Genomic DNA, 144179 nt, shown 5'->3' with positions numbered 1-144179 from the left:
TTCATAAAATCTAAGAGATACATACTCTATAGAAGATCATATAGCACCTGCACAAAGAAGAAAGTGGAAAGAATCGACCAATCCCACTCAACATTATAGAACATCAAAATATATTATACTTGGTGTTTTAGATCCTATACCCAACGAAAGTTCGCGATTGCAAAAATGCGGCACGACAGCTGAAATATCGCATATAATGTACATAGATATGTTAATCTGAATGTGTATGCATATACGAAAAAAATATTTTATTTCAAGCATTTATTACCTATGGTTAGATGTATATTTTCTCCACTTCTTACACGCCTTTAAGCATTTTCGTTCATCGAGCCGTTTGTCGGTATCTTTCGAAAACAAAAATAATGCTATCGGTGTACGCCGGCAGAAAAGCTGACATATTTGATAATATTACAAACTAGGCTGTCGATTGAAACTTGTATGTTGCGTTAACTCTCTCTTCGTGGCTAAAAAATAAAAGAACTTCTACATCGACCTCTGCGAGACATTGAAGAAAGAGTATCTTGCAAATGTTTCTTTCGCAGTTACAAAACCAAAAATTTGTTATTATGAAGAAAATTTTGAAGGACTAAATGCCATGCCCACAATTAAGAAACCTTTATTCAATTTTTTTGCTCTGGTTTACCACAAGCTAGATATAGTTTTCTTAAGAAAAAAATAAAGAATCAAAAAAGCATTTTTAAATCTCTTCACTGCTTTCTAGTAGAGCAAAAAAAAAAAGAGTAAAAGGAACGTCACAAAGAAACCTAAAATTAAAGTTTATACGCAATGACAAAAGTCTAACAGTTATAACCTATAGGTCGCATTCCATTGTAAATATGCTTCGTTTAGTCGAGAAACTCTTATCGGGTATCAGGAATCTGTAAATATGCAAAAAGCAAAATAATAATAATAAAATTGTTGTACTTTGATTGTGGGTATAATGACATAAACGCACATACTTATATATATATATAAATTCTTGAAATGATGGAACTCCAAACACTTTTTATTCAATTTTATTCAAACATAGATTGTTTTACCGTTCATTCGTTCATTCATTCATTCATTTATTCATTCATTCATGCATTGCATAAGTATAGTGACGTATAGAGGGGCGATTGCGTGCCTTACCTTCTTATATAAAGTAATTTATTGTGCTTTTGTACATTTGTAAACAATATTTATGTAAATGTTTATATATTTACTTACTTCTGATTTAAGTCTCTTTCTTTTGTTAAACTTATTTACATATAAGAACATAATTCATGTTACTTGCGATTGAAAGGAAAATCTACATAATGCAAACAATACGTATAACTTACATACATCTACATGTATGTATATATATATGCAGCAAGATAAGTTTCGCACCTACCTGCTGCCTGGTGTAAAGCGATCCATTAAAAAATAATAATTATGAAAAAATATATTTTACCTCAGTATGAGCGAAAGCGCGCTGGTGTGTGTTTGTATATGTGTCTATATGCGTTTATTTCTATGTGCTATAGTAATAAATACCTACAACCATTAGTTATATGATGTTTTACATAAAAAATAACTGTAACAGTATAAAGCGCTTGACGCGTGTTTTATTTATTTATTTATTTTTTTTTTTTGTTTTTTGCTTTGTATGCCTTAAGTTTATTATAATAAATGCAAACATGCAACAAAACACTTAATGGTTTGTTGTTGTTTCATCTTTAAATTTATGCAAAACGAATGACTTCTATTTAAATAATAAAAGAGATTCGCACCAGATGTCTATTTAAAAGATATGTCTGCAGAAAAGTAAATTTTTCTTATTTAAAGATTTTTTTTTTTTTTTGATTCTTAGCTTAATTTTATAAAATCTCTAATATTACCTTTAAGTAGTTATCACGTTTTCTGAAAATTTTAATTGCTTAGATTTTGTTTTTTTTTAGATATTTGTTGTTTTTAGATATTATTTACAGTGTAGGATATGTATGGAATTTTCTTTGCCTTTTTTTTTCAGCTGGTTGAACCCAAAATTTGTAAATATGTGTATATAGGTGTATAAATTTGCATGTTAAAGGCCCTAGGCAGACCAGCGTATGCAAATGTGTGTCTATATTCTTTGCGAGTGTGTATGTACATGTTTGTGTGTTTGTTTGTGTATATCTGTATTTGTGCATGTTGTGTCTGTAAGACTTCGTCAGACTCTTACACAAACACGAGTAGACAAAACAGCTCCGCAGACAATCTTCTTCGAAACTCCTTCCATACAATGTTGTTCAACCCTTTAACAAAAGAAGAGGAAAAAAAAAAGTAAAGAATAGCGTACAAACCTTAATTGCAGTTGGACACAAGAAAGCGTTGTATTATTTACTCTATGAAATCCTGATTATTTTCCTACGAACATTTTTATTATATATGTGTGAAAATCAGAAGTTCAGTTAAGTACGCATATTGAATCATCGACTTTGTAACTTCAACAAGAACTTTAAGAAGAAGAAGAAGAAGAATTTGAACTCTACTCGGGTCTCTGGGCAATGCTTGCTTTTGAAGGAAAAAAAAAACCATTTTAAAGATAAACATCTTTTTCTGCACCGTTTTACGTTCCTCACGATTCTCGTTCTTGCATAGGGCTGAGAAATAGAATTCTAGTCAAAATTTTTTGCAAAAGGGATTTTTTAATTGCAATAAACATTTAAAGACTATCACCTTTTTTTACACGCTTTTATTTTTCTTTCGCTCTAAATGTTTGCCGTTCGTGCATACGACTGAATCCAAATTCCTTCCAAAGGTCGTTTTGTAATTGCAATTAGAATTTAATGCCAAACATCTTTCTTTACACGGTTTTGCGTTTTTGCGAACTTTGGCTCTTCTGTCGGCTTGAAGTCTAATTTCTAATCCATATTTCTTACAAAAAGCTGTTGTTCAATTGCCAGGAAGATTTCAAACCTAACGCCCTTTTTTAGACATCTTTATACTCCTTGTGATTATCATCCTCGTAATCTAACTTCCCATAAGAAAAAGGGAAGTTAATAAAGGTGTTTAAAACTTAAAACTCTTATAAATATTTTATTATAATTTTTCGAGAATGACAACAGAATTTTATTTGGTATTGGAAAGTGTACCTTATTTATATAATCTAAGATCTATACGGAAATGTGTAGTCCTGCCAAAAGACTGAAGAAGGAAGCAACAAAACTCTCGTGTCAAAAAATCCTGTCAAAGGAACTCGCATAAACGTATCCTTGAGACGTGCTTTAAAAAAAAAAGTCATGTCTCCACAAGAGATCCTGGGTGCCTAGAGCACTTTCCTGATAGACAAACTCCCTTACGTAATGTAACCTAATCTAAGGCTTTAAAAATCTTTACAAAAAGAAAAAATTCTACCGCTGTCTGCCAACGATTTTTCATGAATGTCACTGAGATATTGAAGATTTTTTTCATTTCATTTCATAGCTTTCGCTCTATCGATCGTTCTTCATTTGCAATATTGATGTTATTGTGTTTCATCTTTTGCGATACGTCGGATAGTTCTGAGTTTTGGGGAAAAAGTCCAGGCGTAATAAATATCTTGTTACCGCCACTGTTAGCATATAAAACAAGCAACTTACAATAAACTCGTACGTACGAATGCCTATAATGTATCTTCTGTTCCATCCACCTACTCGTTTACTCGCTTACTTAATAGCTTGACTCGACGAAATTAGATATCGTTAAGCGTACGTTCACGTTATTTAAATTTCGTTTGCCTTTTAAATGTAAATTAATTATGTAAACATAGTTTGCCCTTTTTTTCTGCTCCACCAGCAACGGCAATAGCGCTGAAGGCGTCACTCTTAACCATTTGTAATTTAAAAGCTTAAATATATAAGTGGGTGTGTATGTATGTACACTTATTCATAAGCATATGTTAAGTTTTTTTCTTTCTTTGTAGTTTCTTTAAATAAAAAAAAAAAAATAAATAAAAATAGCAACTCGAGCTGTTTGTGAATAGAGTGACGGTGAACGGTAAAAATAATGAAAAAAGTTCCCTTTACTTTCTCATGTATATATTTTGTAAGAGAGGCTCAGGCATTTTTGGACAGTGATTTAATTTGGGTTAATTAAAGAAATCTTAAAGAGTTGTAATGACTTTAATTAAAATAATTTAAATATAAAAATGAAAAGTTATTATGCGAATGAGTTGGCAAAAATTGCTTAAACACTATATCACACTTTTTACGAGTAGCAAAAATATACGCTATTACTTTTGTTTATTCATTCCGCGAAACAAAGGCAACAATGAAGTTATTATGCCTTCCGATATGAGTTAATCTAGAATGAAGGTATATTAAGTTTGTCATTCCATTATGCTTATCAAACTCTCTCTGAAATGAATCCAGCTTTGATCAGCGTAAGGATCTTTCATAAATTTTCCCCCCACAAGTTGTTCGCATTGTAATTCCGGAAAAGAAAATGAGAAGGTAATACCTACATTCTGAACTCCGTTCGATGATCCCGCCAGTTAGAACATACACTTGAGACGAAATTCACATTGCTCACATTGCATGCCGAAATTCTTCAAATGAGTTCTTTCATCTTTCATCAGCTGTATGCTCAACTGCTAAGCGACCTTAATAAAATTGAAATCCTATGAGCACTATTTCTTAGCTGCATTTTCGCCTGCCCTTAAAAATTTATATAACTGCTAGGTTACTAACTTCTGCACTTAGTTTGATCTAAACTTGGGGAAGTATGCAGCTGCTTCCCTCGAATTTTTAGCTTAGTAAAAAGCGTTACATTTTCTGTGGTCCGTTTTAATGGGAGTGAATCTCTAAAAGAGCACTTTTCAATCATGAGCATCATATGCCAAAGGTTGTGTGTTATCGATAGTTCTTATTAAGATTCACGTTAACTTATTGCTAGCGCGAATTTACTCAGATTTAGTTTCAGAAGATTCAAAGAGCACCATGCAACAAAATTATCCAAGTCACCTTGTAGCTGATGTGATTGCGATTCAACAGAGAAGGAAGAAAACAGTTTCACATCATCAGCATACATTAGGATCTCGCTGAATTTAATCACGGAGGGCAAATTATTGATGTATAAATTAAATAAAATGGGACCTAAGTGACTCCCTTGAGGTACGCCAGACGTCACGGGAAATTCATCAGAGGTGATAAAGTTAAACATTTTCCCGTTTACGTATTAGCTAACAACATTCTTTTGGATTGGCGTAGAGATTTCCTAAAAACAATAACAGCCCTTTCTGTACGTGAAATTTTGGGGACAAATTGAAACCCTCGCTAGGAATTTGGAACATACTACTACACAGTCCACAGGAGAACTAAATTATTAAGCGAAACTCGTCAAATCTCTCAAAATTCAATAAAAGATTTCGATCACTTTCAAAAGCTCTTGTGCGGAATGTACTCGTTCCTTTCCCTAGAAGTAGTTAAGAGTAGTTTGTCAAACCCATGAAATTTGATAAAATGTTCCGATCAATTTCAAAAGCTGTGCGCACTGTTCACTTTCCGCTCCCTAGGCTTGTGTTAAAAACGCATGCGGGAAGAGGGTATAAAAGTATTTCAAAGAAAATAACTAAGAAGACGATAAAATATTTTCCCTGCTTCTTCTTATTCCTTTTTTATTTTTAACTTTTTAGACTGCAATGTAATGCAGTGGGCCATCTGTATTGTGGCCTGAAAGATCTATTGTACGCCAGAAAGCGTAGCTGCTTCGCTGAACATCGTTGCTAAAGTGTTCTTTCTTCGAAAGTTATCATTTTATTAAGTAATTCAATTATTGAAGGCAAAGTTATGTATCTGAAATAGAATTTTATAAATATTAATTTTGAATTCAAAGTTCAATGTCCACTTTTAATATATACAATACATATATTGTTTACAAAAACAGACGATGGATAATGGCCGTAAAGCTTTTCCGAATAAACGATAAAATTTGTATTCCACAACAATGTATATATACACGTGTTTGTGTAGTTATTTGCATTAACAACACAAATTAGTTAACAAATAAATACACATGTCTCTTTGTATGCCTGTGCGCGCGAGTATGTTTGCTATAACGTAAATTTGCTATAAATAACATTTAAGAAATCAAATCAATTTTCTGGGAACAAAAACTCGGCGGGTGTTTTCTATATACATATATGTATTATCGTTTTGCTGTAAATCGATACCGTGGTCAGTAGTGCAAAAGGCAAAAAAAGGAAAAACTTAAACAATAAATAAAAAGGAAAAACACATCAACAATCTGTTCAGGCTATCTAAACTATGTGTATATGCATCTATTTTTAATGTTATTCTATTAACAATTATGCAATTATGTTATTTGCCATTTGATATTGTCTCTGAATTTGATTAAATCTCTTTTATTATTTATATAAAGCAGACGAAAAATACGCGCAAGGGAATGTACAATAAATTGCAAAGTACAGTAATTGCTAAGGTCAGTGCTACGGTTGATTTCATGCTCTTAGTACTATTTGTCGCTAAGGTATGGCAATATTGGAAATCTTTCATGCTCGAACCAAATAAACAAATACCCGCCCGCTCAACAGAGTAGTGGGAGAATTTATATTTAAAAACTTACGCTCATCTGAAATATTCACTTCCTTGCTGTGTTATTCGAAGGTAAATTATCTTAAAAATAGTAATTCACCTTATTTTTTGTACACATTGGTTTATGTTCGATAAGAACAAGAAGAAGATAGCTTTCACATGAAACTTATATGTAAGCAATTCATTGAATTTCTTCCTGATTGTAAGCGAATCTCATACAATTTTGAGGTTCCACTAACAACGTGTGCGTTACATGTGCAGTACAGCGTACGATAGAGCTTAACTATGTTTGTGAATCTTGCGAGAATTAGTGTATTGAACCCAGTTTGGTTGTTTTCGAACGAACGATGAAGACTTTTTCTTTACTTTTGTCACAATGAATGCAAAGCCTTCTCTGCATAATTTCCAATATATTGAGTTCATTTCTCTTATATATTATTTTTTCAACCAAATTTGCACTCTTCCTTCATAAATGGCACTGCTGGTGAAACGCTGCACTGCTCAAGAAATATTCATTAACGATCCACTAAATAAATAATTTCTTAATTAGTGTAAAATTTTGAAACGATTTAACCCCGTTTGTCCATCTGTCCGTATGCTTATTTGCCATCTATTTCTAAGACCTTCATGGTTGCAAGAATTGAAATACACTATAATCCGTAAGATGACATAAATACTTTTCCAGGGCTTATTAATCCTGATCATTACCGAACAGATACTGCGGATGTCAAAGATTAAAAAAATTCTTTGTGTTATTATTATCATAAGAAGTTTTCACACCATATTTTTCGCTGTTATATGTACTCTAGAAAATTGAATACATTTTTTTATCTCAGAAATATGATTTCTCGCAAGTTTTTGTTAAATTGCATACCTTACCTAAGATCGGAGAATATTGATGTATAAAATTTCTTCGCTCGCAATTTTAAAATTTACTTACACATGTAAGTTATCGCATGTCTTGTGCTTAAGGACAGTTATTATGACAAAATTATGCGGATAATTTTATTTTATATATATTACGGCATCTGCAAGTTTAATATATGAGCAGAAAGTATCTTGAAAGCAAAGGTTATACAAGCGCCCGGTTTCAGCTTATTAAAGTTGCTCCTGCCATTTGGGAGGGTAAAGAAATATCGATAGGACACAGTTATATCAATTTAAGCGAAGAGGTTCTGAAAAAATGATTTAGTAAATAATCGATAAAAAGTTGAGATACTGAGTCGAGCAATCAATGTTATAATTAGTAGGCAGATTGCCGGGAGTGAGGGATTCCAACCAAATCTAAGAAAATATTGTCATTATTATCGGTGTCGCTGCTTGACCGCTTTTTTGAAATGAACAACGGAGACTTTCGTTTCTTTTAGCAATGGATAACTTCCCATTATCGGCAAAACTCCTGTCCATAATATCTCTTCATTTTTCTCACCTTTTTCATGCCAACATTGACACTTCAAGCCGCACAGGCAATGACTTGAATTTTTTCCAAATCATATTGGAAGGATTATAATGATTATTATGAATAGGCCTAAAGAGGTAGAGAAGGCTGTCGTAATTGACTTGTGTGTCAATATTAGTGAATTCTTCACGATTTCTGATTATTGAACTGTATACATGAATAGGATAAGTCATAGAATGCTGAAACAAATGTGAGCAATCAATAACTTCAAAAGTAAAGAAAGAAAATCGCGGCTGCTTCCAACGGAATACTCTACAAAGAGGCACTCCTCCCTATGTCTTTTTGCTTCTGCTGATGTCCAGTGTCTGCCCGGGAAGAATTCATTATTAAGCATTTAACCCCAAATTGTGACTCGGATCTTTTTTATTAGCTTACGAAACTGATTTTATTTGTCTTTGCTTAACCGAACCCAGGGTAAAATAGCTTGCTATGCTTATCCTGAGACTTAGAGAACACGTAGAAAACAACCCTGTGACGCTTTCGTAACGAAATCGCCTGCGATTGGGTTCTGCCTGTTTCAAGCAGTGCCTATGTAAGTGTAACGAACACTACGCGCATATTGTTGAGAAGAAATCGACATTTATATGAAAAGAAGCAATGATTTCTGAAAAGTATCTATCTGCGTATTAAAAATTTATCAAATAGTTTCAAGATAAAAAGTAAAAGAAACACTTGTTCGCCGTTTCAATTGCTATGAGTGGAATGAAAACTTCGCGTACAGTGTTCCCTACTAAATAGTTTTGAGGCAAGCGCAAGTTCTGATGAACAGCAGCGTTTATCTTATCTGTGTTTTTAAAGAGCAACTTGCAAGCGAAATCTATGGCGAATAGTAAGAGAAAAGCACTGCTTAAGCAGCTTTAGGAGGCTATGATGTCGTATGGGATGATTTACAGGACAACTTTTGTCCCATCAGTGACGAATCGTCAGACATCCGAAGCTTAGCCAGTGATTGTCGACTTTCTAGCCAGCCGGCGGCACAAGATGACCGTACCAAAGAAGATGATGGCTACTGCGTTTTAGAATTTAAGAAAGAATCGTATGTTGACATCGACATCTTGTAAAAATGATTGATTACTATCCGTTTTAAACAAGCGAAGCTATTTTTAACTACTTTACTACGGGTCCAGCACTCTCATAATTGTAGGCAAAAACTTAAATCTTATTCCTAATCCTAAAAATGTAAAATAGCAGCTATCAAGTTTATATGTGAACAGATCACTATTGAAAAAGATCGTTATGACTAGAGCAGCGAGAAGGAAAATACAGACATATCCAAGCGGGAAGTACACCTCAGTAAACATCACTTAAAGATACTCCAAAGTAGTTGATAATGTCTGATGAGTAGTTCTTCTTCTACTTCTTCTTCTTGTTCTGTTATTCAGCGAATTAACAACCGAACAAAAGTTTAAAACCTTTTATAAAAGGTACGGTATTTCGATAATTATACAGTGCCCCTCTATCCTCATTTTAATGAAGAAAGACTTTAAACCAAATCTTAACACTCTAATGGCCCTAACAATTTATTTGAATTATAGGCGGACCAACATTGTGGATGAAAGCAAAATTTCGAAAGCAAATTTGACGTTTTCCTAAATAACTAAAGTCTGTAGGTTGCAATCGTTATTACAACTGCCAGGTAGAGTGCGATACTGATGGACATTTCGAAAATCGTTCTATTAGTCAGATATTCATAGCGTACTATTAAAAAATACATATAATAAGTAATAATTGGTCATACTGAAAATTCTTCGCGGAATTGTGATGACATATATCTGATTGTTTCAAACGAACATGTGCTTAAAATATCACATTTCAGCTTACATTCTTCGCGAAGTTTTCTAATTGTTTGCTCGTCTAAAAAGTGCTGCTTTTTTAACATAAAAAAAGGTAAAAACATAGCAAAAAAAAAATTTTGAAGTCTACGGTGAGAATGCTATGAGTTAACTAAGGACTCAGAAGTGGTTTGGTAGATTCTGTTCTGGAAATTTCGATGTTAAAGATGCACCTCGCAGTCAGTGAAAACGTCGATGGAATTTTGCAACTGGTGGAGAAAGACCGTCACGCAAGCCCTCACGAAATACGGAAACCACTAAAGATCAGCCACTTGGAACAGTCATTTGAAAAGAGCAGGTTGCAAAAACAAGCTCGAAACCGCCAAAAAAAACCGTGGAGACATTTCAATATGACCCCATAGAAGAATGTCTGTTTATGTCCGCCGTAATAGTTTGCTATGAAGACCATGGTAGGTATAATTAACCAAATCGTTTAAGGTCGTGTCTAATTGGACTCACGTTATTTGTTTTGCATTTAATTACCTTCTAACTTTGCAAGACTATTAGCCCTTCCTAGTGAAGATAGAACCATTAGTGAGCTTGCGCCCACTGTATAGATCCCGGTGTGACTTGATAATGAAATGGCGTTGTTTGTGTACAGTTTCTTACTTGAGTTTTGAAATCGATTCAACTTGATGATAAAAACCAAATTAGCTTGCGTTGAGTTTCTCTACAAAATATAATGAAAATCGAATCAACTAGATAGTAGGTTTCTGGGACGGCGCAAGTCAAATATAGGTATACAAATTTGAAGTGCAGATTTGACAAATAGATGAAGCAACAATACAACGTATAGTAAACTGTGAAGAATTGATATATATATATATATATATATATGATATTTTATTATTTTGATATTATATATATATATATATATATGATATTTTGTTGCGCCATCAGTAAATTGAACTGACATAAGTAAGAAAGTGTCTGCATAATAGTGTTTTCAGATAACAGTATCTTGAAATCTGTATGAAATGAAAGGTAATCACGGAAAGCATTTATTTATTTATTTTTTTTTGGCAGGAACAAAAGTCGTTTCTGTGACTGGGATGGTCGAAAGACGAGGGCTAGAATTAAGCGCACCAACGGCCGCAAGAACAAATCACTTTGCCAAGACGATGGCGGAGTCTATGCTTGGTGAATGAAAAGGGATTAGTCTATTAAGCGTTGATATAATCTTATGAAAGAGCGAACACCAAACAATTGAGCATTCGCGGTGCAAAACGCCACCAGAAAGTAAAAACAAAAACAACACAAGTCATTTTTGTGCAGGTCAATCTATCTGCCTAGTATACATTCCATTATACGAATTGCATGCAAATTAAAAATTTAGAAATGGAAAATAAACAAAATTTCATGGCACAGGAAACAAAAGTGTACTCTTACCAATAGCCTAGTTTAGCGTAAGCAATAATAATTCCCGCTAGGTTAAGCAAAGTGATAGAAATTAAGGAGAAAAAATTTAGTATAAAAGTAAGGAGAAAATTAAATAAAACATTTATCAATCCCTCTTTTATTTCTGACTGATTATTGCGTTCAATTTGTATTTCAATAGATTATCTTAGCGAATCGACGCTGAGCGGGTTAGACAAGAACAATAGTAAAGCGATTAACAAACACAACTTGGCAAACTTAATATTTGCTCTTCAGATACTGTTTTGGTGACCCATGTTCTATGCACACACACACACACACTCAATCAATCAATCAATCGTCTTTACATCATCCATTCAGTTTTGCGACATGTCGGAAACACTCAACTACGACGGACACTCGTTGCTTTGATGGACCACGAATTTGATAAGCAGTGTTTTCGTTCGTGCGGTATGAACAAAATGACTCCATCAACAGTTTGGGGGAAAAGGGAAATTTTTTTATTAGCATGATATCCATAAATTACTCTAAAGATGGGAAAAAATTTGTAACTAGCGATGTGGTATATTTTGAATAACCCAAGTTTTGTCATTGCTCTCAGTTTAAGGTGAAGTAAAAAAAAAAACAAGAAGTTCTCTACAGACGAAATTAGTCTCTAACGTAGGAAAAATTATAAAAGATAAATTGTCGTTTGCCCTCCTATGTCGAGTGTATGTTAGCATCGTATTTCTAACACCAACTCGTACGCCCGTCTATAGTCGGCATTATATTATTTAAAACTGTTTTTTTTTTTTTTCTTCTTGCAAATAGGAAATCGTCGCATATTCCGAACACTTAAATTCGTAAACTCGGCTCCAGATTTCTCATATTTAGTTCTTCTAGGAACTTCTCCGAATTTAGGTAAATTAAAAAAAGAAATTGTTATGAATCACCTACGAGTTGGCAATGCTCTCCCATATAGCAATAATTACCGAATAACTTTCCAAAATTTATAGGTGACAGAATATCTAGTCGGTTAAAATATCTTATTTAGAGAAAAGATTGTATCACGATTTTATTTAAACGGAAGAGACGGAAAGGAATTTCGGCTTCTTTAACCATAATTTAATTTATAGTTCTAATCTAATCGCGAAGAGGTGTTGAAAAGATAGCCCCAGAACTCATCAGCGCCTATGAAATTTATGTTTTATAGGTCTATGACGCCGGGATTTAATTGAGTACAATTTGAAGCGAAAGAGCAGTGTGGCTATGAAAGTGCCTTCATCATCGAACATTTTTTGCATAGGAATTTAAGCCAAACCTTGTTAATGGCGAAATCTTTGCAAAATATAACAAAGACTGAAGAGCTATCCTTATGTCGGTTTGCATACACTAAGGCAACGGGTGATCGTATGGCAATGAAATGGCTTTCACTGTGAGACATTTAAAATGGATTTAAGTCTTTAACGAAATCTATACGACATCTTTGTAGAACTTCTGAATGCAACTCTGAATAACCGCGGCAATCGCTTAACGAGGTGGCCCAAGGCAAATAGATTTAAAATATGTTTGATTAAGATACGCATCAAAAAGTAAAAAATGTCAGAGAGACGAGTATGTGTAGAGTCAACATCGGACATTTTATCGGATAAACTCTTCACGAAGTACATGTGAAAAATGGCACGTGTGAGAGGAAAACAAGTGACTGGTTGGCGGTTGGACTTTAAAGCGTTCTTGTTAATGTTTCCAAGTTCATTTTCTCTACATCTTGTTAAATGTAAAAAAAAAAAAATATTTCTAATCAATCGAATAATAAGAAAGGTTAGTTAAATAAGAAATGAAGAAAAGTCTGTTTACAGACAGACTCTTAAGCGAATTCTCTGAAGAAAATAAATTATTTTTTTTGTTTTTATTGTTGTGTAAGAAAGTTATGTCTTGTTTGGCCTTTTGTAAGACCTCGCTCTCATCTTTGCTAAAAGTTAAGACATTTAATGTCTTCATTATCATTATGATTGATTGAAACGAACGGGAAATGCTAGTTAAACAGTTTGTTATTATTTTTATATTTAGAAATTGTTCTACTATCGAATCACATAGAAGCACTTAATACTCTAACATTAAATTATATATAAAGTTATTAACATAAATGCTAAACACTACACTCTTTACTATGTTTCTACATGTCTGTGTCTAAGCCAATAAATAGAGAGGGAGAAACAGAGAAGAAGAAAAAAAGTCAAAAAGGGAGTAGGAGGTACACATACACACTTAAAATTTAATAATTAACTCTCACTTATATTATAATTTCTATGGTACATACATACAATATATATTCATACACAATGGGTTGGTTGTGTATCAATTTCAACATTCCTAGTCTGTCTGATAAAACATGCCAGGAAGTGGCGAACCATTAGGTTATCGTTGCTAATACGGTTCTCGTTTAAGGAACTAAGGAATTTGCATAAATCAAGTATACTCGCGCGGCTATACGGTGCGTAGACTTGAATTGATGCGATGATGCAGATCGTTTGCGGAATGAGGAACTGATGTTGTCGATGTTGAGACACCAAGATTAGAATAGTACGATGGAGGCTGATTGATCATAGGATTTGCCATCATTAGCAACGGATGTGGCATAGGCAAATCATAAGGTTGGACGTTACTTGGTGCCGGTATAAGATTAGCACTGCTTACGTTAACGCCTGTAGTATATTGAAGGAATGGCAAATTGGCGGCAGCTGTTATCGTATGCAAAGGTGGAAGCGGCCGATGCCTTTGTTCGTTTTCTGTTGATATTGCGCGATTACTTTTTGCAGCGGGGGAATTGTGTTGCGGAGAATGCGGCGAAGTTCGCGCCGTTATATGAATTTCATCAGCATTTGTACTATTGCTGTCAACAACATCAATATCGGTTCGATCATCTCCATTGAGACTTTCACCCGAAATGGAACCATCTGGCTTATCGGGTGTTATCAGACTCTCAATGGTGAATGCCCGCTTTGGTCGATAACTGCTAAACTGCATGACGGCGTCCAAAGCTGACGACGGTGGCTGATGAGTTAAAATAGTTGTTGTTGCTGTGGCAGGTGCAGATAATGATGCTAATGTTTGGGTGTTATGCTGAACTAAAGCCGCCGGTGAAATGGCGCTATGGTTATGGGGATTATGATGAGCAGAAGACGATGAATGTTGCTGAAGGCTGGCGACAGGTGGCATTCTGGCCATATACAGCGTAGGATCTCCCATAATGGCCGCAGTGGACATATCCATAGGGGGCATCGCACCCATCGCTGCATGGCCGGTAGTCGTCGTAAAAAAGAAACGATTCAGGTTTGCTAGAGCAGCCAGCTCTTCGTTCAACAAATCCTTATCGTTTTTATGCAATTTAAAGCGTTTTCTTCGCCTCAGTAAGCTGCCATTTTCGAACATATCAAACGCTTGCGGATGTAAAGCCCAATAAGCACCTTTGCCTGGTCGATCGGGACGTCTTGGTACCTTGATGAAGCAATCGTTAAAACTTAAGTTATGCCTTAATGAATTTTGCCAGCGTTGGGTATTCTTGCGATAATAAGGGAAACGATCGGTTATAAATTTGTATATATCGCTTAACGGTAACATCTTTTCCGGTGAACTCCAGATGGCCATGGCTGTTAAGGAAATGTACGAATATGGTGGCTTCTGATCGCCGTAAGATTCACGTGATGGCCTTGGCATAGTTATGATTCCGCGGACGCGTGAAGTAAGCGTACGCAATACGCCCAAATAAGCGGTTCGTTAATGAAAGCATACATTCGTTTAAACGATTGTTAACACAATTTATCACAAATCTTTTAATTCCGGTTTCTTACTCAAGTAATTTTAAACGATATTAAGCGGTGGCAACAACCACTTGCAAATTAATAAAATAACGCACTTTTCACACACCTGGATTATTTGTTAACAAAAATCGTTATTTATTCGTTTCTTATTTTTGTTTTGTTTTACATTCTTTTTTTTTTTTTTTTTTGTGAAGTAAATCGTGTTTCTTTTCTATTTTTGTTAAACACATTTACCACCGCTTTAACATAATTTCGTATAATTTATTTATTCATTTTTACTTTTTTTTCAAAAGCAAGATTTTTCTCGCTTTTAATGAATAAATTGTTTTCACACTTTAAGCTGGAATCAGTGTGCGTTGCTGTTAGGCTTGCACGTATATTGCGAGTTTTGCATACACCGACGGCATTAAGCAGCAGCTCTCGCATATCGACAATCGGTTTAAACGTGTTTTAAATACAGACTGGTTTTTGTGCCGTATTGCTAACACTTTGCTCGTTACCGCACAACAGAGAGTGGACGCGCGCGCAAATCTAAACACGAGCAACCAGCACCAATAATCAGCCTGTCATTTGCAACAACAACAAGGTAGTGAAAGAAATCACAGACCGTCAGACGACAATGATCTGATTGTGATTTGAGTAGAAGAAGAGCGAAAGCGCATTACCAACCAACCGCAGTAACACAAACAAATTCGCTTTTCAGAAGTTATTCAGTTGGTTTATGATTCCCCCAAAGCAAGCCAACTATCTATGTATATCCATACTACATGTTCATGTTCATGTTTGTATGTTATATGTATATATATATATATATATATATACATATAACATATTATATATATACGAGCAGGATACCATTCCTCTCAGACACAATGGCTGCTGGTTTTTTGTTTGTGTTTTTCATGTATTGAAACCATTATCAACCCCCTTCTTCAGTTCAACTTATTTGCTACATTTCAACACAAAGCTTAATTCTATAGTGTAGTGTAGCCGCGTGCACACACTTGCATTTGTCGCCCATTGCTATATAAATTAAAGTTGTGTTATGTTGTGTTTGTGTGGGCTCTTCGTGAGCGACTGAGAGAGTAAAACTGTCGCGTTTTATATGTTTTGCTATTAAGAAGCGAGCACAGTGAAGTAAAAACGAAACAGCGAATATGTAAAAACGAACGATGGACGAACAAGGTGTTGAAAAAGCAAATTACAATCGTTTTAGCGATTTACGCGGATGCTTCTTTTCTTTTAATATAATTTTGTATATATTCTCGTAATCTCGTTAAATCAGTAAAGTGTTTGCGACTGCGCACAGTGGTATAAATGCTATAAATGGCTGCAATTTTTTTTGCTTTTTATTTTTTGCCGAGTATGAGGAAATAAAGCTCTTTTTTACAATAGTTAAAGTCGCTAATACTTGAAACTTTCTTTCGAAAGCAAAAAATGTAAGAATAGTCTTTGCAAGTGTGAATGTAATCTGTAAAAAATGGGTCATTCATTTTAAAAGACTATAATACTGAATCTTAACATATGTAGAAACGACCCCGGCGGGAGCTACTAACTGAAAATGTTTAGCAAAAAGTAGACAAGCAAACACCTGGCTTAATTAACATTCGTAGTAAAGCTTAGATATAAAGTGTGGGAGTGTGGAGAGTGGGAGAAATTTTGTAAGACATATATCGTCTCAATGAACGCGAACTTCTCTTTTTTTTCTATTATGCGAACAATCACTGACTGTATGTTCCCTATGCAGTGCCGTTTGAAAAGAAATATAAAGATGTTGTGGCTTTACTGATCGAGCGTTCACGTTAGCTAAGACGACACACTAATTGTAACTAAAGTACTCTCTACCGCTGTGCTCAGATATATTGACTTGACAGTCGCGCTTCCACATTACCTGGCTCCATACTTATCTTGGCTTGGCTTGGCAATTACTCAGCTTGGTTCATAATTTTATGAATAATAACTTTGTAGGTTGGCCGCTTATCGTACTGAAGTGTTCCAAGGTGCTGCCAAATACTTTTTGGAAGGTACCGCTATAGTTTCTTCGTTTTCGACAACAATATATATAAGATTTCTGCTTTTCTTCACCATTTAAACTATTACAGGTAGTGCGCAGACTTTTTCAAAGGTGAAGTGGGAATTTGAATTGGTTTACCCTCAATCTGTATAATAAAAATTCAATAAATCACTTTACAAAATAATTAGTCTTTTATATCAATTTTATTTCAATTCAATCTCAACTCAATTTAATTTGATTCGAAGTCAATTTCACTTCGATTTACTTATAAAATATGCACCTTATTGGAAATTGCGGCGTATGATTGTTATTTAAATTTTATAAAATAGAATTATAAAGTTTTTTAAAAAGCTAATCATACGCCATGAACGACAAATGCGCTGCAATTTTTGTTACACTACGCAACGCATCAGCTTATTTCATTTTGTTAGCACAGAGACAATTGAAGATCTTAAGATGGCCACACCTGCCTTACATCGACTATAGTGAATCGGTGGGTATCCAAAAATATATAGTGAACACATTACAGTGATTACAATTACTGAACCTCTTGTAAAGGGATATTATAAAGAGGATAGTCCATTTTTTTTACCTTTTCACCTTCCTTCAATCAATTTTTAAACCATACTCGAGCAAAAAGAAAAACCTATCTATTTCAAGTAAAAATATTTAACACAACGACTCTGAATTTATAGTATATTCATAGCTAAAATGAAGATATCTAAGTAAGGCATGTGAGAATTAATTCCATTCGGAATTTAACAAAAAAAATATTTAATGATTTGATCTAACATTATGATCGTGAGTTGTGGCATTAAACCGTAGAGTAAATTACATGCAATTGTTTTGCTCTAAGGAGGCCAAAGTACTAAAAATAGTGAAGGATGTTGACGCAACAATTTTTTGATTGCAAGAGAAATCATATTTGTTGACAACTTTACGGAGTTAGATCTTCAACTTGTATGTTATTACATCTGTTTAGACTTGTGTTTTAATTGGCTTTGTTTTTGATTTCTGTTTCAATATTTTTTTCTTTACTTTATCCTTTTTATCGTTTTATTTTTTTTTCATTCCTTTAAAAAACAAACGAACGAAGCTTTATTATATGAAATGGATTAATTGATTTGCGGTGCTTTTATAAAAAATTATAACGAAAGGGATTTCTTTAAAAGTGACTTAAACTAGAGACGATAAAATTATCTTGTAAATGCTGAGACTAAGACATGAGCGGGCATACACATATCAATAGCTCGTTTGGAGAAGAAAGGGGAATGTCTGAATCGTCCGTCATCATGTTCTACCCATGTGACGCTCTTTGGATCTTATGTCTTCGTCAAGCTCAAAAAACTTTTAGACTTTCAGTGTATGGAAGACTTAAGTCATTGGTTAATGAATTTGGTAATGAATTAAAAAAACTTTAGAGAAAATTAGGTAAGGAATAGTCAGAAGTCAGAAAATTATATTCGGCTGTAGTCAAATCCCTTATGTTCGCCACGTCAACTTTTGTCTTAGCAAAAAAAAGTAAAGAAAAAACACAGAAACAAACAGACAAGAGTACTGCTCTATACCCTCTCACTTTGAACCGTTCCTTGTGTCTATCCCGATTCAAGCTTAATATGCTCTTGTTTCACATTTGATGTAACGAAGTAATAACATTATAGTCGGGCAAGGCCAGCCATTAAATACCTTACGCCACATTGCCTAATACAATTCTTATTTTTGCGATCAATTTTCGTGAAATTCCTTATTAGGGTAGGATCGATAAAATAGGACGAGACGATTCAAATTTGGTACAGTTAATTTTTTTACGTCAAATTGCTGATTGATGTAGTTTCCATCGTGAAGCATTGAAAAGTGTACCTTTTGTCGAATAAACTTCAGTTTTCGTTATATGAGAAGGGGTTCAAAAATTGCCCCAGCTGGTCCAAAGTTTTCCTACCTATTTCGAAACCCGAAATGCTACTACGTAGCCACTTTTGCTGAGATATTTTGAAGATTGCAATTTTTTTCCATATAACGACTTTTCAGAATGAGACGTTACTTGGGCAGTGAATGAAAAAGTGGACAGATCCTAACCATTTTCAATAGGGTTCTTTCTTGGGTCAAAACACGTCGCTGCACCAAATTTTATCGAAATATCTCAAAAATTGCGACCTGTAGCTTGAACACAAGTTTACGTTTAGATCAATTCAGGCTATGATTATGAATCGATCGGTATGTCTACCTTAAGCCGTTCTGCGTATTACATACAACCGCACTAACTTATAATTCCCTGTACCAAAAGTGGTGTATGATATAAAAAAGAACTTTTCATACGTTATAATATTCAAAAAGCAGAGCGATTTTTTTCATTAGCATTTAAACGCATAATAGCCTCATCCAAGGCATATGCCGTGACTTTTTATCGTTACATTTTTAGTTTTCAAAACCAAGGAACTGGTGGTTACGTTGCGCTTATGGTGTGCCTATGAACCCATTTAGCTTATTTTGAACATCAATCTGCATGAGGGAACCTCCAATGTTCTTAGCGAACTTGAAGTGGTCTTCCTAATTTTTGCGATCGAGAGAACTTTTACAAAATACATACAAGATAGATACAAAGATGCCGTGACGTCCTGAAATTTACTCACAATTTAATACTTATCAAGAATATATATGTGTTATAGTGCGTCCGAAGATATCTTTGGGCGTTGCAAGCAAACAAATAAGCAAGCAAGGATGTACCCGAAACCTCTCGATAAAGAAAGTAAAAACTATGGGTCTTATCATTCCTAGACCAAAAAATTTTTGGATGAATGCCTAAATACATTCAACGAAACTTAGCTTTTGTTCAAGTACTAAAAACTTATTATATATATTAATTGGTTCAAAAGTGTAGTGGGCTTTTATTCAATTAACAGACATTAAGGACTAACTAACGTTGCTACTACTTTTTCAATTATAATGTGTACTTATTGCCCATCTCAGATGTACGCTTAGGCTAAGCAAAGATATCAAAGGTCGTTATAAATATTTATCATTTGAACACAGCGCATAAATATGCATAGAAAATCGCCATCAAATGGATTTATATTGGACTAATCACTTGTTTACTATAAAAATCGCTGATGACAGTTCGCTAAAGATAAACAAAATCAAGACATGTATATATTAGTATGTTGTTTGTATGTTTGTATATTAAGCAAAAATGCGCATATAGGTGGTTAGACATGCAAAATGCAAAACATTCAATCTATGCTTAAAAATCTCCCGCACTCATATCGTTCAGACTAGTTCAACTTTTCTTTGCCCAGTTGTTCGTGTTGTTGCACTATTTTGTTTCCTTTCGAATAGCATACCACTCACTCCTTCTTTATCCGTATGGTACATATGCACGTCATTTAAGGCTTTGGCCATTATTTTGAAATAATGCAAGATAAGATACACATACAACAAAACTCAAACGCAACAATCGTGTGGTGGTAACAAGACAGTCAACAGCTAACAATGAGCAGAAAATAAGTTAACAAGCATTCAAACAAATGGTGCCAAAAAAAAAGCAGAAAAAGAATTTAAAAAAAATGCTAAGCAACAAGAAAACAAAACCACATACGAATAAAAGAAGAATAAATAAACAACTCACAGGCTATGAAGGAGAAGAAGCGCAAAAAGTGCAAAGCCATGCATGCATGTGTTAGTTGAATAGGTGATGGCGTGTGATATGTGATAAGAGAGTTGAGAGCGTTCAATTGAATATTAATCCTCTCTGTCTCTGTCTCTGTCTCTCTATCTCTCTCTCTCTCTCTCTCTCTCTCTCTCTCTCTCTCTCTCTCTCGCTCTCATTTCAAGTCGCCATTGAAATATTTTACTCTTCTTGTTGTTATTGTTGAATGGTTTTCTTTAGTTTTGTCTCTTTCATGGCTATTGGTTAATGTTAGTTTTAAGAGGTGTGGCTTTTAGGTAAACATATTTTGTTCTTCATTGTTTTAGCTTTAGTTACCAATCGTTACTTAGTAATGTTTGTTGTAAAGTTTATTTACTCAAAACTTTTCAATTTATTTCTATTGTTGTTACTGTTATTATTTTAATATCACTTCGCATGTACATACGAAGCAAAAAAATGAACTTCAACAGCCATAATTTATCAACGGCGTAGAATAAATGTTGATACAATAACAACAATAGCAACAACCCCATTGCATACAATAATTTATTCAATTTTCCATTTGTAACGAATGGTAAATTATATCAAATAAAAAGAAAAAAAGCACATAGCTCTCTTAGTCGGTCACACATGGCAGACGAGCAAATAAATTATAAATTGAATGCCGATATTTCATTGGTTTTATTTCAAAACGAATCTTTTTTTTTTTTTTCTTTTTTTCTTTAGTTAGTTACAGAAAGCAATTAATTGACTCGTGCGGCACATACAGTAGTCTTATGATTTTCTTTCAATTTACACAAGTGGCTGCTGATACGTTATTAAACGTAACATAACATAATTTGCACTCTGTCTGCTCCCAATCATGTTCGCACCAAATATATCTATAAATGCAATAATAAAAAAAAAAACGAGAATAATAGCAATAATAACAACAACAATAAATCATAAATATCAAATAATCTTAGGAAAACAATTTTACGTGCTTGGTCATCATTTGCGCCACGATTATCTTCATCATCATCGTAATGAACTTAATATTGTTTTCTTTGTATAAAAATTTTCATACGCTTGAGTGCTTCTCGTAGGGCAATAACGAAAAAAAAAAACAAAAAAAAAAAAAATAATAATAAAGCAACATACTGCGAAAATTCTCTCTACTGTGTGCAAGTTCGATTTATTTAAATATAAATTACACATATAAAAACACAGTTTGCCTACGATTATCATTATTGGTATTGTTTTTACGTTTTTGTTCTTTTTTTCCCATGTAAAGCAATTTTCGAGTAAAATAGTTGATTCAATTGTAAAATTGATATAAAAGGGAAAATAAAATTAAAAAATTATTTGTACAAATTGAAAAATTAATATATAATAATATTAATATTTAATAAAAAAAGAAATGCTCTACAGTCAGTTGCGAGTTATAAAAAAAAGTAAAACCACATAAGCTTAGGTTTATAAGATTTTTTGCGAAAAATATATAGAACGTTTCTATACTTGGAACTAAACATTTTCATCAATAATGTCATTGTTATCTTATAAAAAAACTGCTGGAATTTGGAAAATTTGGTCTCTAGAAAAAATCATTTGGCTTAGATACGCTTATCTACTTACACTTAACGTCTGCCTAATTAACTTTTAATAGCATTAATTAGGAATTAGTTTCTGGATAAAAACTATTTATCAGACCAATGAAATATTTCAAGAGGTTATATATTCAATCTTCCTTAAAGTGAACAAGCCTTTTCCAGCGATTTTAACACTGTAATTAAAATGATTGCAATTTCTTAAAATCTCTTATATACTTATTTATCATCTTTGAGATTTAAAATGGCAGGGGTATCAAGAGAGAGACATGGAATGGCGGGCCTTATCTACCCGCCCATGTCATAGCTCAATTTGGTTTTTGATATTAGAGTCCACTACACATATTTTTTAATCTATTTATAGATGCACAGCAAAATGTGTTTCTCGCTTGCACAACCACCTTCAAAGTATGAAAGTGATCTTACTTTAACATTTCCTAAGTAATCCACAGAACACTTATTCTTAAACAATTTTTGATTGTTGGTCTATACGTCCATCTTCCCTAAAGGCTTAGTACATGGCCCATGCATAAAGTTCGACAAGGAAAATTTTCATCAGCCACCCTATAAAATGTCTCCTTCTTCGTGTGCAATTCAACAAATTAACAATTGAAGATTCGCTGTCCTGTGTAAAAAGATTCCATGAGAACGTAAAGTCCTTAATTGAACCTTTATGAAGTTATTTCATTAATTAACTTTTTTTTAGCTTACTTATATGCTAAAGTTGGTTGTGCTTTCCTCAACGGACAAGATAAAACTGTCCTATGAAATATATTGCATACGCAATAAAATTTTAAAGGGTTTCCCTGTTGAGTAATAGTGGAACTTCTCCTTCGGAAAGTTTTAGGCCACAGTTTATGTATATGTTTATCAAAGGTTGGCCTTAAATGAGTTCGATGATAAAAAAAAAAAAAAAAAAAAAACACGTCTAAAATACTGATCTACAAATGGTGCGGATCAACCAACTGACACTCCCACACATTGAATAAAATCTTTTTTTACTCTTGCTGCAGGGGTCAAAGATACGCCCGAAGATGAAAGCAACCTTTTATTTATTTTTAATTAGTTTTCCTGCCGAAACTCCAATTCGGGAGAGCGCTTGACTTAACAAAATCGGTTATTGTGCCGCCAATGAAGGTACATTAAAAAATGGCAAAGAACAAAAAAACAAAATTCATGGTGTATAAGTTTTGAGGAAACTATCGCTCATTAATTTAATCACTAGGCGGGTGTTCATCCTAAGCACGCAAGACTTTACTTCTATCAATACTTAAACAATAAATTTCACAAACGAATTGAAAAGTTAATGTGTATCTGTATTTATAGGCATTTATCTGATTTTTACTTTCATTAAGTATCCTTACAATAAACAACAAATTACTGTAATCAAGCAGTGGTTTATAGATTGAATTTAAATTGTTTTAATTTGGATAAAATCTGTTTACACACAAATACATTTATATGCGTTAAGTGTATAAAACGTAAATTTGCAATAAAACATGCAAGCACATAAACAGCAACAATAACAAGCATTATTTTATTAGCATTGTCAACCGTTTATACAAAATGATGTGAAAATAACTTCGTCGCCTTTTCAATGTGTTTTTGGGGAGAGCGGCCCCTTAGTCTTTATTTTTTAACATTATTTCTTCTTTTGCATGCTATTGCTGTTGCCAGCCCGACCATGCGAAATCGATGTTGGTTGGTTGCTGCCTTGTTTTGACTGCATTACAGCCACACAGACAGACAGACAGACAGACAGACAGGCATACTACAAACAACCATTCATTCATTCATTCATTCAAATACTTTAATGTGATGTTGCAAATGTATATATGTGTATGTGTGCGCGCGATTTTTATCTCTTTCGCATATTATTCTGTTTATTTTGATTGTTTACCATGATTTGTCCTTTTTCTACGGTTTATGTTTTGTCTACACGCACATGCAAACAAATATCAACAATGTCACGATTTTTCGTTTCTGTCTATTTGGCAAAAAGAAAAAGAAAACGAAAAAAGTCGGATTGTCATTTGTTATGACGAAGGTATTGTAAATGTAAAGAGAACCAGCCACATACGTAGAAAAGAATGCATGAATGAATGAATGAACGAACTAAGGAATCTGAATCTGCATGTAAGCTATGTGTTTTTAATGTTACCGTTGCTAATTTGATTAGAGCGTGTCACAGTAGCTACAACTGAGATTGTCCGTTGTGCCAAACATACAAACATTGTAAATTCATTTGTTCGCATCATTATAATGATTTCTTGAAATGTCAAAGAACTACGGGGAGTGGTTTATAGACATACAGGCACACACAACCACACATAAACAGAATCTTACAGAATAAATAGCTCGCTTGTATACGTACAATTTTCATGGACTGGGGGTTAAATAGCTATACGGTCTTTATGAACAATACACAGTGTCAGCATTATTGTGATAGTTCTTGTTGTCGTTTTCGTTGTCGTTTTCGTTGTTGTTTTTGTTGTTGTTTACATATAAAATTCATGTCGCGTGAAATGTTATGATTGTATCCTATACACACGCATCGAACTCAGGCATCAGTACGCGGCAACAGCAGCAGCAGTATAATGTAATAGCTTTCGCATGCATACAAATTGTCATTGGCGTGGATAATAATTATTAAATATGTTTGGGTTGTGCCTACCGATGGGTAAATGGTAAATGGTTTTTCCCTTCTGCCAGCAAACAGTAAACAATTGTTAATGTATTACACGAGAAATTATTGTGTAGAAAAAGAAAAAAAAAAAAAACGAAAAGAACAGATTGTCTCGTAAAAAGGAAATTTATGTTTTTAGCGATTTTCACGGTATTTTAATTTTACGGATTTTAAAATTAAGAGAACAGAGAAATAAATTGAAAAGTAATTGCTTATGAGAAATTTCAATTGTACAACAACAACGCACGCAATTTGATTTCAATTGAATAGAATTGAATGATAGGAATCATAAAATAATTGTAACAATTTCAAGCAAAACGGATTCAATGCGGTAATGCGTTATATGCTTGTGTTCTTGTCTAATACATTTCAGTTGCGGTTTTTCATTACAAAGGCATACAGAATATATATATATATATATATAATACCACAATTTTACAGTGGGATTAATTGTTGTAAATTTAACCAAATTGGAGAGAAATGGTTAAAGTTTTTGACATTTGATTAGAAAGTAAACGAAAAATATTAGATTTTCAGCAGTTAACTATGAACTGGAACGGTTAACCAAAAAAGATCGCGAAGGAAGTATAGAAAAATGATTGATTCTCATTAGTCATTAGGTTTATTAAGTTTTTGCGGATGTATACAACGAGCCAGAAGGACTTCAGATGAACCCACCTTTTATTATCTGATCTGAAGGTAAGCTTGTCTGCACGCTTGTCTATCTTGTTTTCTTTTCTTCAACTTACAGACCGCAATTTTTGAGATACTTCGATGAAGTTTGGTATACTGAAGTAGTTTTACCCAAAGGCGAATGCACCTTAGCATCTTATATTGATAAGGAGTTATATAAACTACTGTACTAAGCGAACTGATGCAGTGTACTTCGCGGTGGGTTAACACGAGTTAATAAGACAGTCGAAATGCGGTTTAATGTTCGTGATGGCTAGCTTTCTCTGGCCCTGAAAGATACTTTTGAGATTTAAAAGCAAATAGTAGGCAGATTTAGGATAGGAGCTGCAATCTGAATTTAAATTCATGTAATTTTGCCATTGTGGCCATCGACCTGGGACTGAGTGATTTTTGCCGAACTAATTTGGAAAACAGTTTTGTCATGTCCAATATTTCTGATATCTGTTGGATGTTAGCTAGTCACTTCATTTTTCGATTGTCGGGCTTAATTTTCAACATTTTTTTGACGTTTTCTATCGAACGACATCATCGACGTCCATACAACCTGAAGAGTGACACTTCCAATTATTATGGACTGCAATTCGTCCAGTCATTAATACAATTCTTAATACTACTTACCACAGCCTATTCTACTGTCTCAAGCCTCTAGCCTTTCAATGCTTAATGATTCTAGCGAATTCCCCTACCAATCGCGGTTCGGGGCACAATGCTGTGTCTGGAATTATGAAATATTCCCTAAACATCTAGTGTCCCTAACAGCGAATTACCGTGTACGTACCAAATTTGATAGGTGTGTTCCTTCACAGCGTTTTCTTCTTCTTCTTTTACGCTGTAGCTTAACAAAGTTCTTATATACACCTGCTCTTGTTTATCATTCACAAAATCGTATAAAAATATTGCAAACATCTTCTCTTCCGGTTTTTTTGTATAATTTTTTTAAAAATTTTCCTTTGAATCTGTTGTGTAGTGCGCTACGCTCTGAGATACTCTGTTACTCTATAGTAAGACAATTTGTTGTGAACTGCTCAATAAAAGATCACAAAATTAATTGGTGACCTATCAGTATGTGGTGGTTAAACAAATGATCGATATGACTTAACATTTTGACATGCGTCGCTTGCAGTTCGGTGCATTCTAAATATAAAATAGTCCCAGAAATTATTGACCGATGTGTTATGCTGCTTCCTCGTTCAAGCAATTGTACTAGAACTGATATTTTTGGGACTTTTTGGCCTTTTCCAGACAGGGTTTTCATGCATTTCGGGGAAAACGGATTTCCTTCGTCTTCACATTGAAGCTTTTACACACAATACATTGAATAGAAGAAGAAGAAGAGCATTTCCTTTGTCACAGAATTTTTTTACGCAATGCGATGAGTCATTTGTTGTTGATTTGCTAAATTATTGAAGAAGAAGACTGTCTTACAATTAAAAAACGTATATTTAATTTTTTGACAATAATTCGAAGGAAATGCCTTTGGACTATCAAATTTGTGTTTATATAATTTGATAATGGTAATAATTTGATAGGGATCTCTTCACAATTTCGGGATTTCCGCGGAACATGAAAGAAACGTGATGGTCCATAGATTTGCAAACAACTTTGGAATAGTCTGGTTAGTCCTAAACTGGAATGTGACTGTGTTGACGTCTTATTACAAGGTACATATGGAATCTGTAGAGTCTGTACATATGCAATTTTCATTGTTTGTAAACAACAGAGATTTGGCTGGGATCCACTCGCTTCTCGCTCTCTCTTCAACTTGAGGACTCTAAAAATCAGAAAGTTTCTGTTAGCAATTACATTCGTACATAGCTTTTAGAGAGGTTCTATAGACTCACCAATTTTGTTCAAAGATGTCAACAGTCATTATATGCCGCTTTCAGCGCGTAATTACCAGCCAATCCTTATTACGTCATTGTAGACCTGATTATGTGTTATTTAATCCGTTTTGGCGTATCTGTCAAAATTTCTGTGAATTATTCTCGCTCTTCTGTCCTTATGATCGGATTGTGTTTACCAAAAGAAAAGCTATTCCATAGAACGCATAGTCGATCAACTCTAAGTGCCGGGATGTATGTATAAACATGTCTAGGTACATATTTTATTGGCCTCCGTATGCATTGAACTTGGTTTACAACATAATAAGTAATTTAACATCCCTATCAATTTATCATTCTATAGCCGTATATAGTAAGTGGCAAATAATGACATTAATGAAATCTTATTTTATTGAATTCTTTGAGAAAAATCTATTCAAAGCATTCAGTCAATTTTTCCTGCTTCATAATTACTACGGAAAAAAAAGCTCTTCAATCAAGCATATTTTGAGTGAGTACTTTTTCGATGAAAATATTAAATTTTTTTTTTTTCATACTATAACTGCGTTAATGAAAGCCTGTCTTTCGTTTGTTTTACTTGATTTGTACGTACATATATGCACAAATTGAAGACTCTATCTATTTCCATGAGTAAAGAATTTATGCGGAAACTAAGATAAAAAAATTAATTTAATAGTTTGCCTTTCTAAATTTTTGTTTGGTAACCTTCTGGTCAGATTACTTTGCGTATTAACTTAATAATTTCATTCTACTGCGAATTCAAGCAGACAAACTACAAACTAATCTAATTTCTCCGTTTCAACTTCTTACAAAATGAAAATAAACGAAATATTATTTTTCCATTCAAGCGGCAAATATTTCGCTCCAAACAATTGATTAGGCCTGCCTTGCCATCTGTCATCGAAACATGAGAATATATTAATTTTGTTGTTCCGTTTGTAACTCAGACATCAGTTGATGTAGATTTACCATGCGGGAATATACGTCCGTAAGCAGCATTTGCTTGGCCGATCCATCTGTCCGTCATGCAACATTGGCAAGATCGCGGCAATTGAAAGCAATAAGTAAAAATTTGGCTAATAATTTACTAATTTGAGAAGAGTCGTGTATTGACCTCGAGCATCTAGCAGTTTTTGATTGTAAATGTACTGGATTCTCAAATCTGATTCCGACCGACTCAATGGTATGCTTTTAATTAAATAAAAAATTATTGCTGCTTTTATACATTCGCTTCCTAAGCTATCGCGTACTCAAGATTATATAATATATAGGTTATAAGTGATATTTCATATATTAATCGCACGTTGAATTAAAACGATGTCAGGGGTACCGTACAATACAGTTTTAATTCCCATAATTGTGAAAATGTGAAAAGGAAAACCATGGGAGAAACTGAAGCGTGACAGAGTAAAAAACAAAGAAGTAACAAAAAAAATATTATATTCAGGTGTGGCCGAACCTTCCATACCAATCACCTTCGTTTAAATAAAAACCTTTTAAAAAGAATAAAATTGTTCGCGTCCCTAGAATATCGAATAGTCATGGCCGATTTCTTCCATTGCTTTTTTTATGGCAGTTGCTATAGATAAGAATCATGATCACTAAGTGGGTGTTCGTGGATTCAAATCCCAGTAAGCTTTGAGCATACTTGCTTGCGGCTTTAGTGACTGGCTTAGTCGGTAAAGGCGTCAAACTCGCCAGGCTGCGGCCACATCCTATCTCTCTCCCTGTTCCCTTTTGCCTTTCATCCTCAGCATTACTCAGCATAAGCATATTGAGAATATTCAACGAGTGATTGGTCATAAAAGAAATCAGAATATGCGTACATTTTTTATGGCGCAGTTTTTAGGCAATACGCTTTTGAAAACAGTCTACTATAGTGCAGTCACGCTCTTAGACTCGCCCCAATTTGTCCAGTCTTCAATGCTAATCTGCGTGGAAGGCCTTCCACTACTTTTGCCAAGTTTAAAGGCTTTTCTCAACCGCGAGAATGTTTAACATAGAAAGAGACACAGGCGGACCGCCGGACAGACTCGATTGAACATTGCATATACACTTTATGGGAGTGTTGAGGTTTTATTTTAAACATTTTGATAAAATGTGTGGACCGCGGATACAAGAACAAAAAGATGAGGAATCAATTCGTTCGTATATGAAAATAGTCAATAATTGAACGAATATTCGTTAGTAATTTCTGATGTTTAACTGTAAAATTTAATTTGTTGTCGCAATTTTTTTTTAAATTTTTTTCAACCGTATCATAAAAACATCCTATGTGATATCAAAGTGCAGTAGAATGGGAACAGTTGTTGAGTACATAACCATATCTGTACGTTTGTATAATTTTGCATGTGTGCACGGATAAGCATAACATATCTAATGTAATCATGTCGGTCAAACTGTCTTGCTGTTTGTCATTAATCTGCTACTAATGCTGTCTTGCATTTTATTCGTACATAATCAGCATTAAATTTACATACCCAAGAATTTGCGGTTTCTTCTTTCTTTCTCGCTCTTTCACATCAATTAACTTACCACAAATATATATGGCTCCGTGTCTCACTCACATTAGATTGCTACGACAACCAATGTACGTTAATATGTCAGCTACACAGTACTTATTTCCATTACATCTGTGGCTATGTCTCACAGTTCGTTGAGATTAATGTCTGCATATATATATATATGAATAATTTATTTATTTATTTATTTCTTTTATTTTGTTCAGGCTAAATGTCACTTTACATATAGTTTAATAAACATTAGTTTAGTGTTGTTATTTAATGTTAATTTGACAGTTTGATTGCAAGAGTTTTCAGCTATATATGTTCAGTTTTTTATGAACGTCTACGTTTACGTTCAGGCGAGTATTTTATTCATTCGTATCATTTGAGTGATTTGAACTACATGTCATTAACGTATCCGAAGGCAAAAGAAGTTCATTGTCATTCGGACGATTTGCGGCAATAAATTTCTACTAATTCGGAAACTTTTAAAACGATAATGAAAGATAAGGTTTAAATGATTTGCATTAATTTCATGTAATTGCAATTATATTGACATTAACCTCTTTCATGCATACTTAAGAATATCTCGCAACGCTGATGAAGTACTAAAACGAATTGAGAGGAAACAACATAAACAAACAAAACTGGAAACAACACAAACAAACTATATAACGCCGAAATTGAAGGAACAAGTGTGTGAAAAAGTCATTTACTCATCTAATTGAAGATAAGACGAAGTTGAGCTAAATTGGAAGTTAGTAATAGAAGCTGGAGGAACACAGCCACTGAAATAAACTGAACGCTTAACTGAATATAAAAAACAAGGTTTGCTAAATAATTAAAGATCAATAAGAAAATGTGGCCGGACAATATTACAGGACATGACCTTTGAAAGTATAGGTTGGATTGGAACAAATGTTCCGCAGAAAACTGTTCGCTGGAAATAGAAAGAAATACAGCTGAATTGAGAGGTAAGTGAATGCCAATATTAAGCCCTAGCTGAAAATACATCTCAACTGCCTTCTGCTAAAACGAAAAGAGAAACAACGTAAAAATGTGAAATAGCGCAGCCATCGTAGCTAAATGTGAGCAGAGATGCAGCTTAATTGGCAAACAACTCTTAATACTTGCCACAAGTGGCGCTGATATGTAATGCAAACACAGGACATTCGCGTGGAAAAGTTTGGAGCGCAAAGTTAAACACTTATCTACTTATATGGTATGCAATAGTGCGAGTAAGTGGGAGCATAATTGAACACCAATACTGAAAGTTCGGCCATTATAAGTTCAAGCAGCATTGCGAGGTGTGGCTGCTAAAAGAAACTGTTGGAGGAAATAAGGGAAGTCGGTCATGGAAAGTAAAGCAGGTAATTCAGTATTAAAGTCTAGTTAAAGCTTCATTGATAAGTGAGAAAATTCTTATCTTTGCAAGCAGAAGCAAGCAGAATGTACTCGGTAATCCACCTAAACGCCAAAGGAATTCGTAGGATTGCTTGAAACCGAACCTCACTACGCAATGTATCAAAGAAGAAGCAGTCATAGCACTGATTAGTAGCAAGGCGGAAATATTTTCATGCCTACCTTTTAAGTAAATAAGCAGGAAAAAAAAGTATAATTAAGAGCTAACGACTCGCACAGGTGCGCAGCCTCAATGAAATTGAAAGAGAAAGCCTTCGACATAATCACAACTTACTGTTTTTTAGTTAAACACACGCGCGACAGGCAAATTGTTTCCCTTTGTGATGCTCAATATCGGCGAAAGTAACCCAATTCTGAAATTAGTTGGCGCACACTTGTAGCGTTATTGCGGCAATCTTGCAATCCTATATATGTCCAAATGCACTCTTTACCAGATAGTAAAGTGGAAAATCGATTGGGAAATATCTCACCAGGTATCTGGTATTCCTGGCACACAAGAGACACATAGACACTTCAACTTAGAAAGGTTTTCATAATTGGACACCTGGATGTAAAATCGTAACAAAGGAATCGTTTCATATAATATGCGCACCGTTTCACGACAATACCTCGTATACCTCTATTTATAAAAACCATCATATCGCTTTGTGTTGCCGCCTTCCGAAACAGAAATTTCTAAACGCGATTTTATGGTAGCAGCAACCAGGAATAGAATTACAAATAGATCTCTTCTAATGAACGTATCTTTAAGACCTTTACCAAGCGTCCCTCTCTTTTTCCCCGCATCCGCGACCTCCGCCGCCACGGACTGGCGCTGTCGGTGAAGGTAAGAAATGAAATGAACGAACAAGAAGTCGCCAAGTAGAACTACTAATGACATGAATTGACATCAGTGGTCGCGAATGCGCTGATATCCAGTCTCTTTATTATAGATACAAACGGCCAAGTATAGAGTAAGAGTAGAATTTTGTACACACAACCCAATAAGTCACTAATTGTAGAGAATAATTAGAAAAAATGCCAAAGACAATTTCCGATAGCTAACCGCAATTTTATTAATATGATTAGCCCAAGGAAAGGCATAAAAAGGTTATACATTTTTTTAACTACGAAATTATTTTCTTGCCAATTCGGTAAATACATTTAAAAAAAAGAAGAATTATGAACAAAGGCTAACAGTCCATTTTCACATACATTTGATTCGTCAAAAAAAAACAAACATTATTTTAATAAATTATGAGATGGTCTTAACACCTATGACTGCACGCTTGATACATGAACACAAGAATATAATTCCGAAAATCTATGAAAACTAAATTTTGGTGTTGCTCTCTCACCTTTTAAAAAAAAAAAAAAAAAAAAAAAAGAAAAGAAAAGGAAAAGACACAAAAGGAACAAAGAATCATTTGCGAACTGTTATCAATGGATAATTATGTATTGTACAAGTATCTGAGACTTATCATTAACAAGTTAGACACGCATCCGATATCTCTAAGCAGTGGGTGTATACTTTTCTTTTTTACATTCACGCATACATGCGATACAAATGCATGCTTACTTAACCGATAAATACTTAATACCGTAAGTGGTTGTTAAAAATTGTTGCTGACGCTGATGCTGACGGTGATGCTAATGCTGCCAGTTGTTTGCAGTAAATTGACCAATTGATTTTGAAATTGTTAAAAGTTTCCTTTTTTTTATTATTTTGTATTTTCAATATTCTCAGTTTTCTCTTTGGAATAATTTCCGTCAGCTGTTAGCAGGTTTTTGAAAGATGGTTTTATATAAACAGACATTAATTAGGATTTTGTTTTGTTTTTTTCTCTTCTTATTTTAATGTCAGATGTTAACACCTTGTAATAGACTTTGTTTTAATACAATTCAACGCTTACGGTCACACTACGAAGAAATATTGAACTGGCGTGTGATTTCGTTTTAATTTTATTTGACGTAATATGAATTTCTTATCGCAAGATATTGGAGAAATAATAAAAAGCAACGGCTAGTGCAGCAAATCCAACATACCACTGTTATTGTATATTAATTTATTCCAAAAAAATTTCCCAAAAATAAGCTATACTTGACTTATACTCCAATTGCGCTTGCATTCCGAGTCGCGTGGCATACTTTGTCTAAAAATGTGCACAAAAGTTAATAGTATTTTTTTTCCAATTAATTCCCGTTACTTTTTACACAGACTGTCATTTTCTTTACTTGTCGCTATTCAAATGTAAAAAAAGGAATATATTCAGTGCAACTGAACCAACATCACACCTCTCTCTCCTTCTAAAAAATGTTTTTCTCCTTTTGTTAAGAAATTCTTTCAAAAAAATATATATTGAACTAAGCATCAACCACTTGACGGAATCATTTGCAAAGAGCAGGCTACCGAAAAAAAGCTCGTAAGCGCGAAACAAACCGCGCAGACTATTTTTACTAAACCCGATCAACTTGCCAAGTATCTTTTTTGTGAATTGTCGCAGTTGCAAAAATAAAGACTGAAAGCTGGAGTTTACCACAAAAATTTCGTGATCGATCGGGAGTATGTCATTGGCCTATACGGGCGTATACACGCCCACAATGTAGGAAAGATTAAAACAATATTGGAAAATATCGACAATTTTTTCCAGTTTTCATCTATAACTCTCGGTGAATATATTTTTAACAAACCAAATATTCGCCTGAACATTCAAAAATGTTCGCGATCGATTTGCTAATGCGTTTGCAATTAACGATAAAATTTTAGCTCCAACTTATTTCCAATTCATTCTACCGTACATTAGCGTTTAATGATTATATCATATTTTCGTGCATAACTTCCCGCAAAGTGTTCAGTCTAAAAATGTTTTCAATCAGTCTACTAACATGTCGGCAATTAAGGTTAAAATCCAGTCCAATGTGCGTTTGCCGCCGTTCATCATGCCGATCGATTCTGAATAATTTTCTAAATGGATCTTGCTCTGTGTGCCTGTCTTGCAGTCTTATATTCGTCGATTCAATCGACAGATGCCAACTATTTCCGAACTGTTTTATTAAAATTTGTTGTACGGACATATCTTAATATCTAAAGAGGGGCTCTATTGAAAATAAATCGGATCGGAGCACTTTTTCGAACTCTTCGCATATTACGCATCATTCTGAAAAGTCGTTGTGTGCATAAATATGTTAAATAGGACGGTGTAGGATATTTAATAGTAGGTCGTGGTCCAACAAAGCGTTTCTACTTGTTTTTAAATAAATTAAGCATAAAAGATTTGCAAAAAAAAATACAACAAGAATGTTTCTAGCTTTTTTAATGAATCGCTAACTTAAAATACACTTAAAGTTTGCTTAAATGGACAAATTTAATTGATGCTCGAGATGACAATATGGTAGACAACCAGAAGCTTTTTAGCAATTTATTATCTACAATATCTTGAAAAGTTTATACATATGCCCGAGATAGGCGATTTAGAACCTACCTGATTATAACGAATCCACATTAATTATACCAACGATTTTTTAAAATTTAAATCAAAAAAAATATATGATATACGTGGATACATATCAATTAATACAATACTTGAATGTTTTATATTCGAACACTTGAGTAACTCACAAAGGGGGAAAACAGAAATTTTTTTTTTTACGGGGAAAATTAAAATAATGCCTAATAAATAACTCAAACTTATAGTTACGTAAGCGTAAGAGGACAATAAGAAATGCCCAAGAGAATGTCATTGTAACCGCTGGAAAAAAAGTAGGGAAAGAAAAACTTAAACTCTAATTATAATTAAACACGCGTATAAGAAAAAGAAAAAAAAAAAAAAACAGAAATTTCCCTAATTATGGATAATTAAATGTTAAATTATGACAATAATTGTATACTTGATTACTTCAATATGGTTATGAAAAAGAGAAACAGAACCAGTTCACACCTTACATAAATAAACATATAAATGATATCATTGGATTGTTGAATTTCACACTTGAAGAGGAATATGTATGTGTTTTTTTATTTTATTTAATATAAAAAAGGTCCAATACGAACGCATAGTATGCACACAAAATAAGGCAACTAAGGCCAATCCCACGCTTCGTTGCTTAGGTAAGATAAAATACTATATTTATCTGACATTTAATAACACAATCGAGAGTTTTAATGATGTATGCCGCACAAAAAGATCACAAACCGACAACAGGAGTTGTAGAGCAGTTAAGCCTACTCAACTTCTCAACAGGCTCTTGAATGAACATCCCTTATTAGTACATATTATAATTGATTGTTCAATGAACGAGAAACGTGCGCTTACAAGTGTGTGTAGGTTTTATAATAGTTGCCATAAGTGTAGAAGAAGACATGTTATCAGCAGAGAGAATCAAAGATAACCAATCGGCATGTGTTTTTTTTTTGTTTTGCGCATTGACGTTAATTTGTTAGAAAAGAAATCAACAGAACGGAAATGTCAGAAACGACTATAAAATTGCTGACGCAAGTAGGTGGTACAGTAAATACACTCTTCCAGCTCTTGTTGCAATTTCCTTGTGTTTTTGTCAAATTGTTTACAATAATAATATCTTATCCTATAGTCGTTCTTTCGATCTCGTTGACATATCGAGAATTGCTCTAAAACCCAATAAATCGTAAGTTGGAAAAACAGAAAAACATTTCTATTCTTTCTTTCTTTCTCTTTTTTATCGCTTTTCGACCCGTCCACTTTTATTTTTTTGCCGTGTCATGGACATACAAATTTAATCGAATTCATATAATCCCAACTTGTTACTAAATTCTTTCAAAAAACGGATGCTTATGCAGCTCAGACTAGTTACCAAAGTTCGTACCCCAGCCTTTAATGTGTCTTGGAAACTTACATGCATGTGTTTGTTTCATTTGACGGCAAAATGCGATAAATAAATAAAGATGCTCATCGGCGGTTTAGAGATAATTTTATTAACTATCAATTAGACAAGCATTGATAGGTCCTCCCAAAGCCATAAAAAATTTGATCATGTTTCACCCCACTGTTACTAAATATGGTGAATGGATGATTAAAAATTTAGAAATGCATATATTTAAATGTATACGTATATATGAATGATAAATCCATCTAAACTACATTATCCTATAATATATGTAAATGTGATCGTTAATAAGGACAATAATTACATATGTATTTATTAGCAGAGGCAGAATATAGGCATTATATGTATCATATTTATTAATTATAATTTATTTAATATTATATAAATATTTACGAATATAACAATGATAAAGTGAAGATAATAGCGATTAGATTCTGTTAAAATATGCTTAAATTTCGTTAAATATGTATGCTATCGCCAAATAATACGTTCTCTCTCAAGTAGCATAAATTTGTATACTAAGCAATGTTTCGTTATCTAATTGTTCCGCTGGCATGATAAACTAAGAGAAGCAAGGATTGGGTAAGACATCGTAGACATATACATCATGATCATATATATATTGTATATAAAACATTGTATCTACTCTTGATTTCTGAGCTATTAATCAATTTTTAAAGAAATGTATTCATCGACTCATATATAATTGTTTAGAAATGCTATCGTGATATGAAGGAAACTACATTATAACGATTACATATCCCTTGCTAAATGTTGCTGAGTATTTTCTTCTTTACTTATTAACTGTCATCTATCCAATCAATGCGAGTCATTTTGTTTCGGCGTCGTCAAGAAACGCGTCCGAATCGAAAGATTGAGCGAAGAAATCAATCACACTTGCAATATTAAAATATCTCTTGCTTCAGCTCAAAGAATTTAAATATATCTGCGTGATTTCTACATTAATACAGTAAACATGTAAGTAGCAGTTAATCTTAAGTTATGACATATTTCTAAATTTAAGAAATAATAACTGTTGCTTTTAATGGCGTGTTTATCTTTTAGGCTGGCATTGTTAAAGGTATTGAAAAACCGCAAGGACAAGATTCCTCTTCTATGCACCACATACGTACTATTTTGAAAACGTACGTTATTTGGAAAATCTATGCCGTGATGTACTCAAAGAGATCTAAAGCCACAACTTGCACTTGAACGTAAGTTGATAATTTGGAAGAAAAGTAATTTATATCTAGGTGGATGTTAGCTTCCTTTCTATGAACTTGTTTTTACATTTATATAAAGCATTTGTCAGTTCTAAGAAAAGCAGGTTCGGTTAATTGTCGGCATTGGTGATATATATATATATTACGCTTTACTTACGGACATTGTCAACAAGATAATTATTCAGATGCATTTCAGATGTAGAGAATTGACAATATATACATACATATATATATTATATATAATATATTCGCGCTTTTGAATGCAATAAAATATATATGTCGTTCTAGACATTGTAAATAGTTTTGCTTACAACCAGGATTTTGCATGCATTCAATACAAAAAGAGTAAATGACATCTCGTTATTATGATTTATCAAAAATAAATGAAAGACGAAATGAGACAATTGGACAAATTTGGGCAGAATTTTTATATTTTTGTAGGAAAAGCTTCTGTATTTTTCTGAAACAAACCCGTAGTCATTGGTCAGTTTGGATATAATTTTCTTTCACTCGGACCTGTACTGATTCATACAAATTACAAATAATCTGCCATTCTATGATTTATCACTACTAGGAACTCTCCTGTCAATGGCCCACGCGTCGTTTCGACACCTCTGCACTATTACTTAAAAAAAAAAAAAAGTGCTTGTGTTTTTCTTTGAACATTATTAAATTTGCTCAAATCTTTGGCAGAGCATCACATCAATTAGTTAGAAAGTTTTCTTTTTTCAGTTCTTATTTGCAGAGAGATGGGAAGGGATTGTCTGTTTGACACGCAGTTTAATAAAGAGAAGGGAAATATAATAAAATCTAGTAGTAGTTTTTATATTTGTTATCGTTTAATTTGGTAGAAAAAAATAGTATTACAACGAAAAATTATTACAATTCACTAAATGGATAGACGAAAGATTTAATTTTGAATTTTTCTTAAGTCGAATTTTCATTTGCGAATATATTACTTACATTTTTGATATAATGATCGTTAAATTCAATATATACAGAAGTGAGCGGTTATGCGAAATATACTTGTAATAAGGTGTTTAGTTAATGGCTGATATGATGAAACGCAACATTTCGTAAAACATTCTACTAAAGACAGAAATATCTTTAGATTTTCAAAGAACGTTTGCTAAGTTTAAGAGTAAATGAATCATTTTTTAAAGATATCCCCTATTAAGGAGATGTAACATGTAGTATAGTTCCATCCGAAACTTTGTACTCGATTTCGGTATATGATCGTGGGTGTTAACGTAAAAAGAATTCTATAGAAAGAACATTAAAAAATTGATTTCCTTTTAAAGACGCCATTGTTAACAGTTTAAAAACGCATATATATATATATATACATATATATATATATTATTCACATATATAAATATTAACTCTGTTTTCAACTGAACACGTTGCCCTCAAACATCTACCATTTTACTACATGTGCATCAATTTGATTTGTCTTGAATTACAAAGCATAACAACAAAATATCATAGTACATCTAAACATATTAAAAAAAAGGGATTATGTGTTTATTTCCGTGCGTACACACGCCTACAAGAGTTTTCATATGCAAAAGCCTTAATATGCCTAGTGATTGTACATAACTTTACTTGCGATCAGGATTGTGCATGCATTCAATATGAAAAGAGCAAACAAAACTTCATTATTACGATTTATCGAAACGAAACGAAGGACAAAGTGAGACAATTAACATTGACCGTTGTTTGCTTACGATGTTGTTTATGCTCTTTAATACAGAGTTTCCCAAACTTTATGCTCCTGAAAAGTCAAACAATTTCTTCAACTCCCCCCATCACCCAATACTTTTTGAATAGATCTAACAATATCAAATGGAAACTTTTCTTTTTTTTCCCCTGGAAAAAGTTAGTTTGTGTACGGAAAAGGTGGCTGTTTTTTTCGGATGCTAGCAGCCAGCAACAATAATATATAATAATAATAAACAGTAGAAAAATAGTAAAAAATATTGTATCACATTATTAGCTAGCAATAGCACAGCACAGCACGGCATCAGTTCGAAACCGCTTTATATAGTTTATAAAATTGATGTAACCTTTTAGAAATTTATAGATCCATATGAGACTTTTTACTCGCTTTTGGTAAATGGTTGCAGCTTGCTGTATGAAAAAAAGTTTCTAATAGACGGACTATAAGAACATTGAGAAAATGAGTTTGCTTTTGAAAAAGTTATTATCTAGCCACGCATTAAAAGATGTGCATTATTTGCTTGGGTAAATGTAAACGAAATTCTCGCATTCAATTCAACACGTTTCTCTCAAACTCTCTCTCTTGTTGTTATCAACGACCGCAAGTGCATCAAGTAAATTACCGGTATCTGACTTTGCTTGATTAACAAAGCTCAATAAAATTTTGAGATGAGAATATTGGAAAAACCTTCGGCAAATTTTATAAATATGTATTATATCTGAAGTAGAATGCTTTTCATCCTTTGCGCTCTAATCCGAAAACTCTTTTTTGTGTATAAATAAATAAATATGAATACATTTTAAACATTAAAAAATTGCTATTACAAAAAATGTTGGTGCCTCCTGGCTATTGTCTCTTGTTCCTTCCATTCTAAACTGAGCGATATATGACAAATATTGACGAACGAAAGTACATGCTAATTCTTTAATTTCTAATACTTTATTAAATTCAGGCAACCGAATCCACCTCGTCCTATTTAAACGATATAAAAGTATAAAATGTATAAAACACATACAAACTTACAAACTCCATATGAAAGTAAAAAAAAAACGGGAATAGCTCGCTAATAGTTGTTGCTAATTTTAAACAATCCACAGTAGGGAACTTTGCACATTTTGCAAAGGCATAGGCTGGGGTCACCGGCTACTCACAGCATATGAAGACAGTTACCTAGTTTAACAAACAAATGGGCGTATTCTGTTGCCTGCTAAAACTCTATATGTCGCTATTGATATATTTATTATGATTTGCAATTGAAGTTTCTAAACATTTGTACACTGCGTTTCTATTTTTAGCTTTGCTTAAGAATTTTTGTTGCTGCTTCTGTTGCTTAGCTAACAAAATATTGGTCTCTTCTTTTGCTTAAAAGTTTTTTTAACTTATAATTCCTTTTTTGTTTATTCAGTGCGTGACGTTTGGATTTTTGTGCAATTGTCTTTATTTGATTGTTTGTGTTCTGTGCTTTTTATGTTTAGTTTAGAATTTTTAATTCTCTCCCGTTCACTTCCCTTGTCTATCTCTTCTCTGTGTGTTTCTTTCTCTCATTTTTTGGTCGCAATCTATCAAGCGAAAACATACATTTATAAAAACGAATAAAGAAACATTAGTTACTAATACTGCTATCAACAGAATTAACAGAATTGAATCTTTGTTTTGCCGACGGCAATTTGCATTTTGCAATGAATTTTAACAGATTACGTGAAACTTAAAGCTCTTTTAACAGATTACGTGAAACTTAAAGCTCTTTTAATATTGTTTGCTCAAATCATCTAAGCATTACTCTATATGAAGTCAAAATCTTAATGGAGAAAAATAAGAAATCATTCAGTATAGGTTTATTTTGGACACAAATCAAATAAGCGAGAGTTTTATAATAATTTTCCCTGCTTACAGTTGACATCTGGCAACGTTGTCCATATATACTATTTTTTCAAACTAAACTTCTTATTTATATGGTTTTGCATTTCACTAAGGTTGTTGTCTTTGTTATGATTAAATATTTTATTTGCTAGCTAAATGTAAAACATTTATTATCGAAAGCGGAGCATTTCGCATTGTTCAGTAAAGTATTGTAACCTAATTTGAACTTTTGTCGACATAGCAGGTAAAAACGGTAATCAAAATACAAAAAAAAAGTATGTGATATTGCTTCTTACGTTTAACTTAATTCAATAGAGCAAAGTATATTTCGAAAAATCAAGGATTCTGAAGTCAATATTTGGTCTTTTTTTTACGGACATAATTAATCGGCATACTAACTTAATTTAAATAATGTTTTGCAAACATTGTCGTTTTATTTCATTTCACTTGATTGACTGATGCTTTCATTTGTTTATTTTCTGGCCAATTTAGTCTAATGGAAAATTAACAAAATGCACGGGAAATGTGAATTAAGTTCATTTAATTGTTTTTTAATTCGAAATTTTTAAACATCACGCATAAAATGATGAATACTTAACAGTAAAAATGTTTTCTTCACTTACTTGTCAATCTATTACATTTTTGAATCCTTTACTAACGATTTAAGGCAGTTTGTAAAGCATATCTGCTCTTCTTAACTAAATACTTCAATTCATTCTTTTACTTCAATGCAATTCAGAGTAATTGCTACAAACCGCTCATTTTTTTATCTAAGATCAATCTGGGTTTTGCTTTATACTTTTAAATCCATTAGCTTTCTCGACATATATTTGTGCTCGATCAGCATATAGTTGGTTTTCACTCCTATTTAGCCCTATCCGTTTTCTTTTATTACTCACGTTGGCAAAGATTGAAATGGTGGAAAATTGAATAGAGCTTTGCGTCGAGAAGTCAAATGTAAAAATGTTTGAACGGGCTTTTTTTCTGGTTCTTGAACCAGGTATGTTCACCTTCAGGTATATCTTCTATACATGTGTAAAATTGACAGACATTCCGTTCACAAAATACTTTAGTTATTTTTTATAAAAAGTCACATAAACGGTCAGAGACTCTAAGTATAAATCTACGTGTCTCAAGTGATAGCAAGGATAACAGAAGTAACCTATTTTTATAAGGATGCAAAGAGACAAGCGCGTCCCATCCTAAATTTCTAAGGGTAAACAACAAGAATTGCTTCTGAGCTGATTCTATTGAATCTAGATAACACCTATGGGAAGGAGATCACGCAACAGACGCACGGTCAAGCATTGGTCTAATTGAGTACATGTATAGCCTTTTTTTTTCAATGTAAGGATCTTTCAGCTCTTTGGACCACCTCTTAATGCCAATAATAACCAAGCGCGGACCGAGCTTTTCTTAGAGAGAGCTCAACGTGCAAATTGAAACGTAGTTTTTCATCGAATTGAACCCTTAAATCCATGAGCGAATCAACGTTTTCTAACTTATGTACATCAATGAAATGCTCAGCATCGAATGACCCCCTTCTTAAGAAAGAAAGCTTCTTGCATTTTTTTAGATTTCCAAAGAGCAGTTAAGAGGAGTTACGTAACCTTTCTTTTTTAATCCAATTCTGCTGCGTTCTCACTTTTTTATAATGGCAGGGAAGAAATGTAAGTACAGGGTCTAAAGGTCGTCAACGAAGGATGGGGCGTACATACAGTTTGGCAAAACGTTTGCAACGCCCACAAGTAAGCATCAGAGTCCCCATAAAGTATATATATTTCTGATCAGCATCAAATTATGAATCGATTTAACAATACCTGTCCGCCCGTCTATGTAATTTCTGTTTTACACATTCTTTCAGTCGCAAAAATTAAGCTTTTAGCAGAAACATTGGAAGTTATTGCACACAAGTTTGTATTGAAAATGGGCCAAATCGGTCGAAGGACACCACTACAGTGTGACGTAAAGTGTGTGTAATGAAAAGTTTGCTTTTTGATCATTGCTTGTAAACTGTAGCAGATAAATGCACAAAAATTCTGTACAACGATGGGAAACATTGACCACGCCTACCCAGTATTAGAATGTACTGTAATATAATATTTAAATTTTTGGATTTTTTGGAAATTGAAGAAACAAGCTTAAAAAACCTCATAAAGTATATAAATTCATGGCCCGCTTCAAATGTGGTATCCACCTAAGCATGTCCGTCTGTCCTGTATCTGTGGTTAACATTCTCGCGTTATTGAAAATGAAGATACCGCCTATAAATTTGCAAAAACATTTAGAGGCGGGTTAAAGTACGCAAAGGACATGCATCTAACGCCTATATGCTTATGCGACCAAAACTTTTATTTTGAAAATAGAAAAAATCACCCAACTCCACTCCATCGCTCAGGGGATTTCTTTTATAAATGCGTGAATGGAGGCGATAAGGGTTATAGATAGCGGGCTGGAAAGAGAGGATAGTGCTTGTGAGAAGGACCACTACTGGGAAAATTTTCCAGCAGCGGTCAGTGCGAGTCACGATAGTGTGCGGGCGAGTGACTGAGAACACTGAGAAAGCCTTGTGTTTTCTGGTAAAAGGCTTTGCTTGCCCTGGATGTACCTACCTGCACTACAAGAAGTCCACATTATGCCGATGTGCGAGCGTAGATTTTTGGGCACATGTTCGTCACCCACGGGCTGCATACGGTCGAGCATTTCCAAACACAATTTGGAGACTTTCACCCACACATACGAGTTATACTTTGTAATTTTGAGAAAATTTTGATTGCTTCAAGGTTAGTGGTATCTAGAAATCATATGAATTTGTTAACAGTGAAGTAATTAATGTATGTGTCACAAAGCAGGTTATTGCGTAAAGGACATCAACACTCTTTAGAGAATGAGGGTACGGTAAAAAGATACACATGTGATTACCTCATCTGGCAGCTTTCTGACTTTTTAACGCCTTGAATGGTTGGTGCGATATGATAGTGACAAGCTTAGTAGAGATTAACCTGCATTCACATTGAATAGTTAAAGAAGGAAGATTATCCTCAACCCCTAGCTTTTTCAGTACATAGAAGAATAGAAGTAAAAACCGATTTGCATTTTTTCTTTTTACAAAGTCCTGCAATATGTATTATTTTGTAGTTGATATATATATATATATGTATGTATGCGTAGCTAGTAGCTCTATATAAGTAAACAGTTTCCGTAGTTCTGCAAGAGATTTTTGCAAATATGCTTTTACCGATTATTTAAAGCCTTAAAGAACGAACACACGCCAGAGCGAACGTAAAGATATGAGTGAAAACAACATTTTCATGGTTTATTTATTTTATATTGTTTTTTTAATTTTATGTTTGTTTTTTCTAATTTATTATCAACTTTTATGCGTACTTATTAAAAATCAATCAATGCGTTATAATACAATTTGTTGGTTGTGCGTTTCAATTTTTTTTATTTTTTTTTTATATTCTATTTATTTACTTTTTTAACATTTATTATGAATTTTTACAATTTTTGTTGTCGGATGTTTTAAGTTTTGTCACTCAATGTGAGCGAATAAATAATTGTGATTTTCTCTTTTCATTCATTTTTTTGTTTTTGTTTTCCTTTTTAAATAATAATAATAATTATCGTATATAAATTAGGAATAATTAAGAAGTTCTTTAGTACATTATTAAGTAAATAGATTTTAGATCGTACATAAAATAGCCATAAAACAAGAGTTGAACAAGGTGAAACGGAAAATCGATAGATTTTATGGGAAAGAGAGAAAGGGAGAGAGATAAGGAGAGAGAAAGTATGAACAAAAAAAAAGCAGGTAAGTAAAAGAAAAGAGTTTCACAAGCGTCTTCGAGATGTGAAAGCGGTGATTACCGATTAAAGTAATCCAATCATTTATCTCAGACTTAACAGCTAATGGCAACAACTTGTAAGTTTTGCTTTTTACTCATTTATCTATCATACATAGCATACATACAATTATATAAATGTCAGGAGGTTCTAATTAATACTTTCGTTAAATGTCCTTCGGCATGCAGGTAAATGAGTAAATCTCGTTTATATAGTTAGTGCGCAGGATGATGATGACGATGTACATCTATATATGAAACCTTATTGCTTATGATTGCAATCCGTTGTTGGATGTTTGCTTTCAGCTCAGTCAACCTTGAAATCAAATTATCAAACTCTGTGACTTTGTAGGTTTGTTTTGCTTTGTTTTTCTTCTTTTTTGGCTTAATAGACATAAATAGTTTTCAGCTGCGGCCTAAGCTCCGGCGGTATGGGCGAGGTTGATTCTGACTTTTTCGATACCAAACGTTTAAAACGGCCACTGAACTGTTTACGGAAACCTTTGAAGCCGTTTTGATGATTTGCTGCAGCCAACAGATCCTGATGCAATTAGATGAATAGATATTAAAAAATTAATAACTTTGCTCCCTTATGAAAATTAAAATGAAAATAATTACAAGTAAGAAGAAAATTACTATCATTTTGAGACGAATCTTGGGCCACGCATCACGCAAACCTATTAGCAACACTTGTTTATGTTGTGTGTATGGATACTCGCAATATCCAGAAGAGCTTGAGATAGATCCATTTTCTACTTCAATCCTCCGTCACGTCCGATACATAGTTGAAAGTTTTTGTTATTTTTTCAATCACTTTCTGCACTCGTCAAGGGCGGCACACTCACTCAATCTGAGAGTAGGCGTCCACATTTGTTTACACAATTCTCAATAATTGCAAATGTATTTGTATAAAAATTGCCAACATCTGAGAGTAAGCGAAGTGAAGTTGACGATAAGATTGACGAGCTTTTTATTGAGCCTAAAAGAGCAGCTAAAGAACACCAGGAACGAGATAGCGGTTGGGCGATAGCAGAATTTAAATTCTGTGAATTAACTATTTGCAAGTTGGAGTGCATTCCTGTGTGTTCACGTGTACCTTTGCCGATTAGCATATCAATTAAAAAGGCTACAATTAATGTGAAAAATGCTGTTTTAAATGGTGCATATTAGCGGCTATCGCTTACAAGTTCGACAAACCGTTGATAAAAGAATTACGCAAATTAGCTCACACGAGCTAACTCATAAAATGAATTATAAGATTCATTTAAAAAATTTGCTCCTCTGCTTGAAACACGGGTTGCAGTTAAAATGTATTCACAGAATACTAAAATTTAGTCAAAGGGCTTGAGATTCGAGCCGAACTAACTATTTGGGACAATGTGGTCACATTTAATATTAAATATTTGCTAAGGCAGCGAACAGACATAGGGACAAACTTGACTAAATTGACCTCGAATCTCAACCCGCACTCTATGTGCTACCAATTGAGTGAGAAAACAAATGTACTCTTGCTTCTCGATAGAGTGTATCACAAAATGTTATTAGCGCGCAAATGTTTTTATTTATAGAAATAAATCTCCTTTTTCCGGTAACAGTTCAATGTTGTCGAACATCAAAAAAATCTACACAAATTTCATTAAGCATTGGATATGTATTGCATTCACCTGTTTGACTATTTGTCTGTTGACGGAGAGAGCATACAAATGTTGTAAGAAAAAGGAAAAAAAAACCCAAACAAATTGCGAAACAATATTTCTCAAGTTTTACGTAAAAACTCTTTCTTACATGTCACCTCCTCATGTCGTTTGCCCTACTCATGCATGGGTATTGCACATCTATGTACGTATTAGTACGTATTTAGTTGGTGTTTCGTCATAGCTCTGAGTCAATTACTATATGATATGCATTAATGCAAATTCAATAATACGTCGTACGCTTCCAGGGAGATGTAGTATTTATTTATTTTGGATGAAACAACGGATTGGTTTACATTTCCATGAAATGCTTTTAAATAGAAATCTATTTTAGTTTACTGTGCAAAGAAGAAATTGTATGCACCTATGCATGCGTATGTAGGTCGTTTCATAAATAATGTGGTTTTCTTTTTATTTACTTTTTGTTTCAATTATTTGAAATGAATAACACTTCAGTTATCATGAAGAGCGAAAGCAAGGAGAAAACAGCTTATGTTAAATCAAAGAGGTGTTCGTTAATTACAAGTCGTGCAAAATATTTGCAATTGGAACTTTTTAAATCGCTTCGATAAGTTCGAAGACGACGCTTACTTATGGACTACAAATTTTCGCTTTTTTATCGCTTTACCATCAAGTGGAAGTGCCTCTGGATTACATCCGGGGTGAAATCCGTATCAATTTTTTACTTTAACGTAAGCGATTTTGATTAAAAAAGCAAAACAAAAAAAAATAGTATAAAGATGAACGATAAATAGAAAGAAAGAACGAGAGAGAGACAGCTCTTCAGCTTTATTATGGGTATTCTGTAGTAGAGAGATCTAAAAGTACGATATTATGAATAAATCAAAATCCCGTAGTACTTTGCTTAACAATTGACAGACTTATAGCAAAACAAAAAAGACTTTGAGAGAAGAAGGTAAGAAGGCCGTTGAAGAGCGTTGAAAGCTGTGAAGATTTAGATTAGAAAAGCATTCATATTTTGCATTGTATTTTATACCATAAAGCAAACGGTATTATTGCTAGAGTGATCTAATCTGCCCACACGCATAAATTTTTTTCGCTTGAATATGGTTTTTGTAAAGCTAATTAACGGCCTTCTGGCGGCGAATCAGCGTTTATTCATCTGTGGTTTATAGTTGGCCAGATTTTTTACGATATTTACATGATGATGCCACATAAGTAAACACTCCGCTACTCGTTAAATCGAATAGTTTATTGTTAACAAAGCTATGAGCGCATCACAAAGGGAGAGAGAGAGAGAGAGAGAGAGAGGGAGAGAGCGACGCATATAATAATAAATAGAATTAACATTAACGAACTATTGTTTAAACAATGAAACTGCCATCGAGCGCAAAGTTTGGAAAGGCTCTTTGAATGTTTAACTTACGGAACTTACCAAAGAAATCTCAAACCCAACAAAACGGGCAAATCAACTCATTCGCTGCCAGGATCTCTTGGGCAAAACGTTCATCACAACTCAAGATTGTTTTCGCAATTATATGGCAATTATTGGAATAGATTAGGGCATCAGATAGTCTTTACAGTCATCACAACGATATTTTTTTTGCTTTTTTGTCCTTTGAGTATGAACCTCTGTCACTGTATGTACGCATCTATGTACGTACGCGATGTCGCGCTGTGGTCAGAAATGGCTGTGTCACATATTGATAGCGAAAGTTTGAATCAATATTGAGCTTATGGGCAATCCATGACGATCGATGCCAGTAGAGACTGGCCGATGGCAGATTAAACACAAAACAGCTAACTAATCAATATTGACGTTAAGTGCAATTGCTGATGGTCGACGGCAATTGTGACTGACTAATTAGGGATTAAAGTGCTTATCATCTAATCTAATCTTGCGATATACATCTTGTTTCGCTTATGGAATTATTTTCATGTGACAGACGTAAGTAATATTTCTCAAATTTATGCCGCCTTTGTGGAGATAAAAATGTGTTATGCATGGAGAATACGCTTTCATTATGCAGTATCAATTAATATTCTTTTATGTCACAAACACATACACACACGCACGCACATTTCAAGTAATAATTGCTTAAAATGTCACCACAAATTTTACCTTTCATTTAAGCTGGTAAGTATCAGGGAAATTATTACCTGCAGGTATTTATGGCGAGACTTGATAATGTAAAGTCATTATCTGTTTCATAAATCATTTTAAGAAAGTTCGCTTTCTTAAGTTTGGCAAGCAGTCGAGACAACCCTGTGCTCATCTTTGAGTCAATAAAATCACTAATTTTATGACATTCAGTTCAGCCGAATTACTTTATGGTTTTCTAAATAGTTTGTGTGTGTGTTTGTGTGTGTGTGTGTGTGTTTGCAAATAAATATGTACAAAGAGAAATCTATATAAGATTTTGTTTTCATAATAATATACTTTTAATGTTTATATTAACAGAAAATTTGTTTGCCATAAAATGCTTACATTAATAAAAATAAAAAGAAGCAAACAATTGAATAATTGCTGGTTTTTCTGATTTTTCCCCAATGAGACCACTGTACAAACCATGCTTTTATATACGATTGATATGATTAATCAATCCATTCATTTTATTATATTTTTTATTTGAGGTTTCTTTAAAAAAAAAAAAAATAAATAAATAAATAAAAAAAACCCCGATGCAAAAAAATAAACCCACTTTTAAATTTCTTTAAACACGCGTACAGTCGTGCCAAGTCCAGAGAGGAGCTTTGTTTCTAAGTGTATGCGCTTTGGGTTGTGTGTTTTCATGTGAGCTATGAATGATCGATTGTAGCTTAAAGAAAATAAAAAAGCTCTCGTTAATATTTCTTTTGAAATGTGTTTCTCTCAGTATAGCACGCTTTGCGGGTGAATACAGATGAATAATAGTAGCGTACGTAGCAGCAATAGTATTTCAAAAAAAGAAAACACACACACACACATACACACATACACGCATACACCTACACACACTGACCCAATGAAGAACTCACTCCTCTCCCAGCGTTAGTCAATAAAATAACGTAAGAAGCGGTTGGGCGAGCGATCTATAGAGTTTTAAATATAAATATAAAATTCACACTTTCCACTTGCCACCGAACCGTTAGACTGATCGCTTGCATCAGTCAGAAATTCGTTTCAAGTGCTGCAAAAGGGTGCGAGTTTTGAAACGATCTATAATTGTATAGACAAGACAATCCCTTAAATCGCTTAATATTAAATGTAACATATGAGATAAGGTCGCTTAGAAACAAAGCATCAGCAAAACAAAGGAGTTTAAGAGAATACAATGCATATTTCCCCCTTCTTCTCCTATTATCTCTCCGCAAACTTTTATACAAGTTTAGTTTTCCTATTCATTGCTTGCAGTAAATGTTTAGTTTATCCAACATTGTTACATGTCTGTCCGTTCGCGCATTTACTTAACGATTGTTTAAATTGTCTTGGATGCAAAAATAAAACCTTGAAAACCATCAAGCAGTTAACTGTGTCGACCTCTTTAGCGATACACGTGCATACTTCTCAAATGCTGGGCGTGTGTAATATGAAATTAGGTTATAATGAAACGACTTGACAAAATGTATAATTATGACAAATGCACATTCATAATGACAAAATTTGACGAGGAAATTCGTAAGGGACGAACGGACTGACGGATCATGACGTATACAGTCAACTCATAATTCTCCAAAGGTGGGAACACCTTCCTAATCCCAAAAATAATATATAAAAAAATATCTCTACGAGACTAAGAGCTTATCATTTAAATCAGGTCTTGGCAAATCCATCCATATACTGCACTTAGTATTTTATGTTCACACTAAACGAGAGCGTCAGTAACTTTCTCATTTGTTCTTGCGGAGAGAAAAGAAAAAAAAAAAAATGAAAACGAAAACATACACTAAGAGAGAAAAGGGAAGTAACGCGTTACTAATTTCCCCTCCCCGTTCTTTTTGTGACTTCTATTTTACTTTGTGTCGTGTGAGAAAGTGAATCCAAATACACATGTGTTACGAAACATCGAGACAATAACTGTTACTTGTTGCTGATACTAACCAACTCAGACAGACTATTTTTATTATAGAAAAGGAGAGTATGTGTGATAAGAATAGAAAACAAGATTTTATTACTTTTTTTTTTCTAAACTTATCGAAGACATGTGTATGTAAATATCTAGAAGCACAAAAATAAAAATAATAATATTATAAACTGTTGCTATATAATACTAACAGATTATACAAGTACTCGCATCCCTTTTAAGCATTTTGTAAGTTGCGAAAGCGAGGAAAGTACAATGGTTTTTTTTTTTTTTATTTGAAAATGAATGATTCGCTTCTTAAACCATGTTATGTTCCCTCATCAAGCCTTGCTTCTTCTCATTTTTCGTTTTTTTAAATTATAAAACTAATCAGTAGCAGCTAGAGTAGTCATCGTTGCTTATTTACTTATTCCCTTTGCTTTTAATAATTTTCTTATTTTTTTTTTTTTAGGTAAGTGCGGATGTGGGGATAATTAAATATAAGCAGATGAAAATTTGCCTGCGGTAAGTCTAGTCAACAATGATACATGGTTTCGAACGATAAGGGAATTCAATCACCTAAAAAGGAGATTCAATTAAATACTTTGACGTTTGATTCCATTCTCCTTGAGAATTATAAAGGCTATGTCTAGAAATTCCATTGCAAATCATGGGTCGAAGGAGATCATAGGTATGTCTTTTATATTTCAACATCATGAAAATTAACGAATTTATTTTGATAGAGTAGCGGACGTACGGACGAGAACGAGCATGCATAAATAAACATTTCAATATTTTGTAAGATTAAGAAATCCATGCAAAGGGCCCACGGGCAGAAACGAATATATGTAAGAAAAATTTCAGCCTTCTATTTCAATGGAAGCTGCGAAAAGTGGGACGTATGGACGAAAATTGATCAATATAATACAATAAAGTTTTTGAAGTGCCTCTCTGACTAAACAGTTTTGTGGACTGTAATCTTCCTCTAAAGTCTTAACAGTAATGATAAAAGCATTTGTTTTGCTATCACATTAAACTGCGTCTTCGTGTAATTACGTTACAATTACGCATTCCACAAAGGACTTTGAATAACAAATATTGCTGGTAGTTGGTTAATATTATTATTCCAAAGTTTCTGTAGTATGTGAGCGTTGTTTAGACAAATGTTCCTAGCATTATATAAACGCATGTGAGAGCGAGAGAGAGAGCGAGGCAGAGAGAGAGAGAGAGAGAGAAGAAACGTAAAAACAAACTTTTACTGTTCGTAAACTTCCTCAATTATACAACTACCAATGTATAGATATTATACGTTAAAAATTTGTAGATAACTGATTAGTTAACAATAACAATAAATATGTTTAACGCGCAATGTTCTCTTTATTAGTTTGAATATAATAATTTCCGTATTAATGAGGCTTTGTATTAAATTTCTTTAAAAAAAAAAAAACAAACCTGTGTTGTTTACATATACATATGTATAATATGCAGAAAAATTATCAAAAAAAAAAAAAAAAAAAAAAAAAAAAAAAAAACAATTTAAGAAAATTGTAAATAATAACAAAATATATATCATGAGTAAACAAAAAAATAACTTATTACGTGTTGTTGTCTTATTTGCTTAGTTGGCAGTCAAGCATAGTCTCCCTTCTCTACTATGTAACATCGTGCATAAAAAAATATTTTTTCATAATATGCTGACATACTAGTGTAAATGTGCAAAAGTGGTAGGCTTCACTTGAAGATACGAACGGAAATGCAACAAAGATATCTGTCAAGGTTTCTGTGTTTTTTTTCTCTTATAAACATTTACGTTATTGTATATGATTTGTGATGAATCTCAGATACTTAGAAGATCTACTAGTTAAAAATTGAAGAAAAGTGCTGTAAATTATTTCGTTAACTAAAACATGTTTGGGCGGGATCGAAATGAAGACTTCATCATCACTTCGCGCAAGATCCACATGACTGTGTCACACATTAGATTGGAATCATTTTTGCATATAAAATGACGTATAGACGCTATGGTAATTTTACACTTGGCTTTTTATATTATTTACGAATATTTATAGCAGTCGGGAGATGTAAATAGTAGGAGCGACAGTTGGCTAATTTTTGATTATTTTTGGCAGACGTTGCCACCAAAATTTAGATATTTGTCTGCGGTATGTTAACGTGCAAAAATTTGCGCAGTATCCGAAGAACAAAAATTTGAAAACCCCCCTTATCTCTCGAACTAGCTAACTCAGCAACGAGATGTGCGTCCGTCTCTACAATCTCCGATTTTCAAGTACCACTTGAAAATAGCCCTAAATGCGAAATGACTTTGCCAATCATTCTGAATAAAAATGAGCAAAGCTTTATGGCATTTCTGGTTCATACTTCACCAGTTCCTGTCTGGTGTTGTAACAATGTTGCAAAATCTTATGGAGCTTGAAATGTTAAAGTGCTTGTAGCGAACGAAAAAGAAAAAAACAGAAAGCAAAACAAAAATTTAGTCATCACCTCTTATAACTGGAACTGGAACTTTTAATTGAAGTACTCAATAAGTTATTTAAGAAGTTTTTCAATGATTTCGATAGTCCAGCACTTGAGTTTTAATACTTTTTTTTTTTTTTAATTTTTTATTAATTTAACATATAAAGAAAAAAACAAATGAATTTATTACCCATTCCTTTGCAATGAGTATTAATTTGCGTAAACGGAAGAAGTGAAGAAGTTTCATAAATAGAATAATGTCGTCATTACATTGGGTGAACTACTTAAAGGCGATTTTTAATTTATAGATAGCTTTAAAAGGGGAAAAGCGATACTCATGCAATTACTTCAATAAGAGTTATAAGAGTGATAATTAAAAAAGAGTCGCATTATTGTTACCAAGAAACCGATTTCAAGTTTTTTAATTTGCTTTTAAAGCTTTATATCGGCCGCGCCTGTAAAAAACCTACCTTTTAAATTAACCGAACCATAACAAGCGTACGGAGTGAAACCTGGGCGCCTGGTAGGTTAAAAAAATGGATAAAAACTTTAAATAGTGTACCAATTTTGCAGGCTAGTCAAGTATATTGGGCAAGCTTCATCGTCAGATTCGTCAAATATATGCAAATGGCGAGACAAAGACTTTCCAATGCTCTATTGCGACAAGTGTGCGTTTACAAGAAAATGAATGAAACCCCCCAATGGCCCTCAGTATAGACATATTAACGCTTTATGAGCAATTGTTTATTACGCTAATGGCAACTCTAAATAAAAACCTTTCTTAGCAACAATTGGAATTGAAAATGACTGACAGATGATGTTGATGAAGTTCCCTGAAATAAGAATTTTTCTTATTTGCTTTAATACGTCTTCCCTGTTGAAACTTGTTTTTACTTTACCTTACAGGCCGAAGGAAGAGAAATTCTGTTTTTCTTCCCATTTTCTTTCAGTGTACAAACAATTGTGAGAGAATGATCTTGAAAGTGGAATTGTTGGCAGTTCTCTAATATGTTGGTTGCATTTTGTTTTTTGCTATTCCTTTGTTAATGCTTTGTGTGTTCACAAATTCGTTAAGCGGGGTACTGTTCTGTTTGTATATGTTTATATATATATATATATATATAGATATATTTGTATAGATATGTGCATATAATATGATTGTCGCATTAGACATACACAAGCATGGATGTTTTCTTTCATACACATACAGAACCAAACATATATGCGGGCACGTTTAAGTAAAGCATAAAGTCCACTTTTGTTGCTATATAAGTATTTATGGCATGCATTGCATAAAAGTGAGAAAAGAAAGAGACAAAAGTTGTAGAAAAAAAAACGGGTGACAATTTAGTTTTAATAATTTTTAGCGTTAAGCAATTTTTTTTTTTATTGAATGATTTGTTGAATGAAAGGCAAAAGTACGGCCTCAGAAAAATTCTTAAGTAAATATTTCCTGCTTTTTAGTTGAACAAGTCTCTTGATGATTACGTAACTTTCTTAAATGACCGACGAAGTAGAGGAGTTATGGCACTTATTATATTTATTCTCGCTCTCTCCTTCTCTCTCCCATTTTCTGGAAACCAAATATGTTGGAAGAATTTATAAATGAAAATATTGTATTGTAATTTCAGCTGGCAACTCCCTTTTCCCCTGATTATGCTAAGATGATCATGAGCGTTTTTCCTTATGCACATGATTACTCTGTTTGAGGAAGCAGAAAAACTTCGAATTCTTTTACTAACGTCTGCCTTTTTTGTTTTGCTGTTTTTTCTCCTTTTTTTAAATTCTTTTTTTGTTGTTTCACTAAAATCTTTATTATTCTCACGCCCAGTTTTTCAGGCTTCAAGCGTACGCTTGTATTTAGAAAAAGTTCTTTGACTTTAAAATTAACGGTTGCGCTCTGACTCTCTGATCATATCTTGCCGTACCTGCTTGTCTGGCTTTTCTTTCCACAGCCACAGGTATTTGTATCAACGAACGGCTATTATTATCTCGTAGAAAGCAACAACTTATATGTTGTTAGCATTTCTTTCTAACTTTAGTGGTAGAAGAATTTGAGTTGCTTTTTGTTATTATTATTATTATTATTACTTTTTTTTTTTTTTGTTAAACGAAGGCAAGTATACTCGTTTTATGAGTGCCTTTGCACTGACCACTGACAAATATATATACTTTTCTGACTGGACTTGTTCGTAGACTTGTTAGTCGATAGCCGCAGATTCCCTTTCTTTAGGCTTTCTAGTATTTAGGCAGCTGTATACACATATACAAAAAACCAGGTGTCTAAATTTTGCTTTATGCTGAATATTTCTGATACTTGACCGGCAAGAACGTGCCGTTTATATCTTGCAGCTGCTCTATATATGTCGTCTTGAGCGCATAAGGTTTGCTTATGTTTAATATTGTTATCCTTTTGTATTGCAATGTTTATACATAAATACATATATGCACACATACACGCACACACATAATGTATATATTGTTTATAATAAGAATATATCGTTAATTTTCTACGTATTTGAAATAAGTATGAATAAGCATTCGAGCGTGAGTCTGTTGATCAGTGGGGCAGACTGGTTATGCTGACATTGCCAGTTATAATCGCTATCAATTTTTCATTTGAACAAACTCAAAGAAAAATAAAAACCCATTAAGCGTAACTGTACTTGGCCGCATTATTAAATCAATTTTGTTGTTGCTTTTGTTTTATAAACTTCGCGTCAAAGAATAAATTGAAATTTATAGAGGGTTTGTAACGCAATAAATCCCCAGTTCAACACAAGACATAACAAACAGTTCCTGCTAGACGACGCTAATAGAGCCACAGACGAAAGGACGTCTAAGTATGATTAGATGAATTCGGTTCTGCGTTGATGTATCAAGTTCCTGGAAGAATTTCTCCAGTTTCTTACGTACAACGAATGGACGAAATTTCACAATACGTTACGATAATCTTTCGAATTTTTTCTTATTTGTACTTTGCGCGCATTATAACGGAATAATGGTTTATTGGATTAACTGGAAAGAGGTGTACAAAGAGCACTATAAAATAGTTACTTGCATAGGATTAGACGGGTTTGGGGGGAATGCCACTAGGCATTTGATGCAATCAGCAACGAAATTTAACTGTCGCCTAAGAGATCACTCGTGCCATCGACTCAAAATGAAGTAAAATTCAAATTCAATATTCCTACAATTGTGAAGAAAAAACTTATACTTACATGATTTATGCAGTTGTAAATATTAGGTGTTGGAGCTTTGGGCGGAAATATCCAACCATTTGTTGTCACACCACTGGTTCGTACAAATGTTACCGAATCGGGTTCTTCAAATATGATGCCATTATGAGGATGAAGATGATGATTATTATTGTTGTTACTATTATTGCTGATGCTATTGTTGTTGTTGTTGTTCAAATGACCATTGCCTTCTGTTAGAGCGGAAGCAATAATGCTAGGTGTTGTATTAAATAGTTGCTGCTCTTGATGATGTTGAAGATGATGTTCGTGGCCACAATTTGTACTATCCAAGCTACTAAATCGCGTTTGCAAAGTGTATTGTTGTTGGGCTTCCAAAGCAATTGGAGACGGAGATGATGATTCTTCACGCTTACGTAATTTGCTGCGAACAAGACGCATTGTCATTAAGGTACCAGTACTGCCTACCATTTTTGCTTCTTTTTTTTCCCTTTTCAAAAAATATTTCCCTTCTCTTCTTCAAGCCCAAACTCAGCAGAGCAGAGAGTAAAAGAAAAAAAAATTCCAGTTACAAAAATTTACAAGTAAAACGCTTTACTTATATTATATGCCTTTTCTGAAGAACTTGTTTTTTTTGTTTTTTTTTTTTCTGCTTCCTTTGTATGCTTCCTTTTTTTATCGTTATTGTTATTATTGCTATTATTATTATTGTTGTTGTTTTGAATGTTTATTACAAGTAAAAGGTATAAATTTGTTTAAATGATTGTTTTGCGTTTTTCACTTTTTAAGTAACCTCAAAAATAAAATATCACAATTGCTAGGCTTAAAATGCAACCCTGGGCGCTGGCTTGATATCGCTCTTCATTTCGCTTGATTGAACGAAAGTAGTGCGCGGGCAAAAATTCTAAATTGATCGCTTGGTTGCCGCACAATTTCTTTCTCACTTGACGGCAACGAGCCAATTAAAAAGGAATCAAAGGTTAGTTTGAGCACCAAATGTTCAGAAAATCGACTGACTAGAAAGAATTCCTTTTCTAATAATTGTCTATAAGTTTTTTAGTCACTTTGTTTAAGGGTATAAGAGTTTTTCTTTTCTTTTTTTTTTTATGCGCAGTGTGACCTCACTACCAACTTTTTATTTATCCTTGAATAATATTGAACGCTATTTACTAACTAATGTTTGTTCTGCAGGCGGTTTGGTTTGGTTTGGTTGCTTGTGCTGTGGTGCAGAAAAGTTTTGGATAAGCAAAGAGTTCTGAAGCGAGTAACAGCAAATTTAATATATTATCGATTGCTGCAATTGTTAACTATAAGCCACAAGATAATACATTTGTTATTATTTTTTTTTTTAATATTTTTATTAATTATAGGCGCCCTATTTTCATGGGCTAAGTTTAAGGTCTTTGCAATTCAAAAATCACTTTAATAATTAAACAAGTTTTACTTAGTTAGTTTTTCTTTTAATTTATTTTTGATTTTTCAGTGAAACTAACTTCGCGCTATAGTTCTTTCCTTTTGCGTTTAAAATATTCAATTATTAACTGACACTGAATTGTTATTATTGTTGTTGTTGTTTCCTACGTAAAGAAGTAAGTTAACTTTATTATGTTTATTTTGCAAAATGTGCTGGCGTTTAAAAAGTCAATCACAATTATTTATTAAACAAAAAATATGTATATATATATATATTTAATAATATATCACACGACGAACTACTAAACAGTTCGCTTCTGTCGCTTCTGTCTGAAATTCTGAGAGTTGTTTAGTATGGCGTTCGTCTTTTATATATAAACGCAACTTAATCGTTATAAACTCTTGTATATCATTTTGGTAAAGAGTGAGAGAGAGATAAAGAGACAGAGAGCGGGAGTAAAAGACGACCGCAAGGAGAGTAAAAAAAAATAAAAAAAATAAAAATGCTGTGACGTCATTAATATTTTATACTACACTACATACTACAGAGCACTACTTAAATAAAAGCAAAAGAATAATAATAATAAAACACGTATAAGCTGCATATGTACGCGTAAATTGAACGGAGATGAAAACAGCTGCCTAGCAACGTTTCAAAGCAAATCTTTACTTAAACCCCACCGTACATATCTATATATACAAGCTCGTAATTTCATATACCGCATATATATGCCCTTAACCCCTTCCCAAAATTGTTATGCATGCATTGAGCGTGAAGAGGAGGAGAATAAGTTATTTTCATTTTTTTTTTTTTTTGTTGTTTGCTGCAGATCGCTCACTAACTCTTATCTTATAAACGCAATTTCGAGCATGAAATAACAACAAAACTATAAAATATGTACTAAACAAATAATACAAAATGAAAAACAGATGTTTTCCGATGGACCGACCGACCGACCGACCGACCGAACTTTGCTTCTGCAGCGATTATTATTATTATTGTTTAGCAGAGACGAGAATGAGAACATAAAGAGACGGGAAGACAAGTCAGAGATCATTGTAGAAAGGAGTACAAGACTTTGCAAGTGTGCGAGCGAGCAATGCGAACAAGAGATAGCATTTTTTCTTCTTGTTTTTCTTTGTTAATTGGCTGGTAACACCAATTGTTGGCACTTTTATGGCTAGCCTGTTGATTTTTCTCTATTTATTTATTTATTTATTTATTTAAGTATAGAGTAGATATGTTCACACCCGGAACAGACGTCACAATTTAATTTTACAAGAAGAAATAGAAAATGTCATTAAAAAAGAAAGATTGTTGCCCAGCTATTATTGAGGAATTGTAAGGACATTAACCCTAGAACTGCCGACGTCTTGCTACTACTTCTATCAAAAGCTGTCATTTTGATACCCTATTTTTGTCGACTTGCCATACTCGTAGAAATAAGGGTATGAAGCTGAAGTTTTATGCAATTCTTCCCTAATCGATTTACGATCCAGTATAAAGAAATGTTTACGATCTGCCTATATAGATGTCCATCACGAATGATAAACAAACGATGATTATTTTATATTCTTGTCTATATTTATTTTCGATCCTGATATTAGATATTTTGGAAAACTTGCCAACTAAATTGTCGCAATATCCGCTTGCATATTTGACCCAAGAAAGCTACTGATCCGTTTACTAATACGCTCATAATTAATTTCAATTTATTTCCGTTTGAGTTACAGGTTTTCCGAAATATTTTCGAATGTGATCGAAAGTTATAGTAAGTACCATATTCTTTACAGATAACTCTTGAACAATGGATTTTCCAAATACTTTCACAAATGCAGAAAAGAAATTTCTTTTCATACATGTGCTTGCTTTACAACATATACATGCGTATTTTTCGCTTGCATGAGTTCTTGAATCATTTTAGTCACGCCCGTCCACCTGTACACAGACGTTAAGATAAAAAGTGGATATATCACCTTATATAGCTATGCCCCGCTTTGCACGGCAGATAGTCACCTTACAAAACCGTCTAAATCGGAAATGAATATTTTTGTATGGAAAAAAGGGTTAATCTAAAAAAAAACCCAAGACGGGTTTTTCAGTAATTTACAAAAAATAAGTTAATTATGGCGCAAAAAAATTCAATTAATACCTATGAATGAAGAAAAGATGGAAAAAAAAAACACTTATCCCAAAAAAATAAAAAAACACATTTCTTTCGAAAAAAAATTGAAAAATATTAGTAACTTCTTATTTATTTATTTATTTACTTTTTTTCTTCACAACATAGTATGTAGTGTGATCATAAATATTACGAAAATAGCGGACTAAAGCTAGATAGAAACGAGCGCTTCGGAAGTTACAATGGCCCTTTTCGAGATCAGGTCCTCCTGATGTCACCCCTATACCACCTGTGGTACGGGATATATTTAGTTAGTGCGGACGTATGTGCCACTTAGAAGCGCTTAAGAAAAACTCGCCGGTTATTATACCGATCTATTCAGAATCATTTTCTGAGGTGATCTAAACCTGTCTGTCCGTCTGAAATTTGTCTATGTAAACTTGTGTTCAAGCTGTAGATCGCAAATTTTAAGATGTTTTCATGAAATTTTGCATATAGATCTGCGTTGGCCCAAGGGCGAACGCTATTGCAGATCGTTCGGATCGGTTTAATTTTTCGACCGCTGCCCATGTAACGCCCTATTCTGAAAAGCCATTACATGGAAAACAAGTGCAATTCTCAAAATTTCTCGGCAAAAGTGGCAAAGTTATAGTATTTCGGTATTTTGGATCGGTTGAGACAATTTTTTCATATAACGAAAACTGAAGTTCATATGACAATAACATCTAATTTTTAATGCTTCATGATGAAGACCAGACAATAATAGCGATATAAAATTAAGAGTTTAGTCTTAGAATTTATTTCTCTGGCGAAATTAATAATAATAATAATAAAATAAAGAAAATGGCCTATATTAAATTTGGGCCATCTTGGCCTACTTTTTGACTTCTACCCTATATATAAGGATTTTTACGAACGTTTTTGTTTTTTAGTAATTTGAACCCTTCGGGCATAACCATTCTCACAGAAAGTAAGACTTTATTTGCAAAGTGGTCTCATTTTTAATGCGCAGTTCCATAGAGTGCGTTCCTATCAAGAAAGGGTATAATTTTTCTGTTCTACGGCAAAAGTAAGAATGTCTATGGTGTAAGGTATTTACTAGTCGGCCAATTGCAATAACATTTTCGCTTACTTTTCCTATGTAAAAGTTACTTTCGAAGGTTGCCATCAAGTTTAGTGAATGTAATGCCAAAGACAACCGTTAGCCGACAACGACGTGGCGTTTAGGATCCCGATTTCTTTAGATATAATTTAGTGAACTGAAAAAATAAGTTCAGTAAAACTAATAGTTCGGACTTTGAATGAAGACAAATGGATGAAAGAGAAAGGTATACACATGACTGAAATTGCAAGAAGAGAGAGAGAGAATTGAAAAAAGCAAGGAAGAAAAGGGACCGTTATCCGCTGTTCTTCTTTGAGAAGCCCCTGATGAAATTCTTTAATAATTGAAGCCTTTAAGCAATGTAAAATTGATTATGTGTAAGTAGCTTTCCATCGAACGCGTGAAGCAAGATTTGTACTTAGAGGAACTTCCGAAGATTCCTTTACATGATGTATTGATAGAATGCAATAACAGGCGTTTGCGAAAACGAAGTAATGTTTTTGAAAACTTGAGGCAATTTCAACGTGCTCTGCTTTTTCGTAATTGTTAGAATTTTAATTGAATTGAATAATAATTAGGCTTCGAAGAAATATGTAAGCATAACCACCAGCCAATTAAAGATTGTTAAGTAGAAAAGCGACTGAGACAATAACTCTGTCATTTCTTTTTTTATAACAGAGATGACACCGGAAAGTACTTGAAATTTGTGGGGTTTTATTTGTTTTTATTGTGAGTATTGTTATTATTATTATTGTTATTATTATTTTTTTTTTTTGTTTGCTGTCGCTTATTAATCGCAAAATGGTTGAGAAGGGGTTTTTTTAATACAATGCAAAGTAATCCATCAGCTGCCCTGTAGTAATTGCATGTACGTGTGCTTTCACTTTATTGAATATCATGCAAAACATTACTCTCTTGCTTTTCGTCAGCTGTTGAGCCGATGTTAAAGGCCGTCATAGCCTTGGTTGGGTTAAATGATAAAATTTTATAAAAGCTTTTTTCATACCACAAACACCGGGCAATAAAAAAGAATTGCGTTTAGAGTAGAAGCGGTAGAAAAGTGTATAGACGAGGGGAACTTGATGATGAATTTTAACTGCTGTGCTACACAGAATAAACTTATACACGAAAGTCCATTGACTTTTGGCATTGATGAACGCCGGTAAGAACCGACATGTACTGTACTGTAGAGGTAATTGTGTTAACACGAAAATTGCTTATGTATTGGAGTTTATTTGGGTTTATCAAACTTTAGTAAACATGTTTTTTTTTCGATTTTTTTCTTGGTTTTTTTTGTTTTTTTATCAAAATTCACCAACTGTCTCTCAAATTGACTGAAAATCTTTAAAAATGATTGCGCAGAGCCCTTCACATATATTTTATGACGACAGCCAGTAGAGATTTTCAAGTAGTCAAGACGTCAATGCTTTAGATAACGTATGTCCCAGTATGCAAAAAATTTGCTGTTAAATGCGGTTACACTTATACTACGATTCGAATATGGCCCCAAAAAACGAAAAAAATTATCAGATTGCTAGCCTTGGTTTCATTATCTTGTGGAATTCGCTTTAGAGTTTTTACTTGTTGTAGATTAAATCAAAATTTCCCCACGATATATAAAACGAATATAAAACGTGTTTATAACACAATAGACATCAAGACGTATTGTAAAAGATATTTATGGGTCATAATAACGTTTACTACATCGTATCAATTTGTTTGTTAAATGGTGTTAAAAATGGACAATACCTCAAACAATGACAAATGGGAAATTTTGTTTACACCCAGCAATGCTGTTTCTTATACTCCTTGATAACTGTCCGATAATCAGTTCACTTTCTTCTTTTTTTTTTTTTATAAGAAACTATGAAAGAAAGAATCCAGCAGTAATAAAATTACAATCGAATTGAGCCGAATTTTGGATATCTTTTAGTGCAGTAATCAGAAACGATTCAATTGATAGAAGGAGATCGATCGAGATGATCGCATCGGAATTTGTGTTAAATTCTTTTCATTCTATGATAGTTTATACAGTAAGCAAAGCTTTAGTTTTTCCTTGCTTTAATTGTTCGCAACCGCGAGGAAAGCGAGATACGAACGGATGGATGAATACAACGTGGTAAGTGGAACCAAAATGGTGCGGTCTTTTCGACCGAGAACAAAACCTTGCCGCTTCGGATATACCTTGCGTTTTTATTAATTCAGCTTTTCAGTTTGCGTTATTAAGATTTCGAGGGTTAGATGCATGCGCCGATGTCGACTCTTGCCGCTGCTCTAAGCGTTTGCGCTCTGACATCAAGCAAACACGACTGAATCGAAAAACAGGATCTATTAAACGGGTAAACGGGTTGCGTCGATTCAAATTGTAAAGCTAAACGGACATGACTATCTTGACTTGTAGTCTGACACTGATCGAGAATATGTTAATTCTTGGCCGAATAGGCGGATAAATCTCTATACTCTTCGGTGTATTATCTTAAGCAAAAATATACATACGTATATAAAGAGATCGACTCGTAACCTCGAACAGTATAGAAATATATTAACACGTGGACGAGTAGATGGACTCACTTACATCCACCAGGATTGTTATGTTAAGCAAGAACATGTTAAAGTAGCTAAGAAAATACATTTACATCCTTTTGGACAGACATCACTACACCATCTCAAAAGCCTGTGATAACTGATAACATATTTGGTTAAAGGTCACTATATAGGCTCATAATATTGCGCTGAGCAAGGTTATATAAAAAGTACACACGGTCGGCGAGACGGTGTGTAGTAATAGGATATATCTCTAGAACCTATATTGACTATGGGTTATTTAAAAGGGAGGCCTTACAAGTGGAAAACTTATTGCATGTTTTACGTGTTTGTCGAATTCAAAGAAAAAGTGACGAATTGCCAAACCCTTTCGAGGTAACTTTTTCCTCTTACTGGCATGTATTGGAAAACATTTCAAAGAAAAAGAAGGGAAGAAAGATTTTTCATTTCAAACTACAAGAAAAGAAAGTATCATGAGCTAAACATTGATTATGATTGCCTTCCATTTACCAAAAACTGATCATTACTACTGAACTGCAACAGCGACCGCAGGTTAAAAGAGTAGAAATGCGGCACGGAAAGTGCAAAAAGAAATTTTTGCTAGAGATGGAAAGAAAATTTGTGAACCTGTACCTTGGTTGATAGTTGGGAAAAGTGCATGCCTAGTGGCTAATCAATGGTTGTGATGGGTTATTGCGGGGTTGTATGCTGAAGTTCAAAGGAAATGGCCGTAATTGCGTCACATAGTAGCAACACCTAGTCGAATAATGAAGAAAATTTGGTTCTGAGGAGTTGTAAAGCAATCTTCGTACTGACTCGTCTTGATACAATCAGGCTAGCGTTTCGCATTGGCGTTGGTCTCTCTAGAACTATTGGAATGGATTTAAGAAAAGTCCTCTTGAAAACGAATGCAAGACATGAGAAATGAATTGACAATGAAATGGAAGAAGAAGTTGTGGAGGCTTGGTACTGAGAGTGGTCCAAAGTCGTTGAATATTTTTTGTTTTTCAGTAACAATGTTCCCAATATTTTGATAGCTTCATACAGATTATAGATCATAGGTGCATAGGTATGTAAATATGAAAGCGAAGAAGATACGTCTCACATTGCGCGACAAAGATAGAAAGTATTTAATTCCAAGTACTGCCCATTGCTAGCTATAGGCTCTCCTCGACTGTCTGACAATTTGTGGATGTTATACCTGCAAAGATCTTTCACTTTTCCCGCGAATCATTCAGCGAGTCGTTTTCTTCACATCATCCGGTTAACTAAAGCGTTGTTTTACTAGAACGTAATCTATCCATGCTCCTGATGCACACAAGTGGTAAAAGGAATGACTCGAGCCTGAATAGGCACTTTCCAGTTGAATGCTTTGAAAGCATTGCAAATCGGCTTTGCCATATGAGAAAGGTGCCCATGTGTTGTATTTTCTGTTACTACGCCCAGTATGTGCGCAACGAACCTTTCAGAACCCTCAGCAAGGTTTGATAACGGCCATTTCTCCTCATCTTTTAGCACACGACCGAGTATTGTGTTCTTGCCATGGCGATTCGGTTTTGCGATGGTCGTGGAAGATAAGCTAAGATCTACCCAAATTTTCTCAAAATAAATTCACTTTTCATCCCGAGCCACTGTTCCAATGTCATTACAAGTTCCGTTCTTGTATGAAACTTGGGTTGTTGTGAGATAGGAATTAGAGGAAATCGCGCCAATAGCAATGGTTTAAGAGCGACTGCATCGATGACTAGGAGCCATGCTTTACCAGCAAATTCCGCTTTCATATTTACACACATGCGGCATTGTATGAAAAGCTATTTATATGAGGATTATATGTTAATTTCTTTGAAAATTTTATTGACTTTCGTTGCGAGACTTGAGAGTTGCGCTCATCCCAGTACGGCTTAAAATCTTTAGCTGTTCTTCTTGGAAATATGCATTTTTCTCAACATTATTGTTACCGCATAATCGCTGCGGCTTGACACTTATAAATAATCCGTTATTTCATTGTAATCATTATAACTGGAATTTCTCTATTCTATTTTGCTCGATTCGCTTAAGTTTATTTAAATATTTATTACGAATTGCTTATATTAAAGTGCTTTACTTACTTAATCGTTACTGCCACTAATATAATAATAAGACCGACAAGTAACATTGCAATCACTACTCCACATACCATATAAATGGTATCGTTAGGTGCGTCTGTAATTATAGCAAAAATACACAATTATCCAGAGAGAGAGATTAAATGATGAGATAGCAATTATAATAATAGTAATAATAATAATAATAATTATAATAATAATAATAATAATAGGTATAATAAAGCGAGTAATGACATACATACATTGTACAGTACTACAGACTTATATATGCACTTCACTTTATTATATTATATATGATAAAATTTAAAAAATTGTCGAAGGAAATAGCTTCAGTGAATACGATAAGATTAATGACGGTTTTGTTACTATTCACTCGTCGTTCACCTCCCTTTGTTTGCTATATTTAACTTAATTTTGACTATGACAAAATATTTCATAAATAAACTGCAGTTAGCATTCGTTTAAAAGAAAGGAAAAAAACGACGATAAGAAACGACAGAAAAATGATAAAAAATTTCATAAATAAATTTTCTATCATTTCTCTGTCGTTTCTTATCGTCATTTTTTTCCTTGCATTTAATCGAATGCTAACTGCAGTTTATTTATTCACATTTAAATGAAATTAATAAAACACTTGACAAGTCCAGTTTACTCATTCGTCATATGTAGTCAGTCCATTTTGCAGAGAGATTTTGATAATAATTTATTTTTGTACATGAAAAGATAGCATCCCTTGGTGTAGGCATACTTCAAAAAACCCGTTATATGAATAACTGAGAATAATGATGAGCCACAGCCTGCCTTAGATCATTTACTTGTTTTGGTATTCAAAAAGATTCCAGCGGATAAAGTTGTTTAAGCCGCGCTCATGAACTTATCTATTCATTTAATACGAAACCACGAGCATAAACGAAGACAATATGTTTTGATTTTCTATCAATTTTGGTATTTCGATATTAGTTTTATTATAAAACAGGGTTGTTAAGTGCCACAAGTCCCACCGGGGAAAAAAGATCATTGTGACTTGTGATGTCTTGTTGATGTCTATGTGATGTTGTTTAGTGTACATTCTTCTGCTATTTAAAGGTAACATTGTGTGTTAATTTCCGCTTTATATAGCACAGATGATTACATGAACTGATATCGTATATAGATTTTATTTTTAAAATTTTTATTGCGGCAGACAAGAACCTGCGTTAAAATATACCAAACCACTTTCTGCACCCACCTAAGCTTGTCTATCTGCCTGCCCGTCTGTCCGCCTGACATTCTGCCACCTACAGGCCGCAATTTTTGAGACATTTTAATGAAATGTGGTACAAGGACTTATTTTGACCCACGGACGGTACTGTTAAGATCATTTTTCATCTAAGACTTTATTTTAAAAAGTCGTTGCATAAATAACTCTATTAAGATGGGTGCTGTAGGCTATTTAATGATGGGACGCGGCCAAGTATAATTTTTTAGCTTGCTTCAGTTAGCATTAGGAAAAGTGATTTGTAGCAAGCGCTTTGTAAACTTTGGGCTGTAATTATTTATCTTTTGTAGGCGGTTATAAGAGCTTTAAATGGCCTTTATAAATGTTTACATCAAGATTTTCGCCAATACTGCGATATTTTCACCAATACACGATTATACGGTACAGTTCCTTTCGGTTCAAGATTATTCATGTGTAGTATATGCAATGTTAAGGTTTTCTCTTGTCACACGAGTAACACGAACGATCAGACTCAGCCGAATACGCTACGAAACTTATTTGCGGTCATATAGGCACCGTAGAGTGTCTGGGTGTGAGAACTGAACTGGAATTGTGGAATGCAATAAATAACGTTTCTTCCTAAATGCGACTTAGGGAGAAGGCGAACGCTGCCGCTTCCCCTCTACTAGCAAAAAAAATTCTTAAATTTCCACGTAGGACGTGGTCTGGTATATCTTTCCAAGCGCTTTTACACCTATACGTGCACAGGTAACATATCTATTATTATGCTTCAAAAAATTTTAGCCCTCTTGACCTTGAGCACAACAAAAATATTTTAGGCAATTCAGGGTTTATTGAAAGTCAATTATGATGGAGTTTCTTACGGAGTTTTAATTTTCAGATGAACGCGGTCACACATTTGATCTGAACCAATGCAGCTTCATTTCGAACTTGAACTTACTCGATTAGTCGATGATAAAAATAAGATAAATTACTGGCAGCGATCTTACACAAACTCGTTGGTATGGGCATACCGTGCAATTTAGTGCTAATCAAAGATTTTCTATAAGTTATTGTTGAAAGTTAGCCAAAGATCTTTTAATCGGCGTTCTCAAAGGCCAATGACAGATAGGTAACCGGTACATTAATGCTATCATCGATTGCCTCGAAAGCAACAAAAACAAAAGCCTCCTAACGAGTGTACATACTTTTCGCTACTATCAGTGCATTCCATAGGAAGAGAAATCTAAATTTTTTAAATATTTCTGCATAATCAAGAAATTTTAACGTGAAATCAAAAAAAAAAAAAAAAAAAATGCATTCGTTTTTTATCGTTGATTAACTTAAATGAAGTGATGTACTTACGCACGAACGTCGCGCCCGCAATAAAAAGCAAAACACTTTTCACTTATTAGGCATTAAATTTTGAAAAACATATTTTGTTTAGTTTGTGAAAATCGATTTCAATTTTATTTTATTTCTTGAACAATAACTAAATGTCGGCCAAACGATAAAGAAACTAATAACACAAAGTACTAAATAATAAATTGTAAAATATTCCGATTCTTGCGTTGCGCGTAGCTAAAATTGGTAAGCTTACGTAAAACGTTCACAAAATGCATTTATAGGGAAAAGAGAAAATATTTCAAAGGCAAGATGTAAAGCAAACACCTCTCCCCCATATATCATAGGACATCGACGTGATCACATTAAAGCTTATTATCACCTCCTATTGTCACGGTTTCCAATTGTTTCCCTTGTCTACGATATGGAGCTTGCTCGTAGGACATTCTTCAGTGCTTTCCCGAGCCAGTATTCTCATTCCTCTTAATGTCTGGTCAAGAAAATCATAGGCAATCAGAAGGTAGGAGACCACCATAAACCAGAAACCATCACATCTTACATACGTAAAGATAAGGGAACACAACCAAACACACTGTGCCTCGTTTACCTTCAGGCGAGGTACACTCTTAGGCCTTATTCGACGTAAGGGAGTTGTCGATATTACAGAACGTTTTCCATCCATGTGTGCTGAGTTTTATTGAACAACATTCATTTGCAGGCCTGATGAAACGAAAGCAGTTGTCGATATTATAGGGCATTACCAGTTCATGTGTGTTGACTCTGGCCCTGTTTCGTGATCTGCACGGCAACCACTGAGTCCCAAGTCTGTTAGTTTTCTGTTTTTGACCTGCCTTGGCAAAACGGACAGTGCTGTTTCCTGGTATGTAAAGAAGTTTCTTACCATAATCGATGTATACAGCGTAGACGATCTAAATCTGTTTATGCCATATAATGCTCTCGTTGAAAACTCTTGTTAAGAATCAAGTTAAATCGAAAGACCTCTGTTTAAGAATTGATAGCTCAACGTAATTGTCCAACGATTTGATGGAACGACGTGTTCCCCCTTGTTTACCGCTGGCAGCCTGAAGCAATTTTCGGGCATGAAATTGCACTTAACTCAATTCAGCTTTAGATTTGAAGTCTCTTGATCCTTATTTGCCTTCTTCTATTATAACTTAAAGGCCTAATTCTGGCCTTTTCATGGGCATAAAAAGTACAGTTCGTTTTATTATCGATATTGCCCTTGAATTCTTCCGAAAGGAAAGCGAAAAATGGGTCTTGACGACATATTAATGATATTATTCCATATTCAACGCTTCAAAGGTATTACTAAAAAAAAAAAAGCATGAAAGCCTAATCCTCTTGAAACTCTCAAGGTCGAAAATCGACTTACAGATCTACAGAGCTTAGATTTAAAAGTAGTAGCGATACTAGGAAGTACCAGAATTCTAGGCTTCAGTATTCAAATGGTATTAAATATTCAAAAATCAATTTAGCCATGTCCGTCCATACGTCCTTTAGCAAAGTTTTTCGAAATTTTTATTTGATATAAAATATTTAACTAATTTGCAGATCATTTCATCTGCGAAGTTCTTTCGTTGTTTCGTTTTCTAAATATAGAATTGTGTGTTTTGACTACCTCTGAATTGTTCTCAAGCTCCACCCCAAAAATAAACAAATTTGGCTTTTCTCCTATCTGAAAAGGTAAAAGCGCATCAAAAATTCATTCTAATAATTTATTGCAACATTTCTCTGTTGTAAGATTTAGTTTAATTCAGACCTAACGATCTAACGTATTGTACTCCGATACATACGTATATATGTCAATCATTTTATATGCGAACAACAAGAACAACATTTAATTGCATATGTTAGCAGCGAATATATGCCAACGGCCATAAGCAGATGGATGATGATTTCTTTTCTTATAGCCGCGATACATTATCTATTTATACGCTTTAATAAAATTTATCTTTTGTCTTTTTGCGCGCGATGATCTTTGTTGGGAAAATCGCTTCAAGACGAAGCAAATGATTGCCGCTGACATTGTGTCTGGTGTATGGCTAAAAATAATGCTAAAATTATCTTTAAAGTTTTCTTTTTTTTTCACAAAAAGTCTAGCAAAACATCAACACTTCGTGTGTGTGATGTCTAGGTACAAATGAGAAGATTCGTATAAAATATTGGCAACAGTATCATTATATTCTGATTTTATAGAAATAGTCAGAAGTAAAAAGTGAAAAAAAAAAAAATACGAAAAAATTATTAAAATTAAAAATAATTATTTTTGATATTTGTTCGCGAGATTTTTTTTTGAAAACGAAAATTGGCATAAGTAGCACTTTGTAAATATATAAACTAAGGAATTTCAATTACATATATATAAGTGGATATAATCATCGCAATTATATATTTACACATCGTGGGTCTATCGACTAATAGAGAAGTATTTTATCGATTACTTGTATGTCGTATGAATATCGATACTTGTGCTATTTTTAAAACGGCACCGTATAGTGATTTGTATTTTTTGATATGTCTTTTGTTCGGAAATATGATACACATATAATATTCGTTTCAAAGCGAAGTGATCTTTTTCTGGGAAAATTTCTTAATATCAAAGCCGATAATAAATAAATACGTTAGAAGAGTTGTCGGAGTTAAAGTAGACACGCCTTCTATTCTCCTACAGAATATGATGATAGTGTTGTGCGCAAACTTACCAGATGAGAATCTTTTCCTTATTCATGCTAGAAGCAGATACGAAAAGCTTCCAAGATCCAGTGATACTCTCGCTAACTAAAGCTACCGGTTAAAAGAAAAAACAGAACAAGAAAGAAGAAAAGAGGAAGGGATAAAAAAAAGAGAAAATCTGCGCTCGCCCAACCTGTTATTAGTTTTGGTAATGATGTTTGATTAAAGGATAGAGCAAGGAGCTCTATATCCGATATATTAACCCTATTTTATACCGTACATGTGAGAGCAATCATATCTTTATGTAACTAGAAGTGCTGTGTATAGAGCTAGCCATAAAAATGAGAAATAATAGTTCGCTTTAGTAAACTTTGTATCACTTCTACTACGGGGTGCATTTGGTATATGCTGCTGACTTGAAATAGACAGAGTCGATTTTGAATGTACCGATTTTGCACGGTCTGAACCGATTTAAGCACATGTAGCGAATAAACTGCTTCTTCTTTTATCGGTCTGCCTGTCCGTCCATTTATCTGTCTAGCTATCCTATGTATATTTGTGTTTCACAGTCAGGTCGCAACTCACGAGGCACTTGATGGCATTTGATAAGCTGACATGTTTTAATCCAAAGGGGGACCTCGTTGAAAATTACTTCCACTACTAAGTCTACGAAAACGCGAAGTGATATGGTGTATTAAATAGTATTAATAGTCCTTGCGAATGATTTTTATAAAGAACTTTTGGATAATTATGAAGTTTGCAAGTATGGAGACCTCATTGAAAGCGCTTCAAGATTCGCGACTTAAATCTCTTGACATTCAACTTTACAACGTTCAGATCACAATTTAGAGAAAAATTACCAGCAGCAAATATTTGAAAAATCTGATGTACTCCTTATGACAGTTGCGAAAAGTATGGAGTAAGTCGTCGTTATATTCAAAATCCTACCAATCATCCGTTTGGCGAGCTTAGAAGAGCAATGGAAGAGTTCGCTCAACATGCGTAAAACTGGCTCTTCTCGCTAATTTTGTTCACTCTTAAAGGCTTTGTCCGGGCAGAAGAAAGACAAACGAGGAAGAAGAAAAAACAATTCCACTAAGGCGGTAGCTGTAGGTATTGTAAGACGAGGTCAACACGTTATGGTGTTCTTGAAGTTCTCGTTTGCAAGAATATGACCGTCTTTTGTTAGCCGGTACACCTAGAATGTATATAAATACGTATATATGTATGTGCGAGCGTATGTGTTTACGTTTGTATTTATGTGTGTTTGCATGTTCATGTGTATAAATTTGTCAACAAAGAATTTTTTTTTATTACTGATGGATATAATTTTTCATTAGTTTTAAATTTTCCTTTAAATTTTATCGGAACATATCTATCTATGAAGGGAATGTGAGATCAAATAATTTCTTTCGTGTTTATTTTTGGTTTTTTTGAATTATACTTGAGGTGAAAAAACTCAAGCGTACAGACGAAACCTTGACTTCTAATATCAATAAGAATAATAACAATAATATTTTTACAGTCATTATCTGTACAAAAAGTGAAAATGGCAGAGTTCGCCAGTCTTCGCTCGCTAATCGTAATACAAGCAAAATGTGGAAAATGCTTACATAAGCGAAATTTGTTTATGTCTCAATAGCAGTTGTTGAACATTCTATTTATGATCGAGAATTCGTACACAATTTGTTTTCGTTTCAGAAATTTGCAAACACATCTTTACACATATATATATATATATATATTATATATATATATACACATATATATATATTATATATATATATACACATATACATATATATATATATATACATATATATAATAACGATTATAATCCGCTGTTGACAAGTGACGACGGCGACAACGACGACATAGTAACACGATTGCGAAAATTTTTCAAAAAATAATAAATGCTAAATAATCAACGAAACAGAGGGAAGGTGTGTTTTCGGTAATAATTCGCTAAAAAAAACGGATGTGTTTGACATAAAACTTTTATTACTTTCCGGCACACAAACGTTGACGTTGAAATCATATCCGTAATTAAAAGCCCAACATTAACTGTTTAAAGTTTTATGTTTACTTGATTGAATTGTGTGTTCTTGCGCTCAAATTAAATTGATATTGTAACGGCTTTCTATCATTTACATATGAATCACATGAGTATAAATGGTTCGCAGACTCTTTAAAACAGTTTTAAACACGGTCGGACCGTCTGTCTCTCTTATGCCTCTTATTGTATAGGCGGTTTAAATACTTCTGATGCGTTAAAACAAGTCTAGACGTTTGTCTTTTATCGCGATGGCGAACCTTATTATTATTAATTGCATACCGCGACCTAGAAGAAGACCTATCGTACTCGCCTAGCCCTTCAGTTTTAGAACTGCCATCTTCCTTGGATCGCAGCGCCATACCGTGTCGGGCGTCGTAAAATGCTTGCCAAACACATGGTGTCTTATTTTTCAGATTGCCTCGCCTTTACATAGAAAAGGATGGGACGTCTAAGCCCACGCTTTCAACTTGGTACCTGATGGAACTATCACCCATGTAGAATCCCGTGATTAAACATAGCCCGCTTCTTCTTAGTTCTAGTATTTTATGTGCCATTCGGGAAGATATTATAAATCATACTGCCTCCTGTTTTCCTGCACATTGCTTCCCATTTCTTCTGTGCCTATTGCAATATCGGACTGTTAATATGGGTTCTTGGTATGGCACAGAAAGTTTCAGGATCGAACTAGGTCCCTCGGGCTCCGTTTCAAATTTCAAAGATTCTCAATTTTACAAATTATTCAGAATATATATGCTTATTCTCGCCTGGTTGGAATTTCTATACAAATTACTGAGAACATATATGCTTATTCTTTAAAGGCAGCAAATCTTATACGCTTATTCTCTAAAGGCAGCAAATTTCATACAAATACATGCAAAATTATCGAGAATTGTAAACAAACGTATTCTTCGTTCTAGGTTAGGCAGTCAGCCCATATTAGATGCACATCATTGCGCCTGCGCAGCTCATTCAGTGCTTGAAGGCGCTCCAATACAAGCCTAGATGTTATCATTCGGCCATTTACTGCTTCCTTAAGCATGCAGAGGCATATGCGCAAACTCCTGCTTGGAATATGGATATCCCATCCATATGGCCTTCTGAAAACTCGGGCCACAAACCCTAGCCCCAGTTTCGCGATTTTCTAATTTTGAACCAATTCCTTGTTTGCATCCTGGGTTCAAAAGCCTGCCCTTCTGGTCACTCTGCACCGATGGCGAAGCCTAACATTGGTATATGCTAATCTGCATATATGAAGTTTTAAATACTGTTATTACCGAAAGTATCAAAGTATTCCTCGTCTATATGCTACTATCTATATCCAATGTTCATTTCAAGTTGGTCGTCGAGAATTACCAGAGCTATTAAAGAACGTAAAAGAAAAATATTACTAGCTAGTTGTCACACGACTAATGCGGTTTTCGATTGATCTATATCGCAGAACTCACCCAAGGACATCTCAATTGTAAACAATTTTTATTTTCTCAATTGTATGGAACTTCTGTACAAATTATTGAGTGCGAATATATACGCTTATTCTCTCAGGTGGTTGGCTTTTTTACAAAGACCTGTTGAATGATTGAGAACGAATATGCGCTTATTCTCTAAAACGGCACAATACATGCAAAATTCTTGATAATTGTATACGCGATGACCTTTTTGGGATATGAAATCCTAGCGTCGTAAAGATGATGAGTGGAGCGACGAGGAGAAGTCAACTGTAAACAAAAAGAGAAACAATCTAAGACAAGCAGCCAGTGATCAGGACGATGAGGAAGAAATTTTAGCTCCCGTAAAGAAAGTTAATAAAAAATCCGGAAAAAAAAATTAAAAAAGATGACTGGAGTGATGAAGAGGAAGGTGAAGATGAGGAACCACAACAGCAGAGAAAAGCGAAGAAAAACGCGCGACGTAATATGAGTGATGATGATGATGATGTCGCTAAAAATGATGAGGATGAACAATCTATCACAACCAAGCCAGTGGCGAAAAAACAGCAGCAAAAAAAATCGAAAAGAAATAAAAAGAAAGATAATTTCAGTGAAGATGAAGACGATATTGGAAATATTTTAAAAAAAAGTACAAGAAGATGGCCGCCAAGACAATGACGAGGACGATGGCGAGGACGAAGACGAAGAAATGCCTATTATTACTCAGCTAGCTGCCAAGAAACAACAAAAGAAAATGCAGCAACAACAAAAAAATAGCAAATTTGAATTCAGCGATCATGAAGAAGAAGACGAAGAAGCTGAAATCCTTGAACAAGAATTAGCTAACTTGGAAATAGAAGAAAAACTAGCGTTAGACGAGAGCGATAAGAATGATTCAGTTTTAGAAAATCAACTAAATGAAGATAATGAGAGAAAGTTGATATCGGAAAAATCGGAGGATGAAAAAGAAAAACCAGCGGCTGAAACAGAAGAAGACAAGTTGAAGGAAAAGAAGCTCACGCATAAAGAAAAGAAAAAACAAAAGAAACAGCAGGAGTATGAAAAACAAATGGAAATGTTAACTAAAAAAGGCGGCTCTGGGCATTCTGAGCTAGACAGCAATTTTACTATGTCTCAAGTGCAGAAAAGTGCAGGCCAAAAAGCCCAACTTGAGCACGCTGTGGACATTAAAATTGAGAATTTTACCATACCAGCTAAAGGTAATGATCTGTTTGTTAATGCCAATTTACTAATCGCTCATGGCCGCCGTTATGGTCTGGTGGGTCCGAATGGACATAGAAAAACTACTTTGTTGCGTCATATAGCCATGCGTGCCTTCGCAATACCGCCCAGCATAGACGTTTTGTTATGCGAGCAAGAAGTTGTAGCAACAGACAAAACTGCTGTGGAAACCATTTTAGAGGCCGATGTTAAACGACGTGACTTATTAAATAAATGTCAAAAGTTGGAAGAGCAATTTGCGTCCGGAGATATGAGCATCCAAGAGGAATTGAATGATACTTTTAATGAATTAAAAGCAATTGGCGCTTACTCAGCTGAAGCCAGAGCACGTCGTATCCTTGCAGGTTTAGGTTTTAATGAAGAAATGCAAAATCGGGCCACTAACAAGTTTTCCGGCGGTTGGCGAATGTGCGTTTCTCTAGCAAGAGCTTTGTATCTTGAGCCCACTCTCTTAATGCTGGATGAGCCAACTAATCACTTAGATTTGAATGCTGTTATTTGGTTGGATAATTATCTGCAAGGTTGGAAAAAGACTTTTTTGGTCGTACAATAATTTTTTTGGTCGTATAATAAACTTTTTTGGTCGTACAATAATTTTTTTGGTCGTACAATAAATTTTTTGGTCGTATAATAAACTTTTTTAATCGTACAATAAATTTTTTGGTCGTACAATAAATTTTTTGGTCGTATAATAATTTTTTTGGTCGTACAATAAATTTTTTGGTCGTACAATAAATTTTTGTGGTAGAATAGCAGAATAATAACAGTGATCACGGTCGTGAATATGCCTGCCAATAGAATCCTTTTTTGACGCCCAGCTTTTGGCAATGTAGACAAATGTCATCAAAATACATGGCGATAACTGCGATCTTTTTGGATATAAGAGCATAAACAGACACTCCTAGCTCATTTACAATTCTGATCAGATGAAATGTTGCGGCTGGATATTACATAAGTTTATAAAGTCTATGTCCTTAATGGGCGGAAGCATGAAGAAAAGACAGTTTGCTAATAAGTCTCACAGGAGTCACAACCCTTTCTGATACAAAGAACGTTTAGAACTTGTCAGCATTTTTACTTAAGCATACGGGTTTGAAGGTTGCTTCTGTTACTGTATAAGGCCAATGTATTTTATTTTTGTGATTTCATAGGCAAAAAGCTTCCAAGTGAACGAAAGCTTTAAAATCTTTCAATACATGCAGGGATAAAAGGGCAAACTCTAGATTATTTTGTTTCCTGTGTCAGTAAACATTATTATCTGGCTTAATGAAGCTCATATTTTCTTTTTTTTCATTTAATTTGTTTACAATACAATCTACTCATATATATTTTTTACATTTCATTCATGTCATTATCTAGAATATTACGATTATAAACAAGTTTATATACAACAAACATAGTTATAGTTAGATATGACCAGAATAAACCACTTTAACAAGATATATCCACATATGTTAAGAATTTTAAGGCTATTAGCAACGTAAGTGCTAATCAGTCCCCTAACACCAACAAGAGATTAACTATAACTTAAGTTTCAAATGCGTATGCGAACAACAACAACGCATGCTGATTATATGAATATAACATAACAATATACATCAATCACGTTCTAGATATGATTAACTTGTTCAATATCCTTCAATATAGAAGGAATTGTGGAATTTCTTTCGAAGATTTTTATAATATTATTTAAAAAGCTTATAAAAACAAATGAGAAGAAGAGAGATTTCTCCTTATTGGAGCGAAAAATTTTCTTTTTGTGCTAAATATTTTTTTATGTTAAAGATTTTCTATTGCATATGTTTAGGCTATAGTGGCATTATTGGTTTGAAAAAAGGAAAGGTCTTCCTTATTCATATCTTTTAATAAAGTTAAAGATAATTAATAATTGTCTCCAAAATGTATGTTATAAATATATTTCCCGTTTTATAAACATTAATTTATTTCATTACTAGCATGCGATAAAAAGAAGTAAAACTGCTACTTATAGATAAGAAACACTGTCTTCCATACATTTACTTTGATGACACAGGTCTTTTTTATTGCATGTTACTTTTTCATTTTGTTATACATAAATGCTTCTTTGGCACATTTTCATAAAAAAACATTTGTCCCTACGTTTCTCTGCAATTTTGCTGCTAATTATCTTTTATAATAATTAATAATAGTTGTCATAACAGTTTAAGTCGACGACAATTTATCGATCATTTTCAAGGTTGAAAGTGCATTTTTATTCTCATCTAAAGAAAAAGCCAATTACTTTAATTATAAATGTGTGCAAATGAATTGAAAATGGATTGAAGTTTTTTTCGGGTTTACCACTTACCTACGTGGGATAACGATGAAAGATCTGAATCTGTAATAAAAATTTATATGAAGATGAAAATGAAATGAAGTAAACTTGTAGAGTTTGAATTTGGGAAATCATTTGTATTTATCATATGTATGTATGTATCTATCTAGAAATACTTACGAATGTAAGTAATTCTAGCATAGATTTGTGCCCTAATTAACAATTGGAAAATTTATTTCAATTTTTAAAACCATTCACATGTGATACATACCGCTTTCATTATTACTTAATTGACTAATGTAATTTCCGCTTACGTCACTCCCATCTCCATCTCCGAGTACTGAAAAACAAAAAGAAGACAATTTGTTCATATAAAGAAAGTCGAAGTAGAAATAAAAAAAGAAAAAAAAACGTTTAATAAGAATAAAATAAAAAATTTGTTAAAGAAAAATGTAATTCCTGATCATATCAATTGTAAGGAAAACCAAAACCGGAAAATTTTTATATATATGTAGTGGCTCTGCGAGCTACAAAATTTTGTTAAAGAAAAGAAAAAATTCTAAAACATATTCAATGGTGCCCACCGCAGCAAGACAATCTTTGTTTGGAATACAATCTAGTTTGGAATATTGCTGAAGGAGCTTTAGATGGCACAAGGGCATAAGCACAGTTAGGTATACCTATTCCCAAGACATACGGCAGAGGATCGTTGCTTGCGTCTATCTGTCGCATCCAAAGTCACTTTCTGTATCCCACCACTTAGCTATTCTATCATCTGTATGTCCGCCCGTTTCTTCGTCCCTTTGCCCGTACATTCTTCCATCTCTTTCGTTTCCGCTGTCGTTCCATTCGTCTGATGCACTCGTTTATTTTCCTGCCTACTTATCTCTGCATCATTTAAAGTGTTCATGCGTCCATTCTTCCAGGCATCCTCTTATCTAAACTTTTTTGTTAAAGAGCAGTTTCGTGTTTCTTTTTATTAACAGAACATTGATTCGACAGCCTAAATTTTAATCAAATCGAAATGCAAACGAAAAGCTAAAAATGAAAACTGAAATAATTCGTATGAAAATGTGTTTGATTTCTTTTGGAAAATTATTTCAGATAAATTTGTTCAGATTTTATGACGTATACGTAATAAAAATTCTTTTGTAAAAATTTAGTTCAACTTGTTTTTTCGTTTTGCTTTGTTTATGCTAAAGAGTAATTGAGGTAACTTAGCGAAAGTAAACGCAAGTAAAGTAAAAACTCAAGGTCATTGGAAAATTGCTCTTCTATGTGCGAATGTATGTATTTGGTTTTAAGAGTACGGCTTAAGGTTTTATGCGTGTGAAAAAGGCAACTACAAAGCTAACCATGAACTCCACGTTTCCCTGCCCGGCTTCCATTGGAAGTTCAGAAACTTTTCTATATATCAAGCTGCGCGTGCATTCAATAAGATTTTGAACGAAATTAAATATTCATGACAACCGGTAGTAATACTTATTATTATTCGCATTATCACGTGCGAATCTCAAGTATTGTGTATAATAATTTCAGTTTTCCGCAAGCGCATGAATGAATGAATTCTTGTTTCACACACTGCACATTAGAGTAAAAAGAAACAAGAAAAAAAAAATAAATAAATAACGAAAATTTCAGTTTACTTCCTTCATTCTAAACTATCAAAAACGGTCTGTGAGTTTTGTTTTGATTGCACCTTAAGTCATTGTTGGCACCATTCTCAACTTTGATAGTATTCGTTTCATCGTTACATTTGATGTGAAATGAAATGTACAAAACAATTGCTAAAGAGGACGTACGCTGACTTATAATTCTATGCTGAATGCTACATGTTGTCTTGCGAAAATTTACTTACGAGGCATATACATGACTGTATGTTTATTTATTGCATTAAGTGTCAATGTTAACAATAAAGTTATTACAGCGCCTTTCTCTTAGAACACTGTCTGTTTGGCTATTCGGAATGTTTTCATTTTCAAGATCTGATCGGAACCATGATTACATTTGATATCGAACTTCCACCAGTATACAGTATTACAGTATATATATATATATAGTTATATATTTTGTACTGGAATATATTGTACTATGCTAGAGTATAGTATATATACTCTATAATGTCATATACTAATGTGGTATATTATAGTATACTGTACTATACTATACTATACTATACTTGCACCCATTTTTTGCTAACACCAAATTTCAAAATATTCTTAAAAATAATTCCCGAAAGTCTCAAATTTGGCTGTTATTCCATATCCATTTTTCGCTAACATACCAAATTTCAAAAAATCGCTAAAAATAGTTCCCGAAAGAAAAGTTTACATTTTTTTTCTGCATTTGATAGGTACTTTTATATAAATTCACGTGGTATAGGTGAACATAGGCGATATTTTCTAGTTTGGCCCCACTAGAGTCTCAAATTTGCATGTTCTTCTATATCTATGTTTCGCTGACATACCAAATTTCAAAATTCTCTGCTGACAGGGTTCCTTTCCTTGGAGAATCGTCGAGGGTATCGCAAGAAGTTTGCATACGGACTTCCTCACCATGTTGTCAGTTACTTTGGAGGTCTACTTCGCAACCAGTAGGTTGTAGAACATCTAAAGATAGTGCAATGTGATGGGTGCCTGGCCTGAAGTGGATTGATTACTTCCGCTATAATATACAATACAATAAACCCAACGGGGAAAGTTGTCGCGGCGGCCTTTAGGGGGAGGGGGCAATTGCATTCTGACGAAACTTTGACGGAAGCTGGTAAATGTTGCAATTCAACCATTTTGTGAGTTCTTCGGGAAGTATTTGTGGCCAAATGCGGGGCATTAAATAGCGAGAGATGCTGGATAGGCCTCTCTCTCTATCCAGAGAGGGATGTTTGGGCCATACACAAATTTTCAATCTGCCACCCAGTGCTTGGAATAGGCCCTCTCTCCTGCAGGATTGTCGTGCAAGGTGCTTTGTTTTAAAACAATTTCGAATATTCTGTGAATGTTTCTTATCAATTTTTTTTTATGTTTCTATGCATTTTTCCATTGCCACTCCCCACAAATATACATTGTGACTTCGCTTTACTCTTCTTTTTCATAATTCACAAGTTGGATTATGTTGATTGCACGCGGATATGAGTCGGATTCTCCCAATTGTCCATAGAGGAAGAACGTGGGATATTTTTTACACAATTTAGTTTGGTTTTCCAATATATTTAATTAACTAAATTACAGTAAGCACGAAATAAATTCTTAAGTGAATTCTGAAAAGAATATTTTAATATTGTCTATTTCACTTTTCAGATAACTTTTTTTACACGAATTTTTTTGGAATGTGTCTACCGCACAAAAAGAGAATAAGACATATATATATACATACATGTATATACAAAAAATGTTAAATGACTCCAACAAGAAAAAGTGTTTACAAAAGCGCATTGGCTAAAGCTCCAAAGCCTTTTGTGAAGAGAGATTTCTATAATAGTAATAGGAAAAACTGGGCTTGAACTACTTCCAATAATAAAGAATGAAGCGCGTATCGAAAATTTCCTTCAAGGCTTTTAGAGCTTTCTTATTTTTATTTTTACGGCTGCCGCCCGTTCAACAGTATCCATAGGACAGGAATTTTTAATCATTTTATGAACATGTACGTCCGTCCATCTATTCATGCAATTTTTGTAGATGCTACCAGACCTTCAACAATTGAGTGGAAAACCTAAAACCTAGTCTAGCTTAACCTAAACCTAGTAGCGAACTATTTTTTCAAATTGACAAGGTCTCACGAGCAGTTTAAAAAAGCGAATTTTATGTAAATTTTAACCTGAGCCATGTTTTAGCCCGATGGTAAAATTGACTCGAGAGGCCAATTGAAATCACCAACCTTACAATAACAATCACAGCTACAACGAACTACGCTCACGTCAACCGCTACAAGCACATCATAGTATTGTCAACAGTACACGAACAACGAGAAAGCAACAATAAGTCACCCGCAGCCAAGGGTCTGTGAACCAAATATAGCACCATGCTCTGCTATGGCAACAGGCTCTGCGCCATCAGCGACAACAGCGATCACCAACTCAACATCGCTAGTGTTAACGTAAACTGTTACCGCAACAACAAACCACGACAACAATGACAATAAAAGTCACAACAAGTACAATAAAGTCAACGCCCCAACAATCACAACTACTACAAACCACGCTCATGCCAACGGCATTGAGCACACCGCAATCTCGTCAACAGTCTACCAGTAGGTCAACACCAAGGAACGACAAGTCACCCACAGCCAAGGGCCTGTCAACCCAGATACGCCCATAGCGGCCAACGTTGGCACGATCCGTACCTCCCTGGCCAATGGTCCGGCGATTCAATGCCGGAAAGCCAAAGGTACAACAGAGCTGACGTGACTAACGGCCAACGATCCGACACCTCGATGTCGGAAAGCCGTACCAAGATGACAGCACCCTGGTCTGCTCCGGCAACAGGCTCTACGATCTAGGCTCTAACAGGCTCTGCAGCCACTTATCGACCCAACAATCATCATCAGCAGCAGAAAACGCGACTGCAGCAGCAAACAACAGCGCCACACCGAAGCCGTCACCGACCAGCCAATACCGGAGAGACGCATCATCAGCCATTTCCCTTTTCTCCGAAGAACGGAGGATCTGTGAGGACCCAAAGTTGTCTCTCGTTTTGGCCTCACGGGTTTTCCGTCTCTGGCTGGGGAGAGAGGAGTGCTAGAGAGTAAGATAGAATAAGAATAGAATAGGCATAGCGTAAGAATAGGATAGGCCTTGCATAAGAGTAGGATAGACATAGGGAATAAGAATAGGTTAGGAATAGAATAGCATAGATTAAAATAGAATAGGAATAGATTAAGCGTAGGCTAAGGATAGGTTAAGAGTAAGATATAAAAATAGGTTGAGTTAGTCGAGCTTGAGTCGTCGACGCGAGTAGTCAAGTTTTAGCCTCCGAACAAGCAAGTCGAGTTTCAGCGAGAAGAAATAAAGTAAAGTGAAGTTTATTGAAACAAAGAGTCCCTGCGAATCAAAAAATATTCTTGTGTGTTTCTATTTGCCTGGGCCGCTGAGCTGCTCCAGCCTTGAGGAAAGGGACGAAAACGTCCTCACAATATATATATATATATATGTAGCAACTTCACAGTGTGTATAATATGTACTTGTGTGTCGTTTATAAAGCGATCAATTAACTCGAAAATAAATAAAATAATAAAACGATACCGAAAAGACCGCAAGTATTGCACACTTCCTCATGTTTTGTCTTTTTCTCGCACATCCAGGCAAACATACCTTGTACACATATGCACGAACAGTCATTTTATTGTTACTTTTATACATAAATATTTCTGCCCACTACACCGCAGGGTGAAATCTATTAAGATTTTTATAAGCTTTGTAACAGGTCAAACTCACTCAGAGCTGAAGAGCTGTAGAATGAATGTATTATATAATGCCTAAGAATTTGGAAGGATCTAAGGATTTTAATGTTATTCGCCAGGTCTTACGTCCTTTTTCTTTCCTCTATGTATCCGTTCATTGTCAACTCGTCGTCTCGAGCATTCCTTTCTTCGCTTTTACAACACTTATGACATCACTTCTCCAGCCATTCGCCGATCTTTGCATTCATTGCAGGCTTATAGGCCTGCCTTTATATCCTTTCACTTGCTTCGCCTTTATTCTTGTTCTTGCATGCTTCCGAGCGACACTGCCTTCCTTTCTCTGTTCATACGTTAATCTTTCGCTTATCGACTCGTTCATATGTTTATCATTTGTCTGTTCGTCAGTCCATCCATCCGTTCGTTCGTTCATCTCTCCAATAACAGTGCATTCACTTGCCTGGCCCCATTCGTTGATAAGTTGGTTTATTCCTTATTTGGCGGTTTATGGTTTTGTTCGCCTGTCCATCCGTCTAGTCTTTTATGTTTCAGTTATTTGTCCATCAACGCATTTTTCGCCTGCACACATGCCCGCCCTCTGGTTTATTGACTATCTGTCTTATCTTTCAATGCAGCAGATAATCAACCTATATTCGGTGCACACATATAATGTGACGGCCGCAAAGTTTAGTTTGAAAATGATGACTTCACTAAGCCGGTGAACAGGTATTGAAGATTCGGCGCAAGGTGCCTATGGCTTTGCTTGCTTATTTTACAATTCAACGACTTCAATTTGAATGAAATCTCATACACATATATACACACACACACACACAGCTGTTTTCAGTTCAACAATTGAATTTTATTTACATTTAGAAATTAAAAAAAAAATTTTTGTAAACAAGTTCCATCGTTATTTTGTAGTTTATCACAACGGCGACAAAGGTGGCCGAGAAGGGGCGAGAAAGATTTATTGGTAAGCGTACATGGGTGGTGGCTTTGCAAAAACTATTTCGATTTATTATTTCTTGAATTCATGCAATGCACGCAAGCGATCCTGATCTGTATTTCCTGACTTTCGCCGCTCTCTTACCCCTTGTTGTTCTTCTTCTTCTTATTATTATTATTACTATTATTTTGTTTATGAATGCTTTCTGAAGTTGGATACCTTTTTTCTATCAAACGACATGTCACATAAATGTATACGTGTGTCTACACATGTAACTTTTTATTTAAACGCTTGGCTGTTAACTAAATCCTTGTCATCCCTGCCTGCGAGGCTACTACCTCATAAAGACTAACTTGTTAATGACGAGAAAAAGAACAAGCTAGATTATTATATTCGGTGGTGGCCGAATCAACTGAATTAAATAGTCTATCATATCGGATGCGATACTATACAGTCGCGTAGACGGATAGGTGGCCAAACGCACATGCTTCTGTACGTTATAAAGATTTTTAGGAAAAAAAATGAAATTATGATAAGCTTGAAAAGTGAGTAGGCGGGGCCAATTTTTTGCCACTTTTGTATATGGACTGCAGCAGCGCCCGTCGATATACGGTAAAATTTTTACAGATTTTACAGATGTGTCGTAGTTTGCAATTTTTTGTTCCTTTTAAAAACAAAGTCTTTCCCACTTTACGCAATACTATGTGTGTTTGCGTGTGTGTGTGCATGTAGATGTCCTTCGATCGATTTGGCCCATTTTCAATAGCAATCTGCCTGCATGAACTTTCAGCGTTCGCCCCAAATTTAAAGCCAATAGCCGTCGTTGTGTTGCAACAGATATTATACAGATGGACAGACGGACATGCTTTAATCAATTCATAATTTGAGACTGATCAAGAATAAAGCGTTGCAAACGTTTTGTTAAAATGAATATACTTCTCATTCTTAGCTGATGGGACTTCTTATTATCATTTATTGTTGCACTTCGATGTGCTTTTGTTAATATCCGTCAAGCCAACCAACTAGTTAACCGGCCAACCAGTCAATCAGCCAGACAACAAGTCAACCTTCAAAGAGACGCAGATATGTCTTTTCCATACTTTTTTCTCTTTTTTCTTTGTGTTCGTTTTCTTTCTTTAGTTTCCTTTATAAATACACAAGTGTTCGGTCTTTTCTTTTTCTCAATTTTAAGTTTCCTTACCAAATACCGATCATTTCTTTCAACTTGTTCTGTTTGCTTATTTAAAGCAAAAGAAAAAGCAATGTTAAAACTTCTGTTGGGTTTCTCATTCTCTCTTTTTCTTGTCGCTCCCCATCTCTCGTTTTCTGCATATTTTTCAAATCTGTTAACATTTTAAAAATACTCGTTTGAAAGAGTTTCAAGTCAACTAATTATTAACAAATAAAATCTTATCGCAGCTTCACTCACTCGCTTACGCCTGTCAATGCGAACGCATACCTATATATGCATAGACACAACATATAAATATATATATATATTTATATAACGCTTTATAGAAGTATGTACTTGGAGTCCAACGAATGTTTAACTTTAGATAAAATACTAAAAAAAAGATCAGTAAAGTAAAACGTTCACATAACACGGTTACTTAATTATAGGTTTAATTTGCCTGCGTAGAAGCGTAGAAGCAAGCAGCTAGCAGCAAAGGGAAAATTCGATAAACTTGTTGCTTCAAATTCATTTTATTCATTCATCACTTTATTCAAGACGAGTCGTCTAATAATGAATTAATTAAATTTTTATTAGATTCAGTTTTCGAAAACTCATTTTGCATAAATCATTTATTCATTGTTTGACATATAAAACGATGCGGCTAATGTGAATCATTGCGCAAAAGTTCCCGCCCGATTTTCTCAAAGAGCAGAAATATACGTTTTTCACAAGAGCTTGAGATGCAGAAAATTACGATCGAAGACACTCAATTTTTATGTCACTTTACATCTCTATAATTGCCTGTAATTGGTCGGAAAGATACGTACGTTTATCTCTTATAATATATATACATATATATATATATATATATATATATATACTTGTAAAACATGGGCTTCATAATTATAATTGTAATAAGAAAATACATTTGTTCGTTTCTGATAAATAGAATAATTTGAGTTACACGAATGTGACATTAGAAAGTACAACAATACACGAAACGTGATAATATCAAGAAGTTTTCATTGAATGTCAGACAACATATGCATGCAAAGCCAATTGATTAATCGTTAGTCTGCGAGAGAAGGAACGAACAAGTAGGTGGTGGAAGGACATATATCTCGGCTATACGTTTTCGAGAAATACTTTAATCGCATCGAAAGTTATAGGTGAAAATAATAAGAAATTAACCGCTTTTGTGTCGAGATTATCCCGATCTCTTATCTATTGTGGACGTGTATTTGCGGAGATCGTAATTACGGAACCCTTGTGCCAAATGAGAATATTTTCTTTTCATTTTTGCGACTGAGGCGAGTCCATAAAAACCCATTTCGCGATTTCGTGACTCATCTTGATAGGAGTAGATATGCCAGGTGGAAAAAAACTGATTACGGGTACTTAAAGAACTTTCTCCTATAAACAAAAGTCATTATGTGGTTAGGTTGGTGCTTTTTTTTAAGCTTGAAAACTGAGAACCTTTGAATAGATGTACTCTGTAGTTCTAGTGCTAATATTTCGCCTCCGTACGATTTTTGCTTTGAGTACAAAGCGAGAATCCACATCCGTATCGCTCATATACCGTAACGTAAATTTCATATCTGTTTAAAGTCACATTTTTTAAAAAGAATTCTATCAAACTTGTGTTGTATTGTAAAAATAGAATATCGTAGATGCTTCTAATCATATTTGCGTACGATTTAGCAATGGTTCGTGGAAGTAATCTTACATAGAGATGAGGTTTCAAAAGTTCAAATATTACTCGGAGAATGCTATTCAAGGAATGCCCACTATATATTTAGACAAGATAAAAGTCAAGAAGGGTTGAAAGCAGAACATTGGTAAAAAGAGAATCGTGTTCGGGTGTGTTCGTCATAGGTGCAGTAAAGGCAATGCGGGGACATATCTCTCAGCCAATCAGGAGGCGGCTAGTGCAGTTGAAGACCAATCAGTGTCAGTAACGTAACGTGCAGTATATGTGCCACTTTAAATTAAAAGGAGAATGGGACTTAATTGAGGTTAAAATCCTATTTTATCTCAGTAACAAATCCTATAGGAGTTTTGGATTATTAAAGAAAGATTGAAGAACAAATCTAGAAGTTCCAAGTTAAGATTCTGTGTGAAGTAAAAACTTTAGAGGAAATTGTCCAGCGAATGAACAACTACATCTGGACCGGTTAAACTAATTTTCTGGAACGGAACATTGGGGCAATCATATAAAAAAATTGAAGATCTGCAGCGTTTCAAAGCTCGATTTTTGAAGATATCATCCTGCTTTTAACACCAGCATGATCACGAAGTAGGCTAGCAAAGGGTCCAATCCAATTGCGGAACTTTTGATGCAAATTTCCATCTAATACAAACATTTAGCAAATCTTACCTAAAGCGCAAAGATAAAAAAAATGTGTGTTTCTTTTCAAAACACGCGTATGACATCTGCGGCAACATACAGAACATCCTTATAAGATAAGAGCTACGCAATATAGAGAAAAGAAGAAAACAAAGCAGATGCATAAGCAGGCAATCAGAAGACAACTACTGCTATACAGCTTGCTTAAACCGAATATTTATGTGAATATGTAAAAAGTAGCCCATTTGGTAAGTGCTCGAAACGTGGGAAAATTTAGATAATATAACCCAATGGAGAGGGTAACAATCGAATGGGAATCTTACTACACCTTAGATGCTTGGATGGTTGATGATGCAGGTGATTGGCGGATTCATTTAAAGAGAACGATAACAATTGAGCCCCACTTTTGCATTCTATACAAATTTCTTGCACGAAGAGGCTGAAGGACATGACTACAACCGCACGGAATACGAAAATTAACTTTATCGTGGGGGATAAGCGCACTAATCTAACAAAATTTCGAAGAAGTTGTTGCGAAGATTAAGCTCAAGAGGAAATTTCTCATTACAGTTTGAAGGGATTTTTAATTCCAACGTCACCTTATCTATCATTTAAGATCACTCTTGATATTCTGGGCAATTAGCGGTTAGTATTGTTTCGATAAAGAGACTAATGGATACGCTTAGTCATGAACGAACTCAACGAAAGGACTGTTTAGGCTGTTTATATTTGATAACGTCAATCGTGTAGTGGAGCCTTGTGAGCCTATGAAGGAAAAGTGTTTAAACACCGGATGAGCTTTGACTGAAAGGAAGAAGTTCCTGTAGTAAAGAAGAAGAACAAGTGAAAAACATCAATCGTATATCGTATCGCGTATCGCAAATGATTCATCAATTATATTTTTACATGCTTTGGCAGCACTTTGTAGATAACAACTCGAAATAAAAACCGTATCTAGATACATGCCCTACTTGTTTACGATTTCTCGTTAATTGTAATCATATCATTGCCGATACTATATGCATACCCTACGGTAAGCATTTTATCAATTCCAACTATCTGTTGGCCCATTAAAACCTAATATTGTCAATATGCTTTGCAATAGGTGGGCAGAGAGCTAAAAGTTTAATGAAAGTCATTGCTGTATGCAGTCATTGAGGACAAAAAGTCATTGTTTAAGTGTTGAGAACATCATCAATGATATGACATTGAGTTTGTGAAATCGCATTTAAGTTAATAACTTTAGGGAAAATAAAGCATACAAGCGTTTGAGACGAGAAGCAGCGCCTCTTTCACAAGATCACTTATACCGTCTCTCACATACACAGATATGCTAATAAGATCTTAATCATCGTTACAGTAACACTTAATAATAAACATTTATTATGTCGTTTATAGGGTCTCCCTCCAATTAATATTCCTATTATTTCTATGCTAATAACGAGCAGTTGACAAACTTCATATATATATATATTTATATATATACATATGAACAATAAAACCAGCAATTGAGGTGACTATAAAAATAATATGAACAAAAAAAAAAAAAATAGAAGAAGGTAAACGTCAAAGTTAAATCTCATCGAATGACTTAACATTTATTATATTTCAGTGGTTTTCACATAAATGTTTTATAATTTTTCTCTTACTTGTTATTAGAAAAAGGAAAAAAACAACCGCAGAAATTAAACTCACGTGAGTTTAATAAGCAATTGAGTAAACAAACTATTATTGAAAGAATGAAATCAAATAAAAATTAGAAAAAGAAAAAAAAAATTAAATTGTTTATCTTTGTCAAGTGTTAATTGTTATTAAGAATGTTGTGTGCGAGTTGAAGTTTTCGTTCTGCTACAATTTGCAAAACTAATGGAATTTCACTTAACGCTTACGACCTTATTAAGTATGTGCGGTAAAAAAAAAACAGCAAGTTACAATGAAATAAGAGCTTTTGTTTTCTCTGAAATTATTTGTGTATTTTTTCACTTTTTTTTGTTTTTTTGTGTAACACTCTTTGATATTGATATACTAATGATTGTTTAGTTGTCAGACAGTGTATGTAAAAAGAAAGAAATTCCTTTTGCGAATAATTTGTTTAAGAATAACAATAATAACATCTTGAATGGATGTATGGACACATATTTAAATTTCACGCACACACACACACACACACACACACACACAATATCATAAGTGCATGCAAATACATATATAAAAAAAATTTATTCAATTTATGAAAACATGTTTGTTTGGTCAAAACGAATTAAAGTCAATAAAAGCGATATAAAAAAAAAATAAATAAATAAAAAGTCCAATAAGGTATTGAGGAAATAAACAAAAGCACAGAAAAATCAATTTAGCGCAAAGGGGTCTCGTTTAAAAATACACAAGCATGTCCGTAAATATTGTTTATGTACATCTGTCTACGTTTACTTGCATATATTGTTATTGTCTGATGATGACCTTCGTTAGAAGTGCGTGATGTTATAAGATAAGCATGCTTGTTTATTTACGTACGGTCGACCACAGGCAATAGTTCCTAAAAATTTAATGCTATGCAAAATATCAAAAACCTTGATTAGCAAACGTGTTCGGGTGTGTCAAGTTTGTTCGTTTTGATTTTTTTTTTTTTTTTTTTTTTTACAAAAAATTGCTATCAATACACTTTATGTATGATAAGTAAGAAATCAGGAAAATACAGAGAGCCGAAGAAGTCTCTTTCTCTAAATATGCTAATAAGATGGCCAAGAATATTCTATTGCGAAAGAATCGCTCATAGCAGTGTATAACCCTGTTTGTAATAGAGAAACCTATCAATTTTCTTCTTTTTTTTTTCCTGATTTAATCCCAACGTTTTTCACGATTCATTTCTTCCAGCACTATGACTTTTCCCACATGTTTCATCCTTTACTTTATTGCTTACATTAGCTGTCTCTTGCCTTCAAATGTTTGTATTACTCAGAATAAAGTTCGAAGTGTTAGCGCGGAAATCAAGAACATAATACATCTTACCTTAATAGGAACTTATCTTAAATGGTCACTTTAATGATAAAAAAATAAAAGATTTTTAGATGAACACATCCTAAAATGTGTATCATTATAAGAGAGACGAATAGTGCGTTTACCTATCCCGGCAGATATATAAGGTTTGTCAAGTACTTGCCGCGCCTACAAATAGGCCATAAATAACATGTTAGTCATTTTAGAAACTTTTGACTCTTCAATGAATAAATATTAACTTACATCAAACGAATGATTTATAGTATACGCGCAAACTCGCTGAAGCTCGAGAGGAACTCAGAGGCCAAACTACTGCTACATGACGGTATACAAAGAGTGAGATACGTGTTTCAGCTAAACACGGTATGCTAAGGTGAACTCACTGACACTATAATGTTCTGAGAACTGATGAAAAGCAGAAAACTTGCATAAATATTTCATGGGCGACCAGATGCCAGCGAGAGTGATATGTAGAAGAATGACATGTGACGAGAATGTTTTCTACTAAACATGGGGTAAAAAGGTTCTACCGTTTGCACGGTGTAAAGTTTCGAAAAAGTATATTACTAGCGTAAAAGCTTCATATTGATCATATGTCAGCAACAGGGATAAGTGCAACGGGTGACGCGGACATCTGCCGCTAAATACCTATATGGACTGCACCTGTTTGCGCGGTGCAGCGGATTTACGCGAGTGCATATTGTTCCGATAAAAGAAAAGCGCTGATGCCTGTGTACGTAGAAGAGGACTTTATTCACCCCAAACCTATTTCTATAATCAGCCTATTGCTGTAAGCACTTCATCATTTTCCGGTGCGACTGAAGATGACATTTACATTCAAGTAGCAATAAAAAGACTTTACCGCTTTGGTATTATGGCAAGCACTTTGCAATGACAGCCCCTAACTACCCCTTAAGTTATTAATAAACGAAAGTAATTTGGAAATTTTAAGAACATCTTGAATCTCTCGTAAGAAACGGGAAGAATGTAAGCGAAACTCCTTCAAAGCTAGAAAAGTCTACAGTGGAAACTAATGCTAACAGACCACCTAACGTTATTGTTTACAAGGAAAGTTCTTCTCGTACCGGATGGAATTCAAAATAATGCAAAACTAAACGGATTGTTAAAATCATTGTGACCCTCTTATTTTTGTTGAATCTCCACATTTCAAACAGCACTTGTCCTATGCATATATATCTATGCAATGTGAAAACCTGTGATAACGTCAGGATAAACGGTGGACTGCTTGCCATATTAAATAATAAATAAAAATAAAATTGAATGTAACTGAATAAATATCCAGACCTTATTCACTTGAGACGAAGTGAAAATGAACGGTCGTCGGTACACCTTAGTACGAACAATGTTTCGCCAATTTTTCTGCGGCAGGCTTGGAGGATTGAGTAGACAAGACAAGCGATGAGACAAGGCAAGTTAGGACAAAGATTTAAATTTCGATAGGGAAAAATTCTTCATATATGAAAGGCGCCAAGGCGAACCACCGTCATTCGATAATTCAGGGCTGTTTACGCGAGATGGGGAATGAGTCAACAGGCATCATGACTTTTCTCACAACCTAATATTTTTGAAAAGCAAATAAATTAAATTTCTCCACATAAAGCGCGACATATATCATCGCTTTACAAATTGCAAGTCATTCTAACAGCAGTGAGATGCATGGTTAGCATTACTTTGTTTTTTTTATTATATTATACTTTTTTTTGCATATATGCAAAATCTTTTTTTGCTCCTATAGAATTTCTCCCTTCTGTTAGATGACTCACACCTAGTAATTATTTATTTTTTCTTGTCGCTCGGTTATAAGAATAGTATGAAAATAAATGATTTATTGGGTCCGCCGATTAATACAAAAAGAGAAAAAAAGGGGATTTATTTTAATATAAGAAACTAAATTTACATGTTGATATATGGGATGGAGCCGGAGATATATTTGTGCTCAAACTGTTTATCATTTGGTAGAGATCATAGCACCTAGGCTTTTCCAGCATTTCAACTTTTTTGAGAAACTCTCTCGAACATACCAAAAACAAAAGATCGGAGATTAATCCAGGCCATCGAAAGTCTAATCCACGATAGCCAAAAAAAAAAGATCGCGTCAACAACTTATGATTAGTGGGACGGGGAAGTATAGTGCTATATAGTAGCAGCAAGTAGAGGCAGTTCAAACCTGTCAAGAGCGGTGTTCGAATGATGTCCTACTTTCAATTTTAAAGTTCTCTGCGGATTAAAACTTTGTCTTCCTCTTTTTTAAACAATGTCTTTATTAAGCTAAAACTTTCTTTTATATATCTATTTTATGAAGCACAAAGTGTGTGTCTGCTACAAATTTTTTAATTGAGACCGTGCATAGTAATAGGTGTGTAAATAAATTTCTGCGGTTTTTTGATAAAATTCAACTGTATCGAAAACGTATAAACAAAGTCAATAATCGAAACATGGATCATCGTTATTTGTGATCAGTTTTTTGAACATCATATGACTGCGTCAATTGGAATCACTACTAGAAGAAGAAAGCAAGTCTGGAAAATATAGCAGGTGCGGTGAAACTTCCCAGCCCAAGTTTAACGGTAATTTTATAGGTTGCTTTTAATGGAGACGGACAGACATACGCGAATCGTCACCGTTTTTAAGATTAACATTTCTTGCACAAAATCCTGCAAGCCAGTTTCTAACTGTTTCGTCGCCAGTTTACAAGTCAGCTTAACCCTTTTCGTTGCTTCAGCTGCATTTTCTTTTCAGATTACTACACGTAAAAAAGGAAGACAAGTGCAGATCCATAAATGGCACCCATTTCTTTAAAATTTGATATATGCTGACCGACAGCTCTGAACAACCCTAAGATCTCTAATGTCTATACCTGAAGTTTCGCGAAAATTGAAGGGGTCAGGTATGTTTTATGAAGCAACCAATTTGAGCGGCAGGATTTTATTTCTACACCTAATACAACTGCAGTTTTTTGCCGATTCTCAAAAAACAAAATGAACAGGAATTAACCAATCTAATTGGCATCGATTGTCACTCGCTTTTAAAGGAACAAGATGGAAAAATCATCTAAAATGACTTCTATACTAGATCGATTATATAGCAAACGATTAGTACTGGAGGGAAGTATTGGAGTAAAGCAAACGAAGGAAGAGAGAATAAAGAGCGCCTTTAACAAAAGCTTGAATAATTATTACAAACTCTTGGATAGAAATCATCATTTGCCATAAGACAAACCAAACTCGTATAACACATGCCTTTTAAAACTTTCTTCATAACACTTAGTCCAGTGAAAGGAAAACGCACTTGTTCAGGTGAGAGAGAAGAACAAATTGAACGAGTAAGAAAATTATATTCAACCGGAAAAGAAGTAAATTTTCATAATATATGTTATATATATATTATATTGGGCGGGCAGGGATAATTTGTTTTTTAATTTTAGAATATCTTTGATATTTTCGATATCTTAATTTTGCGAACGGGAGAATATTTGCTACAAACACTAGATAGTTGGGCCGCCGGACAGATAGACAGATGAAAAGATAGGTATTCTTGGAGCGTTCAAAGTCTGAAATTGCCTAAGAATTTATATATATTATAGAGTTTTTGAGAATTTTTTCCGCGCGTTATAAAGGTGTTGGAAAAAAGCTAAATTTGAACGCACAATAACAATGAGGAGGCGTGGTCAATTTTTGTACAAGTACTACAACATCGCCCATAGAATATACGTTCAAATTTTTGTTTATTTTTTTGCTGTAGCTTATGAGTGATGAACAATAGAACAAGTTTTAATTTCTTTTGAATAAGAGAGAGGTGTTCTCGCTTTACGTGGTACTGTAAATGTATCCTTCAACCGACTGGGTCCATTTTCAATAACAACTTGCGTGCAAAAACTTTCAATCTTTCTACCGAATTTGAAGCCGCTAGCTTCATTTTTACAGCCAGAAGCATGTTCAGTACACACACTCCAGGAACAAACGGACGGACATGCTTAGATTGATTTAGAATTTGATACTGGTCGAGATTATGTATATTTTATGGAGTCTCTGATGCTTCCTCCAGGGGGTTGCAAACGTTTTGACAAACTTACTTTACCCTCCATCCTCCGGTCATGGGTATAAAAAGAATCATGAGGTTTTATCTCTAAACATTTCGAGGCAATGACCAAAAATTATTTGAAAAAGAATGCGAACATTTTGCAGGAGAGGAATGTTATTTAAAAAATAAATACAAATTTTTGAGATCTCTTTTCAAACAAAGTCATTTTTTTTCTACTACAAAATCCGCATTATTAGTTTTCACAACTTTTTTGCCTTTGCATTCTACAAAATTGAGTTTAAAAACTTTATCGCTTTTCTATATCATTTTTAATTTAAATAAAGTTCTGTGCATAAGTTTCGAAGTTTTTTTATGCGCATCAAGAATGAAAGGTATGTTGAATTTGTCAAAACGTTTGCAACGCCCAGAAGGAAGCTTCAGACACCTCAAAAAGTATATAGATATTCTTGATCAGCATCAAATTATGAATCGATCTAAGTGTGTTCATCTGTCGGTGTGTCCGTCTGCGTAATGTGTGCTGTAAACATTCTCCCATATCGACTCCTATCTAAGGAAGAACACTGGTAGTTCGTGCCCGCGCGTTGGTATTGAAAATGGCTCAAATTGATCGAAGGACACGCCCACTGCATCACATTAACTGAAAACGCCTCTGTTTTTCAAAAGAAATAAAAAATTGGTTTTTCGCTTACTATTCATAAACTATAGCAGATGATTGATCTATGGGCGCCACCTGTACCACCTTTCCAAAAATAGAAAAAAATAGACACGCCTACCCAATATTATTGAGTGTTAAAAATTCATTTTTCTTTCAATGCCTTTTTAACGGAACAAGGAAACAATGTTCACCAACCCCATAGAGCATATAAATCTGGAATGCACCGTTCGTCTGTGGCAAACATTCTCCCATTCGCAAAAATGAAGATATCGCCGACAAATTTGCAATAGAATTTGCAAGTGAGCTACAGTTTTCAAACGGCCAACAACGCCCATCCGCCCATCCGTCTAAAAACTTTTACTTTCAAAATAAAAAAAGATCAGCCTTGTCCGTTCCATATTATGGGAGTATGAAAATTGAGTTCTTTTACGTTTTTTGTCTCTTTTGGGATAACGGCGGTGAATATAAAAGATTCGATCACGACCGAATATAATTTTCTTAACTGTTTTTTTTAAATCATTATCTGGCTGGAAAGTTTTAATTAAACCCATAGATTTTTTCAACTCCGTCAAAGCTTTTTTTCACAAATGCTTATTGGGTGCTCGTATCATTTCTTCAGTGTTTAGGAGGAAAGGAGTAAAACGCACGTTGACTGTGGAAACGGTTGGTACAACTTTAAACAGATATACAGTAATATATATACCGTAAAATCTCTCTCAAACGACGAAGAAAAATTACAACAATAACGAGATACAGTAAAGTTTTTCGATAGTAAAGTAGAAAGCAGTGATTGATTTTATATGAGATATATGGATTAAATATAAAAAATCTAACTAAAATCTAATTAGAACTATAAAAAAGTCTTGTATAAGAAGAACAAAAAGGTTACTGGGGAAGATAATCGTCTGGAAGAACGCCGCCCACCTTGAAGAAACGATGATATTTACTTGTGTAGACTGTAGGAAATCCACCTCGCGTAAACTGTTCTTTTTTTTGTCTCTTTAACTCGACTTGCGTTCGAATCGAGACCGATTATTAACTTATTTATAATAAATGTGCTAATAAACAAAATAAGAAGCGCTTAATTAGTCAACATCAGCGCTCTTTTAATGAAACACTTTATTTTTACGATTGTTACTCACGGGCTCTCCATTAAAAGTGGCCGATATTCAGTTTTTGGTTAAAGTCAAGGTTTCTTATTTTCTTTTCCGTCGATCGAAATGTGACCGCAGGCAAAATGAATACTCGACAGATGAACACTAATATTTAGCGATCAAGCATACATCTTTTAAAATGCAGTCGAAAGTCGAAACTTTTTCCCCATCTCTCTCACCCTGCCCAATCAATTACACACGGGTATATAACAGATTAGAAGACTTCTGGACCATGCTTTCAAGGTAAGAAAAACCGACAAGCATAAATATATATATATATAAATATTTCTATATAAGTAAGACGCATGAAAATTTGTGTACGCCGACAATTACTCGTAGTCAGCATCGGTATAATTTAGTGTTCACATTGCACCTTCTTTAGAATATTTATTTAAGTGGTATTGTTTATTTTCCCAAACCAAATCAAGGTGAAAATAAACTTACCAGCAAACTATACTTCGGGCCAGACATTCGCACATTTTTAAAGTTCTCCGCTATATATTGTAAACAATATTGAATAATTGTTCAAGTATTTGTATAAAAATTTGGGTGCTTACGAGAGTAAGCGTATAAAAATTTGGGCGCATACGAGAATATTCTCAATAATTCGAAAAATGTGAGAATAAGCGTTCAATTTGTTTACATTTGTTGAATAATTGTTTGGTATTCACTCACATTTGCTCTGACTTGACTGAACTCGAACTAATTTTAATAATTAATAAATGGAAATTTTTTAAATCTTCCCCTCACTCTCTCCCAACCTGTTTCTCACTCTATCTCTCTCTCTCTCTGTCGTCCCCTTTTTCATTTTTTCATCCCTTTTGAACTTTTTTCGCAGCTCCCTTGAGAAACTTACAAACTATTGTATGCTGAGTGCGTTGTTGTAACACAATTATCTGACAAAATGTAAACAAAATAACGTTTATGTGCTAATGGATGTTTTCCCAGTATCTAGTAATGGGATAATTTTTCATATATATATATATATATACATATATATATATATTTTTTTTTTTTTTTTTTTGGTTACATTCACACCTTTCTTGTTTATTTGTCGTGAGTCTTGCAAAACATTTTATATAATATTTATTTATATTGCATATGTAAAGTTAACGAAACTGAATCATCGTTGGTTATTGTTTTAATCATAGATTTGCTTAGCTTCTCCTTGCTGTTGTTGCTAAAATTTATTTGAAAACTTTTTATAAAAAAAATTTTATTTTTTTTTTGCTTTTTTCATTTTTCATAAAGTGCAGGGTTCATCTTAAATGTATGTTTAAAAGCATTTTACTTAAATATATATAATGCAAGAGAATATAAAATTTTAATAAATGCATCGTCACACTCTAAAAGCACTTATACACACAAAAAACGCACACATATATATGTTTATTTACGTCTAAATGTACGTATCTATAATTATATAAGCACGCACGTGTAACGTTCATTTGATGATGGCGTATAGTGGTGATGATGCACTTGAACTCATACGGTGCTGTTTAAAATTTATTGTTATTATTATTTAGTACAAGATATATATCTTTTTTTATAACCATCAACGAACAATCAAGGCATACTAACTCTGTCATCTCATTCGCAACACAAAAGTAATGTAAGTTAGAGTACGGTCGGAGTTGATAAGAAATAAAAGAAAGTGAAAGTGAAAGTACAAGAATTCGTTCATCGTTCCGCTCGTACATGCTGACCGTTCGTCCAGCTAGCTCATACCGTTCTTCTTACGCCCCATTCATTCGTCTCTTTAATCGTTCGTACTCCCATGCAATATAGCCCTTTTGTCTCCTCCCTCTCCTCCCATCACGCTTCAATCGACTCATGATGACATTCTAATACCAAGAAGATGTGCTTACCTATATAGACGATGGCCACAGATTAAATATAAGAATAGATACGATTTGGCCTCAAGCATCTTTCGAATTGCTAAGAACTCGAATAAGTGTATATATGAAAAATTTGTCATATGCATTGCTCATAACTTATAAGGCAGAGGTTTAGAAGACATCGGGTTGAAGTTAGACTCAAATAGCTAAAGAAATGCTAGCGATCGGCGTTCACCATAATAAGCATTTCAGACACATCGTGGAAGGAGACAATTACATTAATTACTTATGTCCGTCCATTTGTCTGTAAATCTGCTTGCTATTGGCCAAAAGCCATTTTGAGTCAAGTTAATCGTGTGTACCTGTCCTGGTACAAGTAGTTGTTATTAACGAAAACAGTACTACCATCTTTCCGTCGGTCTACTTCGCTGCCGTACTATCAAAGAAAGAAAAAGGGACATGATTCTTGACTTGCTTGGCCTGTTCATGGACGTGCAGTGAGCATGTACTCGCGAACCCTATAAACTGTGCGCAAATGTAAGAAATCGGAAAATTTTCATTAATTACTTACGATCCGTTGATAGATGCCAATACAAAAATCTACGATAATTTGCTACTAGAGAAGCAAAAACATTTATCCAAGGGAAGGAAGAGGGGAAAGTGACCGCTTACCAAGAAGGTTCAATTTAGAACACACCTTTTTTTTTTTTTTTTTTTGTAAATGTACAAGTAGTGGGGATTACAGAATTCGCATTAAGATGCTTAAAATTTCCCTTTTATTTGCGGGTGGATTAGTGACGGCGTGCTTGTAAAATTTTACTATAGGAGAATTTCGTACTAAGCGTCTATTGCGTGTTAACTACTCGAACGAGTTTCATTTCTTTTCCGTTTTTTATTTTTTTTGTTTTTCGCACAACACAAAATGTTCATCATTTTTATTTTTTTATTTTCTATCTTTCTTCTGCTTCTTCCGTTCAAAATTATGAAAGCTTATGAGAATTTTATCACAAAGAAAGAGAAAACAGTCGATATTTTTTAAAATAGTAAAATAATTGCCGGCTGAGTTATAAAATAATACTTAAATACAGTGATGTTTGCTTAAATGAAATTTAGATAAGAAATTCAAAAGAATCGCATTAAAGTTCATTCTGCAAAAAGTTCATTCTACTTAAATAGAATCTACGTAATATTCAATTGTTTAAAGAAATTTTTTGAAAAGCGTAAGGTAAGGAAATCATTGTTTTTTTTTTTTTTTTAAGAAAATAATTGAAATGAACAACTAAATGAGTTATGAGAGGCTTAAGGCTTGTGCCCTTGAAGTAAATTTTTCCTATAGTAAGCCAATAAAAGCTTATTAAGTAGATTGGAAAATTCTCTAAGTCCTAAACTCATGGTATTCTTAGATGTGGTCGAAATTTAGGGGTGTGATGTTTAATTGCTAGAGATAAGGATACGAAAGTTTCGGCTAAAGCCAAGCCGTAATTCTCGCATTTATTTCTTTTCGTAAAGCCTAAGAAATTTATTTAACGTTTTCAACTAAGTTCATTCGAATACACAATTCCACGTGACTGCGCATTTTTATAGCTGACTGAGTGATATTAATAAAATATAAAAATAAATATATATATATATATAATTCAAAAGGAATGACGCAAATTTTATCGCATATGAAATATTCGATTGTCCGCAAAGTTAAGCGAAGAAATCTTTGAAACGCACGACTTTCTCTCTCAATCGAAACAGCGTTATCCTAATATATATTCCAAGAAAGATAAAACAAACTTTAGTGCAAAGTTCAAAACCCATATTCTATCGAAATCATAATCTAGCGAAATATTTCGTTAAGTATTGTTTGAAATCGTTTTCACGTTTTCGTAAAACTTTCAAGATGATGACGGCAAAAACTAGACGCTAAGTGTTCAAGTAGTGAAAGTATACACAACACAAAATAATTTAAAAGTAATATTTAAAAGTAATTGAATATAGTTTGTCATGCGTTGTTGACTTTTGGCGGATACCTTTCGCTTAACTCGCTCAACAGAATTTCTTACAATTTCTTGGTGAGTACCTTGAAAACATCGGAAATGATCTTTAAAATAAAAAAAAGAGGCTTTTTTTCATCTTTTTTCTCTCAAGATAATGTTCTAGCAGGGCGTTTGCGGTATTGTTTGTCGATCGGTCCTGCTTCGTGCTTAAGGACTAAGGCTACTACTGTAAATTTAAAGAAAAGGTTTTTTTTTATCAACGCAAATGATACTCGACATAAGCAAAAATGGCATAGAAAGACAGTTGTGGGCGTGGAAAAATTTCAAATGATCGAACAGCAGTGTAGGGGCACTTGAGATTTTAAAGGCGCTTTTCTCGTTAATCTAAACAATTTCTATTAATAAAAGGGCAACCTATTTTTGGCGAGGAAGGGAACTCCTCGCCTACTTCACCCATCCAAGTACTTAACCAATTGCACATAAGCCAATATTTCGAAAAAAACGTACATGGTTCACCAGCTATAGGCATACAGATTAAATGATTTTTCCGTTGCATCTCGCAGACCCTAATGAATTGATAGTGTTTTGTGGGAAGTTCGGGTGTTGCCATTTTTTAATATTTTTCAAATATGTTTTTTCTTTTAATACTTAAATAACAATGGCATCTCGCCACGTTACTATTCTATTAACTTTTCATTCTTTCCTAAAGAGTCAAAAGAGCCGTTTTTTGTAAGGCTGTTGCAGTGGCCTCATACGTTGCATGTCGAAATGTTCCTTACGAATTGTACAAACTTAGCAATTAATTGAGCTGCATTTGTCCGTCCGTCCATTGTGTATTTTCGGTGCCGTCACAATGACAATTGTAATAAAAAAATTACTACTTGAAGTTTTACGGCTTCACTTAATATTTTTTTTTTTTTTACAATTATCTATTTTTGTTTTATATGTTTTTTTATTTTGTTTGTTATTTTTTTATTATTTATAAATGTATTTTTATTATATTAACGTATGTATCTACATAGCAAAACTATGAACATGTAGGAGCTCTGTTAGCTATTGCAAACTCTGTTTATCACTTCACATTTTTTATAACCAACATGACCCCAACGGACAGTATTTCCATTCACTTGTCTATTACATCATATAAATGATCATTTTTGAAAAATTGAAGCTGCAGCTTGGTATTGACATTTTGTCGGCTTCAAATCTTCGATGACGAAGAAAATTTGTTATCTATATAGTATACAGGTATATATAAATCCCCTACTTTTAGCCTTTAAGCTGAGATGAAATTTTTCCGGAGAAAAAAAACAAAAACAAAAAGCGTCATATGAAGAAGATTTAAGTCGATTTCAATCTACAGGTCATACTTTAAAGTGAACGTAGTCGCTTCTCAGACACGGCTACAAGTGCCTGACAAACTGAAGAACTCGATTAGAAAAGCAGATAGATAGGATAGAAGATGGAAAATTAAAAAGCCATCTATTTCGAGAACCGTTTCTCTTACTGGAGTCCAAAGAAAACGCCGATAGGTCAACTGAATCTTCACCCTTTTATATATTCTAAAAAAAAGGGGGAAATAAAGGAAAGGAAAGGAATGAAAATTCGTGAAGTTGAACATCCAAGTTATTGTACTTGAGGCGAATCGAGTTAAGCATGATTTCATCAATCTGTCGAAATTTAAGATAAATCTATTTTGAGAACCTTTCCTTTATTTGGAGTCAAGACAAAACTCCAGTAGGTTAGTTAGAGTTTTATCGTTTTGTATATTCTAAAAAAAAAGGAAAGAAAAGAAAGTTCGAAGAAGTTGAAGATCCAAGTTATTGTACTGGAAGCAAAGTGATTCCACCTATCTATCGAAATTTTTATTTTAACGTCAAAGTTAAATAATGTCGTAGGCGTTTCTTTTCTTTTTAGAAAACTCTGTCTAATACGCAAAAGTCATAAATAAAACCATCTACAAAAAATCATTAGATTAGATCTACAGTGCATTTTAGATTACATTGCTTAAGAGTATAGACACTTAAGAGTCTCGCTGTGAGTTACTTTTCCTTTACCACTACTACGGCCGCTGTCGATACTTTGCAAGTTTTACTGAAGTATTATTTTGGGTGTCTGTAAAGATGGAATACTACGTACTCTCGTTATATGTAAGTATATATTGCAGCAGTAAAGAACACTTACCGAAATGTGTTGTCGATAAATCGGTTTTATTATCTGTTTCATAATACAAAAGGAAATCCAGTTTTAAAGTTTGTTTTAATTCAATATTGAAAAATGGAAAAAAAAAACAAAAGCAAAAACAATAAACTCCTTTGTGTCAGTTGTAGTCGTACAACATAGAACACCGGCTTAAGCAGGAAGTGTAAACTGAAATTGCGTAGACTACACACACACGTAAGAATAGAGTGCAGATAATACTTGCTTAGGGAGGATAATTGCTTTTTTTTTCTTTTTTTTTTTTTGATTACTTTCACCGATTTTTCCTTTTTTTGCCTTTCTATAAAGAAAAGAATTTTTTTGAAATTATTTACATTTAATAATATTTTTGATGCATAATTGTAATGACGTTTGGTCAATGATTAATTTGTTAAAAACAAAAAAAAAAAAATAAAAAAAAATAGCAAACAACTATGACTTCAGGTAAATATTATTTAAATTTCCTTCAACGCACTAACCAAACACGCATTTATCTCCGTTTATAGATTTTTATTTTCTTTTCTCTTTTTGGAATTTTAATAACAATAACTGTTTTTTTAATTTCGATTATCAAAATTTTTTAGTTTTATTTTTTATTTTTTTTACAATCGCATTAACGCAGTCAATGGAAAAGTAATAACAATAATAATAATAATTTGTTTTTTTTCATATAACGGAGTGCGGAAGATCTTTTCATTACACTCGCACCGGTATAAACGGTAGTTTTTTTTTTTTGTATTTTTGTTTTTTTTTTTTTATTTTTGTTGCGAATACGATGTGAAAGCTCGTCAAGTAATAAACTGACTGTTTTTCTGTTCTGAAACACCGCTAACTGATATTGTTCTGACAATGTGTTTTTTACTGCTTGAACAGTGAAAAAGCTGAGCGCGTATACACCAGTTAACAGAAAATGTAAACATATAACGCAAACCGTAACAGAATAACACCAGAGATAAATAGTCAATGACAGATAGACTTAACACAATAATAATAATAATAATAATGAAAATAATAACAATAATAATAATAACAGTAATCGTAACGGGCGCAAAATGCGAGTAAAAAGCATTTTTTTGGAAAATCGAATCGTTAAACTGATCGCAAATACAACTACAACAAATTAAATATATACATTAACATTCAGAGAGTCCAGTTGAGTGGAAATAATCGGCACCCTTGACGTACCACCACCACCTTCTCCCTCTCTCACACTCTCTCTCTCCTACTCTCTCCTTTCATCTCTTACTTTCTCGGAATTATTTACGCTCTACTGTCTTAGCCAATATCTTAAAAGATTTTTTTCAATTTATACCTGTCTCTGTTTCGTCGTCTGTACAGATAGATAACAATGCATATGAAAAGGAAATTATTATTATTATTATTATTAATTTAGTTTAAATTGTTTAGTTTGTTGGTTTTTTGTTCTTTTTTATACTTATGTCAGGGAGCTTTGTAGCAGATTTGTCGAGAGGTCAAAACTTATAGAAAGTAAAACTAAGCAAGCTAAGCTCGGTTCAGGGCGAATTTTTTATACCCAACACCGGTCTGCAAGCGTTGTTTTTTTCAGTGTGTAACGTACAATTTCAGGGCTAAGTGATGACCTTGAAACAAGAATCCAGGTGACTAGTCTCAGAGTTCACTCGCACACACACACACACACACACACTCACGCACGCACGCACACATGCACATGAATACGCCGAGTATAAAGAGCATTATTTCATTGACTACACGGGGAATTCAATTATGTCTCAGGCAATTCCCGACCGGTGTCAGTTGCTCTCAGGAGAGTCTGCACAATTGGGGCGTGATAATCCACCGACACGTTTGAGCTGTGGGGTCATAAAGGCGAGTATGCAACATGTTATATGCCATTGTAAGAAAATTTGTAAGAGGAATCGCGGAGGGGACCCCAAGAACTGTAATGTGGTAAACAATTCCGAAATATGGAGAACAGTAGAGAGGATTTGCGGCGGTTGAAAAACTAATAAGTGAAAAGTAGAGGCAGTGGAAAGGAATCAAGACCCTACAAAAAAGAAGCGTACTTAAGGCAATTAGCTTTCACGCAGTAATGTCTAACGGTGATCTGGCTGAAGAGAATGATTGAAGAAGAGTGCTTGCATGTCATATGCAGCTGAAAAAAATCACTCTAGCGTGGCCGGCCTCTGCGGATCCCGATGTAGATAGGAAGAACTGTAAAAAACACTTACGCAAGGCGGGACGGTTTTTGCTGTGATTGTTGTTAAAGAACCGTAAAAAAAACGATAAATTTATCTTGTCGATAAAGGCCCCTTCTCGCCTGATGATAGAGTACGAGCTTTTCTTATTTCCAGGAAAGAAAATTTAAAGGATGAAGTCGAGGCGGCCCTGCTAAACTGCTATAGAATATTTGAAGGGACACAAGCATTGCGTTAAAAGCGTTTTGAGGGGCATTACAGACATTTTGACGAGAAAAGAAAAGAGAATTTATTTCTAATCCTTTCGCGCCACTTGCTTACTTGTATACAATTATATTAAGTGTGCCAGCCACTATCAAGGCACTTCTTTCACACCATATATGTTATAAATGTAAAAAGTGTTATACACTTATTATGTTATTACACTTGCTAAACATGTTACGCTTGCGGAAATTGCAACTGAACCAGCGGTAGATATCAAACGATTTTACGCTGGGCACGACTTATTGTTTGCTTGTAAAAAACATAAGTGGCTTTGGTGTACTATAATGTAATCTTTAATTTTCCAAACTGAGTTTTCATAGGAGACTTATGCTTCATTAACGATATGCAATTATCACATTTATTGGTCGTATTGCTAATGATGGTTTATGTTTAAATTTTTTATATATATGTATATGGATTATAAGATTTCATCACTTGTATTATGATCACTTCGAAAATGCATAAAAGCTTTAGACCTTTAATTTGTTATACGACAATATATGTCTTATATATGCGGCTTGTTGACCAAAGATAACTAGTTTGCGAAAATATAAACAGATTCGGCTTGCATAACAACCTGAAGTACGCGTAATATGTAGTAAAATTGTGAAACTTTATGAATGCTATAATTTACGATAGGCATTGTCATATGTGAACGCACCTTCTTCATAAACGTTCATGTTTACATATCGAATGGCTTATAACATACAACAACAATAACAATTACAATTATGCTTTATATATTAGTATAAACATCGTCAATGGATATGAGTATATTAGTTTTGTTAGTCAATTTGCAACGGCAGTGCTGACGAAATAAGTCTGCACACAGTGCATGACTTAAAAGAATGATGACAACTCTCCCTATGTATATATAATTATTGTATATATATGTATTTTAATTTAGTTCTATCTCTCTCTCTCTCTCTCTCTCTCTCTCTCGCTTTTTCTCTCGCTTTTTCACTCTCTAGCTCCATCTCTGTATGTTTATATATGTTTAGATAAGTATATAGATGCTCTGGCTTTGTCATTTCTCCAAGGGAAACATTTTCTTGATGGGTAGAAAATCCCAGATTAAAATCCTGCTGAAACCGCGACCCACTGTAGAAGCTTTAATACCAAAGTAGACATCACCCCGTACAAAGTAGGCGTATAGTAATTAAAAAGTCAACACAATTTTAAAAAACCGGCAAATTTTCGTCATTTTCTTCTTTATTTGTAGCGGACAGAGCTTACTTTGAAATATAGTAGATATATATTATTACTATTACTATTTTTTTGCTTTTCAGGCATTCAGAGCTTCAGTTAACTATTGCTCTTTCTCTTTTCCCACATCCTCTAGCGCTCCAACGCTTTCTAACCCTTATTGCGCTTGAATGTATAATATATGAGCGGCTGATCATTAAAAGAAAGGGAGCAAAAAAGGTTTATGGCAGTGAATTGTTTGTGTTGTGCAAACGTGATCTTAATTAGTCCTTTAAATCGCCCGAAACTGTATACCGACAATTGTTGATTTTTTTTTTACTTGCTTCAGATGGTGGTGCACTAAATTCGTCTCAAAGCTACGCATATGTTATATTTTCCGTATATATGCTCTTATCAAGACGCATGGAGAAGGTAAAACATTTGGTATTCTTTACGTGAAGATTTATACAGTAATCACAGCGACGCCATTAAATCCACATAATTTTAGATAAGTGACATCAAATGTATTATGAAACAAATATAATTAGTTCCAACATTACTTTAAAACGGGTTTTCTATGCGTAATAAGGATGATCCATATAGTCAAACGTAACTGGTGGGATTTTTGTGTGACCCTTAGAAGACCGAATAAGGCTACTTCGGCATGTTAGCGGTTAATATTTGAGTCACAGTGCACAGTTTTGCGTTTTAGTACATTCAAGTCCCCTGTAGGTAAAAAGTCATGCTGACCCATACTCCCGCAGCTCTGCTGCCAAACGTTGTTTCAGCTTCGATCACGATTTAGTTAAGTCAATCGTCGCATTTGATTAATTCATTGAGAAATTTCAGTTGGCTTACACTAGTTAACATGTACATTATTAATAAAGGGTTGTACCCGAATCATGTAATTTTCCGACCTGATTTACATACAAGATTAGCTCTAATGTGATATAAAAAAAAAGAAACAAAAAAACTGTTTTAAATTTTAATAAAAAATTTAACTCATTCAAATGAAACCGAAACAAATTCTAAAAAAAAAAAATTTAAAAAAAACGTTTTTATCAATCATTTACAATCTAAGGCACATATCGTTTTGAGACTTGGCGACAACATTTATTAAAGCGAACCGACTAATGCCTGCACACATATGGAATGACGCCCACTTTAAGTAAAGTCGTTGCATGCATCTGATACATCAAGCTTTACATCAGGCGTTACAAGTGATCCGTTAATGGTAATAGCATGCTCAGGACTTGTTTTTTTCAATTCTTTGACTTCCTTATAAATAGTAGTAAGCTTGTCTTCGGACAACTCAAGGCAATTGCCAAATCTAAACTTGGGAATAAATTGCCGTTGTTCTTATGCATTAAATTTCGCAGTCAAAGAATTCGAATGACGGGCACGCCAAAGAAGAGCTAATCGATTCAGAATTTTCTAATTTCTCATTACCAAAAATATATATATATATATATACCTTCAATGCCACGTCTACAGCTTATATCTGGACGGGAAAAACTGATAAAATCCTATTGCACTCGACGATAGTTAAAATAACTGTAAAAGTTATACTTTACTGATATAAGTGAGATGGTGGGTTGGTGAATCCAGACTACGTTTCTAACTTAATTTCTTGATGGCTCTGTCAAAAATGTGCACAAAATTTGCGATCGATAGGAATATTTACGAAATATGAAAATCTCACCTTCTAAGTTGCCCCATAATATTGTGATCACAAGGTATGTCAAACGACCAAACCTTACCCAAGCGAATGGCTTTTGTTCAGACCGGCAATTCCTTAATTGACAACTGCTTCAAATTTCACACTGAAGTCTTTATTACTTTATAAAATACGTTTGTTTATTGGTTCTTATGTGAAAAATTACATATTTGTCTTTAGTCGAACAGTTCCGGTCCTTTAAAGCACGAGAATACCGAAAAGTCAGATGATGCTAAATCAGACGAACAAAGTGGTTGCGAAACGATATGCGTGGAATTTCTGGCAGAGAAATCCACGAAAAACCATTGGAATGTGAGATATGTGAGAATGTGCGTCATAATGCTTGCATAAAATCAAGAATTCATTGTTCACCATTCCAGCGAATAGGTTCACGTAAGCGTTCATATAATCTTCCTTGTTAAAAATTTGGTGGAAGTAATTTATAGCGCAGGACACGAAATGATAATCGAAGAAAACTTCAGCTTACCACCTTTTGATCACAATGGCGTACTGCAATTAAGGCAAATCGAATAAAGACATAGACTAAGAAAAAGTTTTGAGCTTCATATTACCAGGCAGAGAAAGTCTTCATAAGCTTCGTGAGCAATAATATTGCACCTAATTATTTTCAACTGATTGATTCCCTTGAAAATTTTAATTTGCAATATGGCGTGGCTAGGGTGATGCAACCCGATGACTTCGACAGAATTTACCTTTCAAATCTTAAATATAAAAAAAATATTCACGTGCTTCTTTACGAGCACTAAAGACAATAAATCCATTCCGAGTAATTGAATTAAGCGTAAGCAAAAAATGATTGGATTTATTGATAATTTTGTCTCTTTATCAAAATTACTGTCAAACGATAGAAGTTTTCAATTTTGTTGTTGTCAAATTTCACAATGTTTTTGCAATCGTTAATAGTTTATTATACTTTGCAATGACGCAAATTGTTGGTAGAGAAGAAGTTATAAAAAAGTTAATAAAATTTTCGCCTTTATTTCGTTTATTTATTACACCGTACATGATTTGTGGTAAAAGAGTTAGATATGGAGAACGTAAAATCCAGAGTCCCGCTTGACCCAGAGCAATTTTCTAAATCGATCTAATCCTGCCTATTCGTCCGCCTTTTCGAGACAGACGCACCTTTTACTATATCGACCGATCTACGAATCATAACATAATGTTTGTCCGTCCTTCGACCTGTCTGTTTTAGCTTCTTGTGTACATTTTTGAGATATTTTGATCAAATTCGCTACACTTTCTTATTTTCACCTAACGCGTGAACAGTAATGAAAATAGTAGGAACCCGACCACTTACCATATAACAGCGTATTTTGAAAAGTCGAAATATAAGTAACACAAAGCTATTAAAAGAGGAATTCGGTAGTCAGTTGTCAGTGTGTTCATGTATGGAGTGAATTTTGAATTTCTGAAGGGTCGATACTTTTTAAACTATCATGCTCTGGCAACAGTGATGACAAGAGATATGATCGATCAATTAGCAGTTAACTGGTTTTTCACTTTTTCAACTGACATACTCTGTTAGTGTAGTTGCGAACATTTATTCCAAACTAAAACCACTTCTCCTATCGATAGGGTTAGATGATATAAGTAGGTACGTAAAAATATAATTTCTTACGATTTTTTCATTTTAGTAATAAATATTTATTATATTGTATGACAATATATATATATATATATATGTATATATTTATAGATATCTGATTATAAGAGTTTTAAATTCTAAGCAGAAACGCTTGGTAATGCACTTAGGCATTAAATCGATATCTCGATGACGTTCTTATATTTATTATTGAATGTGTATAAAATACAAATAATTGATTGAATTATGAAGCACAGAACAAGAATATAACAAACGCTCATCCAACGAGAAAGGCAGAAATTGCAAGATGAGTGACTGAAAAGTCGATTAAATGCCATTCACTTCCTATCGTACTCTGCGATTCTCATTAATGTGTTTAAGAGATTTTTTTTAGCAAAACTTTAAATAAGACAATGAAAAGAGCTTTTGAATATGTTAAGCATTTACAGTTTCCAGTCGAAAAGGTTGATTGATAAACCTCTTCATTTACTTGACATAGCAAGGGATTTGCATTGAATTTTGCAAACATTTATAAGACATCGAGATATGCAGCCACAGTGAAAGTGTACGTCTTCTTAATACTCATAAATGGCCAAATCACTTACGTTACTTCTCTCTCTATTTATAGTATCATTAAAATCCGAAATGTTGAACCTTAGTCAGAGAGCTTGTTCTCGAATTATTCGTATGAAACGTAAAATAAGGTTAAGTTTGAAAGTCAGCAAAATCAATCTACGACTTCAATATTCAAAATAGGCATTGGGTTTCCCAAAGAGCCAGTTTTCTTTTTTTTCCTAAATAATTAAGGTGAATAACGAACTTTTTGCAGTAGAATTTTTTTATCGAATTAAAAAAAACCTATAAAATATACGAAGTCTTCTATAAATCAAGCAGACTAGATATAAAAAGAGTTTAGTCTGAAAAGTATGCTTCAAAATCGTAAAAAATATTTATATAATTAAATAATATACGTCGTGATGCGTACGCTACGTACGGTGTGATGGATCTTCGTTATATTCTGCGATCGAATATTGCAAACGGTTGTTATAGAGCGTATTGAGAGATGCAATCGAAATTCCACAAAATGCTGCCAAGTCGGGAAAAAGTAGAGTTTGCAGCCTATACAATACACGATGTGCTCTATATGATATATGATATGCTTATCTGGCTACGGATGTTCGTTCTGCATTCCTATCAAATACTGCAAGCAGTTTTCCGAAGCGCATAAAACTTCTTTGCTCTTCATCAAAAAAGAAACCAGTCGGTGCGCAGCGAGCAGTACTACTTGCTTCATTTTTGAACAGATTCTTGTATCGACAAACATTTATCAAATATCTTGAAATTGCACGTTTAATTAGCGTTACACATTAATCGTTATCTGAGTTGAAAGTGTGGGTCAACAATGCATGGGACCGAGGTACACACACGTTTAAGAAACGTCATATCCTAACCACTGTCCAAGTGGAAAGTGTCGGTCCCTTTCTGACGTTCTGTCAAAAATGCGTGTGACAGATGGACACACACATGTAAGTAACGTCATATGCTAACCATTGTCCAAGTTGAAAGTGTCGGTCCCTTCTTCACGTTCTGTCAAAAATGCATGGGCAGGAGGCGAATCAATTGATCATCTATCAATTTATTGCCTTTGTGGCCGAATATTTTGGCCTTCGAAGTATGTACGCACGCCCAGTAGGGTGCCCTAACCAAAGCATAAAGGATAGATATATGTAATTCCAGAAAAGTGCATTTGAGATATTCAGGAAAGTGGCTTATGACGACATGGGGGCGATCCATAAGGACATCTTTATAAATTAGTCAAAAAATCTTCCTTAAAGTGCTGCTTAGAGCCTGAAGGAGAGCATTTCAAAAAGAATAAACAAAATTTTGCCAAAATAAGAAGTCTTTGTTCTCATTTTGAAAAAGCTTTGTTTTGCTTTAGAAAGTAGATTATGTTGAAATTAAAAAAAAAAACAAAAAACAAAAGCTAAGATACTCTTCCATATAAGTGTATGTGTATATAGTTAATTAGTTTTGTGAGTGCGCTAATTAGCGGTCAATTGTTAAGAAATAAGTGCTTTCGTATTCAAAAGGCGATTTACTATGCATTAGAAAACATATTGTTTTCATTCATTTTGGTTCTTTGTTTGTTTTTAAGGCGATCCATATTTACAAAACCTGTTGAATATATGTGAAGTATTGTACGTTACTTTGTATGTTTTGTTTTTTTTTTTTTTTTCTCTATCTCTGAAAACAAAGTCGTTAAATTGTTTTTTGGCATTTACACTTGATTATGTAATAATTTGAGAAAAAAGTATTGAGAGATTTTTGTCAGTATATAATAAATGGTATGGTGTTTGATGGCTTTGTGGAAAATTTCAACGCTCATATATATGTATAATTTTTAATTATATATAATTGTATTTTAAAAGCATTTTAAAATTATTAGCTAAATGTTAATAAAAATTTCCAAAAATTTATATCTAAACAAGATTTTAAAGTATGGATAGCCCAAGTATGGACTGAAAGCATTATAATTATTACTATATACGTACCTCCATTGTCATTATCATCTTGTAAATGATTCTTTAAATGATGAAGATGTGCATAGAAGTGATGATGATGCAATACGCACGCCAAATCCGTGCAATTTAACATATTCGCTTAAGTTTATGTTGGTCGGCAAATAATTACACAAAATTCTGAAAAGAGAGAACATAATAAGCGTAAGCTGTATGTTATAGAACTGACGCAAATGATATTCATTAAATCGTGCTTTTTTCCATTCTAGAAAAATTCTGATTCATTCCTGTAGCTAACCATGATCATGAAGCATATCGAATGAAGGATTTCCTTCAGTAAGCAAATTATAATAACAACTAATCCGTTTATTTAGTTTATGCAGAAAGCTCTGCAGTACTTAAAAAAAAATGGCCTTACATAACAATAGACTTTTTTCTATCTCATATTGCCAAGCCTCGCGGAAATATCCCACGGCCCATGCTTCCAAAGTTTCAGTTACATAATAACATTGAGCGAATTATACGCGTATATTTGGGAAGCTAATTGCGCGCGTTGAAAGTAAACCCGTTTATGCCCTTCAGTAGCAAATTTTAGCAGAACAGGTGCAAAACATTTGCTTTAGATTCTCGAAAGCTTTGCGAAAGCGAATGAATTCATCACGGCAATCCTTGCTTATTCAGATTATTCATTTGTGACGTGACAATTGTGCCGGCCGATTAATCCTTAATAGAATGGTAAAGAAAATCATTATAAACTTTATTTAGTACTTAATTCTTCCTCTTCTTCTTTAATCCTTACGTAATCAAATAATTTGCATTCATAAGTCGCGGGCAATTAAAAACTTTGAAATATTTCCACTCGAACAATGCAAACTGCAAATAAAATATTAACTTTTTTTTGTTCCCTTTTAATCAAGTTAATGCGATTAAAATGTATTATCATCTATTTGCTTCCATTCGAATAGAACTTATTGTTATTTTAATGTCATGCGAGAGAGTCAGTATTATTATATAATTATCGGAAAGTACAACTCGAAAGTGCAGAAATTACGTTTAACCCAAAAGTGGCGAAAGTATGTCATAATGTAAAGAGGAAATGATTCAATAATTAATAGCTTAGCGCACAAACACATTTCCCTGCTGACACGTACATATAACAATTTGCATTGTCTTGTAAAAAGCAATTATATTTATGTACATATTTGCACATATGAGTATAACAAGTCAATTTTTTTTTTTTGGTTAAAGTTTTTCATAAACATTTACTTTCTTTTCATTCATTGAAAATAAAAATTCTTAAATTATATACACTGAGAACAATATGTAAGAACAATTGTTCGACTGTTTTCAAGCCCTTACATATCGTTAAATGGAAATATTTAAAGAATTATTTTATAAAGCGGAGTTTTATTTATTAAAAATCGTATATCCGAACAGAAAAATGTAATGATTATTTTTGGGAAAATTTCCAACACATTTTTCAGAATAATAAAAGATACGTCTATCTCAAATTGTTCTGCGTGCTGCCGAATTAATTTAATACACCCACAAGTTGGAACAAATTTTCTACATATCTATGTACATTTGTTGTACAAAGACATAAAAAGCAAGAGCTCTTCATAGCTTTGAAAGGACCTCCTAAGCTATGTCTCTAATGTGTTGCAATTCTCAACCAAACTGATGCAAAAAGCTTTTCGGGCCAATTTGGAATCATTCGATTAGTCCGCCTAGACTAGAGAATTCATGTAAATTAAACGTAACGTAAGTGGTTTGTAAAGCAAAAAGTATAGTTTAGATATAATTTTGGCCAAAAGCACGAAATATCTTTACTTTTTTTTTACATTTTATTTGCCAGATTTACACTAAGTAAATAAGTCGGTTTTGTTCGTCAGCACTAAATAGGATCGCAAAAAAACGTTCGGAAAAGCAACCGACTGAAGGTAAACATACCACATGTGTACACCTCACAAGCAACGTAGAACATTTTCGGGGATAATAGCAACGATTGCAATAAATATGTTGAAGACATTTTAAAGACGTGACAATCGTAACTTAATGTAAATCGAATACGAGGAAAATTTAACGATTGTGAACGTATCGTCCACTCTCTGCAGAAAATTTGAATTTAATTTCATTATAACGAAGAAAAAAAGAAGGAAAATTATGAGAGAAAGAAAATAGAATTCGAGTGATGCTCAGATATATTTCTTAAACGTAGAAAATTCAGAGCTTATGGCGAACGAGGTTTTCTTATGTATTATACTAAATTCTAATTTTTAAATATTATTTATTTTATGTATTTACTATTGTTATTTACCATACGAAGCCATCGCGGCTGGATATCCCGCCGTATGCATCATCCTCAAGATAATAATGGCTACTACCACGTCAGTGTGCGTTGGTTTAAATCTTATTGCGATAAAGTTTAGTTTAGTAGTAGTAGGCAAACGAATAGCATTGGAACGCACCCCCGCCGGGTTGTGACCATTTCCTCATCTCTTTCCCTTTGTTCAGTTCTTCTTCACCGTCGTCGTGTTACAAGAATAGTGAACATCGGCTGAGTGATTGAAAGAAGAACAAAACAAAATCGAATATTTCATAAAGTTCCAAAGAAAAATTTTCCGTCCATACAGTGTTTTATATCTGTCATTACGTGTGCTCTTCGTTGTGAACATTTGAAAATCGGATAAGTTGAAGTGAAGACATAACACTACAAACACATGATTTTCTAAAGAAAACAGGAAAATTTTTGAAGAAGCTATAACGAAACCAGTCCATATTGTGATAAATAAGTGATGAGCATACAATTAACATAAAAGAGATTAGCATAAAAGAGATATATTGAAATTTTCTAAGGACACTGCAAAATTATCACTCTATACAAGTTTCTTCTGCTCTTAGGCGCTTCTTATTATTTAATCAAAGTGTCTTTGCAATCTACCGATCTTCAAAAGATTGCCTTTACTTACTTGTATATACTTATGTGGATATAAATCTTTTTGTGTACATAAGAGTCGAATATTTAGCAGTAATGTAGAGGTTATCTGATATTCGCCACAAGCTAAAGGGAGTTCCTTGTTTATCTTGCAGTGCTCGTAAAGTATTTACAAAAAGACAAACAATGTACAAACGATATTAACAAACATGGCAATCAGCCATAACAATAAAATAGTTAATTACGTAAGTAGTGGTTCGTTTTATGTTTCAATTTTAATTTATGTATTTTTTGGTATTTAATTTTTCTTAAGAAAGACATTGAATTTTTTTCTTTTTCGGTAAATTTACATAAATAAAAATGTACAAAAATCAAAGTAAATGACAAAACACACATAACCAAGAAAAAAAAAAGTAGTCTTTTTAACATATCAACTAACATTATCTTCAGGTGGGGAGAAGTTTGTTTTACTTGTCAAATATTTAAAAATTTGAAGCAAGCACTTGACCTATTTAGGTAACCACAAGGAAAAAAATTTATTAAAAAGCTACCTATATTGATAATTCAATCACCATAAGGTAATGTATTCAGTTTATTACATATTTGTTATATCTAAGAAGTGCAGATGGGTAAGCGCGTCAATTACATCTCCTACATTACTTCGCCTAATAATAATAGTCTCCAGTTTTTTCCAGATTTAACAAAACCGTACTTTCCCTCCGATCCCCCTGATAGGAGAGGACGAAAGAAAAGTGAGCCAATGTAATCTAAATGTAGTTTGGTGGACACATACGTAATCTCATCATTTTCTATCAATCTATCCTCAGCTTCTTCTGATCTACTAATATTCTTCCACTTTAGCCACATAGGCTCCTCTCCTTTTGCATGAACATAAAATCTACTCCTTAACGTTGCTTAAATAATAAAATATTTTTTATATTATTGTTATACCCATCACTGTAACATGGGTGTTATAATATCATTTTGTTTTTTCTCCAAAATATATGTAACACCAAAAAGGAAGCTTCAGAGACTCTGTAAAGTATATATATTCTTGATCAGCGTGAAATTCTGAGTTGAATTACGCGTGTCTGTCCGTCCGTGTGGTGTGTATTGTTGGCACCCTCCTAGGTAGAAACGTGCACGCAGGTTGGTATTGAAAATGAGTCAAATTCCTCAGAGCAGAAGCGCAAAGTAGAGCGTAAACTGAACGCAGCTCAGTTTCTTTTAAAGAAAACCTTTTGGATTTTTGCCTGTTATTCGGAAATTATTAAAGTTAAAACTCCGAAATTTCCCACATTTGCTTTACTGTGGTCCGAAAATGGAACCAATCAGGCGTGTCACAAAAAATTACGAGTGATTAAATTTTCTTTTTTTCAATTTTTTGGGGTTTTATGCGTATTTATCATAAGGCAAGCAAGACAATGAAAATATATTATCTGCCTAACAATGGGTTAATCCTAAAGTGAATATGGTAGACACAGCGATTAATTTTTTCTTAGTAACACTAGGTATCAAATAAAAGAGTTTGGAGAGCAGCATGCGAAAAGCAAAGTGGTGGGTATACGAGATTAGGCCCCCGCCGAGTATAAATTTCCTACTTGTTTATTGTTCTTGTAGGTTTTCAGGCTTCTTCGGTTAAATTAACATAAAGCATAATATATTTTTGTGACCTGCTCAAAAAGCTTCTTATGAAACAAACCCCGATAAGCCGATCCCTTAGATGCTAGTGCTTTAAGATCCAGAATTAATTTCTCTTCCTAATTTAATGATAATAAATCTCGAGAACGCTTACACTTGCTAATCAAGTTACTTTCTTATTTTATATTTTTGTATTTTTTTTTTTTTCGCCAGGAATCAACATCGACAAGTAATATATAGCAGTTGAAAAATATAGGTATCAAAAAATGTCGCCTTAACTTAAATGCAATTTTTTGTCGGATCTTTCTTTCCAATTTCATAAATGAAAACTTATAGCAAACAAAACGAAATTGCCGCGAGGTTTAATAGCCGCTAGCAACTGTCAAGTAATATCAGTAAAAATATATGAATTTTTTTTCTCCCATTAATCAAACTGATAATGAATTTAAACACTTTTTAAGTATTAGTCGTTTTGGGATAGTAAAGTCCCTGTGAAAAGTCACAGGGATATATATATACATTCTTTTCAAGAGTATAAATTTATGGATATACTTGTATAAGTATTTATTTGAAAAATTTATAAGCTGAAATTAAGTGACAGAAATTATAGGCAGAGGATATACGTAACAATAACTTGTTGCGATCAGATCAGAGATCAATGAACGTATAATGTATGAAATTTTAATATTTAGAGATCAATTCACTTTCCATTACTTATTTGAAATTTTATCGTAAGTGCAATTAATTAAAGTTTAATTTATTTTAATAATCTATATAATTACACAATAATAAACATTTGTATATGTATGCATTTGCAAAATTGTCGGGCTCCAGATAAGTATGATAACACGTTATGCAAACGGAATAATAATAATAAATTAATAAAATGATGAGTCGAAAATGATTCAACTCGCAGTTACCGAGTACTTGCATTAACTTGGAATAAAACTTAATTTAATCATCTAGTTTTACTTACGTATGCACCGAGTAAATGAGCCGTGCGGGGAGCAATAGTGAAATCGGTAGAAATTTGTTATGATTTCAATTTATTCAAATGAAATCATTTTAGTCATTTACTCTTAATCTTATTAATAATCAATTAATCAGTTCATAAAATCGGAAAGGGAAACGAAAACAATTTTATATTATACCCTGAAGTCTTCGTCCAAAACATTCAACTACTCATAAATTTCAGATAATTTTTTGGGTTTTTTTCCCATTTTCTTCTCTCTCTTTTACACCCGTCATTGAAGTATAAGCAGCATGCTCAGTTTGTCAAAATGTTTGCATCGCTCAGAAGGAAGCTTCACAGATCCCGCTATGTGTATATATATGTATTCTTGATCAGCATTGAATTCTGCATTCCACGCCATGTCCGTCTGGTCGTTCGTTTTGCACGATTTTCTGGCCGCAAAAAAGGAGTTATTAGCTACAAATCTTGTACGCACGTTGGCATTGAAATTGAACCAAACCGGTCAAAAGACATGTCTACATAATTACGTAAAGCGAGTACACCTTTGTTTTTCAAAGCGAATAAAAAACTAGTGCAGTTCTGTAGCCATTCGGAAGCAGCTTAAACTTTCCAAAGGTTACGTCTACAACGCCCACACGCCTATGCGACAAAAACTTTTAGTTTGAAAATTAAAAAAATCAGCCACTCACTATTGTAGAGCATGAAAATTTACTTCTATTACTTATTTTAATTTCTTTTTAGGATAACGATGACGGGTATAAAAGGTTCGGTCACGACCGAATATAATTTCTTTATTTGTTTTTGTTGAAAACAAGTACTTATCTGAGAACTAAGTAGACATACGTTGAACGGTGGTTTGTTGATAAAAAAAGAAGAAATAAACAATACTTTAGAATAGAAAATAAATCTCGATCATTTCTACAACTTGACACCATTTACGAAATCTTGAACCGAACAAGTGTCACTCTTGCACTCTTAAAGAGATTTCCTCTAGACACAGCATATCCATTTAATTGGGATTGGCAAAAGTTGGAGGAGAGCTGCAATGGCGGAATTCTTTCCTACTACTTATTTTCACCTTTTCTTTGTGGAAACAATCCGGTCTGTGGACGATTTACTGCAAATACAGTGAAGTATACTTGTCTTAGACTTGGTTCTTCAGGGAGTGATTAACGTTTTCTCTTTATGGTGAAAGTGCGAAAGATTAAGTTGAAACAACGTTCGCCATTAGTATTTTAAGAGAAGAAAAGCTGCATTTCCCGTCACAGTCTGGATGATACTCTGCGTACACTTTTCGTCGAAAGGTATTTTGTAAAGCAAATCAATAGCTGCGTTATGTTCAGTTTGATTAAGCTAATGACTTCTTGTGTGGTTTATATTCAATTGTACCGTTTTCATTAGAAAGGCTAATTATTGTTTAGCTTGAAATCCGTTGACCTACGTACAGCCCTGTTCACACAAATAGCACACACATTGATCTAGAGATCATAAACACCGTTCGCAATTCAATCAAAAGGAGATAAGAACTACCGCAAAATTGATTCAAAAGCTTAACGCTAATGTTGATAGACTCATTTAAATTTTTTGGAGACGTCTAATGACAGTTTTCTTAATTCTTTCCTTGATCACAGGGGAAGATAATTTTAGAAATATAAAAAATGATTTTCTCTATGGTCATGGAACATCTTGCAACTCTTCTGAATCCGCCCAAAATTCTTGTCTCTTGTTTGTTGGGCAACTCCTTCGTACACGCCCGTCGCAATCTACAATGCATCTTATTAGCCTGGCGTGGCTTCGTGAGATTTTTCCCCTCGACATTGACTTCTGCAGTGAAAAGTGAGTTGAGTTATATAGTGCTACAAACAAATCCGGGAAGTACCTGAACGCAGTGCCCGAAAGAACTGTTAAAAGCTACTGACTGATTTGAGTATCGGGGAAAAATTTGCTGCAAAGAAGACTAAGACTACGTCGACCACGACCCTACGTATTTGCTTTTTTCTTACTTCTTTCTGACTGTCACCGCGTTACACGGATAAGGTATATCCCCTGAGTGATTGCTTACATTAGAAAAAAAAAAAACGAATTTTCTGTGCAATAGAAAGATAACGGGAAAATTTTGACTTCGCCCCTTTTATAAGCGACCCGTATAAACTTTAGCTGACGGTTAATAAATATTGATTTATTCGATTTTTAATAAATGCCTCAACTTTGCTAAAATTCGCGTTACGTTGTTTTTAAAGTCATAATGAATTGGTCACGCGTGGCAAAGTAATACGGTACAAACGAACATACGGCAACAGGCTAACTACCATAAAGTGATTCTAAGTCGCTTACAAGCTCATAACCCCACTACTAATCGCATTATGCGTCTTTAAATTATCATTGAAATAACAAAAGAAGAAGAGGAAGAAAACTACTTAAGTGATCGCGTTGAGCATGCGAATGGCTTCACTTCAAGCAAATAACGTTTTAGAGGAATTTTTCAAAACGATAAGAAAAAATGGTGTCGAGCAGTACTTTTTTGAAGGATGAACAAAACATATATAGAGGTTCTAACGTAATGGACTTTGGATTCAAAATATATCATTTTCGGTGTAAAATTGAAAATATTAAATAATTCGTTGACACAAATTTAAAATTTTTTTTCAAATTTTTATTATTTAGTCACTGTTTAGCAGAGATAACCCATTTGCCTTATGAACCATTTACATATATATATAGAATGGCTAGAGATAATTGTCATTTATCATCCAAAATATTTGCACAATTAATTTTTTTTACGTTTTCTCCTTTGATTAGCTTTTTAATGAAGATATTGAACTGAAATTTGTTTGAAAATTAAGGCGAGTTTTATGAATTTATTAATTAAATTAAATATGTTTATTCTGTTTTTTTTTTTTTTTTTTTTTTTTTTTTTTTATATAAAAAAATAAATATAAATAAATATTTTTTTGTTTTTTTTTTTTTTTTTTTTTGCCTTTTATTTTTTCAATTAACACTTACTTGAATGGCACGACTTTCTGAATTAACAAATATTTGCATATATATGTATGTATAAATAAATATTTCCTCAGCCTGCCCGACTCTGTGTGTTTGTGCGTATGTATTTATTTATTAATTATATTTTATTAAATGTGTATATAATTGAATCAAATGTAAGTAAAAATTTCGAATTAATTGACTCTTGTGTTTATTTGATGTCATAACTTATGTCACGATTGTTGTACCTTTACTTGTTTTCTTCTTGTTTTTGTTTTGCTCTTTCATTGAATTTATTTCGTTATATCGTTGTTTTTCAATTTTTTTCAATTTGTTTAGCTTTGCTGTTTCGCTTTCTGTCGCTGTTGTTTCTTTCTTTACTTGTTATTGTGTTATGTCTTTGATGAAATGTTTTTATTATTACTTTTTATTTCATTTATTTCATTTTATTTTACGTTTTCTTAATGAAAAAAATTTCACCAACGGTCTTGAAATATTTGTTACTTTTCTTTCCGTATTTAACGCTCACTTGCAAACTGAACGAAAACGTGAGTAATGCTTTGGATAATATTTTTATTACTATTGTTGTACTTGTTGTTAATATTTTTTGTTTTTTTTTTACTATTATTATTATTATTATTATTATTCATTATTATTATTATTATTGTTCTTATTGCAACGGTTTATCAAATAATTGCACATCTTTTCATCCACTTACTTGCTTATTACAGCATTAAAGGTTTTCAACTTTTTCAAGTTTTTTTATTGCTTGCTGATTACAAGCGGCAACAAGTAACAAATACTGCAACAGCGACTCTTGTTATAAAGTTGTTTTTAACTGAGAAAACATTCAATTGAAAAAAAAAAGGAAAAGAGCAACAGAAGCCATCGACGTTTGGCTGTAAATCGTTTTGTCTCCTGTTTGACTGACTGCTTACAAGCGACCGGCAAACGCACAGACATCAGAGGGTATTTAAAAGCCGAATTTTGTAAGATTTGAAACTGATAACAAATCGGGGATCTAAGAATGCAAGCGAAGAGAGAAGAGAAAGGAATAGAAAAAGAAAAGAAGAAAAAAACAACACACTTGTTGTTGTTCTGCCGTTGTGCTGTTATTGTTGTTTTATTGCATATTTCAAACGAGTAATGCATTTACGATGTGTGTGCGTGCGTGCGTGCGTGGGTGTTTATACCTACGATCGCTACGAAAAGTATAAACACTTCTTCAATGCATTTAATGTAACTGCAAAGGGACAGGGCACATTTTAACGACAATCGCCAGTATAAAGCTTATATCTGCAACGCCTAAAAAGATGCTATGTAGACTTTGTGAAGTTACATAATCATAAGTACGTGATGAACCATACGACCATTGACGTTCATAGACAATGCAGACGCCTCTCCCCCTCTCTCTCGGTTCATCACTTCTTTTACTTAAGCTCAAAATTATTGCCAGTGTGAATAAGTTTCTGCCAAAAAAACTATTCTGCAATTATCACCATAAGCAATCGATTGCGATCAGGGCTGATCGGAACAAATAACGTCTGCTGATATTTGCGGCGTCGAGGTGAGCACACGACCGATTAGTGCTGCTAGGCTGAAGTTCTTCATGCTGAAACACTCACAATAGCATGACTTTTGGCATATTGTAGTTATGTTTCCTTCCACTTGCGTCAGCTGTTGTTGATGGGGTTTCCTATCTTTGATGGAAATAAAGCGTAACACATAGTTTATTTCGTTTCGGTACAGGATGTACTTGCACTGTTCTTTACAAAAAACACAGATTACGTTAAGCCAGCCCATACGGCCTGCCCTGATGAGATCTTAACGCAATGGGCTTGTAAGAGCGGTTTTTCATAGTTGCATTATAGGTTGTCCTCATCAATGCATTGAACCTAATGTGCTCACATTTATAAATAGAAAAATTACATGTAATTAGTATACTCACAAATGCACCTTGAGACTGGAAAGTAACGGGAATTATTGGAAAAATAACTAAAAAAGACTTCATGACTATGACGACGACCAGGGCATGATCAGGCCAAGAAAACGTGGAGATTCTAGTCTCGTGCTTCCGTTTGTAATACTCAGTAATATTTATCACAGAGGCCAATAAAATATGAAATATTCCTCATCAGCCTAAGAAAATAAGTTTCGATATAGACATATTCAATCGTTCGTTCGTCAAACGTTGCTGTTGTTGATAGGCTCAGTTATAAAAATTGTGTTAGAAAGCTCAGATTTTATTCGGACTTGATGACGAGAGGCTAAGATTGAAAATGGATGTAAGTCTGTTATTAGCTTGCCCGCAACACTCAACTTTATTTTATATTTAACATACAAAACGTGGACTTACATTATATATCTTTATTATATAATGTGTTTTATAAGATATATTAAATTTGTGCGGATCTGTATAACATCTAGAAGGACTTGTGATAAATTCACATTTTACTATAATGGATGGATTAAGAAAGTGATACTAAGGTAAGTCTGTCCGTCTGTCCACCCCATGTTTTTCCATATATTTTTGTTTTTCAACTTTTGTGGGCAATTTTTGAACTACTTTGCCAAAATTTCGTACACCGACGTGCTTTCCTTCGCCCAATGATGCCCGCCCGCTCATAATTGACACATACATATCTACTAAATTGCTTTAAATATGTGGAGGCACAGGAGTGCTTCACAGTCTAATTGCCGTGCGACCTAAAAGCAATATTGTTTTCTAATAAAGATTATATACGAATGTTGCACTGCGTATAGTTCTTCCGGATATATCCGGATAAAGATAAAAAGTTATAACAAGAAAACATATTGTTTCGTCTTATCGCTAGTAAGTGATCAAAACGCCAGCATGTAATATTTAAAAACAAGAAAATCACTATACTAAGACACGATCTACCCTTGAATATCCCACACCACTACGCTTGATATAGTTTTTCATAGACCTATTTTTCAAAATAAGGGATTCTATGGGAAGTGGTCCGACTCAAACCGTACTCAAAAACTTTTCTCGTGTTGCGTCAAACGTGCATGTTGTGATAACAAATTTCTCAAAAATTTCGATTTGTCGGTTGAACACAAGAAACAAGATGGACAGAAAAAGAAACGTGATATAATATGTGGGTCCATCTCAAGCTCTTCTGAATGCTGTATACGTCCATAAGAATGTAGGATATAATAAACAATTTTCCAAGGCGGATCAAGCACGTTTCGAAGTGCGCACGTAAAGTAAGGTTCTCACAGAATTGCTTCAATTTTAAAAGATGTTCGCATTAAACACCTTATTTAAAAATCTTAACCTAGGTATACGAAGAATATTAGAGGATTGATTCAAAAGCGCCGTCGTAAATAAAAAGTTGCCGCCTCCATGTACAGATGTAGAGAATTATAGTTTTCAATGCATGTTCTTAATTGAATTTTAATATGCAGTCGGTGTTAATAAATGTTCTTATTGTAATTATTGCTTTCTCTAAAGGCCGCATTCATTCACTTCAACCGATTATTATTTAACAATTATTTATTATAACAATTTATATTCTTTCGATATTCATTTCATTTTATAATTTATTTCTAAATTAAGCTGACTTTTATCGCATCAATTATAAATAGAAGGTCTTTTTAAATAAATGTATATCATAGGTATATCCATAACTAATATATATATATATATATATATATATATATATGAGAGAGCATATGCGTGAATACATATATAACGGTATATGCCTGAACATTTTTTTTAGTTAAAGTGGAACTTCCAGTTTCAACTGTAGCAGATATGAATGACAAAAAAAAAAATAAAAATACAAAAAACAGAGATGAAAATCAAGAAAAAAAAAATGCAACTACATATCGAACATAAGAAAAAAAGAAAAAAAAAAAAATCGTCGCTCGAATCGAATTTCAATATCATGTGAAACGGGCATTTTCTTTATTTTCTCGTCTCTCTTCAGCTTTTTTTTTCCACAAGTAAACGAGCAAACGAATAAACGAATCGATCGATGGTCTGATGCTCTAAGCGTCAAAGCCAAATTATTGTTGCATTTCATAAAAGTTGTTTGAAAAAGTACGGCATATATAAAAAAAAAAAATAAGTAAACAGGAATAAGAGAACTTAAAGAAAAAAAAAGACAAAAAAAAAAACTAAAAGTTAAATAAACAAAAAAACACGTTTCAAAAATTAGCATTGAAAGTACTGAGGCCACAATAAAATTATATTTTATGTTAATTTTGATTATCATACATATAAAAAAATTTTTTTTTCTTTATTTGTAATAAGCGAATACGATCTCAAGACAGCGAGTAAATATAATAAATTTAAATTTTTTTCATTTTTAAATTAATTGAAAAAAAAAAAAAAAATTTTATTTAAAGAAATCTTAAAGTAACATATCATCCCTCACATATACACACATAATATACGAAGGCTGGCAAAGAGATATCTAGATTTTTTCTTTTTCGTTGTATCAAAGTTTAACGCATCAATCAAAAAAAAAAAAGAAGAAGAAATTTCAAGCTTTTTTTTCTACTTTTCATATAAGGCAAACAGTGTGCGCGGCTTCAGTGGAAATGGGAAAACACCATATCGCAGAGCACACCTGTAGTATCTCGCGTGATATTTAAGATGTGTTCAAACCTTGATATGAATGTGAATAGTAGGTTACAAGCTTGCCACCCTTTTAGATATTAGTTATACTGTACTGTTAGAATCGAACAATAAAAGGATTTTGTTCCAGAATCACTTTGCCTAGGCGTAATTGGTTGTGTAAAATAGAATTATCTAATCGCTAGAAGATAATAAATATTAAATATGTATCGATATATAAAATAAATAAATTCTCTTATTAAAATAACTAACACGTTGGCTTTCGAGTACCTAAAAAATTTTAAAAAGAAAACCTTTAGTCAATTTATTTTGCGCGTTCGTATGTGTTTGCATTGATGCCTTAAAAACGAGCGTTCAACGATCGAATGGTTAACATACAATGCACTATTCTTTAGGCTTTCATTGTATTTTGGAGTTTTCTAATAGGAAATTCTTATATTATTCTATTTTATTTTATGTTATACCCTACACACCACTTAAGGTAACTAGGTAAGTTGGTCTACCAGAGCTTTTTTAGTTGTTTCTTTTTATTCATTTTTTTGCAAGACTTTTACAAAATTCAGAGTAGAAAAGCAAATTCTAGGACTAAAGTACGATGAATACTAGCAACTAAGACTATCGGAGTAATTTTTTAAACAAGATAGACCAGATGGTTAGTCTAGTCTTAAGCAGTCTCAAGCACTTTTTAAAAATTATAACCCAAAGAGTGACAATCTCCTGTCTATAAATGAACTAAACGTTAGCTAATTTTTACAAGGAAATCATTGTCCAATATTAGTCAGATCATAACACTTTAAAACCATTTCCCAAAAGCATATATTATACTGAATCTGAATCAAACGGATGCTCCTGCTATTTTAATGTGATTTGCCGTTCAATTTACTCCTCGTTCGCGCGGTAAACAACGATTTCGCAATTCTGAATAGTAAAAAAGAATACAACTCCTCTTCTAACTCTCACGCAACCCCTGCGCACTCTCATATTCTATGTATAAGAACAACGTATTTCAAGAAATAAATAATAGATGCTTGCATGTGTTTTGATCAGGGACATTTACTGACGAAATTTATAAGGTAATGCGAAGAATCAATATACCACCCCGTTAAATTCAATCATTTTGACCTTTTTCTACATAAAATAATAATTTTCCATTTAGTATTATCGAGTTATTCAGTATGTGCAGACGCTAATCATTGAACGCTCAAAACTCCATTTTCGGCATTCATTACTTTTGTTGTTTGCTTTCAAGAAATCGATTGCGTAAGCCCATCGAACGCATTTAGAAAGCTCTTGGTGATGTTGCTCCATTATATGCTAGTCGTCGGCTTTGCTTTCAAGTGCTTAAGGTCAATGGCAAAGAACGGCCTGGAGGGCCAAAAAAGTTCAAAGACCTATTGGACGAAAGCCAGTTGACGAATCAACTGTTTCTACACATTTACTTGAGAACCTTGAATAAGTTTCAACCTCGCGCTTTCACGGAACGATTTGAACGATGTATTGCTGCAAACAAAAACAGCAGTAGCGGTTAATAGAAGCAAAGTCTCCTCCTCTAGCATAATAACACTCGGCGATACGTTGCGGAAGTTGTCAAGGACACATTGTTGCAACTCGATTGAGAAGTTCTGCCGCACCCAGGGTACTCGCAACGCATTGCGTCTTCTGATTAACACATGTTCGGATTGATACAGTATAGTTTGGCTGGCACGTGGTCTGGAAATGTTGAAAAAGGGCGAAAAGGAGTCGATGATTGGATTGTTGCCAAACTAATAGCATTCTTTCGACGCATTATCGCCATGTTGTCAGAAATAAGGGGAAAAGTTGTTGTGCTATTGCACCAGTTTTTCTCAGTAAATTTCTTTTTCATTTGAAAAAATGATCAAAATACATGCAAGCACTTAATAATAAATAATTGTGTACATCGCATATCAAAACTTTTTTGGTAGACTGTATAAATGTGTTGCCCAACCGTTACCTATTATAACATTGCAAAGAATATATATGTATTAATATAATATTCTTAATGAAATTAAACTTCATCTCTATAGATAGATTACAGAGCAAATAGACAAAATTAGTCATAAGGGCAGAACGAAAAATTTGTCATGCTCATGTTTCATGAAATTTATAAAAATTATATCATAAAGTAAAAATTTTTATTACTAGCTTAAAAGGAGCGGCATGATGCTGAGTTAAATCAGAGAAATACTGCTCGTGCGCAGATTAAATGTGACAAATATCATAAGAGTCGCCGTAAAGTGTAGCATCTGTAATCGCTGCACGCAATGACTGCATTTCTCTAAAGTGTCATATATCTCGTTTGATTGTGTATGTTCGAACCTATAGTTTGAATAGCATGGTTGGAATAAAGATCACATAAACAATGTTACAAATGCATTGTCTTCAGACTTTTAAGCTGCTTTTAGATATTGCCCAAGTGGAGAAAGCCCTAGCGCATATTTTTTGAGGGTTGGGTCTTTGCTAAGTAAAGAATATTAGGAAGCATATAGGTACGAACCAAACCAAACCTTTAATTATGATCAAAGATCTGGACTTGCGTTAATTCTTGAAAGCGTGAAGCTAGCCTACCTTTTAGGCAAAGATAAAAGTGTCGTTTAACCACCACTTGCTCTTCCAGATATGCAATAGATTCTAAAACAATTTGGTTTCCAATGATTACTAAAATAGCTCACATGACCCGTCCTCTTATATACTCATAAGCAAAATATTTTCTGCAAATCACAACAAACCCGGCCTCTTATATCTATTCTTGGCTGACTTGGCGTCAATTTAATATTTAGTAGCGGAAATGTCACTTGGTTGTCCCTTAAGGTCACGAGTAGGATTTATTTTCAAAATTTTGTTTAAAAAATTTCATAAATTATTTTTTTTCTATATACCATAAACTACATTGATACATATGATTCCGTTTATTAACGGATCTCTTGCAAACTTAACTTATCATCTACAATCCAGAGGCTCTCTCTCAGCTATACGAGCTTTAACCCATATATATATATATATATATTACCTATATTTATATATATGCTGATGATTATTGGTATAAAATGTTCCCCACAACTATTTATATTATTGTTAATTAATTTTTGATATAATTTATTAATTATTGTATAAATTTATTCTTTCATTTATTTGTTTTTCTTTTTTCAGTTATCCTAATTTCACAGGCGATCGCGTATGTCTCTGTCTTATGTGATAAGTCGCAAGACTAAATGATCATGCACAATTCAACGGCTAACGAGGTAATTAAAAAAGAAAAATTTAAATTTTTTTTTTCTTATTTTTTTGCATTTATGGAAAAAACCCGACATAACGGAAAAATAATCTACACATTATCTTTCCTTTTTATTATTAATTAATATTTAAGTTGTCAATGGATGTAAATCAAAAGCCAATTCATTATCTATCGAGAGGAGGATATGAAATGGTTTTCATGTGATTTCTAGTAACAAAGATGAAAATGTTAGCAGATTCAATCAATGGTACGCGACTTTTGTTTAATAGTTTAGTTTTGGGTTTTCGGCTACGAGCAGGGCATTCATGATAGATAAGGCATGAAATCTCTATAATGATTTCCTGCAATATTAAATGATGTCCGAGAAGTTGATATAACTCTGAAAGAGCACTAGCGGGTCTAAGTTGAAAGTATTTTAGTATTGAACAAAATTTCTACTTATTTTGACCAGTCAGTGAGAGGGGACGTCCGTTTAGCCGGGAACACCATGGCACTCTGGGAGGGTTATAGATAGAGAGGGATGAGAAAAGGCAGTAGTGTTTGGGTACGTTTGATTTAGAAGCGAAAACATCAGGCACGGTGGCAAAGACCGCTGCTGTTAGGCTGTTCCAGAGGCGGACAATGTTAAGGAATTACAACAAGTCGAGGTAGTTGTTAGCTAAGGAGGAGATTTATACTTTTTTATATCCCTTGTGTAGGCTTAAAAAACACGTAATTTGCTTAGTCTAGTAATCAGAGCCAATTTATAGCCCGTTCTTGGAGCACGAATTACGGAGCCATGCTTTTACTTGCAATGGGCAGATCAAATCCGAAAATAGTTATAATACGCCTAATAAAAGGGCACAATGTATGTGTAATAAAAATTTTGAGAATTTCAGCATATTTTTCTCAATTATTCACACCGAGTCGGGATTTTTATAGTTATTTTTTTCGTCGGTACAAGTTAACAAACAGTTGTGCGACTGTCCCCAATGCATGGTCAAAATTCGACCTAAAGCCAATGCATTGTTATTTGGATTTTATTCACATTCACGGAGTTATACTTAGTGGCGTTTCCCCTAGAGATAACTTTAGCGAACTAAGTTCCACAATAAGCTAGATTTTACTGATGTCCCCACTCATAGCAAAAAAAAAAATAAATAAATAAAAAATACATTCACGGATGAGAGACTGAAGTTTTATACCGAATGCACCCATTTTAAGGTATTCATCATCTGATCACTAACTGAACCATGTGCTTTCTTTTACAATAGCTTTTCTGATTGAAGAGGTTTAGATTGAAAGTTAACAAGCTCTGAGAATAGACATCATCGTCATGTCATCAATACACAATATCCAACCACTCGAACTCGAAAAAAAATCGAAAATAACCTCGAAAATAAATCTAAAAATTTCAATATGTTTTCATTAATAATCCATGACAGGTTAAGAGATATCAAGATATGAATTTTAACGCGAATATTCACTAAGGCCTTCCGTACACTAAGAGTTAGTTATACAGCGTAGTGGGGCAAATATGAAAAATCGAAGCATATACACACAAAATTTAGTTTTATTTTTTCTTACTTTTATATTTAATAAATTGATACATAAGTTATTGTTGAAACGATGACGGTTATCCAGAACGAGGACAACACGTAAATTATAACATGAAAAAAAAAACTTTTACTATTTGTTTCGCGTTTCATAAATTTGTGACGAACGATTTGAAAAACATTAATTTAAAGACTACATTACGGAGAATACGGATTTTTTTTTTTTTTTTTTGTTACTACACCACAAAAGCCTTAAAAATAGAATATATTTTACATTAAGAGAAGATAAATGATGTTTTTATGGATTGTGTAGGTACTACTGTCATAATAATAATAATAATAATAACAATAAAATTGGTTGCAAATATGCAAATGAACGTAATGAACACCTGTAATAAAAAAATTCATCGGTAAAAATAATCTTTACATTTAACTAAAAATAAATAACCCTCGAATGATAAACAGCCACTAGATAGTTGATAATAACGTTGAACGGCTGGGTTCACTTATGCGAATATACGTGATTGCAAACACATGCGGATGCAAATTGACTACATATATGTAAAGTTTTGGTAAAAAAAGCTTTTTGAAAGATTTCCATTCATGCATATGAAGTAAGCATTTAATGATTTCTTGCGGAGTTTATTAAAATCCTTGAGATATGCTTGACCGAAATAAATGAATTTCTTCCTTCTTTCTTTCTTGCTTTTATTTATTCATACTTTTTTCTTTGTTTTGTTGTTATCATATAAAAACCCATTAACATTCCATTGCCTACGTAGTTAGAACAAGTAAAAGAGTCTAAGAAGCCTTGAGGCGGTTCTTGAACCACCTATGCACTATTTCAAGCTAAGCACATTAAAATGGAAAAGTATAAAATATATTTTATTGCTATTATCACATGTCAGACGGTCGAAAGCATTTTTCCTCTAAATCCTTCCAGACTTCTAGCATTTATTTCTACCAAGGCTCATTTCAATATAGGATAGGTTTTAGGTAACTTTTTTTTTTAAATTTTTTTATATACAATAGTCCCATTGGTTTGCGGTGATTTTTCAACCTAACCTCTAATTGTCAACAACTCAGTGTTGTGTCAGTTTTGAGATCTGTATACAAGTCTTTGTCATACTAAAGCTCTTAATAGCTCCACGGATAGACACATATACTGGGCTTCTTTTACTTGAGCATTTCCAATACCAATTTTTGCAACACTGGATATTGTAATTGCCAACCAGGGCCAGCGATAAAGAACGCTCAGACGGTGAAGGCATAACACCAACGCTTTGAGCAAACATCTACTAGTTTGCGGCCAATTCCTTATTTTTTCTGCTTTTGTCTGACCCTCATCCCGTATTACACGTATAGAGGCCATCCCCTGAGTGGTGTATCATATGAAAAACCAATCTTGGATTTAACCAATGAAAATATTTACTAACGAGCAAATAGGCAGACATGACCATTTTTGAGCTGAATATGCCAACTTTATGTTATATGAAATGATTTTAAAACTTTCTTATTCGGTTTTTGCTATTCTACGTCAGCAACCGACCAAAAAACAAAAGAATAGGTATTTCTGAGTGCTTGCCGCACTTTCATCGCATTAAAAAAGTAAATAAAAACATCAACAAAAATTTTTCATAATTTATTTCTTTAACTCCCTCGTTGATGGTTAAGTTATGTAGACTGACTCTATTCAGACAGACCTACTACTATGTGCTCCACATTATGGTTAAACGAATAGAAAAAGCAAAACGCAAAAGTACAAACATAAAATTTAGAAACCGGCACAACGGCCTCGTTCAATGCTTACATATATGTATGTAGGCATTTAGTCTGATTGACTTTCGGTTCGTTTATACGATAGCTTAATTTTTTAAGGCACCTCGAAATTTCGAACAAGTCAACGATCTAAGTGCCTGCTTGTCAGTCAAACAGCCAGCGAGCCGATTAGCCAACCAACCAGCCAGCCAGCCATGGAGCTCGTATAATACTGGCGGCGAACAGTTGTCAGTAGTTGATTGCTTCTGAAACCCGTTTAAAAGCCAGTGCAGTGAATGCACAGACACTCGCAAATAGTAACTCTACATACTCTCTCTTCATTATAAATTCACATTTATATATATGTAGATATGTATGTATGTATCGGCATTCCTCGCCCATAAGCTAGCTATATATATATATAGCATAATGTCTACAATTGTTGGTAATCAGCACATTACCTGAGAGTTATTGCAAATTAAAAGCTTAATAAAAAAAATGTGCATTTTTTTTTTTTTGTTTTTCTATACATATCAGAAAAAAATGTTCATCGGTAAAACATCATATATATATAAACATACATAGGCAGATATATAAAACAAACAAAAATACATACATAGAAGCATATATTTATTCCATGCTATTATCGGTATTTGTTAAGCATTTGCATCCACACTTTTTGCTGTTGCTGGCTTGCTTGCAATTGATTTGATTTTTGAATTAATTCATTTGTGATTTTTTGCCGCTGCTGCTTATTCCTTTTCTAAACACTTGCATTGGCTATTAAGTTTGCAACAAAGTTAAAAACGGATAGAGCAACAGTTATAGAAAAACTCAAATAAAATCTCAATTCTTTGACTTAAGTTAAAGCACATTTCACGATTATAAAGTTTTTTTTTTTTTTTTTTAATAAATTTATTTTTAATATTCAGTTGATTATAAAATATAAACACTTTCGAAAAATAAGAAAAACAACAAAAACAAGACTTTGTGTTTTTTTTATTTGAAATTTATGTTTCTTTGTATGGAAATGTGACGAAAGCCGCAATGTGAAATTACTTTATAAGTTAAGCAGTGGAGAGAAAACGATGAAACTATATATTAATTGTGTTTTGAAGCGGCAAAACGAGCGATACGACAATTGTGCTTGAAGAGCGGAACAGTAACGTAAGATGACTTGTTTTCAATGTTGAATACTAGATTCTTGAAGACGTAACGGTATAGTATAATAGTAGAGCATAGCATAATATATGACCATTATTATGATAATTGAGTTAGGGCGAGATAAGCTACCACACTCACCACGCATTATTTTATTTTTTATTTATTTATTTTTTTTTTTTTTTTTGATATTACACTCGTTTAAAACATTCCAGCAAAGCTTTATCTCTATGCTCTCATTCAGTCTCAATGAACTCAATATAAAAAAAAATAATTTCTTATGAATATCTGTGGAAACCACATTCGCCTCCAAATTAATTTGTGCCCACGAACTAATTTGTTTTTGTAATGCGCGCGCGTAACAACTCGTTAAAACTAGGTGAATGAGATACAACACACGATACCGCAAGATTACAAAAACAAAATAATAAAAAAAAAGATTAGTTTTCCTTGCTTATGTTTTTAGAAAACAGAATACAAGCTGCGCATGCGTATGTCACGCTTAAAAAAATTCGTACTTTTTTTTTCGTTTTCTTATTTTTTTTCTTTTAGCTGAGATAGATTTGTATTTGCGTCAATGCAAAATGAAGGCTTGCCGAAGACTGAATCGAAGAGCTTTATTAACTGAACAAAAGCAATGATACTTACTCAGCTCACTCAGCTCAAAAAGCAAACATTCAAACATATTCATATAAGCGATTTTTGTTTGTTGTCAACATATATATATATACTGCATTTACTGCATATGCACATACATAGATAGAGACCAGCACAGCAACTCAAACCGGTGCTTATTATGGTGCTTGTGTGTGCGTCGTCGCTTATTCAATTGATATATAATGTCTATATAACATTTTGAAGAGCAGGCAGACAATTAGACTAAACCGAAAAAGAAAACAAAAAAAAGACAACAACAAAATATATAAACATAACATAAAAACACAGCCACTGATGTAAATCAAAAGTCAAATTGTTTGCTGTCAATAAAAAAAAAAAATCAAAAAAAAAACATTGCAATATAATATTCCGCTTATTAATTGAGATCATAAAAATTTCGAACCTGTCTCGATTATATCGATCGAAAGTTTAACTAGCGACTGGCTATCGTGTCAGTGGATAGTTTAAACTGTTATCACAACCATGGGCAGGAATGGTACTCTTCTTCTTAGCTGCTGATGGACACTAGTAACTACCGTTTTTTGTAGACGTGGGATTGAGACAATGTCTGCTCGATTAAATCCAAGCAATCTCTTGATTATCGAAAATATTTGATTCATTTGCCAATGTCTGCAAACTCGATTATTCCCAATGCCTCGGTAACGAGTTGAAGCATTGAAATAAGAAACTATGGTATTTCTTCTTTAATCCCAACAAACTCAGCGACAGATAATTCGTGGGATAGATTGAGCACAAATGCGGAGTTCTTTTTGCGAACCTTAATAAAGTTAGAGGTCAGTCTTGTTTATATATTTTCTTATATTTCATTATTTATTTCGTTCACATCCATGTTTTATTAGTTTTTACGAATGAAAGGTTCATCATATTATTTCCTGGTTTTTCATTTTTTACTATTCCTCCATGTTTACCGTTCGGAACTTCGTAATAAGATTCTATTAGCTATTGTTTTCTTTTCCAATTTTTTATTATACCTCACGCAGAAGACGACACTGATTTGATCTAAGTCTCTCTATCCGTCTGTCTGTTCATGTATATTTCCATTCAAGTTACAGGGCGAAAGTTTTGAGATATTCTGATGAAATTTGATATACTGGCACGTTTTAATCTACAGGCAGACGGACGGACGGATCGGTCCACTTTTTATCCCTCTCCACATAATACCTTATTTTGCAAAGTTATGATTTGAAAAAAAAAGTGCGATTTTCAAAGTTCACTGGCGAACACGCCTGTAATAGCGGTTCGGCATTCTAAATTAACATGGAAAATTTTGTTCGGTTGAGGAAATTTTTGGAACCGCTTGCCATATAACCGTTGCTACAAAAAATGAATCTGTGTATGTTAAGAAGACCTAATTTTCAATATTATATGGTGAAAATTGGTTCATAATAGCAAGTTGACAAAAAAATAAACCTTCTTGAATTTTCATCACGTACGTCCGCTTTTTTCATAACATCGCATATAAAGATTTTCAGGAAATATAAACCTTTATATGCCAAAGAATCTTAATTGTTAACGGCTCTTGATGAGCATTTGTTCGCGATAGCAATTTGTCATAAAAATAAAGTGCACCAAATTTGAACAATATGGGTCTATTTCGGAGTGAATAATTGTACTAGTCGAAGTAGGGTACGGTACCTAATGGACGGCTAATGTTCTTATTGGTTTTTTGTACAGATAAAAATTCTTCCAGAAAAGAAAGAGAGAAAAATGTGTTCTTTCGCCTTAAAATATCAAAGTGAAGTGTTCGTACATAGGGGAAATGAAGAAATTAGCTTACGTTTACCTTTAATACGTGAAAAAAGAAACCCCTCGATCTGAAGGCAATTTGTTTTTTGTTGTCGTTATCGCATTGGATTGAAAGAAAAATTGCGTACAGCAAACACTAACCAAAGTAACTTGGCCGTTTGTCGAAGGTGATGTGGACCTTAATATCCAGCAAGAAAACTTTTTCGTAAGCAAGGTTAGAGGTACAGCTTTTAGAAGGCTGCTTACGTTAAAGTTATTTATATAAACCGGTGACAATGTTTTCCGAACAGATTAACACAATTCAATTCAAAAGCCATTACAGAGGATATGATCACGGTATTCCTTATTGCATAGACGGAGCTTGTAATCTGACTAAGGGACCAAAAATATGCACATGTAAAGAACTTAGGCTGAGTTTAAGCCCTGCTTACATTGCTTAATTATAACACCCAACTACAGGCAACCTTTCGAGTCAAAATTATTTAGTCCCACAATGGAGCGATAGTTTTTCCTGAATAAATAAATAAAAATCAGGGGCAATTACGATGAGGACGTAATGTCATTAGGCCAAGCGTGCGAGTAGGAAGAAAGAATTAAAACCTGCCGTGCATCAAACCTTATACACGTTTCAAGCCTCCTTGTACTTTGCGGTTTTGTGGAAGAAGCCTTCGATCTGACTCAACGCCATAACAAATTATAACTTCATGGCGAACTGTTAGAACGTTACCAAATTACCAAATCAACTGATTATCTAGCATTAGCTCAGTAGTTTGAAAGTGAAAAGTATATTTGCTGCCAGGGAAATATTATTTCTTGGCCAGAGAATTTACGAAAGTTTTGAGATTTTTATTGAAGGCAAGTGCTTTTAACGAAGAGTCACAGGCTTATTTATTCCGATTGTATATGGCTAGGCGGCACTGCAAGGATGCGGCAAAGACGGCTGTAATTATAGCAAATCAAGAACAGTTGGCGGACAACTATAAAATTGCACACGATCTATTAGTTTCTATGTATCAAGAATTACGGCGCAATAATTTGGCGGTAACATCCGACATCTCAGCTATTCCATATGCAGATTATGTATAAATGTTAAGCAAATATTATTAACCGATATGACGGTGGGTTTTTTTTTTATATGCAAAAGATTTTTTTCCCTCCGATTTTAGTAAACCTTTACCCGTCGATGCACAACAGGCTTATAAATTTGCTAACAACTCGGCGGTCAGTGCAACTTCTGTGGACTTCTTTATAATTTTTATTTACTTATCATATGTAAATTTTCTTATTTCTTATTGTTGCTGTTGTTTGTACTGGTTGTTGTTGTTCTTGTTTCTGCATCAGGACGTTGTTTGCGGTTATTCGTATATTGTTTCTGAAATAGAAAATTGCAAAGCAAGATGTTGTAAATAAAAAAATTTATAATTTACTCAATTTTTTATTATTATTTTTTTTTTTTGTGGGATGTGATGAACCAGATAGTGAACATATTTTGGGATATGATCAATCAAACAGCGAAGATTTTTTGGAATTTGTTTAAACAGAAGACAAACAGACGGAGGAACGGATGGACGAACAAAGGGACGTACAGACGGACGAATAGAGAGATGGACGACCATCATATAAAAACGCCCCCATAGATATAATTTAAGGAGCAAAACCAGCTGGATATACGACGAGGGACCAACAACGTCGGCGGAAGCAGCGCGGAGGGAGAAGAAGCGATGCCTTGAACCCGCTACAAACGAAGATGCAGGCCAGGAAGTTTAAGTATCGCAGAGGAAATCAGCCTGGACGTGAAGGCAGTAGTCTGCGATAGAAGCGAAGCAAACCTGCAAACGCTGACAAAGTTCATGAACGGGAAGTACGAACGGAAGCGAGCTGATGGTACCATCTATGTAATACCAAGTATGTTCGATTACATAAGTCTGCTGTTTAGATTTAGAGATAAAATGAAAAACAGCAATCTGTTTGACCTCACTGTCATCACCAAGGCACATATGGAAAAAACTCGCATCTCGAATTACTTAAAAAAGAGAGGTGCATGCCTAATAAATACCTCAGTTTCAATGTTCAAAGGATGTATGCAGTTATTAACTCCCGCAACAGTAGCAAACGTGGACGTCGCTCTGAAGAGAAAAATAATTCGTGAAACAAAAGAAATGCGAACGTATGAAGCCATCGCTGCTCTCACTAAATTGCGCACAATCGTGTACAGTGGCAAGATAAGCAGCGCCAAATGGGAAGAGCAGGTTTTAAGAATTCGCGTAAATTCTTGCGTTCTTTAAATCTTTTCTGGTTATAAAAATTATTAGCTAGAATAAGATCACTTTGATCTCATTATAATTAAGATCACTTTTCTAATTTTTGTTTTAAAAAAATAATTAAAACATTTCCACCTGTATTATTATTTGGGTTTTTATATCTTACGTCGGACAAGGTTATATTAACTCACTCTCATTGCATACAGCGATCTGAGCTGCATACAATGCTATGCAAAGAGTCAACTTTTTATTTATTACGTACTATTACGTATTACTATGTATTATTATTATTATTATGATTGTAAATACTATTATAATTTTTAATTAAGTCTATAATGGTGTAGGCCCAAAAGGGAGCCACCCATTTAAAACAATTGCCAACGAGCCTATCACGGCACACCAAGGATGGTGCGGAAAACCGTGAAAACCAGGCTCTGCACATTCTTGTACCTTCATTGCGGGTAAGCATTTTTAAAGAAAAATACTTCAATGAGAGATATAAATTTATTCATACCAAACTTTCTCTGCAATATTTCCGCATTTTAGAGATGTGCACAACATATATGTTTAGATTCCTTAGAATGTGTTGTAATATCACCATAATTAATTCATCCATCAATTGTATCGCGTGTAACTATTTGATAAGAGCGCATAAATGAAATAAATTTTAAAATGGAACAAAAATGGGAGTCACTAAATTGCGTCGCCCCTCTTCTCTCTCTACCCGCCGCTGCAGCGACAAGTACAGAGACTGAATGGATGGACAAATATAAAAGGAGACACAGATAAAAACATACGTGTGGAATTCAAATACAACATGATTGCCTTTGTCCGATTCCGAAAGTCTCTTTTACAAGAGCATTTTCTAATTCTTTAGAAACATCGTAATAACTACTGTGTACTGTCCTCAGCTATTTTTTTTCTTTTTTTAATAATAAATACGAAAGTAAGCTATATTCGACTGTGGGCGCAATCTTTAATACCCAACGCCTTAATTAAAAAAAGAAAGAAATGAAAAAATTAAATAACGCTACTCCTTAATATCAAGTAGACGGGGCCGATCTTGAATCAGTCGGAGGCATATTCATCGCAGATGTTTGCACAAATGACCAGCTATACATACCTACATTCATTGAGAATTCGATGCTGTTGCAAAATATATGTCGCTGAAGCTGCCATGTGCACATTTTCACTATACAAACATACCCCATATGTCCCCTATTATATCTTCAACATTTCAACACCCGATCTTCACTCGATCGCTTGATTTTTTTATAAAAAATACTACATTTATTATGTTATTGGAATTGTGTGTGCGCGTGTGTTATGCCTACAGTATTTTGAGATTCGCCTTAAATTCTCCGATTTACTTAGATTTGCCAGCTCTTTTAGCTTTTGCTGATTTCTTTTCCGCCAAAGTTTTCATCACAACTGCAATTAAAGCAAAGGTACCAATTATCACTGAGGCAATTATAAGTAATTGTCGATTGTTTGTCAACGCTTGCAATTGGCCCGCAAAGAAATTATTTCTGAAAAATGATTAATGATAAATTAATGAAGGATTAAAAAACTAGTGAGTACATTATCTTACATCGAATTAGCCTCTGGTGGTACAGGTTCCGGATGAGTTTGTTTGCGATAACCAGTTTCGACAAATTCAATAAGTTTCGCCGGTGCATAATCTTTAGCTGTATACCGAAACACATGTCCTTGGCGAAGGCTACGATATTTATTGTAATCATTTAACAGGACATCAAAGTCAATGAATGGGATTTCAATGGGATTTCACAATCACTTACAACATAAATTGCGGTGATTCTACAACGTGGAAACGCTTTCCCGTTGAAATGCCGGCACCTAAACGGTCGACACGGGCAAAGTTTAAACGACGCTTTAGACGTGCTCCCACGGCCTCATAGCCAGCGTGTAAACGCAAACAAAAGACACAATCTGTCGAGTAACTGTTTTATAAGTAAATAACGAATTGTTAATCGCAACTGGTTAGCATACCGAGCATTGTACTTACAAAAAGACAAACCAATCGCCTGTAGTGGCACCAGTTGCTGCTTGTGTAAGATGTTCAAAGTTCTTATCTGATAGCTCTTTCACAATTGGTTCTTGATTTTCGGTAAATAATTGCACGATTTCATCTTCTTTATAATCGCCAAAGTAAAGTAACGGGCTGCCATGTCTGAAATAGATGAGTGAAGGCTCCTTGGACGGATCATATACATTCACCATATGGCTATTATGAGCTTTAACTATAATCGCTCCTATCGTTTCCTTCAATTCATTTTGAATATTTTCCACGACAACCTGTAGTTCGTCGCAATCCACACAATTATCTTTCGCTAAATATTAAGAAATGCGAAATAAATCATTTTACTCTTAATTATAATTAAAATATTTGAAACGTATGGCAACATACTAAATAAAACGATAACATTGTCTTTGGCGGTAATTAAATGCACTAAATCCGTATCATCCATTTGTTCGATAAGTGCACTTGCGCACAAAATGCCGACGACAATTAGGAAACAATTCGTATAAATTTTTGAAATTGTAATCATTTTACTATATATTTTTCTTATTGGTTTTCCAAAAAAACAAAATATCCACAAATGAACTATCACTTAAACTCGTCTTTCTACAAGTGATGTCATATAAAATGTTGTTTTAATAAATCAACGCCAGCTGTTTATTGCTAATCTAAAAGCAATTACTCAATTGCTAACGTAACGTAACGCAACAGAACTATACATACATACATATATATTGTAATACAATGTAAACTGCATATTGACGTAGTTTGGCTCGCAATCCGTAGAAAGATTAGAGCATTTGTTGCTTTATAGATTATTGATAGATTGATGAATAATTGATGGTGGATAATTTTCGCATAAATAGGGAAAATTGTGACATATCTCAAATATATATAACTGCAATAAGCACTGCTATCTCCCTAGTAGGCTATCATAACTGGCATAAGTTGAAAGTGTAGGATGTCTCCGATACGTGCAATTGATTTACCGGTACAACGCATACGAGACGGCTAATGAAAAAATTGCGTTATTATTATACCTTTACGATCAGTTAACTTTGAAAAACTAAATTTGCTCCATCTGGTTGGTAGTCCGATAAAAAAAATAGCATCAAAGGGTTAAAAATTAAAGCTTTTTAAAGGAAAATTTTATATATATGGAAATACTATATACCTGTATATATTTGTGTATATGTCTATCTGTATACATTCATTCACTATTGCAAAATATTCGAAACAAACCAAAGTAAAAAACCTTTCGAGGAAAGTATATACATATTAGTCGCTGCAATTAAACTCTATATAACGCATCTTTTATTACATCACTTTACGGTATGACTAGACCGACTATATAATACTACAATATTTGTCAAAGTCAACTAAAGTTGAGGAATTAATATAAAGCTATAAAGCATGCTTATTATTATTTACTGGCATTTAATTTTAAATTTTATTTCTATGAAATAAACGATATGCTCGGATTATATTCGGTTTAAGCATAAAATAAATTCAATAGTTTCACGAAACCGATACCTCAAGCAATATTATGCTGGTAATGATAGAGTTAATCGACTGCCCTTCTTTTAAGAGATTTGAAATAGAAGGGTTTATATAGCAGCAATTTGATCTTCCTTGGCGGTGTATTTCATACAAAGTAGTTTCCATTGAAGAAAATATTAATGTTATCAGTCCAAAGATACGCCACCTGCAAACATTCTCCCGAAACTGTATAAGAAATGTATTCTCAGTTAGTCTGAAAAAGCGTAGCCACTCTCTTGATTGCATTTGTTTTCAAGGTAGCGCCAGTTTACGTTCCACGTTAGATTTACCGCTCAGCATAGGGATATAGATATTTTCATATATTATGGGATGGTTTTTAACGATTTCATCTAGCAGATATGTGTGTCTATCCTTTTTTTGTGGAACACGCCCACTTTGCTATGTTTAGATGTGCTTTACCTAATTTTACCGAGATCTGTCAGCGTGACGAATAATTTTTGTGAAGTAGCAACAATAGAGATACGGAGCTCACATTTAGTAACAACATTCTTCGATCGATTGGGAATATGTGGTTAAAAGAGTGGGTGTGACCTGTTCACATATACGCCCACAATATAGAAAAAATTAACACTATCTCGAAAAACATCGGTAATTTTTTTTAAATTTCCGTACATATGGTTCCGATCGGTTTATTGATACCTCCTTTATTAACGAATTTTTTCTAATCCATATTCGGCTGGACTTCGTTGTTAAATGAGAACATATTAGTAAGTCGGTTGGAACAATTTTTGGGCTGAACCTAAAGCTGGTCCTAATGAACATCTCGATTACAGGTTTTCGAAAAATATCTTTTTCATGATCTCCAAAACTTTACGCGATGCCGTCGATACCTACGAATAAGACTCGTGCATACGCAGATCCCTATTGAGAAGGGAGCGAATTGTCGATAGAGTTTTCATATATGTTTGGGCCGAGAAACGAAATCGGTGCCAACAACCAACATTTCTTGATAAATGAGAAGAATACGCCGACACACCCTTAACGAGAGAAGAATGGAAATGAATAATAAGGTTTCGTGGTGTGCTTGATATTTGAGACCACAATTGGTTCATTGATTGAAAAGAGGAAGGTAGGGAATGGAAGTGAAGTTTTTGAATATTTGCGACACATATTGTGTTTATATATATATATATAGACGCGCCCAAACGACTATTACGAAACTATTTTTAGATAAAGGAGAAAAAAAGTCGCAATAAAGAAATTTAGTCCTAAGAACTACTCCTAACTGACAAAAAGCGCGTACACAATGCGAAAAATCATAGTATCCTGATTTTTCAACCTGATGACGGTTGGCCCCATGGGAGTCGTAGAAACTTTGACATTGGATTGCATTGAAAAATGTTCTCCGCATATACCAAGCAATACTTTTTCTGATTACCACTGGTTTCAATCAACAGTATACTATTTGTCCGCATATGTCGTCATTTCTTGTGGCAAAAGGTGAAGGCTTGGAGTTTTAATCTCAGATAGTTACACGAATAAAACGAACAGTTGCAAAAGCAAGTGGAAGGACTAAACGTTACATATACTCTTATAAACCAATAGCTTTTCCTGAATTTTTATAATTTTGGGTTTACAATAAGCTGAAAGTTGAACCTTAATTTTTGGGGGGAGAAGTAAATTTAAAGCGACGAACAAGAGAAATAAGAAACTAAATTTTAGTAAACTAAACTTACTTTCATTAATGAATGTCTATGTATACGTGTTCTGCCTCTCATGTCATATGTATTTGCACTTTCTCACATATTCATAGCAGGTACACCTGAATACCTCCGTAAATATTTTCTCAACGATTTTCGGATTAAAAAGAACGGTTTATTAACACACTTCCTTCCTTTCTTCTTTTCTTCTTTGCGATGATTGCAAGTAACGAATTTCATGTATTTTTATATACATATATACATATATATATATATATGTGTGTGTATATTTGTGGGTAGATGTCGATGTGTGAATATCTTGTTGACATAACTGTTGTGCTTTGAAGGCATTTGTGTTTGCTTTGCCTCAGTGGATTGAATAGACATTTAAGATGTTATCATTTTTTAATGAAATCGTTAACACATCTAAAAAGTGAAAAATGAAAAAATATAAAAATATAAAAATAAAACTAAAAGCTATCTATGTGCTCATAGATATTTGAATATATAGATATTTAGCTAGAATTCACATAAATACATATATACAACATTAAACTTTTTTATGCATGCAAGTATATTCTTTCACTATTTTAATGAACAGTAAACACACGCATACACACTTGCATGCGAGCATGCATCTATGTATATGTATATGTACATACACATATATATATATATATATATAAATAAATTGCAGTCCCTACGATAAATCAATATTAACTATTTATATATACTGAAATACAGACGTGTGCAAGCGCCTGTGTGTTGGAGCAAATGTGCTCTCAAATATTTACACTTCTTTGAAAGGTTGAGTGCATTGGATTCAATTTCAAATTTTAATTTCATTTAATTAGAAACACATAAGAGCTTAATACGGTCGCGAACAAGCGCTTTATCGCTTCATACACATAAGTAATTGCATTATGAAAGATTAGCTTAGTTTCAGTTAGAAATATAATTCTGCATGGCATGAGCCACATTCATCTATATAAGATAGGTTAGTTAGCGGATGTATCTTTGTTTTAGCAAATGAATTGTGCTGCTTGTGCAGAAGAGGAAACAAATATTTGGAGCAAAAAAATTGATCTCTAATTTTTTAAGCTTAGTCAATTAGATAGTTAGTTCTTTAGCGCCGGTAAATCCGCCTCAGGGATTCTTTCAAGCTTTTGTGTGTTTTAAGTGTCTCAAGAAAGTTGACTCCAGTATTGTCACTAGCATTAGCCAATAGCATATGTGGCCAAGCGGATGTACCTTTCGATCTGAACACACTTAATTTTTACTGACTATAGACATATTCGTCTAGCCTAGGACAATAAGATAAAAAACCGGATTTGAGTAAGAAGATTAGACTTTTTCTTAAAATCATTTTCCTGTGCATTTAAGCATCTTTCCAAAC

At 33.8% G+C, this 144179-nt stretch overlaps 4 protein-coding genes and 2 long non-coding RNA genes across 7 annotated transcripts; 2 read left to right on the top strand and 4 right to left on the bottom strand.

Annotated features, from left to right (window-relative positions):
- Positions 1–13670: 13670 nt before the first annotated feature.
- On the bottom strand, positions 13671–15171 carry LOC119640786 (fork head domain-containing protein FD4-like). Its single transcript, XM_038039011.1, has one exon. The coding sequence runs from the start codon at positions 14898–14900 to the stop codon at positions 13671–13673; it is 1230 nt and encodes a 409-aa protein (XP_037894939.1). The 5' UTR covers positions 14901–15171.
- An 11967-nt stretch (positions 15172–27138) lies between these two features.
- On the bottom strand, positions 27139–28687 carry LOC119640868. The gene is made up of 4 exons (XR_005247753.1): positions 28437–28687; positions 27647–28361; positions 27468–27586; positions 27139–27397 (listed from the first exon to the last, which is right to left on the bottom strand). It is a non-coding gene; the product is annotated as an uncharacterized LOC119640868 (long non-coding RNA).
- Positions 28688–44535: 15848 nt separating this feature from the next.
- Positions 44536–132574, bottom strand: LOC119640814 (putative uncharacterized protein DDB_G0272194). Of its 2 annotated transcripts, XM_038039060.1 has the most exons (7): positions 132313–132574; positions 112047–112193; positions 78066–78134; positions 77828–77857; positions 65544–65637; positions 56278–56677; positions 44536–45424 (listed from the first exon to the last, which is right to left on the bottom strand). In XM_038039060.1, exons 2-7 carry the CDS (start codon positions 112147–112149, stop codon positions 45269–45271), a joined length of 852 nt encoding a protein of 283 aa, XP_037894988.1. In that variant the 5' UTR covers positions 112150–112193; positions 132313–132574; the 3' UTR covers positions 44536–45268. The 2 variants fall into 2 exon arrangements, with proteins under 2 accessions (XP_037894988.1, XP_037894989.1); XM_038039061.1 differs by lacking the exon at positions 77828–77857 and having other exon boundaries at positions 132313–132573.
- On the top strand, positions 61656–63458 carry LOC119640815. The gene is made up of 2 exons (XR_005247743.1): positions 61656–63256; positions 63334–63458. It is a non-coding gene; the product is annotated as an uncharacterized LOC119640815 (long non-coding RNA).
- LOC119640813 (ATP-binding cassette sub-family F member 1-like) lies at positions 74403–76055 on the top strand. The gene is given in 2 exon segments (XM_038039058.1): positions 74403–74934; positions 74936–76055. Coding segments are annotated over 2 exon segments (1308 nt in total). The 5' UTR covers positions 74403–74745; the 3' UTR covers position 76055.
- A 6269-nt stretch (positions 132575–138843) lies between the features above and the next one.
- Positions 138844–140181, bottom strand: LOC119640856. Its single transcript, XM_038039130.1, has 5 exons — positions 139971–140181; positions 139569–139893; positions 139342–139503; positions 139134–139262; positions 138844–139071 (listed from the first exon to the last, which is right to left on the bottom strand). The coding sequence occupies exons 1-5, from the start codon at positions 140110–140112 to the stop codon at positions 138909–138911; spliced, it is 921 nt and encodes a 306-aa protein (XP_037895058.1). The 5' UTR covers positions 140113–140181; the 3' UTR covers positions 138844–138908.
- Positions 140182–144179: the final 3998 nt, after the last annotated feature.

Source organism: Glossina fuscipes, unplaced genomic scaffold, assembly GCF_014805625.2.
Source record: "Glossina fuscipes isolate IAEA_lab_2018 unplaced genomic scaffold, Yale_Gfus_2 128, whole genome shotgun sequence".
In the NCBI taxonomy this organism is placed as follows: Eukaryota; Metazoa; Arthropoda; class Insecta; order Diptera; family Glossinidae; genus Glossina; species Glossina fuscipes.
Note: the sequence above shows the minus strand (reverse complement) of the source record. Positions and strands in the feature narration are given on the sequence as shown.

What these genes read in the sequence shown, in the direction of transcription:
- LOC119640814 (XM_038039060.1), bottom strand. Translation starts at nt 112,149, where the DNA reads ATGTTAAATTGCACGGATTTGGCGTGCGTATTGCATCATCATCACTTC. An exon ending in ATTAAGTAATAATGAAAGCG is followed by an intron (nt 77,858 to 78,065) that starts GTATGTATCACA and finishes TTTTTATTACAG; the next exon opens with ATTCAGATCTTTCATCGTTA. An exon ending in TTTACAACTGCATAAATCAT is followed by an intron (nt 45,425 to 56,277) that starts GTAAGTATAAGT and finishes TAATTGCATCAG; the next exon opens with GATCTGTTGGCTGCAGCAAA.
- LOC119640786 (XM_038039011.1), bottom strand. Translation starts at nt 14,900, where the DNA reads ATGCCAAGGCCATCACGTGAATCTTACGGCGATCAGAAGCCACCATAT.
- LOC119640856 (XM_038039130.1), bottom strand. Translation starts at nt 140,112, where the DNA reads ATGATTACAATTTCAAAAATTTATACGAATTGTTTCCTAATTGTCGTC. An exon ending in CAATGTTATCGTTTTATTTA is followed by an intron (nt 139,894 to 139,970) that starts GTATGTTGCCAT and finishes CTTAATATTTAG; the next exon opens with CGAAAGATAATTGTGTGGAT. An exon ending in GGCGATTGGTTTGTCTTTTT is followed by an intron (nt 139,504 to 139,568) that starts GTAAGTACAATG and finishes CTTATAAAACAG; the next exon opens with TTACTCGACAGATTGTGTCT.